Source organism: Nematostella vectensis, chromosome 13, assembly GCF_932526225.1.
Source record: "Nematostella vectensis chromosome 13, jaNemVect1.1, whole genome shotgun sequence".
In the NCBI taxonomy this organism is placed as follows: Eukaryota; Metazoa; Cnidaria; class Anthozoa; order Actiniaria; family Edwardsiidae; genus Nematostella; species Nematostella vectensis.
Window position 1 is genome coordinate 9,170,954 of NC_064046.1, and position 106,750 is coordinate 9,277,703.

Sequence of the window (106,750 nt, forward strand, 5' to 3'; positions counted from 1 at the left end):
CCCATTGTAAGAAACCAAGGCCACTCACCCAGGCGGCAAGTTTCAGCCAGACATCCGGTCTACATCTCTCCGCACAAAAATGGTAAGGATGGCATTCATACTACAAATTGTCCCACCTTTAATTATAATGTAAACTGTATAGTTATATTACTTATAATGTAAACTGTATAGTTATATTAATTATAATGTAAACAGTATAGTTATATTAATTATAATGTAAACAGTATAGTTATATTAATTATAATGTAAACTGTATAGTTATATTAATTATAATGTAAACAGTATAGTTATATTAATTATAATGTAAACAGTATAGTTCTATTAATTATAATGTAAACAGTATAGTTCTATTAATTATAATGTAAACAGTATAGTTCTATTAATTATAATGTAAACAGTATAGTTCTATTAATTATAATGTAAACAGTATAGTTCTATTAATTATAATGTAAACAGTATAGTTCTATTAATTATAATGTAAACAGTATAGTTATATTAATTATAATGTAAACAGTATAGTTATATTAATTATAATGTAAACAGTATAGTTATATTAATTATAATGTAAACGGTATAGTTATATTAATTATAATGTAAACGGTATAGTTATATTAATTATAATGTAAACGGTATAGTTATATTAATTATAATGTAAACGGTATAGTTATATTAATTATAATGTAAACTGTATAGTTATATTAATTATAATGTAAACTCTATGGTTATATTAATTATAATGTAAACTGTATAGTTATATTAATTATAATGTAAACTGTATAGTTATATTAATTATAATGTAAACTGTATAGTTATATTAATTATAATGTAAACTGTATAGTTTTATTAATTATAATGTAAACTGTATAGTTATATTAATTATAATGTAAACTGTATAGTTATATTAATTATAATGTAAACTCTATGGTTATATTAATTATAATGTAAACAGTATGGTTATATTAATTATAATGTAACAGTATAGTTATATTAATTATAATGTAAACAGTATAGTTATATTAATTATAATGTAAACAGTATAGTTATATTAATTATAATGTAAACAGTATAGTTATATTAATTATAATGTAAACAGTATAGTTATATTAATTATAATGTAAACAGTATAGTTATATTAATTATAATGTAAACAGTATAGTTATATTAATTATAATGTAAACTGTATAGTTATATTAATTATAATGTAAACAGTAAGTTATATTAATTATAATGTAAACAGTAAGTTATATTAATTATAATGTAAACAGTATAGTTATATTAATTATAATGTAAACTGTATAGTTATATCAATCTTTTGTGGATTTCTAGGTGTACCAATGACGCCAACCACTCGAATGCTGTACTGCTTCAGCGAAAGTCCTGCTAAGGTAAAGTCAAAATTTCGTAACAGTAAATGCACCGTTGAGGCTCTATTAAGCCTCTGATAACTTCTAGCGAGACCAAAAGCTAGATTATGCATAAAAGATGTAACGTAACACTGTTTCATGTGTGTCAAGTGATTCTTGCTTGGTTTTGTAAAATGAGGTCCAAATGTCTTTGTTAATTGTAGAGACAAGCTAAATATACACTAGTAAATTGCGTCCGAGACTTTGTTATAAGGACCAAAATACGTTATGAACGGATAAAAGAGATTTTGAAATAATCCCTCTATCTCTCTTTTAATTCCCCTTTCCCAATAAGCCCCTCCTCGTCTTCCTGGAAATAAGGCCCTGCGGGACAGCACGATTTAGTCGTATGCTACCTGCCTAAAACAGCTGCCTTAGCCCTGAATTACACACTACGACTTTCGTAGTTGAGCATCGTAGCGGATTCGTAGGCTGCTTTACACTCTACAACTCGAGTTGTAGAGGTGTCGTAGGCTGATTTACACTCTACGACTCGAGTTGTAGAGGAGTCGTATGCTGATTTACGCTCTACGACTCGAGTTGTAGAGGAGTCGTATGCTGATTTACGCTCTACGACTCGAGTCGTAGAGGAGTCGTAGGCAAGTCACATACGATTAGCCTGAAGAGCTTTTACGTTTCTTCAAAGCAATTTTGTATGTAACCACAACCCAATGCAAATCAATCCTTTCGACAGAATCTCCGGGACATTAACCATATGCTGAGACAAGGCGAGAATCGCAAGCGGGCTCTTCTCCAGGATGATATAGGAGCCCCACAGGCCAAGCGATCAACCAGCGAGGAGCACCTCCAGCGAAGGCTGACGAGCATGATCGAGGAGAGGCAAGCCAATGCCTCCAGATAGTCACAAATAATAATAATTAAATTTCCACTATTGTAGATAAGAAAATATGTGCGAAATGCGACCGAGCTCAGGGGAGATTTAGGCACCCAAGTTAATTCTTGGACTTATGTATTTTGGATAGAAAAAAAAGATACAGGATGAGGATGCAATTTCGCGAAAAAAACTGCGACCAAATAGCATTTTTATTATACTGATACATATTCCTATGGCAAGAGGAAAGCTTGATGTTATTGAGATGTTTTTAATGCGTTTTTAGAATATTCCGAGAAGTCATGGGGACTTCCTAGTGTCACATAAGTTATACTTCTAGGCGAGGCAACTATTAAACTGTTGTGATTTTGTGCGTGAGGGGCAAGGCTAAGATGCCACAAGCTTAAAGAACCCTTCTCATAATAACTTTATTGTCTACAATATTGGACAGATAATGTGATGAAATCTCGAACATAAAACTTTATTCACGAAATGGAATCGAAAATGTCGCGATAGCCTCCCCAAATCAGCCAACCGAGATGGATACTTTCTCACACTTTAACAAAGTCATGAGCGTCTCCCACTGTTAGGCCAGCTAAGCCCCTTCAGTATGTTGACCACGGACCGTCTTGATTTTCTCGCCTAGGGTGATTTTTGGGATTTGATATGTAAAGTGATTATAATAGAATACACCTGGTATCGAGTTTTTAATAGATTTTAAGTATTACTATATGAGTAGTTGAACCCTTGGTAAGCAGTGTGAAAAAGAATATGTATTGCTTATCAGGAATAGACAGGAAGATAGGGAGGCCTTTGTTTGGAAATCACTCGCTATTGTTTTTGTTTCCAAGGGAAATTATTTAAGACTGTTTCTTTTCAAAGAAACTTAACTCCATACATTGAAAATATGAGTCAAAATTTTTTTTGTCAACTTAGTAGTAGTACTATTGTCTTTTAGACTCCAACACATTTTTGGATATCTGCTCAATTGGCTCATGATAAAGCGCATTTTAAAATCTGGTGGAGAAACCGCATAACTCGTAAGGAGCTCTTCTTGATTTTCGTATGTGTTTTAAGGACAACGAGAATATTTTATGTAGGTACCGAAAAATCATCGTTTAAAAGCCTTTTTTATAAATCCGACTTCGACACAATAAGCGGGAGAGTTGATTCTATTCTTGTAAATTATTAAGGTGTAAGAACAGCGTTCCCAAGGGTCCTTAAAATAGAGAAAAGTAATGGATTTATTAATGGGAGTATAATGAGTTTTTCCAGGTAGTTCTAAAGGAAACTCGGGAAATAGACTCAGTTGTGACAATTGCGCAGCGTCTAGACAGATCCATACTATTGCTTTAACCACCGCCGTGAATTATGAGTTTTAACACTGGATAACGCTTGTGAATATGAATGTGCGTAGTGTAAGTGTTAATGCTTAAATAAAACTAGTTATAATCATCATCGTCTTAGTTCTTTCACTCAAACTTGGCTGCCGTGTCCTCTACCCGTGATCAGTCGAAATCATTCTCGCCTTGGCTTCCAGGGGTTTTGTTGGTATGATGTTACAAGGTTGCATATAAACAGACCTATTGTAGTTAATACGAAGGGAATTTTGAAAAATATGGGAAAGCCATAAAACACATGATATAAAATTTTACCACTGAGTTATAATGGTTTTGCAGTCATGTTGCGCGTTGTGTCTTGAAATTGCCTAAAACAACGATAGCGACCTCGTCTGCAGTTGGCATTTGCTCTCTCTTTGCATTTATTACTACTAGTATACATTCAAAACCGCACAGTATCGCAGCTTTACAGACCATGATCTAGGGAGGATTTGCCATTTCGGGTTGCTGACAACCACTGCCAAGTGTTTGGAGAGACCAGACCAACTGTCGATTCGAGATGGACTACTACAACTGTTGGTCTCTATATGCTAGCGTTTTGTCTTTTGTCTTAGTTACAGCTTTCAGTTAAAGTTTATAGGTTTATAGTCATTATTTGATGTTATTACATTTTGTGTTATTACATTTCGCGTTAAATATTTTATTACATTTTGCGTTGAAAGTTATTACATTTCGCGTTAAGATTACATTTTGCGTTAGTTATTACATTTTGCGGCGTAACATGGGGGTGTCTATTCCTAGGTAAAGTACTTGGAAGAGAGCATTTTGCAACCGGGAAGGGTCTGAAGGTCTAAATACAGGAACAGCGTTCCCAAGGACCCTTAAAATAGAAAAAAGTAATGGATTCATTAATGGAAATGTCCTTTCTCATGCCTGGCGAGTCATGAAATTTGGGGAAAACCCGCCAAATTCATTAAAACGGCCCCCCCTTGGTTTTCTTTTTCAGCTTTCTGGAAATCTTCCTCTGTTTTTTTTGCTTTGCCAGCTTCCTGGAAATGTCTTTCCCTCTTGTTTTCTTCTACAGCTTCTTGGAAATTCCGTTCTTGTTTTTGTAGCTTCCTGGAACTACCTTTCCCTCTTTTATATTCCTGGAAATACACTTTTCCTCTTTTTTCTTTTTACAATATTTTAGGAATAACCTATCCCTCCTTGGGTTGTTCTATACAGGTTATTTAGAACTCACTTTTCAGGTTTAACGGCTTCCTCGAAAAATAAGGGAATATAGCCAAAGCGTTATGTGGGCCTTGATGACTAACACGGGAGGGAATCATTTTCTATCGGAGCCGTAGCAGGCCACGTAAGATTGGGGGGGAGGGGGAGGGGCGTGGCACAATACAGAAACATTAAGAAAATATTGGGGGGCACAGCACGCCTCCACTGGTCATTTCCTTATAATTTTTGAAAATATTGGGGGAGGAGGTGGGCACGTGCCCCCAGTGCCCCACCCCCCTCCCCTGCTACAGTCCTGTCTATAATAGTATTGTTGAACCTGAACCCCCCAACCAACTTCCCAGTAGCTTCCCCAGAGAGGAAACACATTGTCGCCTTACTGTAAGACAAGACAGAAACCAAAGAGCTGTTATATTACTGTTTATTATTTAGAAATCTATAACTTTTTGGCCTGTCGCCGGAAGGGGAAGGAGGTATTATTTTATACTATTTGCGTTAATTATTGAACGCGATACGGCAGCTGACATTATCCCATCATCTCAAAAATCGGTATTGTAATGATTTTGTTCTCGACGGTGGATCCTGGGAGGATTGCGTGTTCAACAGAACTACCCCTTTAAGTAAAATGATGCTTATCCTTAAAGCAGCATTGTCACCAGTTTACTTCCGGTAGTGATGGTTTTTAACATAACGGAAAACGCGAAAAATATTTCAAAATGGGAAAGCAGTGAGTCTATCGGAAGTTTCTTTGGGGATGAGTTTGATAATTTTGAGCGGATTGTCATTTAATGGTTGAGGTTTCCGTCGGCCCTCCAGGAATAAACTGGTGATAATGCAGCTTAAGGCAGACAATCGAAGGGTTAGAACACAAAACTATAAAAATTGGACCACATTTTTATCCTTTAGAATGAGATACAAGCGGATAAGCCTTACCACTTAGGGTGTATAGTATGTGGAAATGCGTATCTGGATAATACAAAAAAAAATTAAAGCTGTATTTAAAAATATAAACCATATTGTGTAGTTCCAGAAAATATCCATACCCCCCCCCCCCCCCCCCCCACACACACACACACACCCCTTGAAGGGGGTCGGAGGTATGACTCCCCACCCCTTTGGAATTTCCAACCCCAAAAGAAAAAAGGACATTTTACCCTACTCCCCTCGGGAAATTCTTGGGCGTTTGACCCCCTCACCCCTGGAGTTTCCAATCCCCTCCATGGGGGGAGGGGGGGGGGGTGTGGATATTTTCTGGGACTACACATTGGCTTTCTCTTGTTTCTCGTTTGAAATTTGCAATATAAAAATATCATAACATTGTAAAATAAATGAATATTAAAAAAGTGCACAATATAGACAAACATGCAGTTCTGTAGGAATGCAAAGTAATAATAATGATAATGGTAATAATTTTTTACGCTCTAGCACAATACCGAGTGATTCAAAGAATCCATTTCCATCGGCCATGTCAAGAAAGTAGCTGAGAAACTTTTAATAAGATATCATTAATCAAGTATCACACTTCAATCGTGGATGGTTATTAGTATGTTTTCTTGCAATTGCTGCATTTTCAATTGTAAACAATAACAAAGGAGTGTCTGAACGACATTCTTTAAAAGATTTGAAATGAAGGATTTTTGTAAAACAAAGTTGCACGAGTTTGACCTATCAAGGTCTCGTTTTCGCGCTCAAATTCCACAGGACCCCCACTGGAAAACGGCCATTATCTCCTATTATTTCGCTTCTCAGGCTACACCTCGCCACTTGTTATGCAAGAATTCCGCCGCCGCCAAGCTGTCGCCGCTAGGCTGGTCGGGATACTCCTCCTTCCCATGAGTCCATGCGGTTTCTTGTTCTAGCAACTTCTTTTTAAATGCCTCATAGTCAAGTTCTTCTCCCTGAGCGATAGCTGATACCATCTCGTCTATGAACAGCTCCCAACGCGGTTTATAGTAAGCCTTCACCAGTCCACTCCACATCTTGTTTGCATAGTCCTCGATCTCGCCCCGAGGACCCCACAGAGTGATCTGGTTCCGAGCATTGAACTCGTAAAGGGCAACCTGAGATAGAATGATCAGAATTTAACATGGGAATGATTGGATTATATAGTCAGGCGCGTTCTCCATTCCTGTTTTTCTTTTTTTTCGAGCTTTCGGTGAATGCTAGTTTTCCGTAAAAATCTACGAGATCTCGATTTTGTTGTCAGGGAGCTGTTATTCATCCGAGTAATCAAACGTTGAGTTTCATTATTCTGAGATGTTGTCTCACCAATGTATACTTTGATTACTACCCACACAATAAACTGCAAAACAAACGAAAATTCCACCCAGTGAGTGGACTTCACTCACTGGTTTTCCACGCAGTAAAAGTGCGTGGACCCCACTCAAAACCCACGCACAATCCACACAGGAAAATGTTAAAATACTTTCAGTCTGTACTGTACACAGGGGGGTGCGCGCGCACCCTTTTGGTGGCCAAAAGTGGGTTATTTCTTATGCCTAGTGCACATCAGTGCACACTAGCAACATAACAACATAACGACATGGGCGCGCGCACTATGTTTAGCCCGACATAACGACATGGACATAATGACATAAAAGAAAAAACATGTTTTTCGAAGATAAGAGTGCGCGCGCCCATGTCGTTATGTCGATATGTCGCTAGTGTGTACTAGGCATTATTTTTTATTAAGCAATCTTCTAGTTTTTTTCCGTATGATATGTACCTATGACTGCGCATCCCCCTCAGCCAATTCAAGGTGAGCACTTTTACAGTCGTACCTCTCTGAAAGACCTGTCGTCGGAACAATATCTTCCCCACTAACCGAGTTTTTTTCTCAAGGAAAGATTACAATAAGTGCCTATGAAATCTGAAAATACCGCCAAAAACTGCATAAACTCACAACAAAATCCTGATGTCTAAAGCACCGTGCATACAGCGAGACACAATAAAAAAACTATGTCAGAAATGCTGGCTGTTTTCGCTAGTTTGCACTGGGCTTAAGTTTGTTTGGTGGTTTGTTAGCTTGGTTTACAACAAAATTAATCAGAGTTATCTGTCGATATCAACTCGTCGACCATTCCAACTATTGGCATTGTAACCAAAGATAGTTTCGCTGCTGAAAAGACGTGATGAAAACAGTGAAAAGTTAGCAAAAAGATGTGATTCGACACGAGGCCGTAAGTATCCAGGAGTCTGATCAACATCTCAAAGAACTGTTCTAGGTTTTGATTAGATCGTCCAAATACACTACCTCCGCTGGAGTAGTGCCCAGTGCCTTGGCCGAGTTGAGCCAGCGACCCAACAGGAAATTCCGGTTTGTCTGAAGAAGGCTGTCAAGATCATCAAACATCTCCAGGAGCCTGGACCCGAAGTGGATAACGTTTAACGCGGACCTGTTCTTGTAAGCGGAAATGAGGTCATTGTAGATGGGGATGACACGGAGGTGGAGGGCTTGCCTGGTGACGTCCACGAGGTCATACCTGAATAGATTACACTGTGTGAGAAGCCTGGCCAATTAGATGAGAAAATAGAACAGTACCTGAAAAGACTGGCCTGGCCAATCAGAGAATAGAGTAGAACAGTGTATGAATAGCCTGGCCAATCAAAAGAATAGAACTTAGTGTAAAAAAAGGCTGATCAATCAGAAGATAGAATAGAACGTAGTATAAAAACATGCTTGACCAATCAGAGGATAAAATCGAACGTATTGTGAGAAAAGCCTGACCAATGAGAAGATAGAATAAAGCAGTGTGAGAAGAGCTTAACCAATCAGAAGACGATATTACATGGCACTAGATGGTAATACCATTGAAGATGGTTGTTTGTGTGAAAACGATGGCGACGACGACGATGGCGGTAGTAATGGTATACATAACACAACAGATTTTTATGATGCATGGCTGTTTGTGATTATGGGCTGATAACGATTATGATCAAAGTTTACGATGTATAGCTGGTGCTGATAACGACAATAGTGAAGATATTGTTAAAAATGAAGATGATGATGATGATGATGATGATGACAGCTAAAGACTACCTAAAAGTCTCCACATGCATGAACTCGGCAGCAGTAGACCTCAGCTCGTCCCACGCATTGAACACATCTTCAGGATCATACCACAAGTTGGGCTTGTTATCTAGCGAAGGCTTCCACACAAAGATCGAGTGGATATGATCAGCACAGTACCCATTGCATTGGTACACCGATCTTATCAGTAACCTCCAAGCCTGGATGATGGCTGGGTTAGTACCCCCGTATCGACGAAGGGCGTAGTCTTTGATCCAGTTGTCCAGGTCGACAGGGTTGAGGGGTTCTAGTCTGTACCCCATTTCATTCATCAGCTCGAACATCATGTCGTTCTGCTCAATACCTTCCATCGTCAGCCCGGTGCCGATCATAGTACTGTTGAAGCTTTGGAAGGCCTTAGGTGGTCCTGTAACCCAAAAAAACAATACTACGGCATTATGCTCTCTTACATGGAAGAAAAATGTGAAATTTTGGGCGATGTCTTTTCCGTCACATGATTTCGTCACAGATTTTTTGGCCACATCATCAGGCAGAGTTCAGGCCCGTACCCAGGGGGGTGCAGGAGGTGCGGACGCACCCTCCCCCCCCCCACACACACACACAACAGCCGAATATACACTTTCGGTTCTTAATAGACGTGCTGTTCGTAGACAAAACTATAAAGCATAAGCTATATGACTATGGTATGTCATTAATCCAAAAGTCAGACTTTATTTGTAGCCAAATCCGACAATAAACGTCCCGTGGAGATATTCCAAAAGCATAAAAAATCTCTTTTTGTTATTTCGGGGGTGGTCAGATTATCAGAAAACTCAATCCCTCCTCCGCCCTCCCCCAGAAAAATTAGGTCCACTTTTTCGGATTTCGCACCCCCCCTCCCCCAAGAAAAATCCTGGGTACGGGCCTGGAGTTGTTCGCGAATCTGCGAACTCACCCTAATTAGTTCCAAGCGACAAAATGCCCTGTGGCTTTAGTCAGTCAAAAGCCTTGATCGTTTTTTCAATTCGTCCGTACATTTTGGCTTGTAACCAAGCCACAGTGCAATGCGTTGACCAATCAGAGGGTTCAAAAAGTTAACATTCAAAACTTTACTGACGGAAGTGAGAAGCTGTTTTGGCATTTTGGGTATCGTTGGTGAAAGTTCTTATAGTAATTAGAGGCTATCTTATGAGCTTTCTGTGTCCACGGTGAACACAACAGTACCATGGTTTAAAAGAGAAAAGACAGCTAGCTAGGGCATCCCTGCAGAAATCCAAATGGGTCTCGTGTTAACCGTTATGCAAAAAAAAACTAAGACTTGGCTATTGGAGGGAGGGGGGATGATGTAAGGGAGCCACAAAGAAATTGAAAAAAACAACAAAACAAAACAAAAAACTCAAAACTGCATCAGAGTATTGCGAAAAACCTTAAAACCTTATCATTGTAAACCTTGCGCCTTCCCCCCCCCCCTATTGGGGTTGCTGACGCTGTGGTAATATCTTCAGTGGGGTGGTACCGACTTCATCGCAGCAACTCAACAAAATTAGTTAGTTGAAAGGCATTTGATGATGTCTAGTGATGGCATTTAAATGCTTAACACTAGGATACAAGTTAGGTTATCCAGGGCCGTAGCAAGGAATAGGGTACTGGGGGTATGTGCTCTCCCCCCGCCCCCCCCCCCCCAATAGTTTTAATAGTTTTAAAAATATAAGGAAATAACCGGAAAGGGGCGTGGCTGTGCCACCCCCCAATTTTTTTTAAAATTAATTTTCTAGTTTCTGTATTGTAACCCCCCCCCCCCAACCTTACGTGGCCTGCTACGGCTGTTATCTGTTGTATTCTGTTGATCACCTGTTGAGACGCTTTTGATGTTCCCAAAGAGCCCAATGTTCCCGCCAAAATTAAGCAGCATGCACCAGATAAAAGGGGTTCCGTAGAACGACTGAGTGCGCGACCATATGGGACTATTCTCGGCCCACAAATCCAGCACAATCATGAACCCTTGGGGGACACCTAGAAGCAAATGTGAGAGTACTTAAACAAGCCAAGCTCAGGGCAGTGAGAGCCCTTCCAGGCCACTTAATTTCTATCATTTACTAATGTTGGATGTTATCCAGATGCATTCTGTTAATTATCCTTTGGCTATGCGACCAGTCGCATTCACCAATGATGGACTTCTAGAGTTAACCTTCTGTAAATAGCAAACTTATGTGTGCATACTAGTCCAATACTCTGACAAATATATTTGCATGGCATTTTCCCCTTCCATCGTTTAACCTCGTTCTCTAATGCCTTGCATAAAATTGTTGACATATTGGACAACCCTCTATTAGTGTTATTTGAGTTGCTGGACGACCATTTAGTTCAGCAATCATTATTAGGCCATGCAATGTCACTAACACCATAGGGTGATGTCACGGGACAAAATGAAAGAGTTTTTTTGTATCGATTTATATCAATTTTTTCAGCAGGTTTATCAAACAAGAATATTATCATGCCTTAAATTTAAGGATTTCCTTTTAATTGGCGTTGTATGGGCATTTTTTGCATGATGTTCTCATAGTTATCACTCTACATAACATTTGGTCATACCATGCAACAGGGCTTTGATTTGATCAGGTTTCCAAAAGCCTTCATCCACAAAAAGCCAGCCTTGCATTAACCAGACTGCATCTGGGTCACCCCCTGCCATGCCCCTGTATACGGCACTGCTGGCAGCACCTAGGTAGGTGGGGTCACTTGAACGCGGTCTCATCTCGTTGAACGTGTCAGCATTGTAGATATGATTTGTACCATACTCTGCTGTTTGCTCTTTAATGAAAGCTGTCCCAATTTTCTAACCACAAACAACAACAGGTATTCATCTTAACGCTAGATCTTTTTTGAGAATGGAGGAACAGAGAGGGTTGGCAAATGGCAATATTGTAGCATACCCTTTTAAGAACTTTTGTTTTGGCCTAGCCTGGAGGTGTATCTACAAAACTTATTTGGAACTGATTTCTGGAACGATTTAGTCAAACTATCTGATATCTATAATCAAAGAGGTCAGAAATTGTAGAAAATGTGAAGATGCACCCAACAGAATGTAATTGAGGCAGATTTGAATTACATACAACTTTTTTCACCAAAGCTTTTGTTATTACATATTTTTTCATTAATTTTAAGATTGCCTCAGATTCCCATAATTTCGGCAGAGCATATTGCTAAGATATTGTAGCTTTAAAAAGTCTTAAAAATCCTGAAGATCATTCCAAAATTTCGGAATACTGCTAGGTGACAACAGCTTTGAGGTACAAGGTATAAGGTCTCTGTGTGAAGATAAATGAAAGATATGGTGTAAAAATATTATCGCCAACCCCCCAACCAAAGGAACTTTTTGGGCAATGCATATACTTAGACTAACACTTAATGTGAAAATCAACCCAGATCAACCCTGATATCATATATCATCCACACTAACCTGAAATAGAGGATCACTTGGCTCGAGAAGATAAGTGCAGCAGTATGTACTGTTAAAATTACCCCAATCGCCCAGCTTACTGACATTAGCCTTAGGGTATAACCTTAGAAGACCCGCAGGGACATGGCCAGCAAAGCCGGGTAGAACAGGGGTCATGCCAAAGTTTCTCATAGCTGCTAGGATCTTGTGCTGCAGGTTGAGCTTCATGCCGTACCATGTACTAGGGAGGGGGCCGCCCCACCCATGCATGTTTCCCATCCTCTCCCTGCAAAAAAGAGGTAGCTAAGTAAAAAAACAGCCATAAAATCATTTCATAACTCCGGATGGCCTGTTCAAACTATGTAAATGCCTAAAGACTACAATTCAGTTTGCAAAACGTGAAGATATGGTATACATGGGGATTGTAAGAATGTCATCATGACCCTATAAAATAGGTCTCAACAATTATGTTACAAATTTGTCCCCATAAATAAATAAATAAATGACACTAAAGGAGCAAGATAACATATACAGTACCAGGCTAGAAAAGCAGGCCCACTAAAATGCTGGTCCAGTTCCTGTTGGGTCAGCCCCAAGTTGAGATAGACCCTCTGCCAGATGGCTTCCTGTCCAGTAAATGCTAGTGGTAGGTTGATACCATTCAGGGCCATCCAGTCAATCTCACGTTGCCAGCGTGTCCAATTCCACCAGACAAATGAGTAACTAGGTGTGCACACATTTTGGTAATAGCGAAACCTTGAAAGAGATTCATAGTGAGATTGAATTACAGTATAATGTATAGAAACAATGTTTGAGGCAAAAATTATGGGCCACAAAGCTATGGTCTGCTCCATAGCGTTGGATCCCTTAAATGGTGTTAACCATGGCAATAAGGCCAGGGGTCGATCCAGAGGTTCAACAAATGTTGGAGCCAAAGCAAAAGTTTTAAGATAGAGGGGCCCAGAATCATTGTTTTTCTTAAATTTCCTTATATTTCTTAAACCAAATATCTTAAAATAGGGGTGGGGATGGGGACAGTAGAGCAAAGTGTCTGAGAAAACTTGAGGTTAGTGCATAGTAGTCTCAGAGAACAAAGGGAACAAGGGGTAATTGGTCTGTGGTAGGCTGGTTATAGGGGGGATGAATTATTAAAGGCTCTGTGTTATAAGTTCAAACATACTTAAACAGCCTCTGTCAGTCGCCATTTTGTCATCCTAGCAAAGTGTGAAAAGCATCCATTTCCATCGGCTGATTTCGAAAAGCCAATGCGATATTTCCAATTGAATTTGGTAAATAAAGTATAAAACTTTGTATTTATATTGTTATTTCGAGATTTTTGCAAACCTTAACAAAAGTGTGTCAGACAGTGACTCTTTAAGTCAATAAAAGTTGAGATTTACTTTTTTTATCCATTTGATTGCGAATGATACTCTAAAGTCGCAATGAAAACTCTTTCGGAGTTACATATGCCAAATTTGAAACATTTTGACTCTATTAGCAAGGCAAGGGCTATTCAAGACAACACAAATCATGCTATCATTTTTTTAGAGGGGGGTGGAGATGGTGGTGGTGCGGCCTTAGCCTATGCTATTTAGTACCAAAAGCTATGTCAATCATGGAACCAACATTACTTGAGTGAGAAAGATAAGCCCCACCTGTACGGGATACCAACCGACACTTCGTCTAAGACTGTAGGAAACGGAGTTGGAATTTTCAACTGGTCCCCACTCCAAGAGATGTGAGCGAAACAAAACGCTTTTAGAAAATGCTGCAAAGCCATTGCACACGCTACTCCGCTAGTCCCAGTAATAACAAGCTTAGAATCATTCGTCTTGTACTGAAAATGATCCATATGCGGCTCTCCCATCTCTGGTCGGACTATGATTGTAAACTTTTCGGTGTAGTCCGGCAATAAACGAGATATCAAGTCTTTGACAGCCTGCGTTTGGTCTTCGGGGGTAGCCTCACTTTTAATGTGAGAGTACTGCTTTAGCATATTTTGGTTTATTCCATGGCCTTTAGAAAGGTAAGTAAATATAAAGATGCCCAAAAACGCTGATAGAACTCTTGCATTCATGATTTTAGACCTGAATATGACAAATGTCACCTTTTGAGATCTCCCGTTGTGTTCCCCAGTCACGGGATACCCACGGCCACGGATACACACGGGCTCCCTGTCGCCACAGGTACCCCAAGTCAGGCTATCGCAATCAATAAAACTGAAAATATCTAATTGAAAAATATCCACGCATATGATGCCACGATAAAATTTCTGACTTATTGTTTTACATTGTAATTTTCAAAGTAGTTATGTCGTGCATTGATTACCTGGATTGTATTATTTGTTTGTTATTTACGCGTGGGTTGCCTGTGCTGCGCGGTCGCCTAGCGTTATTTCTTATTTTCTCATGATATTTTCTGAAGATGTCCTCTCGAGTTTTGAGAAAACTCCAGGCGGAGAACGACCAAAATCCAGGCGAACTCGGGGACGATGATGAAGAGACTGACCTTAACCTTATCCCCTCAAAACCGAGACGAAAAAAGAAAGCAACTATCAATCCTTTTGATCTCGTAAGTGAGATACAATTGATTCATTTTTGGTTTAAGTTACGTGCAAAAAAAGTATAAAAAATGTAATTATAAATATTTTCAAAATTTACAAGGAAATGACCAGAAGGGGCGGGCTGTGCTCATTGTTTTCTTAATGTTTCTGTATCGTGCCCCCCCCCCAAATATTTTCTTACTGTTTCTGTATTGTGCCCCCCTCCCCCAATAATTCGAGGCCTTCTAATGCGGGAGAGTTGACAGGTATGCTGCTACGGCTAAGAATCGTCTCTTCTTGGATCCCAGATACAGCATGTCCGTCTAGTTTCCAGTGCTCTTAAATGAAGAAATTGAAGACAATGAAACATTCCATTTTTTTTTCAACAGAATTTAAAAAAATTGCTAAGCTTAGGTTTAAGGGGGATTTGATCCTATAGTAGTAGTCGACAGTGGTTAAACTGAAATCGGGACAATGCTGTATTCGTGGGTGGTCAGTAAACGGTGGTATGTCCAGGATTGGCTGTGGAGGAAGGGTAGTTATAGGTATCATTTGGAAAGAGGTTAGTGTTTCACAAGCCTCCCATTGGAAGTGACCACTTTTTGGTGGCCAAAGGGCAATCACTATTGCCATTCATTCAATCTGTGCACACCCTTGTGAATGCACCTGGTACATACCTGTCAACTGTCCCGCATGAGGCGGGAGTCTCAAGATTTTGGACCCCTTCTCCCGCTCTCCCGCGTTGAGCACCAAATCTGCCACTTTTTAGCGAATTTTATCGCTCCCGAAAAATTATTCTATAGAAAATTGTCATTTTGCCCATTTTCTATTATTGAAAATATTTTAAACAATAATTCCTTTGCGTATCACAATTAATCTAACACCCTCGTGAGATCAATAAGTGGATTTGTTTGTGAGAGCTTTATATACTGCAAACGCCTGCAAGGCTACACCACCCCTCCCCCTCAAAAATGAATATACCCCACCACTCCCCCCAAAATATTCTCAAGCCTTGAGATTTTTGGAGGTTGACAGGTATGCTGGTATGTTATTGAGTGTAACAGAGTTGTAAAAAAGTAGCTTTGGGAACTACTCTAAAGATTCAGCCTTAGGCACAGATGCTATCACAACACCAGTTTTTCTATTTTCTTGTTGTTGTGCACAGACACTACAGATTTATGTTCTTCTAACACCAGCCTTTTTTGACTCGGTTTCCTTATTTGTTTGTTTTTCAGCTGAAAGAGAATGGTACTGAGTCGGAAGATGACGAGGAGAGCAGCACAAAGGAACCAGACGCTGTCCATGATGCTGGTGAGAAGAAGCTATATCAAGAACAGACTAGTGAATCAGTCACAACAAATACCAGGCAGGGCAATAAGAAGAAAAAGAAGAAGAAGAAAAAGAAAGGAAAGGATTATCAAGAAGAGCAAAAATCTGGAGCCAAGGTGACCTGGATAAAAATAACTTTGTTTTACTGTATGGAGTATGAATGGTTTTACATACTGTACCATGTATATAAATCCTATTAAGACACGCCAGACTGTAAATGGTGCTCCCGTTTATAAGACCTGCATATACGATGAAAGAAATATGAATCTCTAAGATGGAAATGATATTTTTGCTGCATCAGAGAGTTTGTTTATATGGAACGACATAATATTTTTTGTTTGTGATATATTTTTACCATGCACAAATCACTCAAATCTTTTGCCAAAATTTTGATTTAGGGTTGATAACAAGAGAAAAAAATATACTTTTCATAATTGTTTGCTGCATTGCATACTTTATGGATGAAAACAATTTGGGCTTAGGTATATGTTTTGATCAGCATTACTTTAGTTAAGTTACTCTAATTGTTCAGTGTATATAAAAAATTAAGAACCAAAGGTAATGTACCCCTATTTATAAGAACCTATGAACCAGCCTGATCTTGAAAATTGTAGGTTCTAAAACGACCCGAGTATTTACTGTATTATCCTACTATCCTCCCCCGAGTGACACTTGGGGTACCATTGGGTAAATCCCAGACTTGCCAAGGTGCTGAGACCCGTGTTTCAGAATCCAAGCCCAAGACTTTTGTCAAATTTTGTAATCTGAGCCCTAGCTTTTCCAAGCTTGTTTTCAGATAACTTGCTCGAAATATGTCATAAACATCAGTTGCTTGCTACAGTAGCTAATAATTGTGTTAAGAAAGGGGGAACCTGTAGCATGGTAACAACATAAAACAGTTAGCTTTTAACAGAGACCCAGAGACTCCAAGATCATGTTTAAAAATCAGAGACTCCAAGACTGTGGTAGAAAAAAAAAACAAGGCTCTAAGACCCCTAGAATTAAAAAAAAGAGACTTGGAAACTTGTGTAAAAAACGCCAAGATTCGGAGACTTTGCAAATGTTTTGCATGACTTTCGAAATGTCATGATACCCATCACTACCCCTACCACCTGAGCTATTATCTGCTATGGCTGGACTACTGTATGCTATGCTTACCTCAACAACTTTTTTTATCACTCTCTAAGGCAGAGGACGATATTGACATTGATGCAACGATCCGTGAGGTCAACAATATGCTTGGAATCACAACAACTCCTTCAGCCACTAGTATGTACTTAGTATATTAATGTGTGCTAATCTACTAACATTAATAGAGTGAAGTAGGTCATCCATTTTACAAGTATTTTAGGTAATCTTTGAGAGTAGGCCATGGAGATTGATATGTAGGGGGTGAAAGTTATTTTGTTCAAATAAAACTTAAATCAACTTTAAAAAAAAGTAGCTGGCGCTCAGTGCAAACTAGCTGATGACTCCACCAGCCGCTTGGGCCTAATTAAACCCCTGGATGGTAATGATGATGTTATTAACATATATGCAAAAATTATGTTGGTGATGAGGATGATGATGTTAAAGAAGGCCGACCATACTGCCATTAATGCTCTGTGCATCACTGAGTTGCAAAAGCATCCATTTCCTTCAGCACATTCAAGCAAGTAACCGATTTAATTTAAGAAAAAAACCCCTTCAATCAGGAGCTTTCTTGCAAACAGATTGTTGTATATTCAGATTTAAATAGTGGTTTATCGGAATTCTCTAATGTGATGATTGTGATAAAGGTGATAATACTGCAGATGATGACTATAATGATTGTGGTGTTCATGCTAATGCTAAATGACGAGAATATGATGATGATGACATGAGAACTATCCAGCATGTGTCCAGTTTCAAGATTCTCATTTTTTATTACAGACTGTCTGTGTGCTACCAGGTATTTGTCAGTTCAGTGGCCCGCTGCTAGAAAGGATATATAAAGTGATTTCTGATTGGCTACTATTTCGGTTGTTAGTTTGTGAAAATTGAATTTACTTCACGGTAGATTTCTGTGCTAGCATACAGATATTCAATAAGAATTTTGAAACTGAATGCATATGCAGGCTAATTGGCATTTGGGATTAAGATTGTTTCACTTAAAGATGGTAAATCTGACTTGTATGACAATGTTGTTTTGTTTTTGTTTTGGAAATTCAAAACTCTTTTAAATTTAAAAAGAAAAGAAAATGCTTGCTGCATTTTTTTATACCTTAGACCTGAGCTGCTTGAAGGATACATTGGAATTTACTAAGATTCAAACAGATTTAATCCACTTCTGAAGAGTGTATCTTATTTGCATAGGGTCCCAAAAGCCTGTGAAACCATGTGTCACCTTGTGTCATTTTAGATTAACAGACTTTAAGATTTGTTTGTTTTATCATGATGTTTACTTATTGGCATTTGTTACTTTAGCCGAGTTCTCAACGCCTGAATTTAATGGCAGTGGTTCTTTGGATACTACAGCAGTCCTTGGAGTGGAACACAGGTAAACCAACCTTTTAAAAAGCAATGTAGGGTAATGCACAAAAAAGCAGCTAACTATTTGTCTATATAAGGTGTAGCATTATATCTTATAACCCTAGTTATATAGATAAATGTTGACTATTCTTGTTAAAAGTTTGTTAGAAGTGGCCTCCAATATTAATAGGACTATGCTAAAGAGGACAAATCACGTTACCAGGACATCCATTTGCATTGAATAATGTACAAGCAAGTAACCAATATATTTTCAATCGAATATTGTCAATATGTATATATTTATCAGACTTCACTCATGGAGTGTTATTATGAAGTTTCCTTGCGGTAAACCAGTGTATTTTCAATTATAAACAATTACAAAGTAGTGGTTGATTGACATTCAATAATGGAATTTAACTACTAAAACATATTTTGCAGGATGTCAATTTTGGTATTCATGTTGAAGTTCCTGTTGAACCCCTTTAGCTAAATGCAGCTTACGATCATGTGGTCAATGATAACAGCGCAACCAGTAGAACCGTGAATACCTGAAATATATGTGGAATTTATTTTCTTTGATAAACCAGACACGAGCATTCAGACACTAAGATAGCCTACGTGTAGCTGCTGACTCACCAAAATATCCTATCGTAGCTACGAGAGGATATTTTGGTGAGTCAGCGGCTACACTTAGGCTAACACTGAGACTTGTTAAAACATGTTTCTGACTTCTTGCGTATCTTGCAAGCGATTGGAACAAACATTTGATTTTTCCGGTTTACACAATTTTACTAGTGGCACATAAACCTCATTGAAAAAAACTAATATCATTGACAATTTTCCATCTCTTTTTGTGTATTTTAGAAATTTAAATGCAGAGAATGAAATGAAAAGAAGGTTTGGCACTAGTATAGTGAGAGGAGAGGCCAGGTAATTATAAATTTTGTATTACTTAATAAATTAATTTGTTTGTTTACTTATTCAATAAACATTTCATTTTTTCAGTTTAAAAGTTATGTTGCTTTATTTGTTGTTTAATTTTTAAAGGCAAAGACGGACCCACAGGAGGATGTACCATCGCTCTACTTGGTGAGAGAAGAACTCTGTTTACGGATCCACAATATTGTCATTCTCTGATTGATTATTACCTTTTATTTAGGCTTGTTTCACCAAAAGACACATGGCCAAACATGTCAAAGTCAGGTAAATATCAAACTTCCACCTTGGATACTGTTTTTTAAAGAGTTCATGGTCACACAGGAGCACAGTTTGGCATTTGTTTTTGGTTGAAAGCAGGTATTCGTACCATGGCACCTGGGGAGAAGGGGGACATAAAAGGGGGATAATGGTTGGGATACGGGTAGAGGAAGGTGGCAGGGGTGTGGAGTTGGACTTTAAGGAGTGTCCTGGATAGTGATGCAGTTGTTCTTACCATGGCGTATAGGGTGAATGGAAAGATAAGGAAGGAGGTAGTGGATAGGGAGGTATAGACCAGAAAACAAAAAGGCCGATAAGGGGTAAGGTGTACATGCTGGTGGAGAAGAGAGAAGTGGAGTGTGGTAGCATTTATTTTATGATTTGTATACAGTTGTTTACCCAAGTAAAAGGCTGATAAGGGGTAAGGTGTACATGCTGGTGGTGAAGAGAGAAGTGGAGTGTGGTAGCATTTATTTTATGATTTGTATACAGTTGTTTACCCAAGTGGGTGTGGAAAAAATTCACCAAGCCCATGTGATTGTAGTCTGCTGCACCGCCATACATGGTGTCGCTTCCCACCAAGAATGGCTGTGCAGGAGACAAACCGTATTGGCCCTGCCATGAAATCCATGTTAGTTATTGGGGTGGTTGAATTGATTAGACATCAAATCTGCTGTTGATGCTGTAACACTGTATTTTAAATGCAATTTTGTGCTTTGTACTTAAGGTTTAAGAATGGTCCTCCTTGAAAACAAAAATGGGTAAGTTAGGCTTCAGTAATGTTTAAGCTTAGCAGTAGAAATATTAACTTAACTTTTAATTTTATATGTCTTTTTTACTTTTAGATGTAATTATTTCGCATTTGAGCACTCACAGACATACCAGAACATACAGTTCCAGTTTCTAGATGCTGTGGAATCTCTTGATCCTAACAACATATCTGTAAGTATGACATTAACGTGAGCAAATTATATACTGGGTCACAATGATCATAGACCAGATGGGCAGGCCTAGGAGTTGATATAGAGAACATGATATCACAGTTAATAGCACTAATAGAATTATACACAATATGAAAACCATCCACTAGTTTATATATGAATAGGTATAAACTGTGATTCTGTCTTGCAGGGAATCCTCCAGTCACATCCGTACCATGTCGACTCCCTCCTTCAGCTGAGTGAAGTCTGTAAGATGGGTGAGGATTACCAAATGGCTGCCGAGCTCATTGGTAAGTGTTTACAGTATATGAGCATAAGACTTAGATGTAGAAGCATGTTGCATACACACAGAGTTTAGATTACTGTCTGGATGAGTCACAAAGGAAAGCTTGAAACAGAATTGTAATCTCCTGTAATCCTTCAAAAGATATAATTGGCCCTCTTTAATTGTGGATTGTTGGTATGTTGATAGTTGACTATGGCTGTATTTAAAGTGCTCTATTGTTGTCTGTGCAGAGCGCTCTCTGTATTGTGGATTGTTGGTATGTTGATAGTTGACTATGGCTGTATTTAAAGTGCTCTATTGTTATCTGTGCAGAGGGCTCTCTGTATTGTGGATTGTTGGTATGTTGATAGTTGTCCATGGCTTTATTTAAAGTGCTCTATTGTTGTCTGTGCAGAGCGCTCTCTGTATTGTGGATTGTTGGTATGGTGATAGTTGACTATGGCTGTATTTAAAGTGCTCTATTGTTGTCTGTGCAGAGGGCTCTCTGTATTGTGGATTGTTGGTATGGTGATAGTTGACTATGGCTGTATTTAAAGTGCTCTATTGTTGTCTGTGCAGAGGGCTCTCTGTATTGAGGATTGTTGGTATGTTTATAGTTGACTATGGCTGTATTTAAAGTGCTCTATTGTTGTCTGTGCAGAGCGCTCTCTATACTGCTTTGAGTGTAGTTTTCACACCCTCTTCAGCCTCACGCAGGGAACATCCAGACTTGACTACAGACGATCAGAGAACAGGTATTTGTAAGCAGTTATTGGGGAACAGTGTCCTTATCTAAGGCTCTTGAATAGTATATATCTCTTTAAAATTCAAAATTAAAATTCGTCGAAATTAAGGAACAGTTCATGGGATTTAAAAGGCTGCAGCCACCTAACCCCACCCGAGTTTTTAAAAACTTCTCATTTTTAAATAATTAGACACCCCACATATGACCAAATAGAATCCCCTTTTCTTGAAATCCTTTTAGCACATAATCCAATTCGCTTTTACCTGGTTGTCCCCTCCAGATCAACTTCGTTATTCTAAGTAAGCATTTCTTTTTTCATTTTTGGGTGAACATGAGTAAGTTATACACTGTGCTCCATCACCTTTTTCCGTATTTATGACATTTTTGTCCTTTCTTTTTCCATTGCAGGCCTTTCTTCATTGCACTATTTCGACATTTGCATTATGTTGACCAGAGAGGTAAGATTGTATTCAAAGTTCATGTACGACTCAAAGATTATCCACACCGAGCTGATTATTGCCAATCACCGCAATATATCTTCATTTCATAGCCATAACCCAGAATAATGTGATTCACTCAAACAGACGTTTTGTATTGGCCAAAAATTATTGGGGTAGGGTGGGGAGGGGAATTTGTCAAGAAAAAAAAATTATGTCACTCCATCCTCTGTACACTGAAATAGGTGTTAAATATGGCTGTCATCCTAGTTACTTCTGTGATTGTTAGTGATTTGTTCAAGGGCACCCAACGACCATTTTCTGTCAAATATCTGTTCGGAAGCAAGGTCACCTAGACGGATTTCGGGGTCGGCCTAGAAATGTCTACTTTTTTCGGAATTTGTATTTCTAGATCACCTATGTTTCTGGCGAAGAGAGCTGGGTCACCGATGTTTTTCGGAGTTGCTTTTGTTACCACCATCACCATTTTCGGGAAATTTTTACGTCCGACATGCTTTAAAAAAAGGAACCCTAGTATTTTCGGGAGTGAGTATACAAGGGACATTACCTAGAAATTTCGCTTAAGGATCTTAGAATCGCTAGGAGTTTCGGATGCCTCGGGATGAGTAACTAAATTTTTCGGATGGCTGTAATTTCGCCTAGCAAATCCGAACAGATAAAAAATATCTAGGAAAGCTCTATATTGTATAAAAATGACATCAAACGAAAAAAAACGGTATCATTTTAGGCCGGTTGTGAAATTTTCGTCTCTGGGTGCCCTTGTTTGTTCTTATGTTTTCTTAGTAATTTGACCTGTTCTAGTTATCCTTCTTGTGAATTGTTTTGTCCTAGTTATCTGTCATGTTGTATTTTTAATAATTTGTTCTATTCTATTCAGGTTGTCATCGCACTGCTTTGGAGCTGTGCAAATTTCTCTTGAGGTAAGTTCGTACTGGAAAAAGTGAGATTTCATTCAAAATCAATAGAAACCTGACTTTGTTAAATGAGAATTGACAACATTTGATTCAGGATTATATTGACTCCTGATAACTTGGGCCAACTCACTCATGCTCAGTATGATTGGTATATTTTGTTTTGATTGACAGCTTGGATCCGGACAGTGACCCTCTGTGTGCTTTGCTGATGATTGACTTCTTTGCCCTGACCTCAGACCAATATTCGTTCCTTTTACGGCTTTATGAAGAATGGGAGGTAAGTGAGTGTCAAAAGAATCTGCTTGTTATGACTCAAAAGGTGTAGTGTGTGCGCTCAAATTGCCCTGTCGAGTGAGAAGATTGTGCAGCCACATTGACATTTCTCTAATCCAATAAGCTTATCTATAAGTTTGAGTGTGCCTTGCCTGCAATTTAACATAGCCATCACCACCATCACCGTCATCACTAAATCATCATCATCATCATCATCATCAACAACAGCAACATCATTGTCATACCATTATCATCACCACCACAACCATCATCATCACCATCACCATCATCATCATCATCATCATCACATTACGTTCTCAATAGAACAATCACCTTCACCATCATCGTTATGATCATCATCACCATCATCATGATTGTCACAATTATCATTAGTCAAGTCATCTGTCTTCATTAAAGTGCAATAGCACTACAGCTCAAGTCAGTCCCAGCTGCTCTGTACTCTGTTGAATGGAAAGGTTTTCTCTTAATTCTACACATTATGTGATATCAGTGAAATCATCACTTCAAGCTGGGTAAAACGGGCATAGGCAATCAAACCTTCCATAATCTTATGTTGTCTAATTCATCTCAGCACCACCGTAACCTTTCCCAACTGCCGAATTTCGCATATTCCGTGGCGATGGCAAAGTTCCACCTCAGTCGTACCAACAATGAAGACAAAACAGACGCGGATGACATGGTGAGTCTCTTTGTCGTCGTTTCTCCGGTAGTTTTGTCTACTTCCGCACCCTTCAAGAATGTGTCAATTAGATTTACACTGCAGTGGCGATCTATACCACATCTTTGTAAAATACGATCAATCACGGTGAAAACCGTAGCAGGCCTCAAACCGTAACCGTAGCAGGCCTCAAATTATCGGGGGGGGGGGGGGGGCACGATACAAAAACATTAAAAAAAGATTGTGAGTTGGGGCACAGCTACGCCCCTATTGGTCATTTTCTTATATATTTTTTTCAATTTTCTGGGGGTCGTGCCACAAGTGCCCCACCCCCTGCCACGCCCTTTAAATGCCCGGATACAGGGACGGATCTCGCTTTTTGCTGAAAAGTCGGCGCTTGGTTGTCTCCATGGCAATGGGTGGAGTTGTTTCACTTTTTCTCGTTACATTGGTCTTTTGGCTCACACAGACCAAATTTCCTCCCTGGGCATCAGTTCTCCGCAAATTAGGTGGATAGGGGCATGTAACCAATCAAATATATATATAAAAAAAAACGCCTGATACTTAGACCAGACAATGGGTTCCGAGCAGATCGCATATTTTTTTCACAATTGTATGATTTGATTTCTTGGAAAGACCATTTCTTATTTTGGTTACGCCAACACCTAAACCACGTTTTAAAGGAAAGTACGCCCATATTGATAATCGTTAATTTGATTAACGCAAATCGGGGGTCAAGTTTTGCCCAATTAAAGATGATTAGAGGCTGAAAATATTTGAACGATGGAAATTTTCGTCAATATCGTATGAAAAACAAGATTTGTGTAGACCTAAATCTAGGCTGTATATGGCGGTAAAATCTCTTTCCGAGTACGTATATCAGAGCGTCACGTACCCCGTCACCACAGCTCGCCCTGAGAAAACTGTAGAGATGGTAGAAATACCCCGTATCCTTGATAGAAAGGGGTATTTCCAATAACCTCTTAAATATGGCAATGTTTTTTTTTTTCAGATCCAGAGGGCACTCATCATGTTTCCGTCGGTAAGTCCTGGTACAGCTTTTCAATGTCCTGGTACAGGTTTTTGTGTCGATCCTTCTTTCTCTCCCTGCAACAAATGACGCGGAAGTTCTGCTGGTTGTGTAGGATGATCGAGACCATGGCGCACCACCTCATTTTAAGCACACAAATACTCTGTAGCTTTTGTATTTTTATCAGGGCTTGGCTTATTTTTATATAGCCGAGTAAATGATTTCTTACAGGTTTTGGTTCCTCTCTTGGATAAGTGTAATGTTGTCCTCGATTCCTCCATCGCCAACCATCGATTCTTCTCCGCCCTTTCTCTTAACAGGTAAGATATCCTTCTGTTCGTGTTTTCATCTGTCGTTTATCCGTCCGCTTGTCTGTCCGCCTAACTGCCTGCCTGTCTGTCCGCGTATCGTTTTGTCTGTCTATCTCTGTGTTTGATTGTATGACCAAAGAGGGGGTAAGGGTTACATCACAAACTCTATTTCTCCTGTCCTTGCGAGTCGTGATATTTATTGCTTGTCGTGGTATTTATCGCGTGCCATGCTATTTATTGCATGTCTTGGTATTTATTGCTTATCGTGGTATTCATTGCGTGCCGTGCAATTTATTGCGTGTCGTGCTATTTATTGCGTGTCGTGATATTTATCGCGTACCGTGCTATTTATTGCGTGTCGTGATATTTATCGCGTGCCGTGCTATTTATTGCGTGCCATGCTATTTATTGCGTACCGTGCTATTTATTGCGTGTCGTTATATTTATTGCGTGCCATGCTATTTATTGCGTACCGTGCAATTTATTGCGTGACATGCTATTTATTGCGTGTCGTGGTATTTATTGCGTACCGTGCTATTTATTGCGTACCGTGCTATTTATTGCGTGTCGTGGTATTTATTGCGTGACATGCTATTTATTGCGTGACATGCTATTTATTGCGTGACATGCTATTTATTGCGTGTCGTGGTATTTATTGCGTACCGTGCTATTTATTGCGTGCCATGCTATTTATTGCGTGACATGCTATTTATTGCGTGTCGTGGTATTTATTGCGTACCGTGCTATTTATTGCGTGCCATGCTATTTATTGCGTGACATGCTATTTATTGCGTGACATGCTATTTATTGCGTGACATGCTATTTATTGCGTGCCATGCTATTTATTGCGTACCGTGCAATTTATTGCGTGACATGCTATTTATTGCGTGTCGTGGTATTTATTGCGTACCGTGCTATTTATTGCGTACCGTGCTATTTATTGCGTGACATGCTATTTATTGCGTGCCATGCTATTTATTGCGTACCGTGCCATTTATTGCGTGTCGTTATATTTATTGCGTGCCATGCTATTTATTGCGTACCGTGCAATTTATTGCGTGACATGCTATTTATTGCGTGTCGTGGTATTTATTGCGTACCGTGCTATTTATTGCGTACCGTGCTATTTATTGCGTGCCATGCTATTTATTGCGTGACATGCTATTTATTGCGTGACATGCTATTTATTGCGTGTCGTGGTATTTATTGCGTACCGTGCTATTTATTGCGTGCCATGCTATTTATTGCGTGACATGCTATTTATTGCGTGTCGTGGTATTTATTGCGTACCGTGCTATTTATTGCGTGCCATGCTATTTATTGCGTGACATGCTATTTATTGCGTGACATGCTATTTATTGCGTGCCATGCTATTTATTGCGTACCGTGCAATTTATTGCGTGACATGCTATTTATTGCGTGTCGTGGTATTTATTGCGTACCGTGCTATTTATTGCGTACCGTGCTATTTATTGCGTGACATGCTATTTATTGCGTGCCATGCTATTTATTGCGTGACATGCTATTTATTGCGTGTCATGCTATTTATTGCGTGTCGTGATATTTATTGCGTGTCGTGCTATTTATTGCGTGACATGCTATTTATTGCGTGTCATGCTATTTATTGCGTGTCGTGATATTTATTGCATGTCTTGGTATTTATTGCGTACCGTGCTATTTATTGCGTACCGTGCTATTTATTGCGTGCCATGCTATTTATTGCATGTCTTGGTATTTATTGCTTATCGTGGTATTCATTGCGTACCGTGCAATTTATTGCGTGTCGTGATATTTATTGTTTCTAGTGGTATTTATTGCGTGTCGTACTATTAATTGCGTGCCGTGATATTTGTTGCGTGTATAAGTTAAAATTGCGTGTATTTTGACAGCCAGACTATGGCGCTGAAACAACTGGTTATGCTGTACGTGGGGAGGGCCTATCATGTCTGGAAGGACCCACTGGTAAGCCGATGACAAGCATCTTATCATCATCATCATAGTCATCATTTAAATATCTGCCAATCATTATCATAATAATTGTCTTCATCGTTATAGCCATAACATCATCATTCTCATCTTCATCATCATGCCTTCACCATCATCCTTGTCATAACCTCATCATTTAGCATTGATAATTTTTACCCTTTTGTTTATTATCTTCATCGTATTGATGATCATTCTGTATTCAACACATCATAGTCATCGTCATCATAATATTTTGGCTTCGGGCTTATTTCAGTATCATTCTTACGTCATCTCCATCAAAATATCATCGTCATCTCGTGCCATCGCCATTTCATCATGACAATAGTCTCCATCATTTCCCATATATCTCCATCATCAACATATCATTAAAAAATCGCCATCATCACCATCAACATATCACCATTATCACCGTCAACATATTACCATCACCACCATCAACATATTACCATCACCACCATCATTATATTACCGGCATCGCCATCAACATATTACCATTATTACTATCAACCTATTACCATTGTCACCATCAACAAATCACCATTATCAACCATCAACATATTGCCATTATTACCATCAACATATTACCATCACCACCATCAACATATTACCATCACCACCATCAACATATTACCATCAAACTATTACCATCATCACCATCAACATATCACCATTATCACCATCAACATATTACCATCATTACCATCAACATATTGCCATCATCACCATCAACATATTACCATCACCATCGTTATTATATTACCGGCATCGCCATCAACATATCACCATTATCACCATCAACATCTCACCATCATCAACCATCAACATATTACCATCATCACCATCAACATATCACCATTACCACCATCAACATATTACCATTATTACCATCAAACTATTACCATCATCACCATCAACATATTACCATTATTACCATCAACATATTACCATCATCACCATCAACATATCACCATTATTACCATCAACATATTACCATCATCACCATCAACATATCACCATTATCACCGTCAACATATTACCATCACCACCATCAACATATTACCATTATTACCATCAAACTATTACCATCATCACCATCAACATATTGTCACCATCACCATCAACATATTGCCATCATCAACCATCAACATATTGCCATCATTACCATCAACTCATTACCATTATTACCATCAAACTATTACCATCATCACCATCAACATATCACCATTATCACCGTCAACATATTACCATCACCACCATCAACATATTACCATCACCACCATCATTATATTACCATCACCACCATCATTATATTACCGGCATCGCCATCAACATATTACCATTATTACTATCAACCTATTACCATTGTCACCATCAACAAATCACCATTATCACCGTCAACATATTTCCATCACCACCATCAACATATTACCATCATTACCATCATCACCATCAAAATATTACCGTCATCGACATCAAATTACTTTCATTACCATCAACATATTACCATCATTATCATCAATATATTACCACCATCACCATCAACTCATTACCATCATCACCATCAACATATTACCATCATTACCATCAACATATTACCATCATTACCATCAACATATTACCATCATTACCATCAACATATTACCATCATCGACATCAACATATTACCATCATCACCATCAACATATTACCATCATCACCATCAACATATTACCATCATTACCATCAACATATTACCATCATCATCATCAACATATTACTATCATCACCATCAACATATCACCATTACCATCAACATATTACATTAACACCATCAACATATTGCCATAATCATCATCATTACCATCAACATTATCTCGTACCTTTGCCATTAAAATTATTATTATCATCGTCACATCATCCTAATCATCATATCATCATCATCATTTCCTACTCTTTTCACCTGGCTAATATAACATCAGCATGATTCTCATCACCATTACCCTAATCGAATCGCCCCATTGTCTTAACTTCTTAACCATCTCTAACCTTGCAATATTTCAGGTAATTGACTGGCTTGTCACCAATGCCCGACTAGTTATGGATCGAGTTGACAACAATGATTCGTTCGTGGACGAGTGTGCTAGGAAGTAAGAATGCCCCTTCTGTTCAGTGTACTTGCTCCCTAACCGTTTCTACTCTATCAAGGTGTATGTTCACCTTATCCGACATATCAAATTCTACTCGTTGTTTAAAACATTATGATGTTTCTACTCTGAAACTAGATGTTATAATATGTTCTAAACTCGTTAAAACCTAGAACGCGTCCTTGTTAAAATCTTGAGGTTATTAATTTTTTTTCTTCTCGAGAAAATTTATACAAACTCGTACCTGTTATTGTGTGTACTTGTCTCGTTAGCGCAGTATGCAGCGAGTCATTCTCATAATGTGATCTTAAAATCTTAAGGTAATAAGTTCGATCCGCACCCGGGGCACTGTTTTTCTTTTCTTCTTCTTCTTCTTCTTTTTTTCTTCAGGAGGCGCATCCGTTATCAGGGCACGCCGAGGAATATATACCGGCACATAATTCTCTCAGGTAATGTGCAGAAATTCCTCTCGCCTTTTGGATACCCCGCTGTTACCGACAACAAATCAGTCTTAAAAGCTGAAAGAGCGAAGAACTTAAACGAAGTTCCACTTCTATTGATACGAAATTTCACCAGATGGTCAAAAAAGTGTGTGCTTTAAAGATTTTCATAGAAAGAATAAGTTTATACAATTTCAAGTGAATCAATTAGCTAGATAGATTTGAAAAAAAAAAGAGTTCTAATCTAGTGAAAATAACATTTTTATAGAACCTGTAGGGTTTTGCTGATCAGAATTTGTCGTCTTCCTTCTCTTTTCAGATATCAAAGATGCCAGTGCTTCCCTTCCGATGGTAACCTCAATTTTTATGTACTGTAAAACAGACTTTTCGCGCTGCAGTTTCATGCTTTTCGCATCAAATCAAAACGTGATATGAAATAAGCAAAGGAATCTGGTGGCTATGTGATGAGTACTGCAAAGTACTGCACGTGCATATATTTATGTTTATGTTATTGTTTGGTTATTGTTGTTATTGTTTTTCTCAGGAGCTGTCAGAGACACCGATGATGTCTTATGATCCTCTTCCGCCTGCCGACTCTATTTCTGGCTACACTCGACCAGAAAGGTTACGTTTAACTAGCACTTGGAAACTACTAACAAACGTGCTACCCAAACTTCCACCATACGACTAACACGATACAATGACTAACTTGCTATCCATCCAAGTACCATACAACAATTAACACACAACTTCAAACATTATTTATAACATACATACTTCAAGAATAAACAACGTACAACTACTAGCACCATCAACAATTAAAACCATACAACAACTAGCAGACATAAAAACTACATAAAGGCTACAAAAACTATCGCCAATCAACTTATAACATACACACTTCAAACAATATTTAACATGAATAATTTAAGAATTAATAACGACAACTAGCACCATACAACAATTAATTTCCTAACACAACAAACCAAAACGCTACAAAAACTAACGCCGTGCAACAATTAATTTTCTAACACAACAAACCAAAACGCTACAAAAACTAACACCATAACAAAACTAATATCAATAACAATGAAATAGCTCATTAACTGCTTTAACCATTTAGATATACACTCATCACGTAAATTCCAGACTCCCTATACATACATAATATGATATAAACACATCAAGTATACAACTTAAAAGTTTTCTCATTTCTCTAGGCCTACTATCACAAGTTCTGACAGCAACCCATTGAGCATGTTCTTCCGTTCTTTGCTGCCATCATTCAATCCCCAGGTACCTCATTCAACCTCAAAAGCAGTATATGCACTCTCCCCACAGGGGAGTTATTGATATTTTCAATCACAATATTTTCTCTTCTCTGGACCGGACCACTTGTCTGCCCTTCCCACAGCCTATGCCTATCAACTCTTCCATCTTTCCTCCCTTGAGCCATGTATACCACTATCTACTCTTCCATCTTTCCTCCCTTGAGCCATGTATACCACTATCTACTCTTCCATCTTGCCTTCCTGGAGTCATATAGAACTTTCAACTCTCCCATCTTTCCTTCCTGGAGTCATATAGAACTATCAACTCTTCCATCTTTCCTTTCTTGAGCCATATATAACCATCAGCTCTTCCATCTTTCCTTCAATCTTCTCTCCTGTGCCTTTGCAACCACCCCTGTGCCATGTGTACCCATCCTTCAGGTACCTATTCTCCCTCTTTTTTTCCTTACTCATTCCTTATGTCTAATGGACCAAGGGCGCGTTTTTTCCTTTAATTCTGGAATGGGAATGGTTGGTAAAGAATGTTCAGAATGACATTCGAGTCATTCCGCTACAGGTAGCAGAATGGGTGGAATGGCCTTCATTCCATTCCAGAATTGGAACACGAGATAAACGAACGCGCGCTTTTTCTATTCTAATAATACTCATTCCGGAATCACGAGTACAAAAACGTGCCCTAAGTCTCTGAACTATTGCGTTTGCATTTGGATGAAAGGCAAACATTCCAACACAATTTTTTAATATGCTGAATAGGAGGGGTGATCTCGCGTAGCTCAGATTTCAGTCCTGGTAAATATAGTAAGATGTTGATGGTAATGATAGTAAGATTTTGATGGTAATGATAGTAAGATGTTGATGGTAATGATGGTAATATGTTGATGGTAATGATAGTAAGATGTTGATGGTAATAATAGTAAGATGTTGATGGTAGTGATAGTAAGATGTTGATGGTAATGATGGTAATATGTTGATGGTAATGATGGTAATATGTTGATGTCGATGATGGTAATAATTATGTTGATGGTAATAATGGTAATATGTTGATGGTGATAATTGTAATATGTTGATGGTGATGATCGTAATATGTTGATGATGATAATATGTTGATGGTGATGATGGTAATATGTTGATGGTAATTTTGGTAGTATGTTGATGCTGATGATGGTAATATGTCGAAAAAAATCCCGTTAATATGTATTTTTGAAGCAATTAACCCTTTGGCAGTCATCTCTCTCAGTGGCAGTAAGTCTACCTGGTGCATATAACTGGAAGAAATTATTAGAAAATTCTTCTCTATTGTTTGTTTTGATTTATTTGATTTTCTAATGCTCTCTTGTGTGGTTTCCAGGCCCCCGCAGACCCAGGTGCCGAAGGGCGGGTCGTTGTGTATGAAGAAGCCGAGGGAGCCGAGGGCGGCCCCAGGCCTTTGCGTGGAGCAGACCTAGCACATGGAGTAGAGAATCTCATGTCTGCTATGAGGGAACTACTGAATACAATAACATACCGTGGGGAGCCTGGAGGTGAGGGAGAAGATGAGGAAGAGCAGGACTGGGGAGAGAACCAACAAGGGGAAGGAGCGGGCTAGCTACATATAGTGATAATAAAGATATCATGTATCATTGTCGACTGGAAATAAAGTGATTATTTCTTAACATGGCTTCTTGGTATTGTGCTATTTTGCAGATTTCTCGGGACCATTAATAAAAAACAGTGAATGTTTTTTTTATGACTTGGCTACCACAGGTATCCCGGTAAATATTCATCCGGTGTCTATTTGAGCTGGTCAACCCGATGTACCGCGTTTACTCAAATGATTACTATATATTTTATAGTGGCGTGGAGTTGATTCTAGCGGCTGGGATATCGGCGGATAATGTCCAAGCATAAAAAATGCACCATTGTTTATCCGTGGACATTATCCGCCGATACCTTTTAATTTATTCGTCTAGGATATCAAACTAATTAGTATACACCCATCTCAATAAAAGTTGTCAGCGCGATCGGTGAATGGCAATTGCCAAATTGAAGTTCTACGACCGAAAGGTTTAAAAAATAATGTGATAAATAAACTCAAATAATGCCAGAGCTATATACTGATTATATTAAATGGATATTCGTATGTTTTAAATTTTTCTGAATTTGGAACAAGTATTTTGGGATCCATGTGTCCGTTTGCACTGTCAACGAAGAGCGCATGCTCGGATTGGTTCGCTTTCTTGGAATAATCTTTAAATGATATAATTACTGGGATACCTGTGGTAGCCCAGTCATAAAATGCAACTGGGTTTTTTTCTCTGTTCGCGATATGGCCAAGAAGTCGATCCCTTCTGCATTATTTAAAACTGGGTCATGGTATCCTGGTTCCAGAGCCTCGAACGTCTCTCTATTTAGTGGCCAGCGAGGTACTCTCGTCTCATACCTCGCTGGCCACTAAATAGAGAGACGTTCGAGGCTCTGGAAGGGTCATGGCCGCCATCTTGATTTTGAGATTCCAGCTCTCAGATCCATGTTATTCGCGATTTCATTACTGCATATATTACCATTGTCTCAATATCTACCAAGTAATTGTGAAAAATCATCTCAAGCTCGTGTTTCCATTTGCAACCCGATCAAGACCCGACACGTGGCGAGGCTCGAGATAAGAATTATCTATTGTATGCTTTAGACAAATACAGTTTACTTCAAGACGTAAATAAAATGTTCTCTGGACACTCATCATGAATGGACTTGAGGTATTTATGCACTAGTCATTTGAAACCCCCACCCTTATGGTCCCGGGGAAGGGTGGGGTTAAGGTGGGGGTTTAGAGCACTTTTGAACGAGAATCTGTCCCGAGGGGGTGGGGGAATTGACAGTTTTTGACTCTAAGACTTATCCCCACCGTGCGGGTTTGGGACAAGTGAATAGTGTCACAAGTATCATGTTAGTTTCTGGCTTGAGACTCTTTTTCTTTTGTAGCAAGCAATTCCATGTATCAGTGTGTGGCATGCTGCACGGCGACATGTGCAAAAAGGAATATTAAAAAAAATAATGCCAGATGAAGATGATTTATTTTTCCATCTTTTTTTGTAACTGTTATCTTCATAGTAATTGGTACAAATTTAATAATAATAATATCATATAATAATAATGGTTTATTAGCATTCCAACATGAGAGGCTCTTCTATGCTAATGAAACTAACTACACTAACTAACAATATAATAAATAATATACTATAAACTTGAAATTTTAAAAATATAAGTATACAAGAAAACATACATGTTCCTATTTAGCATTAAGTGTGGTTACTCTGGTCCTGGCTCTATTGCTGAAGTAGAGCTTAGCGCTCCGCTTAAACATTGTGAAATCTTGAGCCTCTCTCGTTGCAGATGGTAACATGTTAAATTTACTTAATTTACTCGCTGAAGTGTACTGGCTTTGAAAGATAAAAAAAGCCATGGGGGTGGGGGTTTCAATTGACTAGTGCATTACATTTATTACTTAATTTATTTTGAAGTGGAAGTATTTTGTAGCTTATTGATAAAAATAGTCTGCTACAAATCGCTATACTTAACTAAATGAATCCCAAAGCAGTGACTACCTTACATCGCGACACTTGACCGGCTACCCATAAAACAAATTTTGTTTTCTTACTATAAAATATCTTGATCTCTCTCATTGAATGTCATAATTTTTTCACCATGTAGATTTCAATAAGTAGAGCATATATTTGTCAATTGAGATAAGTTCCAACAGAATATCGGGCAGTTTTCATCAATATTCGTAAAAAAATATTGTATAAGCTTAAGTAAGTAACTCAACTAGAAAAGCACAAGCCTGCTGCTTTGGTTTGGTAACTTTTTTAGAGGTAAACATGTCAGTAGCCATGTGTAGTGTAAGATATGTAAAACTATGAAAGTTATTTTGGTATTTTAGTGCTTATTTTTATTAATTTCAAATTAATTAGTGATAGCCATTGAGGGCAGTGAACCAAGAAAATTTTACAATTTTCGAACACATTCTCATTTTTCCTGAATCTTATTTCGGTGCTATCTCGCTGCGGGGAAACTATTTGTAAGATTTTTTTACACTGCAAAAGATAAGACAATCAGCCCCATGTACTTAACCCATTGACTCCTGGCTATTTTCTAGCTGAATTTACAAAAAACAGACTGAAAACAGATACCTCCTCCCTACTCTGAGTTTTATACAGCCCGTCAAAGTCAAACACAGCTGCACCTAGTCAGCGGTGTCCTAACTTTCCAACAGTGCTTTGCGGTGCTTTGCTTGTGTTTTTCATAAAAAATACAGCTATGAGCATATTAGGAGAGTGTCTCAGGACATCACGAAGTCTATTGGGGCATAATTGAGTGCTTTGTTTATGGATATTTGCAAGCAAAGGTGGATTCATGGTGATTTTTTCTTGTTTTTTCTTGTGCTTTGCCTGGATGAGAAAATAATATTCTAATGAATCACCACAGCTCTCCTAAATACTGTCTTTTCTGAAACCAAATTGATTCCAAAATTGTTTACACTGCTATTCTGGGTCTTTATGACCTGGAATTGCTTATTTGGTTGAAGAATAGTTGCTCTCACCTTGGTTGGATGCATATCTTAAATTTATCCATTAGCCTGAGTATCTTCATCTTGTTGTGTTTATTTAGCATATATGATTTTTTTTTTTGGGGGGGGGGGGGTACTTTCCAAAGCCGGTACAGGCCGGTTGAGGGGTCAATGTGTTCAGCTTTTTACTTAATAAGTTTTATATTTTTAATAATTTGACTAGAAAGAGCCGGCAAGCGACCAAAAACCCTTCGCCGGCAGCCGGCTGTTATATGCACTGTAATCGAAATGTAGAATCCTGTTGTTATGTTCCTGTGTGTGTTCCTCACAGTATCCTGAGTACCAAAGTCTCAAGCCTCGTTCGTTTACTATGCTCCTCGTTGTCAGTATAGGGCGCATAGTAAAGGAACGCATAATAAACGAACGAAGCTCGAGACTCTGGTACCCAGGGTATCCTAGCTGCAGTTTGGTCTTCGTGAGGGGGGGAGGGATGGAGACATACTCCTAGCCCTGCCCTGCGTCCGTTTTTGCGCTCACCCCCAGAAACCACGCGGCTTAAAATACAAAATGGCGCCCGATCACCGAACGGAGAGGGTTTTCCGCAATAATAACACCGAGTACCGCCTGCAAGCAGGCTAAGATACCCCTAGGCAGTGCCTAAATCTATACATTCATCCTGTATCTATTTGAGCTGGTCAATCTGACGTTCCGCGTTTACTCAAATGATTACTTATCTAAACTATCAAATATTTACTTATCTATACTATCAAATATTTACTTATCTATACTATCAATTATTTACTTATCTATACTATCAAATATTTAGTTATCTATACTATCAGATATTTACTTATCTATACTATCAAATATTTACTTATCTATACTATCAAATATTTACTTACCTATACTATCAATTATTTACTTATCTATACTATCAAATATTTAGTTATCTATACTATCAGATATTTACTTATCTATACTATCAGATATTTACTTCTATATATCTATTCTATAGTTATCTATACTATTAATCGTGTAGTGTCCGTATATTACACAAAACCCACTCAGACCAGGCATATTTTGCTAAATAATTGTAGCACCTCTTCTTATGTTATGTTTCCTAAAACGTATACTAAAACGTTTATCCTTCAGACAACAGCGGGAGACAAGCGATTTTTTTTGGCATTGGAAATTCAACAGTAATTTCAATGCCCCAAGATGGGGAAAAATGTCGTATAAATGCATTAAAGTCGTACACATATCCACATTTTTTTTTTACTTTCAACGATAAACTTGGAGGTGCTTCATTGCGAATATCATGCATGGTAATGCATACTTTCTCAAGGCTCCGAGTGCAGTCTTATTTGAAATTGGTGTTTGAAGTGCCCGTAGCATCAAATTCCTGTGGCTTGTTTTTAATATTTACTTATCCTAACATGAAAAATTTGTAAAGAGTTTTCATATGATATCAGAAAAAAATCTCGAAATTTCAACACGGGCAAAGACAAGAGTGTTTTAAAACTGCTATTTCTTTTCACATGACCCCATAAAACGAGCCCGGTTGAGAGCAGCGGATGCTTGCATAAAGCTAAAATTTTCAAGAAATTTTCTAATCGAGTAGCTTATGAATTACTATTTCATTTTGAAGAGGCCTAACATGTTAAAACGCTATTCCTTTTTATATATTTTTTTGCCGCTGAAACATTACAAGGCAAAACTGCTGTCGTTATGTCGCTTTTTTTTATCAAGAAGTAAAAATAACGTTTTGCTTTTTATAAAAAATAAATAAATGCTTTTTAGGGAATGTTAGCAGCAATTAAAAAATATTCGAACAACCCTTCGTGGTGAAAGAAAAGAATTAGAAAAGGAGAAAAAAAGAAAATAAAGAAAACGAAAAAAAGAAATTTCAAACATTGCGGGCAAGACTCGAACCGCGGATCGAAAGATTCGAATTCAGGCGTGCTAACCGATCGAGGCAAATGGGAAACTTTAGTAAAAAAATAAGGTATTTATTCGATACAGTGTTGTAATCAAAGCATCGGGTCGAAAATTCGTAAAAAGAAGGAACTCAATTAAAAAAATAGAGACCTTAAAATGATTCAATTGAATCTACAATTTTGACATAGTGTAAAGTTCTAAAATAAGCTTTTTCTCAAATACCTATAAAAACATTCTATCGACAATATTTTCCTCTAGCGTTAAAAGTATTTGATTCGACGCGAACAAAATAGAATGCTCTTGAAAGTGGGTCATTTTTATTGCGTTGAGCAAAAGAACTCTAAATTTCAAATTAGATAGATTAATGTTTGCGCTTGATTACAGTTAAGAATTATAAAAATATAAAACTTTAAAGATTTAGAATTTTCGGGCTTTTTTTATACGATTTAATTCTAGGCCTTATAATGATTCAATCCAACTAGAACTGCGTTCCTGCTTTTGTTAACCCAAAAACTCATGTTTAAAACATTCTAATAAGGGGAAATGCCGTAGTTACAAACCATACACAATTTAACTCCCATGTCGGAAATATTTTATTTATAATTATAAAGATGATCATATTGAATAAGAAAAATAATGATATCGCTCTGGTAACAGGGTAAAACAAGGCCCGAAAATAATAGAAAATGTACCCTTCAGGATTCCTGAATCAACGAGGAACGCCTAGCGCTTACGGAAAGGGGGTCACTTTTCGCTCGAGAGTGCGATATTATTTTTTACATTTACAGTCAAATTCGTTGTTGCGCGACCTCGGCAAATCCAAAATTCTTGTCTCGTTTGGGAATAGCGCGTAGCGTAGTCAGACACAAGCTTTGGGGGCGGTTTGTCTGGTTTTGATTGTTTGTTTTGATTGACTACGCGCTGTTCCCAAACGAAGAAATGAATTTTTGATTCTGGAAGGTTGCACAACAACGAATTTGGCTATAAATGACGGAAAAACCCCACGAAAACCCATCGTATGGCAATAAAACTTTGCATGGTTTGTTTTCAAGTCCTAACCTACTGATATATTGGTATAAACCCGGAAATTAAGAGTTTGATGCTAGGGGCACTTTAAGGAAATTCTTAAGAACTGCTCAGTCGTTGAGGACATTTTTTGCATAATCAGCACTAGGGCATGACCTACCAGAAAAAAGATGGACTCTCCTAAAGTCTCCTCTTTGAATCACGTTTGTCTGTTTCTACTAGGGGTATCTGTGTGTTGCCCGATCTTCTTATACATAATAGCAAGCCCTGATATCCTAGCAGGCACTACCATCCGAACTTCTGCTGTCTTACTTGCCGAGGGAATTTCTGGAATTCTAACAAACATCTTTGGGAACTGGTTCATTAGCCGGCTATCCTTACTGACGTCCCTGGTTATCGGGACGGTGAGTTGCGTGGCGTCTCTTCTCCTACTAATACTCGGGGGGAATGCATACGTCAGACTTCTGGCTGTGGCTGGAGTTAACTTTGCTGCGCAGTGGATGGCTGTGTGGTGTATGGGGCTCACTGCACATCTCCGAGATGACGGGAGACTTATTAGCGGCTTCGAAACAGGGAGGAATTTATCGGCAATCGTCGGTGCCTTTTCATACACAGGTAATCCAAATACATACTTGTTTGTCAACATTCATATCCGTGATCATAGTAAAGAAAATGAAAATTTCCCCTCGAATGGGACATTTGTTATTATTAATTTTGGTCTCAATAATCCCATCGAACAATATATGTGCATAATTAAAATACTTTATTTTATTATTTATCGGTCGCTGCTCACCACGGTCTGAGAAGGCCAATCACGCCGCCATTTTATGCTCCCGCTCAATGGCGAGTCACACAAAGCATCCATTTCCAGTGGCTAATTCAAGCGAGTAACCAAGATAAAAAGGTTTCCTGTTACGTCACAACTCTTTCCAACCACAGGATACCCAACAACAGGATATCCAATCATAACACGGATGGAACGCCTGGGACTATACTGTCGCTACGCTATTTCTTATCTGATCAATCTTTTATATTTCCTTAACCCATTGACTCCTGGCTTTTTTGGAGCTGAATTTACAAAAAAACAGACTGAAAACAGATACCTCCCCCCCTATTCTGAGTTTTATACAGCCCGTCAAAGTCAAACACAGCTGCACCTAGTCAGCGGTATCCAAGCTTTCCAACAGTGCTTTGCGGTCCCCACTTTTAATCCCTCGTCGATGTGCTGAAGCCAGCACAAGTTGATGGTTGCTTGTATTTTTCATCAAAAATACAGCTATGAGCATATTAGGAGAGTGTCTCAGGACATCATGAAGTCTTTTGGGGCATAATTGAGTGCTTTGTTTATGGATATTTGCAAGCAAAGGTGGATTCATGGTGATTTTTTCTTGTTTTTTCTTGTGCTTTGCCTGGATGAGAAAATAATATTCTAATGAATCACCACAGCTCTCCTAAATGCTGTCTTTTCTGAAACCAAATTGATTGTAAAATTGTTTACACTGCTATTCTGGGTCTGTATGACCTGGAATTGATTCGTTTGGCTTCGGGGTGAAAAGACTTCTAAAAAACCATCTGACTTTGGGGAGAGGAGTGTTGACTAGCCCTCCCCTCGTGAATTTTCCCCTGGATCTCCCAGAATGCTTTGCAATGCGTTAAGATATTTTCGTGGTTGTTCAATCCTTCAAGGAATGGACATTGTGTTTTGAGGCCAAGGAAATGTACCTGGAGGATCAGAATAAAGGTATCTATTTGTGTCTTGAGCTGTGTTTGCTGATCTCTCTCCCTTGTGTGGTATTTTGAGCGTTTTATTGAGAGGGGTGATTCTGCTTTTCTCTCCTTGTTCGATTTCAGATTTGTCAAAGAACCTGTGCTATTATTTGGCTTAAGAGTAGATGCCAACACCTTGGTTGGATGCATATCTGCAAGACCATTTATCCCTCAGACTGATGCCTGAGTATCTTCATCTTGTTGTGTTTATTTTGAATTTATGAATTTTTTGGGTTGTGGGTACTTCCCAAAGCCGGTACAGGCCGGTTGAGGGGTCAATGTGTTAAAGAAGGCCAATCACGCCGCCATTTTATGCTCCCGCTCAATGGCGAGTCACACAAAGCATCCATTTCCAGTGGCTAATTCTTGACAAGATTTGATTAGCAGAAAAATGGATTTTTAATTTTTTCCAATTTTTCCAAGCTTTTCCAATTTTTAAGTTAGCTTATTCGCCGAAAAGTGAAAAATGAATTGGCCAAATTTCTCATTCCTTATTTCATTTTCTATGAATTAAAGTTGTGTGAGCTAATTAGGAATTGAACAAAAAGATCTGGAAGCAAAAAGCTCATAGTGAATCGTTTTCCTCAGTCCTGAGGAAGGGTTTGTGGTGATGCAAAGAAATTTTTTGTTCAGTACAAAAATACCATCTTTTGCCAGGAGATAGCCCTTGATGACCTAAGTATTCTGTGAAAGTTTGAAACGAATCGGATAAATATTTTTGGCTTGAAAGGGTAAAATGTATTTTTCGAATATAATTAGCAATTTTTCGGTATTTTTCGACTTGAACAGAAAATGTCTAAAAAAAAAAATTAAGCCGGGCAGCAAAAATCAAACTTGATTGATAGAAATTATATAATTGTACATATTTGGATTAGGTCGTTGGTAGTTTTAGTATTTTTCTTAATTTTTGACAGATTTTTCAATTATTTTATGTTTTTCGTACTCCGTAAATAAGCCCGGAAAACGAGGCCTATATTTTCCATGGGACGTGGAATTTCACAATTCTTTTCACTCTAGGTATACAGCACTTATTGTACTTCCAATATATCAAATAAAATTTTGTGGCAATTAAAAACATGAGTTTTGATGAGGCGATAAACAGCCCCCACTGAGCGCTCATATTTCAACAATTGCAAGACAATGGCTGTCGTAAGAGCACATACCTTTGCATCGGGGCACCTTTTTTCGCCAAAACAAGTTCATATAAATGCGAAAAGTGGTCCTGGTAGACTATAAATAACATCTTACAAGGCGTATCTAACCGTAGAATTTCAGAAGAGCACTCGATAACGCTAGGTCAACCATTCGATCGACCTCGAACTAGACGCAATGGTACGCCACGCTTCCCGTCGAATTTAGTCCTTCATAGAAAGCTGTACTAGAAACATTACAGTTTCCCCGCGAAGGGACTAATTTTGGTTCTATTGTTTGTAGCTTGTAAGAGCTAAATATATTCGAAAAATACATTTTCCCCTCTCAAGCCAAAAATATTTATACGATTCGTTTCAAACTTTCACAGAATACTAAGGTCATCAAGGGCTATCTCCTGGCGAAAGATGGTATTTTTGTTCTGAACAAAAAATTTATTGGTCTGAGACGGTCACACTTAAATCTGGCGCGGTTTTTCGGTTTTACATATTTTATTCCGCGGTATTGCGGTTTCTCTAGACTGCGCGGTTTAGGGTTATTGACTTATTTGGACGGTTTTGCGGTTTTTTGGCATTTTTCTGTGCGGTTTCTGTACGCCCCCCTCCCTGAGCGCTAACCTCAATTCCTTAGACTGGCAATAGTCTTTCGAGTCCAGTCCATGTCATGACCAGAATGTATATTTTCAGCTTAGGATTCACATTTCATAACAAGTAAATTTTAAATCATCTTATATGTTACCGCATTTGAATGGCTTGCAAACGCGCCACCGCTTACATCTGCAACCAATCAGCGTACAGGAATTTTGATTAGTCTAGCAGTAAAGCTTAAAGGGGCAGTGTCATGGTAAGAGCTTTGCAATAGCTTTCCGGCCCAGACAGAATGAATTTCAGTCAAATTCTAATACTAACTTATGAGCATTTGTTACATGTGGGAAACTTGAATTCAAAGAAAATGACCACAAACTGTCAAATAAACGTAGTTTTTGAATAAAATATTGCATATTATTTTAACAGGGCATTGAAAGCTTAAAGCTCAACTGTGTGTAGACAATAACAATGACTCCAGACATGCATAGTACCATGACGCTGCCCCTTTAAAACATTTTATAAACATTACAGAGAGTAATCAGTCGTCGACTTTCTGTGGGAAAATTTGAGGACGCTAGTAGAAGCATAGGACAGCAAAAAGAGATGTTCAACAAACCACAATCACACAGACATAATAGACGGATGGAGAAAAAGTATTTTTTCAACATGATGTGAAATTGTATGTTATATTTTTCGCACTTTTATTATTGTTACGAAGTGACAGGTTTTTTTTTATATTATGTTCTAGATAGAGGCATACAAATTTAACGAGAAACCGTATTTTATAGAAACAGACAAATCGTTTGTATCTAAAAAATGGTCATTTTACATCAGGTTCTTTGAGTTTTCTATTGTTCAATTGTTCGTAAAACAATCAGCATCCAGTAATACCGCCGAATAACTATATTGTCCTGCACTGAATTATCTGAAAACTGCACAACTCGCTCATCCAATCAAAATCGATTAACTTTGTCATGTATATTAAAATACTATTCAAAACCTGGCCATATCGTGGATCTTCATATCTCCACAGTAGACTCAATATTACTCGATTTAACGACCGGTCTACCCTGACACTCTTCATACTGGGTTTCATATGCCAACCGGTGATTATAGCAAAATACAGTGTTATTCTCGACCAATCAGCATGCGCGCTGTATATATATTCTTTTCCTTATTTCTTTTCTTTGCAGCGTTAACAACCTGGCTGTGCGTGTCCCCTCAGGTTGCCATGACGACAAGCCTTGTCTTTCCGATCCTCAGTGCTATAATATATGCTGTCCTGGACAAGACAGCAATTAACGAAAACGTGAAACACAGTGATGAGTACACCGAGCTAGCGACATGCGAACAACACGAGGACGCTCCGATGAGTAAGTCTCTAGACTCTGATCAAAGCACCGGGCAAGACAAAACTCCTGGCTTCTCTGACTGCAGGAAAGACGCCAAGTTAGAGAAAGACCCCGAAGAGTCATTGCTCTTGATTTGCTGGAAAGTGTTCCCTCGCTTTACTTATTGCTACATAGCAGCCACTAGTCTGTGGCTATCGAAATTCGCCATACTGACTACAATAGTGAGCCCTAGCTCTTCCATCGCCCCTCGAGACCATTATCAGTACTACTCCCTGGCAATTAACATTCCTCGATGCGTAGTGGGACTAATATACTCCGCATACTCCCACTTCTTCCCTACCAATAGGGTATTAGGGTTTTGCCATATCTGGCTCATCTCTACCGTCTGCCTTGCCCATATGATGTTCTTTGTGTTCGTCTCATGGTACCGCTTCTTACCGGGTCTCGCGGTGACTCTCTTGTTCTGCGCTTCGTTCGGGTCTGCTGAGGGTTGTATGTGGGTGTTCGGGTTTATTGGGATAAAGGATATGTTCTCCAATGTTCGGGACGCTGGATATGGTCTAGGTATTGTACAATCTGCGAGGCAGTTCGCGAATTTGGTGGCGGGTCTGCAGGGGGTGAACCTAGAGGGAATGCTGCTCAATCACTGTAAGGAGGAACTACTCCTAGGTGATAACTGCTTAGCCCGGTCGATTTTTGTAAAAGGTTGGGAGCAACTTCATTGTTCTAAGCACTAGATGAGATTAATCTTCGGGCCTGTAGCCAGAATCAAAATTTTACACCGGATGATAAATCCAACAATAGAAGGTGTTTTATCTCTTACTTTTCAATTGTAAAACACTAAACTTCAAAATTTTACCGACTGGCGAGTGTCTCACTTGCATAATGCTGGCTACTGCCCTTATCTTTCAATGCGATGAATACTACATCAGGCCACAGTGGTCATGATTGGTCGAAACCCATTTCAACTTTGTATTATTCTTTTATAATTTCATGGCCTTATATTCGTACTCATGGCGGCTAGTTAACGGCAACAAACCATCTATATTAAACATATAGTGGGAGAAAAATTAAAAGATAATAACCTGCGTAGATACCTTCTAAATTCACTAAATTGTGCTGTCTCGATCATCCTTTGAGATAATTTCGTTTCGTTTTATTCTTTTTTGTTTTCTGTTTCGCTTTCCTTTGGTTTATTCGCTCTTTTCTTGATGTTTGTATTTTTTTTGTATTATGCGATGCATTATGTAATGTTTGTATTATGCTCTGGTAATGTTATCAATATTAAAAACAAAGTTCCAGAGGTAGACATCGATTTCGCCGAATTTGATGCGCGTCATTTCTGGTGACAGCAGGAGGCAAAAAGTATGATTTTATTTCTCGGGTCCATGCCCCCTCCTCTACTAACGTAGTGCTAATGATTTGTAAGAACATTTGTGCATTTTCGATATCCCCCTATAACAGCGCATTCCCTTGGGAAGAATCTAATAATAATCTAATAATAACAATTATCCCTGGCAATTCCGCCCACAACCCCTCCCCGCTTTCATCCAGTAAAAGGTCCCCCAAAAGAAATCCTAGCTACGGGCCTAATTATTGAATCAACTTCAATAACTACATATAATTTAGCTTCTAAATTTTAAGCTGTTTTAACAGGGTCGCTACTAACATGAACGTTTGTTGATATTTCCTTTGCATTTGAAAGATTTTTCTCATACGCCCTTGCTTTCTGAACGCAAGCCATCAACAGTGAAACGTTGTTTTTTTATTTTTTACCGCTTTCAGAGAAGCTTCCTTCGTCTCCGGGAATGTCGTTATCTAGCACAGTTATCGAGTTTTCAGAATATTTCAATTATTCAGAATGTTTTTCTGAGTTATCGAAAAAGATTCTCGTTCGAAGCTTTTGCAGTGCAAAGGTTTGCCGTGCAGACGTAGCGCTTTTTTAAAAATCTTACAGATAGATTTGCAATAAAATCCGGATAATAGTGTCGTCTTTGTAGTGCTGTTTCAGGTGCTCCTTGTCTATGTAAGGGTACACCCCCAAGGGAAAGCATTTATTAGAATTCAATACCCTAGAAGACAGAAAAATATCGCCAATCTTCTTTCATGAAAAGTCTCCTCCCCTCCAACCTGGATGGTTTGTGCTTCTTATTCTTCTTGCCCCAATCAGTGTTATAATAAGCATTTACAATAAAACTCAATATCATACATACTAATACTAATTTGTTTATTTATTCCTACCACAGCCATAGGACTGAATTACAGGAACATTTACAAAACATTTAAATACTTGACAGAAACAAAGTCACTGAGCCTCTTGGTTCTTGACGGTGCAGCACGTCGGGTTACATTCGATCGCAGCCGTACATTCAATCGTACAGCCGTACGTTTGCGGTATGGTTATAGTCCTTGACAATATAAGTTTATGTACAGGGTTTTCTTCTGATAAATTACACATGTATTTTTTACAGAGATCTTGCCTACGGCTTTCAAGGTCTTGAAGATTAGCCTGTACAAGTGCATTATCATAATTCAGATTCGGGTAGATAACGGAGAGCGTCCGCTTCTGAATCTTTTCTAAGGAATACTTTTATTATATTTAATGGTGTTTTTTTATGAAAAGGAGCACAGACAGTCAGTCCCAGTCAACCCTGCGCGCGTCTAGTTGTTGTCTTAAAATGTTTTGTAGCAAAATATTCTATGTATTTAGATATTATACAGAACGACGATGACATTCTGTTTGCCCGGATCATCACTCCTAACCCTCCTCCCCCCCAACCCAGGTCCGCCCTGGAAATTGAAGTCGGGACCATTGCTCTACCTCAGATACAAAGAAATTCACAATAAAAATGATCCTTAGCAGGCAATTGCCAACACCCCTTTCTCACATCCAGATCAGGTAGCGTTAGGGAAAACGAGTATAAAAAATTCATAAAATTCTTGCTATTCAAGTACTCCATAACTTTGAAAAAGTATGTGATGTGATGACTAATTTACGACAGAACACCGTTAACCTGAACTCTGACGTTAACTTGAACTCAATGAATTTGTGTTCGAGTTAGTGGTGTTCTACTACACGCGTTTTAGCTTCTCTCGTCACGAGCCTTGCAAGCTCTCTATAGCTATGCAGAAAAACACTGCTATTTCTGTAAGATGCTTGCATATCATGGCAAAGTGTCAGTGCGTTGAATACTCGATCTAGAGTTGCCCAGCTCCCCACTTCGCGTGTCCACGCAAGTAAAACCTGAGTACACTGCTCTATAGTATCGCGGTGATCATGAACGCAGCTTTCGATCAATGTCTCTGCAACTGGAAGACGTCGCGCCACGGATTTCCAGGCTTCCGATCTATGCGTGGATGTTAGAATGTTGGCAATGTCTTCTATTCTAGCGAAACTATTGAGTGGCAATCCAAGGATGCGTTTGCCTGTAAAAAAAATGTGATCATTTAGTTTTCAACAGTATTTTGCACTTTCAGTAATGGAAAGACTTAGTTTAGGTCAAGAGGTTTCGGCGATTGTTCAGCGACTGTTCTAGCTTTTATGTGGTGGAAGCAAAGCTAGCCAGTCGTAGGTCAAGGATAGATGGGGAGGTTAAGGCACGGGCAACGAAATTTTGGAATATATTCCAATAATATTTCCAATAATACATTTCATGTAAAATGTTTCTGTCCAAGGGGAGGGGGGGGGGGGGGGGGGAGAAGGAGAGAATAGGAAATCCCCTGCAACTGCTAGCTGGTCCGCAACTAGCTTTCATAATTTTGTAGTATTATAAAACTTTAATAATATAACAAAGCAAGATGGAGAGTCAAAATGATTGCAGGAAATTGGGGCTTATGGGGAATCGAAGAGGAAGTGACTTATGTAACTCTACCTTCCATGAGCAGATCCGCAATATATCTCTTTCTAGTGTTTCTAGCCTCGTGAGAGCCATCCTCTCTTAGCCAATGTATTAAACCCTGGTGGAAGTCATAATATCTTAGCCAATGTTCGTTATATCGGGAGAACAGCAGGAAGAGCTGGAACAGCTTGCGCCCGCCACCGCTTTGCCAGTTTGTTAGACACTCTTCGACTGTACAAATCATGTCATCTCTGGGTGATGCTTGCACACCTCGGGACAAGAGCTTTATGATTTTTCCTTTATGCTTTTCAATCACGTCTTTTAACAGTTCCATGTCGTTCTTATCATCGATCATGATCCCTAAACAATCAGCGCCACAGTCCTGCGAAAGAGAAATTTGATCCTGCAACAGCTAAAGGCATCGAAGGAGATGGGGAAGTGGTAACATATGCCTTAGTGGTGTGCATTGTTCATTATGAACACCTATAAAAAAATGTTTCCTGTGCGAACGGCAAATATCGATTGAAAAATGGCAGTTCTACGAACGAAAGTTACCACGGGCACATATTTCAACCGAATGCAGGAGAATATATCATTTAAGGCCACCCACAAATGGCTCTGGCAGCGCTGGAGTTTATCTTTTATGAATCATTAGTAATCGTCAGCACCTTTCGGTCTTGGAACTGTTATTTGAGTTTCTCCTTTGCACTGAAAAACGTTTGTTTGAAATAAGCGTATGCGCAGATGAGTTGCCATTTTGGAAAGATTGACTGACACTGTCCGTAGACAAGCTAACAAAAATACCAAAAAAAGTAGATGTGGAAAACAGAGAGGTATGAGTAAAGTCTAGGGAATAGGGATATGGTGTACTTACCAACGGTCTGAGTCCGGAGACTTTAATATCTGAAACAATCCTTCTTGTTGATGAGAGGACAGTCAATCGTGGCTCATTATATCCAAGGATTTTTGTATTTTTGCAGTCAGGTGATTGCTGGACTTCTATTCTTTTGACAGAGGCTTTTCCAGGCTCACCAAGAAATCTAAATTCAATTAACAAGCCGTTAGCCTTTCGAGAAAATTTAACCTAAGAGATGTGAGCGTTAAGGTTTCATTTCACAAGAAGCCTGCAGATGTTAACAAGCACTTTTTGTCATCGTTCATTCAGTCCAACTTCCAATTGAGAGCTCTAGCTTTGCATATTGGAAATCGATTTGGACGCATCACCTTTCGCTGAATAATATTTACACGTGGAAGGGGTAGCTAAAACTTTGTCTAGCTCTCGATAGCTTTATTCAACTTATTAAACTTTATTCAACTTAATTCTCGGTGACCGCTCGTTTGAGTTATTCGCGTCTAAGCTATGGAACAGCCTTCCTCTTCAAATTAGCAATGGCACAAATATTTCAAACTTTAAAACACAGCTTTCAACTTTCTTATTTAAGATGGCTTTTAACCCTTTAAGTTCTTGACCGATATTGTCCTCCATAGTTTTATTAAAATTTTATACTTATTAGTTATTGTATTAATTTCAATTAATACCTGCCTGCCTGCCTGCCTGCCTGCCTGCCTGCCTGCCTGCCTGCCTGCCTGCCTGCCTGCCTGCCTGCCTGCCTGCCTGCCTGCCTGCCTGCCTGCCTGCCTGCCTGCCTGCCTGCCTGCCTGCCTGCCTGCCTGCCTGCCTGCCTGCCTGCCTGCCTGCCTGCCTGCCTGCCTGCCTGCCTGCCTGCCTGCCTGCCTGCCTGCCTGCCTGCCTGCCTGCCTGCCTGCCTGCCTGCCTGCCTGCCTGCCTGCCTGCCTGCCTGCCTGCCTGCCTGCCTGCCTGCCTGCCTGCCTGCCTGCCTGCCTGCCTGCCTGCCTGCCTGCCTGCCTGCCTGCCTGCCTGCCTGCCTGCCTATCTATCTATCTATCTATATTGGTTTGTAGAAAAAAAAACACTTATATACTATCTATGTAAAAAATTAACATAAAAATAGGGCGTGAAATTTGAATGGCTGTTATGATGAAATTGAATAGTTCAGCTGTTGCATAACAAGGCTTTGTTCCTGTGGCGGCACGAAGACACTACACTAGCTCGTTACGCTTGTTTAAAGTTGATAGCTTGGGTTGGCGGATAATGATAAGTTTTTCTTTGAGGCAGAGATTACATCTTTTGCTAGAGCTGTTGTAGGTGGAGTGAGATGACAGGATTTTCCATGAAATAAAGTCTTCAATGTCGTTGTCTTTAAGGCTCCATATGTACTTGCTTAGTTCGGTCGAGTTTCTGTGTTTAGCGTGTCGGAATGAGGCGGTGTGGTTTCTATATCTTGTCTTGAATTCGTTCTCGGTTAGTCCTACGTAGGTTTCGGAGGTGTTGTTGTCCTTTCTTGTTACATTGGCTTGGTAGATAACAGATGATTGGAGGCAGTTTCCGTCAAGGGGGCACGTGTTCTTTTGTCTGCAGTTGCATGTTTTGTTATTGGCGGTGGCGAGGGAGGTGGGGGCGTCTTCGGTTGTTATTGATGAGGCGATTATGCGTTTGTTGTGGCTGTCAATTATCTGCTTGGTGTTGCTCATGCAGCTATAACTGATTTTGATTGTGTTCCGGTTGAAGATTTTTCTGAGTTTGTGGTCTTTAAGGAAGTGCTTGTCTATGAGTGAGAGGAATTTGTGGCCGATGTTGGTGCTTGTGTTCTTGCTAAAAGGTGGGTTGTACCAGATGATGTTGTTGCGCTGGCGGTTCTTGCGTTTGTTTGTGGTGTTTGGTTCGTAGTGTAGCGTGTAGTTATATCCACTTTCGTCGAGTGCTTTCTGGTATGGCGGGGCGGCTTGGTTGAAGGTTTCTTTGTCTGATGATAGTGTAGATAAGCGTTTGCTGATACTGGCAGGGATGTTCTTTGTGATAGTAGGTGGGTGGTTGCTCTCGCGGTGGACGTACTGTAGTGGGGCGTTCGGTTTGGTGAAAGGCTGGTAGGTATTGCGGTTCAGGTCGAATGTGACGTCTAGGAAGTTGACTACTCGCTTGTTGGCTTCTATGGTGATTCGCAGTCCGTTGTTGTTGAAGATGCGGCATAGTTCTTTTTTGATATTTTCTGTGTTTTTAGGTGTGGCGCTTGTGATGGCTAGTCCGTCGTCGCGGTAGAGTCCTACGTTGATGTTGAGGTCTTGGAGTTGGGAGAGGAGGAAGTTGCCTACAAGTTCGCATGTTTCAGCGCCGTCGTAGCTTCCCATTGTCACATCGAATGTCGGGTTGCCTTTTTTGTGCCAGGGTGTTTGGTTGTGAACTAGGATAGGGCTCTTGGCGTGGGTTATGATGTTTTTTTCTTCAGCGGTGATGCAGTCGTAGTTAGCGGCGAAGTCGAGGGCTTTGTTTAGGAGTTCTTGGCTGATGGATGGGTAGAATTCCACTATGTCGAAACATATAAAGTTGGATGCTGTCTTGTTCTTTGTTGATGTCGATTGACCAGTCGATTACGGCTTTAGTGCTTTTCCATTGGTGAAAGTTACGTTTTGTTGCGATGGTGGTGTTGATGCGGTCGAGGATACTTTTGCTGATCTTGCCTATTTCGGACTTGGTAGGGTTGATGAGTCTGCAGGTCGGTTTATTAGCGAAGTTCGGTTTGTAGTCTTTGAGTGTTATAAATGCTTGTTTGTTGGCGGTGGTGTCCATTCCATCGTCGATTCCTAGTTTTGTCGCGATGTTTTTGTTTTCTTTGTGGATGGCTTGCGTGGTCTCGGGTGGAGCTTTCTTGTAGGATTTTGTTATGTCTTTTTCTAGGAGATTCTTGTAGGCTGACGGTTCTAGTTTATAGAAGTTGGTAGTTTTGTCGGCGGCGACTAGGAGCTTCGGTTCATTTTTTATGCGGTCGCTGTCTTCTTTTAGTTTGTTGAGGAATGGGCTGCTAGCTTCTTTGAATTTTACGGACTGGATCATTTTCAGCATGTCGTCTTCAAAGTCTTTTAATTCATAAATAGGAGGAGGGTTTTTGGTCGATTTGAAGCCGTGCGTTTCTTTTGAAAACGAAGTGGGATCGGGGTTGAGAAAGAAGTAGGCTTTCCAGCGCATTCTGCGTAAAAAGTGCTCGGTCTTTTCGATGAGGCGTTGAAGGTAGTCATTACGTGATGGTAGTGGGATATTCTTGGACGAGTAGTTGATGCTGAATTTTTCCATTATGGGTAGCCGTAGAGTGCTCGACAAGCCGAAACTTGGAGCTATGATAATGCGTGAGTGCAGGCGTTCATATAACAGTGCTCAATTTTATCTGGCCAGCGGAGAAATGAAGCACTTGTTTTATTAAATTCTATTTTATACAAACCACTAAATTTTTTTTAAGATTAGGCTCGGTTATTATTGAGCTAGTGCATTGCTTGGCATATCTTTTAACTTTCTGGTGCAGTAATAAGAATAATTCATCACAGAACTATGTAAATATCAATTGTTGTTGTTGTTTTTTTCTGGGATAATGCTATCCCAGAATAAAACAACAGCAAATGAACTAGATATGGAATGATGATTTTCAACTGTAAGAAAAAAACTTTGAACACCAATCAATTCATGTAATATTTTCTCTAAAGTTTTAACATTTTCAGCGGGAAATCCTTGGGAGATGTAACAATTTTTTATTGTCTCTGTTTACTATAAGTTTACATTTTGCAGAGTTGAAGTCAAACAGAGTTCAGTAATCCAGTATTTTATGCTTAGGTTCGACAAAAGAATGGCACTGAATTCAAAGTCAGTCAACAATATCAATATAAGCAATCAGGGGTTTTATTAGAAGGCAGATACCGGCGGTGAACCGCCTGCTACTGCCATGCTTGATCTCCTATCAAATAAAGTATGATACACCATTTGTGATTAAATACTAAATTACATCACGTCATTGTCACTATTATCTATTCTCGATTTTCATTGTTTTTCTTTAAGCTGATTGTCTGTTACTTTCAAACATATATACTCTGCATCGCTTGAGAATCGTAGCGTTTTTTGGGGGTCATGGATAATTTTTAGCCCGAACTACACAGCAGTCTTTCTGATCAAAAATAGCGCCTTCACTGATGAAAATAGGTAAAAGGAAAACTTGTTCAGTATTGTTCTATTCTTTTTTTCATGAGAGGTCACATCTGTCATTGTTGTAATTTGTACTATACAAAGCAGCAGTAGCAATCAATCAGATGATAGATTTGGGAGAGTGTGAATCAAGCTGTTGAACCCTTATGACTTGATATATTGTTACCAATTGCATCATCATTTATAATGGAAAGTAAAAGAGATGGAAAACAATATATATTCTGTTTTCACATGAAAAATTGCACTATCTATTCCGTTTTTACATGAAGAATTGCACCATTTCCATTGTTTTTATTTGATCAATTATTCTATGCATCGAAGCTACAGCCCCCTACTTCCCAAGCAGAGCCTTCTACATCAAAAGTTATTGAAACCCTTGAATATGAGCGGCCGTTTACCGAAAGTTGAAAACATCTGCCATGTGAAAAGCATTTCGCAAAAGCAACATTTGCATGATAAAAATTAATCGGAAAAACAATCAGAAATTGGCAGTTTTTTTACCATACTCAACAAATATACAATAGAATTTAACACATTGAAAGAATTGTTATTGACAGGATACGGAACGGAGTTGACAAAAAGTTGAGAAAAGAGCAGGCTGGCTATAGAGGAGGGAGAGGAACTACGGAGCAAGTATTTATACTGAGAAACATCATAGAGCAAGTGAATGAGTGGCAGGCAACTTTGTATGTTAATTTCATAGACTTTGAGGAAGCCTTCGATTCAGTCCATCGTGAGAGTTTGTGGGTAATTATGGAAAAGTATGGAGTTCCAGAGAAGATTATGCGCATTGTGAGGCTGTTTTATGAAGATTTCCAGTGTGCGGTCGAAGATCAGGGTGAAACAGGAGAATGGTTCAACATAAAGACGGGGGTAAAGCAAGGCTGCAATATGTCCGGGCTTTATGTTTCTATTGGTCATGGACTGGATATTGCGAAGGTCAGTTGGAAAAGGAGAAAATGGAATACGATGGGAATTTACATTTAAACTGGACGATCTAGACTTTGCGGACGACATAGCATTGCTTTCCTCAACAAGACACCATATTCAGGAGAAGACAGCAAAGCTGGACGGCGAGGCTAGGCGAGCGGGATTGAAAATAAACTTAGAGAAGACGAAGATGCTAAGCATAAATGCCAAACAGAATGGAAATATTGTGATCAATGGAAAAGAAATCGAAGACGTCAGCGAGTTTACGTACCTAGGAGCAAAAGTTTGCAGAGAGGGTGGTTGAAAGAAAGATCTCAGAAATAGATTATCAAAAGCAAGGAGTGTGTACACAAGGCTGAAACGTATATGGAACTCAAAGAAGATCATGAGACGGACAAAGATAAAGATTTACAAGTCGTTAGTACTTTCTGTTTTATTGTACGGTTGCGAGACGTGGAAGATGAACAAGAAAGATGATAAATTGCTAGATGTATTCCAACAGAAGTGTTTGAGAAGGATATTGAAGATTAGTTGGGAAGACCATGTAACGAATGAAGAGGTACAGAGAAGAGCTGGAGTACATCAATTGAGCAGTGAAGTGAAGAGAAGGCGATGGAAAATGATCGGACACGTGTTGAGACAAGGAAGAGAAAATGACTGCAGCGTAGCATTAACATGGACACAAGAAGGCAGAAGGAAACAGGGAAGACCCAAAACAACATGGCGAAGGACTGTGGAAAGGGAGAGAGGCGAGGCGGGGTGGAGGAACTGGGACGAGGTGCGGTCAAAAGCAGCAGACAGGGAAAAGTGGAAAAGCACTGTGAAGGCCCTATGTGCCACACGGCACGAGGAGGACAGGTAAGGTAACATTTAACACATTGACCCCTCAACCAGCCTGTACCGGCTTTGGCAAGTACCCACAACCCAAAAAAATCACAAATGCAAAATAAACACAACAAGATGAAGATATTCAGGCATCAGTCTAAGGGATAAATGGTCTTGAAGATATGCATCCAACCAAGGTGTTGGCAACTCCTCTTAAGCCAAATAATAGCACAGGTTCTTTGACAAAGGAAAAAAAAGCAGAATCACCCCTCTCAATAGAACGCTCAAAATACCACACAAGGGAGAGAGATCAGCAAACACAGCTCAAGACACAAATAGATACCTTTATTCTGATCATCCAGGTTCATTTCCATGGCCTCAAAACACAATGTCCACTCCTTGAAGGCTTGTAAAACCACGAAGATGCCTTTACGAATTGCAAAGCATTCTGGGAGATCCAGGGAATAATTCACGAGGGGAGGGCCAGTCAACACTCCTCTCCCCAAAGTCAGATGGTTTTTTAGAAGTCTTTTCACCCCAAAGCCAAACAAATTAATTCCAGGTCATACAGATCCAGAATAGCAGTGTAAACAATTTTGGAATCAATTTGGTTTCAGAAAAGACAGCATTTAGGAGATCTGTGGTAATTCATTAGAAAATTATTTTCTCATCCAGGCAAAGCCAAACAAGAAAAAATCATCATGAATCCACCTTTGCTTGCAAATATCCATAAGCAAAGCACTCAATTATGCCCCAAAAGACTTCATGATGTCCTGAGACACTCTCCTAATATGCTCATAGCTGTATTTTTTATGAAAAATACAAGCAACTATCAACTTGTGCTGGCTTCAGCACAACAACAAGGGATTAAAAGTGGGGAACGCAAAGCACTGTTGGAAAGCTTGGATACCGCTGACTAGGTGCAGCTGTGTTTGACTTTGACTGGCTGTATATAACTCAGAATAGGGGGGAAGGTATCTGTTTTCAGTCTGTCTTTTGTAAATTCAGCTCAAAAATAGACAGGAGTCAATGGGTTAATCCACCACCCCTAGATTTTAATCAAAATAACTAGGCCTTTTTAGACTTGTGCTGTGAGATACACTAGTGGATTGGATCACATATATGCCATTTCTAGCAAGTGAATATCTTTAACCTAGAAAATAGAATTTTTTTTTACTTGGACATGACTGGAATCATTGATAGGGATGATATGCATAGCTTTTTTAGAAAAAAATGCCCAAGAAAACATCAGATTCAGGCAATGTTTTGTGATAAGATTACTTTGACGGTGAATATACAGGAAAAGTATCAAAAGTTTGTTGACACTGCTGCTTTGAATTTATAAAGGCAAATATTTTTATAGAGTTTGGGTTCCCTGTGGTTTCCCAATGGTTTTAACATAAAAAATTATCTGTTAGAATATCATCACATAACTAATGGAGGCTTGTTTGTCTATCAAGCAGAATTTGCTTACACTGTTGTATGCGCCTAAGCTTTCGAAAAAGGCATTGTTCTCAGGCAGTGAGGCAAGCATAATTTTTTAGGGTGTGTTGGTAAACACATTGACCCCTCAACCGGCCTGTGCCGGCTTTGGGAAGTACCCACAACCCCAAAAAATCATAAATGCAAAATAAACACAACAAGATGAAGATATTCAGGCATCAGTCTAAGGGATAAATGGTCTTGAAGATATGCATCCAACCAAGGTGTTGGCAACTCCTCTTAAGCCAAATAATAGCACAGGTTCTTTGACAAATTTCAAATCGAACAAGGAAATAAAAGCAGAATCACCCCTCTCAATAAAACGCTCAAAATACCACACAAGGGAGAGAGATCAACAAACACAGCTCTAGACACAAATAGATACCTTTATTCTGATCCTCCAGGTTCATTTCCATGGCCTCAAAACACAATGTCCACTCCTTGAAGGCTTGTAAAACCACGAAGATGCCTTTACGAATTGCAAAGCATTCTGGGAGATCCAGGGTATAATTCACGAGGGGAGGGCCAGTCAACACTCCTCTCCCCAAAGTCAGATGGTTTTTTAGAAGTCTTTTCACCCCAAAGCCAAACAAATCAATTCCAGGTCATACAGACCCAGAATAGCAGTGTAAACAATTTTGGAATCAATTTGGTTTTAGAAAAGACAGCATTTAGGAGAGCTGTGGTAATTCATTAGAAAATTATTTTCTCATCCAGGCAAAGCCAAACAAGAAAAAATCATCATGAATCCACCTTTGCTTGCAAATATCCATAAGCAAAGCACTCAATTATGCCCCAAAAGACTTCATGATGTCCTGAGACACTCTTCTAATATGCTCATAGCTGTATTTTTTATGAAAAATACAAGCAACCACCAACTTGTGCTGGCTTCAGCACAACGACGAGGGATTAAAAGTGGGACCGCAAAGCACTGTTGGAAAGCTTGGATACCGCTGACTAGGTGCAGCTGTGTTTGACTTTGATGGGCTGTATAAAACCCAGTATAGGGGGGGAGGTATCTGTTTTCAGTCTGTTTTTTTTTGTAAATTCAGCTCAAAAATAGCCAGGAGTCAATGGGTTAATTTAAATCAGTTACTTTCCTCTTTTCTTGTTCAAAAGCAGAAATTCAAGAATTTTTTAGTACAATAGATGCCTATTTAAGGCATGTCTCTCTTTACTTTTCAAGTCCATTTTAAAAGTATGCTCAAATAATGAACTCAATAATCAGCTCTATGGGTTATGTTTTGACCTTGTTTAACTGTATATCAGGTACATGGAAAAACTACTAATTTGATTTTTTTCTTTTCTAGGTTGCATTCAGAAAAACGTACAAGGTTTTTATAAAAGAAGATGAAAACTTCTGCGTAAAATCACGATTTCATGCTGTGTATGTTCTATCCTATATATTGTAAAGCGCGCTCGATCATCTTGTCACGTTAGAATGCCTTATAGAAATCAATAAATTATTATTATTATTATTATTATTGTTGTTGTTGTTGTTGTTGTTGTTGTTGTTGTTGTTGTTGTTGTTGTTGTTGTTGTTGTTGTTGTTGTTGTTGTTGTTGTTGTTGTTGTTGTTGTTGTTGTTGTTGTTGTTGTTGTTGTTGTTGTTGTTGTTGTTGTTGTTGTTGTTGTTGTTGTTGTTGTTGTTGTTGTTGTTGTTGTTGTTGTTGTTGTTGTTGTTGTTGTTGTTGTTGTTGTTGTTGTTGTTGTTATTATTATTATTATTAATGGTGGGTCCAACCACGGCAATAGTACCTACCTTATTAAACTTAATTTTCGCGTCACGTTTAGATTCGTAAAAGATTCGCGAAAATAGAGTGACGCGCAAAATTAAGTGTCGCGAAAATTAGGATGCGCGAAAATTAAATGGGTACACAAGAAGCTTTTGGGAGATTATTGGCCCTTCGATAGGCTTAATGGAAACATTTTGCCTATTTAGTCATCTAATGTACATATAGTACGGTAAGGGGGTGAGTTGAACTAAATTTAGCCCACGCATCTTTTTGTTATAAATTGTTTCAGTTTTGATTATTACAGCACATTTTAAGTCCACTTGTTTTGCTTGAATTTATTATCCCAAAATCGCGAAAATAAAGTGATCTGGTTTTTACAAAAAAAAAGGAAAATCGCGAAAATAAAGTATCGCGAAATATCGCCATCTCAAAATCGCGAAATTTTGACGTCGCGAAAATTAAGTGTAATAAGGTAGTCACTTTCGGTTAAATCTCCACATACTGCGGTCTGCGCGTTTCTTTCCCTCGCAACAACGCTTTTATTGCGCATGTGCGGATGGATTAATTTAAACGAAGTTGTCAAAAGGCTATTTACGTCCTTGGGTAAACCAACGAACTGATGAAGGTCGGTAAACGAACGATAAATTCAGAGAAAACATGAGAATTATTCACTGAGGAAATCTCCTTATCCATTGTTATTCGCATATTTAAGAATCGACTAATAATAATTGTTTTATTGATCGTGTTTCGCTGAACACCGATAAATCGCTCTACTTACGCCAATTTAGTCGGGTACATTTCGCTTGAGGGAACCTCTGTGAGCCCTCCCACTAACTCTGGGTAGATCTCGTCTTGTGCTCGCAAATCGGGAGAATCGAATCCCAGGAAATGGTAGCCATCGCCTGAAACAACAACAACAACAAAAGATAGAGATGATACGAGCTGAACGGTACTTAAAGTTGCGAACCCATTTGCTCCACTACACAACCACCATACCGTCCTAGGTTATAGTAAGCTATATTTCCATTTACTCCTACAACTCACTATACCGTCCTAGGTTATAGTAAGCTATTAACACATTTTCTCCTGCACCACCCTACCGCCTAGCCAACCAACAATTTTTGTAACCGCATATCTGGTTTGCATCAGGCAGTGCGAACATAGCGTGTTCTTTAGAAAGCGATGTTAACTGGAAAGTTGAAACGTTCAGATGAACGTTGAATCTGGCAAGGTTGAATCTGGCAAGCCAGTAAAACTAAGCTGGAAGCAACCTCAGATTATATATACAGACTTTTATAAAAACTTTTATAACAAGCTAGACCGACTTTTATAATATAAGCTGTATATACAATAAAATTGGTTTAATTAACGAATACTGTCTTTCTACTTGAAGCGGACCTATTTTCCCTGCGTTTGCCGTTTTAGACTATTAACTCTCAGTTATAAAAGATATCTGTATGGTATACCTTTAGTTAGTTTACCTTTTCCCTTTTTTGTCACATTTATAAAGTAGGATAAAGAGAGCATAAGATAAGAGAGGGACACTTTGGTATTACCTGCGCGCCATGTCGATTCCGAATCTGGCTGTTTTTAGTAACCACCACCCCACCACTGCGCGTGAGGATTTGCTCCTTTTATTTTGTCCTACTCCCCCGCGGGTTGCGTGTTGTTGTTTTGCCAAATCGATAGGAATGAAAAGAGATCATGTAAAATAACTTGGAAGAAAAAAACAAGTCTAACTTAAGCAAGATTGGCAAATATACTCACAGAAAGCTAAATCCCTGAATATTTTTGACTGTTTTGTTTGTCTGAGCGGCGAAGTCAAGTGAAGAAAAAAGAAAAAAACCGACGAGCGATAAAATGGCTGTGATATCGCGTTTGATTCAAATCCCGACCCCAGCTTGTATAATAACAACATAATAATATAACATACAATAATAACAACATCAAAGAAGTACAGCAATATCTCCCTCTTCATTTTCTCACTATTACAAAAGCTCAGATACTTCAGCTTGCTGGCTTTGATCATCACAAAAATGCAATCCCTCGCTACAAGGATAGTTTTATGAAATGTATTTTTCTTCGATTCCTTCTCAATTCAACGGAATATTCACAAAAAACAATATCATATCTAATGTCTAACTTACAGATTTCGTTTGTCCATTAGGAAGACATTCATTAGAATGTTGAGAAACCACGAAGAAGCAGCAAGTTAGAGCGAAAACGGTGTTTGTAGCACGCGGTTTTCCGCTCTTGATTTTGAATGAAGTCTCGTTTTTGAAATCTTGCAATCCTCGAAGTACTAACATCCCCTTAATAAACCGCAACTGCCCGTATCCTAGATCCTAGATGCTAGAATAAAATTTTCGATGGTATTTGTGCAAATAGGGTGTTTTTTTTTTTCGGTTTCAAGTCACAAAACAGCAGCAAAAAACAAGATGTAAATGCCAAAGCGCGGGGTAGGGTGAGTAAAAATGCTCACGCGCAGTGGTGGGGTGGTGGTTCCTAAAAATAGCCAGATTTGGAATCGACATGGCGCGCGGCGTAATACCAAAGTGTCCCTCTCTTATCTTATGCTCTCTTGGTAGAATTTAACCTTGAAGCCATTAGTCCATGACCTTGTAATTCATGCTAGACAGTTGGTTATGTTGTAATTGTTGGTTAAAAGGGGGTATTCGTGTCATTTGCACCTAGGGCGAAGAGAGGGGATAGGAAGGGTTGGGGGGGGGGGGGGTGGGGGGTAGCAGGCACAAAACTAGAAGAGTTTGGCGCGTGGCAAGAGGAGTAGTGTTGCAAACAAAAAAGGGGTGGGAAGTGTCAGACATGTACAAAGGGATATTTCATAGAGCTCTTTGAAATAAAATGAAGCCTTGAGTGTGTTCTATCACTTGGTATATCTTTAGGAGGTAAGACCAGGTACTCCTGTCGTTCAATGCGACAGGAGTCGAGGGGAGCAAGAAATTGCGGTTGCCAACCTAGGAAAAAGTTCACATACAAGACGTGTTGCAAAGTGAATGAGTGGCTAGCCATTTCACCTTACCTTTAACGACTTTGGGTAAAATGGTAGCCACTACTACGCAAAGTCTAAAGCACGTGGCATCTGATGAAGTAATGTAACAATACATGTACACAAATTGAGCATGCTTCAAGAATTTTTTTATTGAAGCAGTGTGACCATTAACCGCACGAAGTGAAGAGCTAATCAGATTCCATTATATAGATGCTGTGGTTTTGCTTTTGTTTGGATCGGGGGCATGTTAAATAGCCGCTACGTACCCTCCAAGCGTACACGGTGCTCCTGATATTCGTGCGCTGAGCAGCTCAGCAGTGCCATGTCAAACTTGTCCATGTCTGGTTCACTCATCTGGAATGCGGCAATGTAAGCTGCCACCGGGACTCGCCTCACATACGAGGCCAATTGAGAGGCATGCGCAACCAATGATCCAACAGATGCTAAAGTCCCCAAAACGACCCATGGCCAGAGACTGGAACAAATAACATCATAGTTAGCCTGGATTTAGATCATAGAAATAAGATATTTACCTTCATATTCTTTACATAATATAATGAAATAGCATTCAAGATTATCTCAGTACTCCTGTACAATATTTTCAATGGGTAGTTACTGGTTCTGGTAGCGCTTGGTAAATACGATTTTAGTCAATATAAATAGGCTGCCTAGACACCGATGAAAAGGTCGAAATCCCGCAATGTTTTCTAATTCTAAATGTATTTAACTTTTATTACCTATTCATATTTATGAAAATTAATGCTCGTATTCTTAGTTTACTTTAGAAACTATTGTTATTATAACTTTTTCTTCTTACATACTTCCCAAAGACGCTTTGCCCATCAAAAATATGCAGTGTTATAGGGTGGTGCAAGAAGACATGTGTAAATGGCTCACAATAACCTTGGTATTTGCTATTATAGGAGCCTAAGCTTGGTATAGGCTATTAGAAGCAAATGGGTTAATGACTTGCATAACCATGGGCGGTAAAGGGTTGTGTAGGAGCAAATGGGTTAATGACTTGCATAACCATGGGCGGTAAAGGGTTGTGTAGGAGCAAATGGGTTAATGACTTGCATAACCATGGGCGGTAAAGGGTTATGTAGGAGCAAATGGGTTAATGACTTGCATAACCATGGGCGGTAAAGGGTTGTGTAGGAGCAAATGGGTTAATGACTTGCATAACCATGGGCGGTAAAGGGTTGTGTAGGAGCAAATGGGTTAATGGCTAAATATAACCTCTATAGAGTAGAGTGGTGGCAAATAATGGGTTAATGGTTTACAATAACCTTTGGCGATAATATATAGATTTAGGCACTGCCTAAAAGCGGAGCCAGCATGACTTTTTTCCGCATAAACTTGTGTAGAACCCCCCTTCCCTGGACTTTAATTATGCATCATGTTCCACCACCCACAAAAAGACACCATATGAAAAACATATAAAGATTGCATGTTCTATAAATACTGCAATTATTATTAAAATATGTCCTCCCAATCCTCCTAGGGAATACCTAGAACAGATATGTTTTTTGTTCTAGGTAAAAAAAAAAGTATTTATTGACATTACTAAAAGGATATCATTGACTAAACTATACTTGATAGACAACTGATAAAGCAAAATTAGCAAAATAAATTTATGCTTTGATTAACAGGGAAGGCTTTCAGGTGTGAAAGCAGGTCATATTTATTGTAAAGTGAGGATCAATTAAAGTTCCTCAAAATTAAAAACAATGAACAAATACATATCAAATTCCTATACAAAATAAGTATATCAGCAAATCACACTATCATAGTGGATTTGAGGTAAAAGCACTCATTCCCTGCCTGTACTGTCCCAATTCCTTTTACTTCTTTAAATTACTTTACTTAACTTGCAAAGATAGGGCTTTATCATTTTCTTTCTTTTGTGTAAGTTTCAAAGTAAGCAATTTAAAACTTTGCTAAGGGTGGACTAAAAGCACTCCAACATATTTGAAAAATATTTTATTATACAGTTAAGAACCACATAATTATAAGAACCTAGAATAAACCTGTTAACCTAAAATTATCAAATTAGAATCCTTTTTATAAGCATCTATTAAGCCTATAATTTGAAATAGGTTGAAATAGGAAATTGATTTCTAAATTGTTTTTATATGATCTTAAGGGATCATATAGGAGACCTGTTTTTTTTTATTAACATACTACCTCAATTACTTTACCATGAGTCATTGTAATAGCAAGAGACTATTTATGAACCTAAATAGCCTAAATGTCACTAACCACACATTATACAAGAAAATGTCAGGCTAACTTGGAAAAAGACTAGGGTTTTTACTTTTATAACTCTGGTTCATTTTTTAGAACCATTTTTCCCATTAAAATATTATCTTACTTTTTGTTACTTTATATGTGTTTATTTTTGGTGACCTACATTAAATACCAATGCCTTATATGTACATCCTGCCCTGGGTCATGCCTCTTAGCCAGCAGCTTGTGTCTCAGCTTGATTTCAGAATCTCTGGCTGAGATTAACCTGAAAAAGTTTGGAGAAAAGCATTTAAGAAAAAACTGGTAATTTCCTTACGATACAAATATTATACCACAATAACATAATTCAAAGAACCTAAAAATAAAAATAGTCCCAACTGAAATTTTCTAAAATGATACCCATTACAGAAAATGAACATATGAACTTTGCTGTCTCATAAAGCTCTATGATCTGATGAGCCAGATGTTGAAAGAGCTTTTATAGAAGCTGCAGAGGCAAAAAACCATTGCTTTTGAGCAAATTGCTCCTCTACAAAAAAGCTGTCTTGGCTTTCTACGAAACCTGAATTTTACTCTTGGACCACATTATATTGTGACATGAGATAAAAAAGTTTTTTAAGATAACATTGAGGTACCCAGGGTTATTGAAAATATTGTAGGTGGTATAAAAACAAGGCATATTATTAGGTAATAAAAGATCCTACAGGTCCTAATATGTATGTGGACCTTTTTTTTTAAATCAGGCTCACGGCGAGTGTAGGTTTATTACAGAGTTTGTATGAGCGAACAAATCTCGTTGAAATAAATAAACTGATTTGGAAATAAAACAGTAGCTTGACGTTTCTGCTACTCAAACCCGCCATTGTTTGCCATTTTAAGCTGTTTTAGCCGCTGCAAATTTTTCCTGTCGCCTTCTGTATATAAAATAGACAAGGTTGCAAATCCTACCAGCCGGGGTAGGGTGCTTCGCATCAAATTCAAAAAACTACTATTCATGAATGAATTGAATATAAGTTACCAGAGCTGTCAACTCTGTCACAAGATTTTGGACCTCATCATAAACCTAATTTTTGTGAGAATGTTCATACATTCTCTGTATTCATCCGCATTGGCTTCTTGTTTTTTTTTTCTCTCACATATTTGCTGTATTTTATCCGATTTCACAAGATTTATGTCCAAGTTGGTTTGACAGCTATGATATACTAGAAATAAAACCAAAGTGATTTTTAATTCATTTCAATGAATGATTGGTCAAATTCTCACAAAGATGAGCAAGGCTTAAATTAATTACTTGGGTAAACTCCAGCTTTCTTTGGAGAAAGAAATACAGAACTGGTTTCCTAAAACATTAAAGAAATTGAGAGTTGGTCTCCTTATATATTCTAGGCTGTATTTATATGATAAATACAGCCTAGAATATTTATTCCCTGAGGTAAGTACTTAAAGTAAATTAAATTCAACAATGAAAAAGGTGTTCAAAGTTTGAAAACAAAACAACTCCAAAAAATCGTTCCGCTAAGTACTTTAATACAATACGCTAACTTACCTACGTCTGCCAGTGCAAAGACAAACACATAGGAGCACTTGTCGGAGAAGGTGTCCATAAAATTAGCTTGTTTTTTTTTTCTTTATCTTGTGGCTTACTTTGACATTTCAGCTGACCTTGACTCGAGCACAAGACTTGACTCTTCAAAACTTTCAAGCATGCTTTTACACAGTCTTTTGCACATAATTAGCCAAGTTCATATCCGTGGTTAGCATTTCCACGAATGATTTTTTTCAAGCACTGCTTTTTCGACAATTCTTGGCTTTTCTGAAGTCAGTTTGTGTGTGTTTTTGGGGGGCAGAAATACTCCAGGAGCGTCCGCCATACTGTTTTGCGTGCTCTGGAGGCCTGTGCCGAGGCAGATCGCGGCTGGCAGGCTGGCTGGCAGCTTGTGACAATGACGTCATTGACCACAAAAACTGAGTCGCCTAGTTATAGACCATTTCTATCCCTATGGGGCCGCACTGGCTCCGCTATAAGGCGGTGTATGAGCAAATGGTTTAATGGCTTCCTATAACTTAGGGCGGTATAGGGTAGTGTAGGAGAAAATGGGTTAAAGAGAATGTGACAGGAAATTCTCTTTTGCTTTTTTTGACAAATTGACTAGTTAGTATAGTAGCGTAATATCCCAACAATAATTCCTCCAATTTTCGATACTTGATTTAAACAGAAACCTGATTTTTTTATCCTTTTAAAATGAGCAATTTTGGCAGATTTTCGCATGAAACCGGCGACATCCGAATATCTAATTTGCATATCACTTGTGATGTCAAGAGTTGTACAAGTGGGTGATAAACATTAGACATTCCCATACAAAATAGGACGCTCCCACCCAAAATACACATATAATTGATTGTGGAGCCCGAATCTTCCCCAGAAAAAAGCTGAGTGTAACCTGAGCAAAGTATCCAAAAGAAATCCTGCAGCAATTGGAGCGGTGATTTTTATTCATATTTTTTATAAGCTTTTGAACACCATTTGCGCGCGAATCGCCCAACTTTTCGGCAAACTCACTCCTTTTTCGATTACAATTTTGATCAAAGCGATAAGAAATACGCTGTTAATAATTGCGAAACGATATTACAAGGCAAAAAGTAACGCATCTACATTTCTGCAAAGCAGAATAAAAATTTTGAAAGTCTATGCTTTCAAATAATACAGAGAAAAAAAAATGTATAGTTTTTTTCGTCCTAGTTATTGCGAATTGTCACAAAAACAAAACACGCTCTTAGAAGAACATTTTTACGCACTAAACAATGCCCCCTATAGATAACAATTGAAGCAAGCTATAAATCATCTACACAAAGAGATAAAAAAACGTCAAGATATTAAACTCGAGAAACGACTGGAAATCTAGAATGTAAAAAGTAGGTTGAGATGCGAGGACTAAAACTCATCAATGAGTGAACGGCAAAAAAACTCGATTGTATTTAATTATCTACAAATGCAGTAGATGTTACTAGCATTATAATCCCTGAATAGTTCTGTTTTTTAAAAGGAAAACTGCCATCAAGACTTGGTATACTTATTTGAAAGGGAATGCACATAACAACCGCACAAATATGTACATTTACTAGCAAAACAAAGAGTACGATGCGATAAGAAAACACTCACAACAAAACTTTTCACCCTTCACCTTGCTTTTCTTGGCTCTAGAACAAATTCGAACTTTATGTTTACCCTTCCTCCCTCCCGATTGTAAAGACTAATTATTGTCGATAATTCGACTGTTCGATTTGTAGAGAAATATCATTCCTTGAATGACTGAATCAAATGATGTTGTCAATCGGAGCGGTAAAACAAACTATTTCGCTTTCCCGTTTGGCAATTTATTGTACTTTGAGGCTCAACAGTGAATGAGATTATTACAATTGCATGTGGTTCTTTCAACATTTTCCACCCGGGTGTTGTTTGAAGGTGAACTGGTATTTTTGTGAGTTTACTAACTTTAGTGAAGTTGTTCGCCCCGTCTTGGTTTTATGGCCGTTCACATTCGCACGTGAAGAAAAATGTAATTATATCTACAACTCAAGTCCAATCCAATAGAACATTCTAATAATCAAACCATTCATCCTTACCGGTAAAAATAAAGCGTAGTGCTCAAAACAAGCCAAAATAATCGGGTTGAAATTCATTTGCTTGAATAAAATGATCGACTAAAACTGGTAAACACTCCAGAGATGTCTTTTTATTCTATTCACTTCAGGTTTCGATTAAATCCCTATCTTAGTGATAGGAAAAAGTTGTTCTTGGATCCATTGTTTGAAAATTGTAATCATCTTTCTTTACCAATACTTAAAAAGCGAGGAAATAGAAAAAATACAAGAGATATGCTCGTCCTCATCCTAACAAATCTACAATGGCAAGCGAAGTTCGACTGGAACCCCATCAAGTGTGTACAACTCTTGACGTCAGCCAATCAAAAAAAAGTCGCCAAGACAAGACATTTTCAAAACACGATTACAAAAATTCCTGTAATCAATAAGCGCAAAGGCAGTTTTAAAACCAAACATCGATAGCTATATTTTCTTTATAAAAGCTTATGTATTTTTCGTGTCACGGTCTCTTTATTCATAAGCTTGACTATATTCATTAACACATTTACGTTACTTACCTACTAAAATGGCGCACTTCAAATTCCAACATGTGGGATTCTGTAATCTTAACTTCATCAGTCACGTCTCTCCACTCACCATTCTCCCCACAGAGCAGACGTATTGATGACGTTTCGGAGGAGGGGTGTTCAAAAGGGAAAGTAACTGTAACAGGTTTTTGGAAATGCAGGCCGCGGAACCCCTCCATGATTAATATGGGATATGGCGACCAGCCCGCCTTCTGTGGAGCGCTAGATGGTATGGGCAGAACCTGTCATTCAAAGAAAATAACGGATCTTGTGAGCTTGTAGGACAATAGAGTGTATAGCAACAAAAGTACAAAATAATCACAGTGAATCACGAGAATAAAGCAATTCATCGCTGTGGATTAATTCATACAATAGTGACGTTTAAGTACTTTTTGCTTACCGCCATTTTCCCTTGACACGGGTGAGTGATGGCACCCTCAGGGAATGTAACATCCGCCCGAGGCCAGGAAGAAAGGATCACTTTTGGTCTTGGGCCAGAGAGGGAAGTTTTATGCACTTTTCCTGAGCTTGATGAAAACGTCCCACCTTCCACGCTGACTTCAAACCTGGTGAACTTTAGCCGCTTTACTATGGCAACCGTCATGGGCTTCACTACTTTAACCTCACGTGAGTAAGATCCTGGACCAATGTTATTAAAGATGATCAGAAAATAAATAAAAAAAACTTTTAAGTTGTTTATTCATTCCAGATTTAATAAAATTTGCAGAGGCTAAGTGCGCTCATAAGTAACAATATAATTTCTGACTGTTCTGCCTCAAGTCTTAATATGTTATTAATGAAATGAAATTGTGTCCTTTGATAACAAAACCACTTAATGTTACAGCTTTGGACATCAACTAGCATCTTGACCTAACTATTTGTATTAATAAATAATAAAATTATCTACCGTGAATACTGATCACTTTATTTGGAGTAATTCCAGGTCCTTATCTACTTCTGCAGTACATTTGTATGGTACAAGCATTGATCTTTCTAATGTATGAGGTTTTTACGACGTACCTTGGTCTTCATCATGCACAATCGATGAATCAATGTCTTCCCATGTCTTTCCATTGATCACTTTGGCAACTGTTTCATATCCAAGGGCATTGCCACCAGAATGACGGATATGTAGAAGGATGGGTCTCATTGGTGTGAAAAATGATGTCAAGGGCTTTGGACCCACTTCCACAATATGACTGACAAAAACTTCCCCATCTACTGACGGAAAGACGGTGGGCGAGTGACGAACACACTGTATCTCTACTGATTGTTTTAGTGCTCCTGGAGGGATGTTCAGAAAAATGCCAAAGCTTTCAAGTTCCCAAGTGGCCCCCTTATCGTCCCTGCAAAAGTAATACCGAAAAAAATATTCTGCAGACTGGCCACTGAACCAGACATTAAAATCCATAGCAATCACCAAGTTTATTTCATTAGGCGAACTGAGGCAAGCGCATGGAGAGGAGACTCGCTGGAAATATTTTTTCGACGATTTTACGCTTCTACCGGGACTTGCGTGCTCAGCTGTTCTCTAATTTGAGAATTGAACGCCTCTTGTACTAAAAAAGCTTTATATACCTATTTCACAAAAGGTTGTCAGTGCAAAAGGCGAATGGCAAATGGTAAATGGCTTATGGGAACCAATTATTCATAAAATTGAAGGTTTTAAATAAAGTCCAGCAATGTCAGAGCCAAGCATTGGTAACCTTTAATGGATAATTGTTTTGAATTATCAATATTCTTTGAGATGCATTGTTACTAGAACTGCCATTTGAAAATCGCCATTTGCCATTTGCACTGACAACCTTTATTGAAATAGGTGTATATATTTTGCTGTTTGTGCAATTCACCCGAGTACCTCGTTCCCATGCACAAAAACAAAATCATCACAAGAGAATGGAAACTCACATAATTTTACACTCAACGCGGTGCAAATCAATTTCCTGCACAAACTGGGTCTTTTGGATCTTGGGACCTGCGATTTCCATCTGAAAATCCGTCTGCAAACTCTGAACAGACCCATGTTTGATGGCCTGTTAGCGGACAAAGATGGCATTTATCAGTAGAACGTAGATTATTTACATTTAAACAAACACAGCAATATCTTTATTCATGTAGGGGGATATTTCTTTATTCCGGCTTTTTACCGGCAAACAAATGTTTTAACATATTTTGAAAACTAAATCATACATAAGGCTTTAACTAACTATAGTCTATCTGATTACCAAAAGGATCTCTCTGTTTTTAGACCGTGCAAACTTTTAGTAAGATTTCTACGGACGATTAAACACAACGAACTATACAGCTGTTTTGGCCACGTTTGGTCCGTTTGCCACCCCCGTAAATCCGGTCAAATGGTGTGGAACGCGAGTCGAATGGATTTTAAAGAGATTTGATTTTTCATTCAACTGCCATTCAACATCTTATTTTTGTTCTGGAAATATCGTACGGAGACCGGGCGGACCCGTTTAGCCGGGTCATCGATTTTGTTTAATGCGAGCATGTGCGAAACTGGTTCGTCGGTTGGTAGTTATCAATCTTTGCTATGGGTAAAATTGATTAGATTCGAGTTAAAATTTTCAAGTATAATTACATTATTTTTTCTACAACCTAAATAGAAAACAGCATCATTGGTAGCTTCTTCCCAACTGAAATCAAATCTAAATATGTTTTCATACCACCAATCTGAAAAGTTAGTATGGATGGAAAATAATAAAACCAAAGCTGCAAAAGATGAAAATAGTAGAGGCCACACTTTAGGGGATAATGAGTTTCAATGCCGGCCAAACGAAAGTCATGAAAGTGCAAGCAAAAGGCGCATCAAATTCATCTATCTATTTTGTAGGGGGTCTGGGGTTCTACCCTAAACCCTGTATCAAAAATTGAGGCCCACCCCCTAGTCAATGCTAAAACAATAGCAACCGCCCCACGAAACCTAACCGCCCTCCCGATGTTAAATAATGACACTTCCCTTATTGACGGGCTATTCTTACCAGTAGAGGTCTCAGAAAATTGGTGATATCGAGTTGTTACTTTTAGTGCCTCTTGTCATAATAAAATGGAAAAAACGCTATTCCATTCCATGTCCTTACTCGTGATTTTCTGCTCTGTGTTTGCTGTGTAGTTGCTGAGCAATAGAAACTAACCTCCTTTGCTGGAAAATTGGCTCCCGATCTCGACGGGGTATATCTCCACGATTTCGGTTCTAGTGCTCTCTGGGATCGAGTATCGTCTATCATAACCTAAAAGAGCAAATAAATTTTATTTCACTCTTTCTTAACCATACACAAGACAACAAATCTGATGGTGCAAATACCGTTTTAGTGCCTACTTAAAAGTACCACGTGGAACCTCGATATATAGAGACTACTCGGCTATGGGAAGTGCATGTGAACAGCTTTTGGACATTCTCAATCAAGCCGAAGACGACGTGTAACGAAAATGGTAAAACTAGGTTTTTATAGCCCAATCTAGGTGAAATAGAGTTTTTACTTTTCCTCTTGCCATAATAAAATGAAAAACTGCTATTCAATTCCATGTCCTTACTCGTGACTCTGTGAAGTTGGTTAACAATAAACACTAATCTCAGGTAGATAGATATCGTAGATATCGTAAGATTCGTCAGGCTGAGGGATGTACAGAAATAACCATTAATACAGTGGAACCGGTTTAACAGGGAACCGTTGAGAAGTTGAGACCAACGGGACTGTCCTTATGGGAAGGTCATTATTTATCTGGGGGGGAAAGGGGGAGGTCTGCATAGTTGAATTTTTTTCTAGTTCAACAATTGCGACCCTCTCCTAATCTAAACCACAAAAATGGTGACTCTCCCCCCAAAAATGCGACCAAATATTAAGGCCCTCCTCAAGAACAAAAAACGCTAAAATTATTGTGTTTGAGGGGATGGAGGGGGGGGGGGGGGGGGGGAGGGCGGCAATGACATAGACATGCCCATAAAGGGGCGGCGCAGCTGGCCTTAAACCACCAAGCCAGGGAGAAAAGTTTATCTCGAGCCTTTTTTTCACGGGTGTAAATAATTTTGTACAGGGGGGTCTGGGTGCATAATCCCCAGTGAAAATTTTGCCATTTTAAAATATATGAAATGCTTCTTATTATTACAACCTAAATAGAAAACAGCATCATTGGTAGCTTCTTCCCAACTGAAATAAAATCTAAATATATTTTCATACCACCAATCTTAAAAGTTAGTATGGATGGAAAATAATAAAACCAAAGCTGCAAAAGATGAAAATAGTAGAGGCCACACTTTAGGGGATAATGAGTTTCAATGCCAGCCAAACGAAAGTCATGAAAGTGCAAGCAAAAGGCGCATCACATTCATCTATCTATTTTGTAGGGGGTCTGGGGTTCTACCCTAAACCCTGTATCAAAAATTGAGGCACATCCCCAAGTCAATGCTCAAAAAATAGCAACCCTCCCACGAAACCTAACCGCCCTCCCACTGTTAAATAATGACCCATCCCTTATTGACGGGCTATTCTTACCAGTAGAGGTCTCAGAAAATTGGTGATATCGAGTTGTTACTTTTAGTGCCTCTTGCCATAATAAAATGGAAAAAAACGCTATTCCATTCCATGTCCTTACTAGTGAATATCTGCTCCGTGTTCGCTGTTGTAGTTTCGGTTCTGGTGCTCTCTCAGACAGGGCGGGACCGGAATGAACCTCGTCTTTCATAAACTAAAAGAGCAAATAAATTTTATTTCACTCTTTCTTAACCATACACAAGACAACAAATATGATGGTGCAAATACCGTTTTAGTGCCTACTTAAAAGTACCACGTGGAACCTCGATATATAGAGACTACTCGGCTATGGGAAGTGCATGTGAACAGCTTTTGGACATTCTCAATCAAGCCGAAGACGACGTGTAACGAAAATGGTAAAACTAGGTTTTTATAGCCCAATCTAGGTGAAATAGAGTTTTTACTTTTCCTCTTGCCATAATAAAATGAAAAACTGCTATTCAATTCCATGTCCTTACTCGTGATTCTGTGAAGTTGGTTAACAATAAACACTAATCTCAGGTAGATAGATATCGTAGATATCGTCAGACTCGTCAGACTGAGGGATGTACAGAAATAACCATTAATACAGTGGAACCGGTTTAACAGGGAACCGTTGAGAAGTTGAGACCAACGGGTGTAAATAATTTTGTACAGGGGGGTCTGGGTGCATAATCCCCAGTGAAAATTTTGCCATTTTAAAATATATGAAATGCTTCTTATTATTACAACCTACTCTGTAGGTTCTGTGAAATTGCTTACAATAAACACTAACCTCAGGTAGATAGTAGATATCGTAAGATTCGTCAGGCTGAGGGATATACAGAAATAACCATTAATACAGTGGAACCGGTTTAACAGGGAACCGTTGAGAAGTTGAGACCAACGGGACTGTCCTTATGGGAAGGTCATTATTTATCTGGGGGGGAAAGGGGGAGGTCTGCATAGTTGAATTTTTTTCTAGTTCAACAATTGCGACCCTCTCCTAATCTAAACCACAAAAATGGTGACTCTCCCCCCAAAAATGCGACCAAATATTAAGGCCCTCCTCAAGAACAAAAAACGCTAAAATTATTGTGTTTGAGGGGATGGAGGGGAGGGGGGGAGGGCGGCAATGACATAGACATGCCCATAAAGGGGCGGCGCAGCTGGCCTTGAAACCACCAAGCCAGGGAGAAAAGTTTATCTCGAGCCCTTTTTTCACGGGTGTAAATAATTTTGTACAGGGGGGTCTGGGAGCATACTCCCCAAAGCTGCAAAAGATGAAAATAAATAAACAAGACAACAAATCTGATGTTTTAGTGCCCCCTTAAAAGTACCGAATTAATCCGTAGTCTTATAAGTTCTGGTGCTCTCTCAGACAGGGCGGGGCCGGAGTGAGGCTCGTCTTCTATTACCTAGAAGAGCAAATATATTTTATTTCACTCATTTTTAACCATAAACAAGACAACAAATCTGATGTTTTAGTGCCCACTTAAAAGTACCGTAGGTCTCGGTAGTATCGGTAGTCTCTCTGCTCTCGGAGGCGGAAGGGGGATTGAGGGACTACTTTTAGAAATCTCGTCTTCTATTACCTAAAAGAGCAAATACATTTTATTACACTCATTTTTAACCATAAACAAGACAACAGATCTGATGTTTTAGTGCCCACTTAAAAGTACCGTAGGTCTCGGTAGTCTCTTAAGAGACGAAAGCATTTCTTCCGGTCTCGGCGCGACATATATCGATCCTATCGGTTCTGGTGCTCTCTCAGACAGGGCGGGGCCGGAGTGAGGCTCGTCTTCTATTACCTAGAAGAGCAAATATATTTTATTTCACTCATTTTTAACCATAAACAAGACAACAAATCTGATGTTTTAGTGCCCACTTAAAAGTACCGTAGGTCTCGGTCTCTCTCTAGTCTCTCTGCTCTCGGAGGCGGAAGGGGGATTGAGGGACTACTTTTAGGAAGTAGCAAATACATTTTATTTCGCCCATTCTTAACTATACACAAGACAACAAAACTGATGGTGCAAATACCGTTTTAGTGCCTACTTAAATATACCACGTGGAACCTCGATTTCTAGAGACTACTCGGCTATGGGAAGTGCATAACAGCTTTTGGACATTCTCAATCAAGCCGAAGACCACGTGTAACGAAAATGTGTGAACTAGGTTTTTATAGCCCAATCGCCCTTGAGGTCTAATTGTTATAATAGTATCTCTTATTACCAAAAGAATCGGTCTTTTTAAGACAATGAAAACTTTTAGCAGTTTTCTACGGACGATTCAAGACTGCGATTTAGCTGGTTTGGCCACGTTTTTTTTCGTGATAGCGAAATGATAACCGCTTTTAGGCAGTGTCTAGATCTGTATCTTATATCTAATACGCTAAGAAAAAAGTGTTTGCTATCTTTCACGGAGAAAAGGAGGAGCTAAGAAAACTCAAGAACCACACGAATGACAATCCCTAACTAAAAGGGGGTACCGGGAATGGTTTCCACTTTTAAATAACCAGGCAAAGAGAAGCTGCAATTCAACGATTTTTGTTAGCGAGAGAAAGCACTCGCGAACGCGCCATTTTAGAGCTCTTCGCAGAGACCCAAAAAGTATTTCTAACTCACAGCAAAAAATACCAGCACGACCGGGCCGATGAAGCACGGATTCGAAGGCAGAAATTCAGAGGGCAATCGGCGGCAAAAGCCAGGAAAATCACCAGGGGCAAACCGCCATTCATCTTGGGTAGCCGATTTTCACCCAGGTGACATCTTCGGGAGTCACCCTTCACCATTGCAGCGAACCAGCTGTCGGCAGGGACACCGGCAGCGAACCTTTGTAGGTCCACATTTCCCTTGACTGGCAGTCCGGACTTTCTCTCCACTTTCCCAGTTAGCGCTTGGCCTAAAACCTTGTTATGGTCCGCCCCTACGCCGACTGCCCATCTTCCCGCCGCCATGAGCACTTCTAACTCACTTTTGGCCCCTATTACCACCCGCAAGCGATTCTACACCAGTCTTTCGTGGTCGGGACCGGTTACTCGCCTGTTCCGGCCAAACTAGAAACACGTATAGTTTAGGGTAACCTCATAGACCTCCAGGATCTTTTGCCAGCGAAACAATCCCCAGCTTCTAAGGCCAGGTCATGCTCGACGGTCGGCAAATTTTCACAAACCTTCAGGAGAGGAAGCCAAACAAATCCATAGATGATATTGTTTCCTGGGTGGAGGCCTTTGCAATCTACACAGCGGTGGTCACACGCTACCACCCCCAGAGGGGGAGGGACCTCATCAGTACTTGCTCTTAATCTTGCGCATGTACCGCCAGTTTCCGGCGACTATGACGTGGCTTTCCACAAGCATGCAGCCGCCGTGCACTTGGAGGACTGGTCCACCATCAACACCCAGTTGTTTAACTTCCACACCGCCGGCTCCGCCCATCACGCATCTTCGCAGACTAGGTCCCCAAATGCCGTGTACTGCATCTCGCGGAACATGGGCAAGTGCGTTGCTCCTGACCCTGACTATTGCCGTTACGTCCATATTTGTTATGGCTGCCGCGGCAACCACCAAGAGCGCAATCGCGGATATGCTCCCCATGCCAGGCATCGCTCTCTTGCACCAGCCGCACCCAAGCACTTAAACGCCACTAGTTATTGCCAGGGCCCAGGGGCCGGGGGTCTTTTATACCTAGGTAGCGGCGTCAGGTTCACTTGATCTACTTTTCACACGCCTTCACTGTTTTTTTTTTGTCTTGTTTCCATTCCCAACCGGTAGCCATACACCGGGGTTTGTTATGGCTATACTCGTTGTATCTTGTAATAAACAGCTCCGGTACCAAGGATGTGATTTTTCCCCTCAGCCTTAATTGTGTTGCTTGAGAGGCCGATGAGGTGTTGCCCTCTGCCCTAATTACGCCGCCTAGAGGCTGATGAGGTGTTGCCCTCAGCCCTAATTGCGCCGCCTAGAGGCTGATGAGGTGTTGCCGTCAGCCCTAATTACGCTGCCTAGAGGCCGATGAGGTGTTGCCCGCAGCCCTAATTACGCCGCCTAGAGGCCGATGAGGTGTTGCCCTCAGCCCTAATTACGCCGCCTAGAGGCTGATGAGATGTTGCCGTCAGCCCTAATTACGCCGCCTAGAGGCCGATGAGGTGTTGCCCGCAGCCCTAATTACGCCGCCTAGAGGCCGATGAGGTGTTGCCCTCAGCCCTAATTACGCCGCCTAGAGGCTGATGAGGTGTTGCCCTCAGCCCTAATTACGCCGCCTAGAGGCTGACGAGGTGTTGCCCTGAGCACTTGCGCTGCCAAAGGCTGATGAGGTTTCGCCCTCAGCCCTATTGCGCAGCGTTTGCCCGCACCCCTTTTAGCGCTGCGTGGCGTTGCCCCGCTCCAGATCTTTTCGTTGCGTTGCCGGAAATGCAGAAAGGTATGCCCTCACCCCTAGCTGCTTTGCTAAGTAGGCCGATGAGGCTCGCCTTCACCCTAATTGCGTTACGTTGCGTTTGCCCCTCAACCCTAACTGCGTTTCTTTGTATTGCGTTGCCTGGAATGCTGACACAGTTCGCCCACTACATCCCCTCGTCGCTCTATTGACTCCCTGCCCAACTTCCGGGGTCTAGACACATGGTAACGCCGCTCGCGCTACACTATAATGGGTGTATCCTTCCCTCTCATGACGGGCTTCTACATCTCTTACAGCTACGCTGCTTCCGGTGTCAGGTGTCTCGCCCCTCCCGAAAAACTGCGGAATCATCCCGACAGAAAAATTGTCTCTCTCGTGATCAACGGTTTGTATCTAGGGTTTCGGGTGGGTTTCAACGGGTCCCTACCCCTACAACAAGAAGTCTGCGTACGAATTGCCCGTCTTAATCGACTAATACTTGGCGAACAAAGTGAATCTGGGTAGGGTTGCCGGTCCCTTCACCACATCGCCTTTTGCAGACCTCCACGTTAACAAATTCGGAGTCATCCCCAAACGGGGTCAGCCTGGCAAATGGCGCCTCAACGTTGATCTCTCATTCCCAGAGGGAGCCAGCGTTAACGATGGAATCGATGGCGACCGCTATTCAATTCACTATATTAGTGTGGATGATGTGCGGACCAGTGGGGCACGGGGGCGCTGCTAGCAAAATTCGTTGTCTTACCGCCTACAGGAACATTTCCGTCCAATAAATCAGCATTTGCTCGAAATGAAGTGGTCTACTACGTAGACCTCGCCCTCCTTTTGGTCTTCGTGCATTTTCTCGACGACCTTATCATAACCAGCCCTCCTCGGTGTCCGACTGCACCCTGGGAAGTGCGAGGGCCCTTCAACCTCTCTCACGGTCCTGGGAATCGAAATCGATACGGTAAGCAAGATCGTCCGGCTTCCGGAGGAAAAGCTCGCCACCGTCCGTGGCCTCCTTGAACAATGGGCGACTCTCAAATGGTGCACCAGACACGAACTGGAGTCCCTCATAGGCCATCTCCACCATGCAGCGAAGGCCCGGCCGCACTTTTTACGGCGCATGATTGTTTAGCTGCACTGCTTTAGTCACCGCCAGCATCCCATACGCATTGGCTCCGAGCTTCGCCATGACCTTTAATGGTGGAGGGATTTTATAGTTTCCTGGAACGGCGTATCATTTTGGTTTTTCCCGGGAATGGCCGCGACTCTGTGGTGGTAACATCCGAGGCGGCAGGCGCTGTAGGCTACGGGGCCCTCTATCGTGACCTTTGGTTTAACGGCATATGGACAAATCAACAACATCCCGAATCGATCGCGTACAAGGAGCTCTTCCCCGTAGTCGTCGCAGCGCATGTGTGGGGCACTACTGGCGGAAACAGCACGTCCTCTTCAGAACAGACAATGAAGCAGTTGTCTATATCTTGACCTCGCGTACCTCGCGCGTCCCAAGCATTATGTATTTGCTACGCAGCCTACTGCTAGTCGCGGCCAGGCATGGGTTTACCTTTTCCTCGGCTCACGTACCCGGCGTGGAGAACTCCGTCGCTGACGCGTTGTCTCGTTTTCATTGCAAGTCTTCTTTAAGCTCGCGCCTTGGGCGGCTCCATCACCGAACCCAATCCCCCAAGCAGTCTTGTTAGAGCTGACTAAGTCCTCTTAGACGCTAGATGCCGGGAGCTGCTGGTACAGGGCCTAGCTTGGTCCACGCGGAAGGCCTACGCCTCGGGCCAAAAACGGTTCATAGAATTTTGCACGCAGTTTGGAAAAATCCTCCCCGGGTCGGGTTCCCCTTGCCCCGTGGACGAATGGACACTATGCCAGGGTCTTACACAATATCAAGCTCGCTCAAGGTAGAGTACGTTCATCGAGCCTTCCCATCACAGATGAGGTCACGATTTCGATTTACAAACATTTGGACCTTTCACGGTTCGACAGCGCGATGTTCTGGGCCGCCTGCTGCCTGGCCTACTTCGGCTTTTTGCGCGCCTCAAAGTCCACGGTCGATAACAGCAGCAGCTTTTCACCTGGTCTCCATTTGAGTGTACCGAAAATTTCCGTTGACTCCATGCCCAACCCCACCTTGCTTAGTATTCACGTAAAAGCGTCCAAAACTGACCCCTTTAGGAAAGGTACCCATGTCTATATCGAAAGAGCAAAGCCCCCACTGTGCGCAGTGGAAGCATGTCTTAGGGTATTAGGCCGTAGCGGCGCTCCGCCTGTCCCGATTTTCGTCTACTCTTATCTCGCCAGAAGCTGACGAGCTGGCTGCGAAAAAGAGGGGGTGCCCGGCAACTATTCTAGCTATAGTTTTCGGATAGGTGACGCCACAGTAGCAACGCGTAACGGCCTGTCAGACCACCTGATCCAGACAAACGGTCGCTGGACCAGTGGCGCGTATCGCACCTACATCCGCACACCAGTCGATGTTCTAGCAGCTGCCGCTAGTAAGCTAGTTCAATAAAATATCTTCTTAATAGGGCCATCTTAACTTGATACGAAAAATAACCATTAATACAGCCTAGTCCCAGGCGTTCTTATCGGGTTTCCTGTGCTCAGAGATAAACCGTGAAGTAACAGGAAACCCAACCACAGGAAACCCGATAAGAAAGCCTGGGACTAGGCTGCCATTAATACAGTGGAACCGGTTTAACAGGGAAACGTTGAGTAGTTGAGACCAACGAATCTGTCCTTATTAAAGAGCTATATCCTTACCAATAGAGGTAATTAGGCGAAAATAGGGGAAATCGAGTTTTTTTAGTGCCTCTTGCCATATTAAAATAGAAAAAATGCTATTCCACTCCATATCCATACAGTGGAACCGGTTTAAAAAGGTCCTTAGAGGAAGGTCATTATTTATCTGGGAGGAGAGGGGGAGGTCTGCTTTTTCTGGTTCAGTAATTGCAACCCTCCCCCAATCTAAAGCACAAAAATGGTGAACCCCCCCCCCTAAAAGGCGACCAAAAATTAAGAACCTCCCCCAGAACGCAAAAGAACTCAAACTTTTGTGTGTGTGTGTGTGGGGGGGGGGGGGGTAGGGGATTTGCGGGGCTGGGCGGGGGTTAGCACCGACTTAGACATACCCATAAAGGGGCGGCGCACCAAGCCAGTAGAAAAGTTTATCATTAGTTTCATCAGCATCATTAGTTTCTTCCCAACTGATATCACATCTAAATATGTTTTCACACCAACAATCTGAAAATCTGACAATTTAGTATGGGGGGATTTGACATGAATCGAAATTCGTAAATTCATCGATGAAAAATAATAAAACCAAAACTGCAAAAAAATAAAATAATAGAGGTCTCACTTTAGGGGATAATAATTTTCAACTTCAGCCAAACGAAAGTCATGAAAGTGCAAGCAGAAGGCGCATCGCATTCATCTATTTATTTTGTAGGTCTGCGGTTCTCTCCAGAAAAAGAAAAATGTTGAAATACCAGACTTTTAGGAGGTTTGGAAATTCATCAGAATACCTGTTTAAAAACCAAGGCCCTCCCCTAAACCCTGTATCAAAGACTGAGGCCCTCCCCCAAGTCAATGCTAAAAAATAGCAACCCTCCCCCGAAACATAGCCGACCTCCACCCCGTTAAATAATGACCCTTCCCTTATTGACGGGCTATTCTTACCAACAAAGGTCTCAGAAAATATGTGATATCGAGATGTTATTTTAAGTGCCTCTTGCCACAATATGGTTTTCATTGAGGGGAGGAAATAAGTGCAGCTTTTCTAGATATGCATAGACGACATACGATATATTCCCGGCCCTAAAGGGCTTCTTCTCTTGGAAAAAAAAAATGTTTGTCATGGATTTTCATGTCATCTTTCATTTGGAAAAATTTCAAACGATATCTAGCATGATTGTGCCGATTTTAAACATAAATATATCCATCCCTGCTCGGTGCTGGGTGAAATACACCAATTACAAATTACTTGTAAATCTCTTGGTTAGAAAATTGATGGTGAGTTTCTGCTCTCGTTGATAAACCACCAAACAAGAAAACCCGGCTAGATGCTGTACAGTAGCGTTTGTATCTCGTATGCTTTTCGGGGCTCGGTATTTCTGGCGCGCTCTCATTGGTTAGCGGTCTAACGGCCGTCTCGACTGCGAAATGGCTTCCGTGACACGACATACCTACTAAGTATGACCGCTCACCAATGAGAAAGCGCCAGGAATACCCGGGCGCCAAAAAAAAAAAAAGACAAGAGATACAAACGCTCGCACGCACTACAGTAAATCAACAACCTGTGTCGGAGCGCGCGTACTATCGTAGCCATATTATAAATATCTTTAACGGCAAACATATGTTTTGACATTGTGAAAACCTTAAGAAAACTAGATCATACATAAGGCTAAACTTACTATGGTCCCTCTTATCACCAAAAGAATCTGTTTTTTTTTTTTAGACAGTTCAAACTTTTAGTAGCTTTCTACGGACGATCCAACACTACGATTCAGCTGATTTTGCCAAGTTTGGTCCGAATAGTCGAATAGATTTCAAAAAGGGTTTGAAATGCGAGCCTGTGCGCAAGTGGTTCGTCGGATACATATCTCCACCAAAACCAAGTTATTTTGTGTAAAATACAAATTACCCAAGTGATATGTCTGTAGTTATCAATTTTTGTCATGGGTAAAATTGATTAGATTTGAGGAGCATGGGGGTGCTCTCCCCCTACAGAGGCTATAAGTTCACTTCCGGTTCGCAAGAGACGTGCTATTTGTATAAACTATGAAGCAAAAGAGAATTAGATAAAAAAAGGCATTCTAGTTCTTCTTGAACCTCTAATTAACTAATTAACTTGGTGCTGTTTTTTTCATAAGGGTAGCCCAATTACTTTTTGGATACTTGTGAATGTTCAGATACGTTGTAATTCATAACGGAATAAAGAGCTACTTACCTCATTATCAATATCTCGTATCTTTTGTTGGTATTTATTCAGTCTGTCAGTGTCTGATATTTTCTCGCATGTTTTAAGGAGTCTTTCCCTGATCATACTTCTCACCACACTGTGGTTGTTGCTAGGTAACGCCTCTTCCACCACGAATGCCTTTTCATACGCTTCTGACGCGGACTTTGGATCTTTTCGCCATTCGTGGATGACTCCAATCATGTACAAAATTCTTGCCGTCTCTGGGTGAGTTCCCAGTCTCTCTTTTCTGAGTCTATACGATTCCTGGGCAACCTCCAAAGCAAGGTCGTACTCTTTTAGAGCAAGCAGAACGTTAGCCAGGTTTCTTTGAAAAGTTGCAGTGTGCTCTGTTTCGCCAACGCCGAGTTCTTTTTGCAATTTTATTGCTTTCTCCATCCACTCTTTTGCGATAGTGAGATGGTGTTCCTTGCCTTCCTGGGTCTTTTCCGATAGCCTTTCATGCACAGCTGCCATTTGGTTGTAAAACGTGGGCATTTCGCAGTGTTCTTCGCTACCTATAAGCCGAGTCTTCATGTTCATGGCCTCTTGGTATCTTTTCAAGGCTTCTTCTGGCTTATTCAAGGCCATCAAAGCGTTCCCCATCAAGTTCAGTGTCCGTGATGTCTGCGTGTGCTCTCCAAGTTGCTTTCGCCTAATTTCAAGAGAGTATTCAAGCTCTAAGAGGCTCTCTCCTGCAATACCTTCTTTCTGTTTCCCTTGCGTCTTTTCGGCGAGTAGCCACTTTGTTCTTCCTATGCAGTGATGATACAACCCTTCTATTGCCATGTAGTTTTTGTAAGGAGTGCTATTGTGTGCCTTTTGCAAGTTTTTCTTTGCTTTGTCCAACACTTTCATGGCTTCTTCAGGCCCGAACAGGTCTGCCTCTTGGAGAGATTCCCAGCATCGCATCTGTGCACCGGACAGCCAATGACCTACAACCATTTACAAAAGGCAATCAAAGACATACAAATGGAATACGCAAAAGACTAACAACCATTTACAAAGGACAGTTAATATAAAACAACCATCCACAAAGGAAAGTCAATAAACTACAACCATTCACAACCTGCAGCCAATTATATACAACCATCCACAAAGGGCAGCAAATGGAAAACAACCATCCTAAAAGGTCAACCAAGGACATAAAACCATTCACAAACGGTAGTCAATGTGATATAAAACCATCCACAAAGGGCAGCCAGTGACAAACAACAATTCATAAAGTGCAGCCAATGACAAACAACCATCCAAAATAGGGCAGCCAATGACAAACAACCATCCACAAAGGGCAGCCAATGACAAAAAACACCCAAAAAAAGCCAATGAAATACAACCATCTACTAAGGGCAGCCAATGACAAACAATCATCCAAAAAAGGCAGCCAATGACGTACAAACATTCACAACGGGCAGCTTATGACAAAAAACATCCTCAAAGGTCTGCTAATGACCTACAACAACAGGGTAGTCAATGACCTGTAACCATTCAAACATTCTATGTCTACCCTAATGGGAAGGCCTTTGATTCTGGACACCTTTAAATTTCAGAGCCCCTTATCCATTCTTAAATAAATCCCAAATTCCATATCTCTAAAAAATCTTAGTAGTTTTGTTTGCAATGTGACCTCAAACTGGGAAAGCATTTCTTTTGTTGAATTCTGTCTAATCCAGTCTCTAAAGTGGATACTATTATCTTATGGGGGAGGAGTGTTAAAATGCTGTACAACCCCACTTCCCTCTTAGTTAAAGGCATGTGTTTGTGTGATTCTATTTGTAAGAGTTTGGATAAACTTTATAGGTTTTGTATATCTTAGCATAAGAGATGGGAGATTCGTTGTTTGAGTGTTCCATGGCTCTACTAGTTTAGTGTCATTTGTTCGACTTTTTTGAACACTCTTATCATTTATTAAAATAGAGCTGAAAAAAAAACTCATAAATATGCCCCCCTTAATGGAAGTTTCACTCCCCCTCCCACCTTAGGGTATCCAATATGCACTCCCTCAGCTAGAGCTTTATAACTAGAAACAGGTGGATTTGAATAAACTGAAGGTAGTTTTAGATAGCCGAGGGCCATAGCTGCAAAAGTTGAGCTCACCTTCTGACTCCGCCGTCTTTGACCATCCTTCGTACAGTTTCTTCCTCTGTTTAACGTCCTTCAAACACTCAAACAAAGTTGAAAGGTACGCCGAAGTGTAGTACTCATCCGAGTACAGAAGGAACCATTTATCATCCTTTTGGCTGGCAATTTCTAAGGAAAACTCAAAATTCGGGCGGTCACCTTCAAGCTGGTTGTATGCCTCAACAAATTCAGTCTCTAATAGTTTGGACAACTTTTCAAGCTTCTGCGTGAATAGTCGGAAAAATGTTTCCTGCCCCGCCTTGTAAATAGAAGCAAATTCAGGTTTATGGCAGAGATAATTGTCTACAAACTCGTGGAAAATACTGTGAATGTCATAGGCCCGCTCCCCGGACTTGTCTTCCGGGTCGACAACGTTGAGTATCTTATGGCGAGCAAGGATCTCGAGGTCAAAGCAGGCATCAATAAGAGTAGGTGAATCGGTTAGTCTCTGGGCCATCGATCCTGTAAAAGATCTTCGGAATAGGGATATTTTGATGGCAAAGTTTTTTACGTTACTATTTGGCAGGGATTCAAACACCTTGTTGATGCAAGCGAATTGTTCAGGAACATCGGCATTTGCAAGTTGCATTTTTATCTGTTGAAGAATCTCTTGTGGTTCTGTACCCTCTCTGATAATTTGTGCAAACCCTTGCAGAAGATACGTATTGTTTTCGCATAATTTTGCTATTTCTCCAAGCACATCATTCTCTTCATTGGCTTTGGCTTCGGACATTTTGCTTTGACCGACGATAAATCTCTTAGAAAAGCCAACATCCCATTTTTCGACCATCTTCTCTGAAAATCCCTTCATCTTGAGAGATAATTCTTTGACCTCTTCGCGCGACGTTATTAGGATTTTAAACTCGCCAGATGACGAAATGCTGGACGCCATTAAAGATGAGAGCATGGCAATAAAATCAGATCTCGCTTTTGTGAGAAGTTGTTCAACATTATCAAGTAAAAGGAATGTTGACTTTCTTGACTCATTATCCTTCGAAGCATTTAGATGAGAATACAGCCTTTGTATATCTTTATCCCAACAAGTCAAACCAAACGCTTGCAACAACTGGAAGTGTACATTCGAGATGTCCGTGATGTCTCTCAAATCCACACAAAGATGTCGAAAGCCGTTAGTTTGGCAGAAACCCTTAGCGACGACTTGAGCTAGTGTTGTCTTTCCAACCCCGGAAGCGCCAAATAAATTCACTGCCTTGATAAATCTATTACCTAGAAGCTTATTGAGGCCATCGAGATCTTTTTCCCGTCCAACAATTTGCTGTGACTTCGGATGATAGGATTTGGCTTTGTACTCGGCAAGTTCGTTTTTCAGTTCTTCGCGGTTCGCAGACTTCTCGGCATAACAATCCAACAACGTGAAGTCGCTTCCATCAATTTGGCCGTGATTCTCGAGTTTCTTCAACACCGGGTACATATCACTTTGCGATGATAATGTATACTTGTCTCCGAATCGCTTCTTCGTCTCTTGCTTAAAGCTTTGCCAGTCCATCTTGCTTGATATCGCCTGCAAGAAGTTGTCAAAGTTGGAGGAAGGAACCGCCATCTTTTCCTCAGCTCCGTTAGACATAGACGTGGATCAGTCAAGGAAACACAACGCCGTGACCCCGAATACACTCAGCTGAATACGTCACGCAATGAAAGATGTTGAACGATGCGATAAATCTCACTTGAAATTCATATACCTCCTATTGAATTTTGCTATACACAAGATACAATACAAGAAATCGAGTCGACACACTTACTGCTTGATCTATTCGGGAAATTATTTCGGTATAGCTCGTTGTCTTTTCTCAGAAATATAAATATTGAGTACCGGTTGTGATCAGATTACGATGTTACAAGATTGTGTTATTATAAAATGTATATGTATGGTGGGGGAGGAGGGGGTGGCGTGACGTAGTGAGAGTTGCGGCGCGTATGAAGTAGGCGAGTTGTGTGTGTATTGGGGGGGGGGGATGGTTGGTAGAGGGCTGTTATGTGTGGTGTAGGGGTATTGTTATTGTATTGTGATTGTGTTGTGTGCTGTTTGTGGTGGTGAGGGGGGGGGAGAGAAGGTGTGTGTGAGTGTTGTAGGGGGTGTTGGTTTGTGTGTAGGTAGGGTGGGTCATAGGGTGTGGTCGTTTGTAGTTGGGTTTTGTGCTGTGGGGTAAATGTTTGTATGGTGGGGGAGGGGGCTGTATGTATGGCTTTGGGTAAAGAAAACGCCTACAAAATAATACAATGCTATACAAATGCTGTTCAATGCTATACAATCTATATAATCTGAAAATTAGCTGACCCAATGCCTAACATGGCGGGAGCCCAAGATGGGTGAAGATTTGTTACAAAGGGCCAGTGAACCTCATTACAAATTGCCAATTATTGACACCAGTGAAATCACAACTTTGAAAGCTGCTGTGACCTCAGACTCATGTGTTTGTCTGCCTAATTGTTATGTTCAAGATGCTCAAATAAATACTTGCATGCAAAGTTACTACAGGAGTTCTGTCAGAAAACTTCTGACAGAACTGAAACTAATGCAGAATGAAACTAATGCAATCTTTAAGAAAAAAAAAGTTGAGAAAAAGACTGAAAGTGCTACTGAAAAGAGCTGCTCTCAATTCATCGAAATTGAATGATCTTGCAAACAACTACAAAAATAATTTTGTTGTGGTAGTTTTTTTGTCTGGCTAAAACAATAAATTCATGTATTCGTACAACAAATTTTTTTATACTCTTACAGAAGTAATGTACCCGTTGTAATGGCGACCGATCCAGCTTTAATGCTAAAAAAACTGGCTCTGAATTTCCAAATTGAAGAAGGCATGGATTGCAAAAGCTGTAGCAAGGAATGTATTTTACCCTTTTCAACGATACGCTATATAATAAAATAATTGGGAAGCGGGGATGGGAAAAAACGTACCGCTGGTGGTCGACTCGTTTGTCGTAACAAACGCATAGGGACAGCTCTCTGGAGGAGCCAAAACAATTCAAACACAATCAGTAGAGGAAAGAAATGCGTAGTTTATTAAACACTAACAAGGCATTAAACAATACTTTGGAGTCAAATTATCCTAGAGCCCGTGATCTCACAATCCAATCTCCGAGCACTTCTTTATCTTGAAGATACTTCTAGTTATTACATTTATAACATTAGATACTATGCTCGCATGTTATACTTTTTAAACAAAAAAATATCATGACAATAAAGTATAAGGGTCAACTTATTCCATGAAAGCAAATTAACTTCCTACGAAGTCTTTAAGGAATCATATTTTGGCTATATTTTGAAGAGAATGAATCACATGAGAAAACTTCTAACTCACTAAATTTTACATTTTTGGTACATCCAGTCATAAGCAAAGTTAAAAGCCGAGACTCACAGCATACCTAAAACTGTTATTTTTCTTAATCTGTGTGAACTCTGAACTCATATTGCCACCTGGTTTTAAAATTATTGAACGATTACGGACTTGCATGGTTTTACCGTCTCCAAGCCGCAAAGCAAGCATGTAATTATATTCTATATATCTCGAAAAGGCGTGAAAATCGCTGGAAAGTTTGTATTGGACGTTTGATAAGAATTCCTTTAGGAATTTGTCTTAGAGGTCTGATTTCCGTAGCACCCTTTATTAAGAGCAATAAGTCCTTCAGGGGGGGACTTTGGCCGTTCATAGAAACGCTTCGCGTAGATAAACAATTGCCAATTGTTTATCTACGTCGGGCGGGGTTCTGGTAGATAAACAATTGCCAATTGTTAATCTACGTCGGGCGGGGTTCTGGTAGAGAAGAAACGAGAGGGACCCGCGCCGCGCCCCGCCGTGCCCCCCACGGGGGGGTGCGCTTCGCACAAAAGGCGCTTCGCGCGGCAATTGCCAGCGCCTAGCGCGAATCGGGCGGGGTCCGGGTCGGCGGAGCCGAGGTCGGGCAGGGGGCTTGCGAGCGCGCATAGAAATATGGGGTAACCCGCGCCCCGCCGCGCCCCCCAGCCCCCAGCGCTTGCCGTTCCGGCGGCGGCATGCAGCAGGCTCACCCTGGCGTCCCTCCTCCTCGCCCCCCGGAGCACCTAGCGGGCGGCGCGATAACAGGGTGGTTGGCCCCACCAGCGCTTGCCGTTCCGGCGGCGGTAACATGTGGGAACATTGCAATTAGACCCCCGTCTGCACTGTAGTATACCGCGCATTGGGTTGGACCGCCAACCTACGGAGCGCGGAATGACCGTTTTTCGGCCGTAAATTCAAAGCCGCTGGCGTGGTGTTTCAACATGAGCTTTACTCGAACACCTCGCTCCCGAACTCCTCGGGAAATTCTCGCAGTCTCTTTTTCATCTTTCCGCGTGTCTCCAGGGAGGGCCCTTTCTTGCTTTTTTTCTCACGCGATGCGAAGCCGTGTCGAGCTCTGATAGCGTTCTTGAGCGCGTAGTATTTCTTCTGTTCCCGAAATATTAACTGGAACTCTTCGTCTGAGATGTGTCCGTTTTGTAGAGCCTTAGAGACTAGCTCGCTGATCGAGGTTTTCTTACTCTCCGCTAAAACCATCGTGTCTTCGTGTTTAGCGACCTTGCTCGTAAGACCCCTAGAGACTATCCCTGCGCCTACGCCCACGACACCGACCAGCCCAGCGACCCCTGCCAGCGGACCGCCGATCAGAACCCCTATCCCACTCAAAGAGACCCCTACCCCGGCGCTGGAAAGCGCCCCTGCAGCGATGCCGGATGCCACAGACACACCATGGGTAACGGCAAAGGCGCGCTTATACTTTTTCCGCACCTGTCGATGATGCGTTATCTCGTTGTCTAGAACCGCCTGAGTGTCACATATTTTCTGGAGTCGGAAGCTTTGCACGTCGCCGCCGACGCCCTGCGTCATGTGCGTTTGCGGGCAAACACTGGGAAGCGAGGGGTATATGGCACCACCGCTAACGTCGCTGTTTGCCATGTTTGTTACGTCGGAGCTAGGTTAGCTCTTATACAAGGCGAACGGGCTTGCCCTTAAAGTCCACCCGTCTACCGTAGTTATCCCTTATCCATATTTGGATACTCGAGACGAACTCAGAGGGAGTTGCTGCGACGCAAACGGGGATGTCGGGTCCATAGACGACTTTCTCGTGCGGTCTCTCGCGGGTTTCTAGGCAAGCGAGAACGCTTGAAGGCCCGCCTAAGGAGAGGCATTGCGTGCGATCTACGATATCGCAGCAGATGTAGAGGGCCTCTATTTTCGGCAAAGCCACCTTAAGTGGGGGTTCCCCCAAGGGCAGTGCGAGGCCCCACTCCCCCAACTGATTGTCTTTAGCCTCTAGGCCAAACAGTGCGCAAAGCTCGGCATTCAGGAACGCAACGCACTGGACATAAGCGCGATCTTCCCGGTGAGGGAATCCAGCTTCGCGGTCAGAATCTTGCTTTTAGCGCGTTTGATCGTTTCCACGATGGACTCGGCCGTGTGGTGCCCGGCTGGCAGAGTAGCGATAGGCGGGAGGGCGGATATAGTCGTTATCTGATGCTCCCGCTCGAGGTTATACCAGCTGTTAAACAGCGAGCAGTGCCGGAGCGCCACGAAGCGTGGGCGCCTTATCGGCCGCTCGAAGTAGAGCGTCTGTTTGCATTTGGTGAGCACAATATGTAGGACCACCGTTGTATTGGACACAGCCCGCCTTCTTCGTGTTTAATAGGACTGAGCATGGATTGGGAGGGCTGGCGGATGCTGAACGAGGAGGCGATTTCCCGAAGGGCGAAAGAGACGAAAAAGGCGGCAACTGCGGCGGGAGCCTCTATAGCTGAACATATCATACACGCTATAGCCGAACAAGTCAAACACGCAAAACCCGGTTTCCCTAGGTCTCTGACCCTCGGGCAAAAGCTGCTCTACGCCGTGCCCGCGACCCCAGTGGAAAGCACGGCCTCAGACATCACCCCACTACTCACGCAGCTAGAGATACACGTGGCTGAGGACAAATAATTCACGACTAGGGTCCGAGACGTATTCAAAGAGACAGTAGTCACGCACAATCCCGCCAAGGAGTCTCGCCGGTGGCTATCGGAGCCTTCCTATGGGTACTGGCCACAGCAACTCAACTTTGCTGTCTGGTGCGAAACCGCCGGATGCGGGGTGTCCTTAACCGACCCCGCTTTCGCCACGCTCCCCTCTATCATCAGGGGATTTCTAAGGTTTCACGTCTACTTTACCACGCGGAGGATACTCTACAAGCTCGGCGCCCCCCTGCCTGGCGACAGCCCGTTCACGCAAAAAGGTAACCCCTACAAGAAAGCCGCTTTCGAGCGTCTATGTATAGAGTTCGGTTTGCCGCGTAAGCCGGACTTCCGATGGAAAGACGGGCGGAACCACGGGCTAGGGGATGTGTTTGTGTTCTACCCGGGGGAGGGGTATCGCAACGTGCACGTGATCCGTGGCTACGACACGGCGGCGGACGAGTACCCGAGCCACCTTAATCTGTTTAGCGACGAAGGTGGGACGTACAACAGTGGGAAGCAGGTGGGTTTCATACGCAACGACGACCACGGGGGTGTGCAATATAGCTGTTTTGCGCCTCCCAAAGGTGAGGGGCTGACAAAAGCAGGGCTAGGGAGACTCGATCGCTCGGTCGAGGCGTTCGTCTACACAGTGCTTGGCGCGCAGGTAAACGTCCGTTCCTCTATCGCGGGGGACGGTGGACCGGCCATGGAGGCGCAGGCGGAGTTCGCGAAGCTGCTTGAAGACGCGATCATAGAAAACGAGTGTGGCTGATGCCGAGCGATCTGGTGATAAACACGCAAAGCGTCGTGGGCTACAACAATAAACTGCAGAAAGCCACAGACTCCATGACGCTCGGCGCAAACGCAATCAACACCGAGACAAAGCCAGTCGGTGCTCATAACATGGCCGGTGGGTATCCTAGGGTGCAACACGTGACTGATCCCTGCGAAAGTGCACGCCCCCTCTTCACGTATGCGCAGCATGACATCGCCCGGACCGGGCGAAAAGAGTGACCACACCGCCCTCAAGGCGGGGTTGCCGGCACTCGCGGTGGCCGCGGCGTATTACTTCTTCCGATGATTGCTTTGCATTCGACGAACCAAGAACGCGGCTACGGCTAGAATGAGCAGCCACACATTCTCGCCAAGGAATTTCACGCTTCTCCTGCAGCCTTAAACACGAAGTTCGCGATGCTGCCTACTAGCCCAGGAAGAAGCTCGCCTAGCTTTTTCCCTATCTGTGGTTACCACCCCTTGCAGCTCTTGGACTCGTTCTGTGTTCTCCTGGATGACCGCGTCTATCTCTGCCACAGACCCCATCGCCAGCTTGAAGCTTTTTAGCTTTGCAACGTCCTGCCGAACGCCCCCGTTCTCATTGAACAGCTGTCTTGGTTTAGTGCAACCTCCTTTGTCGAGGTTACGAAGCTGTATTAGCGTCTTTCCCCTCCGGTCTTACTGGAACCGTATAAGATTCTCGTTAAGGTCTGGGTATTTCTCAATGAGGGACTGGAGACCGAGTCTTGCCGCTGCACCCTCTGTGGTGAACGAGGTTTCAAAGGTCGTTTGCGTCTGGGCCCCCCGCGATGACGTGCTCGTCATTGGGATCGACTCCCTATCGTCGGGGTCAAACGGGATGAGGGGCGTCTCGTCGTCCTTGTCTTCGGCGGACGCACCCGGCAAGGTATCGTCAATGTCAACGTCAACATCATCCATGATGCGTGCGCATAGCTCATGCTACGCTATATTAGACATGTCTAACAGTCCGCACCATAGTCACGTGACTTCGTACTACCAGCAATGTCATTCAGCGATAAACATGACCCCCAACGAACACCCAGAACTTCTCTGGGGTTGAAAGCCGAGAGAACTGTTCACCGGGTCACTCTCAACCCGTCGACGGCTTCCCCCGGCGAGACGCTATATGTGGCGGTCCCAAAGCTATCGGAAGGCGTCATGCTCGTGCCTGGCTCCTTGAGGGTCGGTTTCGATCTCTCCATCGCAGGCCAAGCAAATAATACCGTCGTGAACAACGTCGGCCGAAGTCTCGTGAGCCGCCAGAAAATCACGTTTGCAGGAGAAACGCTCCAGGACACCAACCGCTACGATGTCTTCAAGACGTATGAGGAGCTTTACCTGTCCAAGGTCGAGAGAGAGGACCGCCTGGAGCAGGGCATACAGTCAGAAAACATGCGCAAGCTTCGCTCCAAGGCTGCCGATAAAGCGACTAGTAACGCCAAGGAGAACGCTCTAAACGCCGCCCACGGGGCGAAGTACACCATCCCGCTAGACCATTCTCTGCTGACGGACCACGGCGTACTGCACCCAAGGGTGCTCTCCGAGGCGCTGCTCTTCGCGATCACGCTCGCAACGGTTGACCAGGTAGTAGTCGGAAGCGATGCTACCAAATTATCCTACGGTATCAAAAATCTAGAGCTGGAATACGAAAGCCTGAGGGACGACAACCTCGCCCGGTCTGCAGCCGCCGCCTACCAAAACGGTACAACGTTCTTCTACGAGCAAGTGAACCTCCACAAGACCTTCGTGATTAGCAAAGGGACGGACAGCATAATCAACGAGAGTGTCAACCTGCCACGAAGGTCTATGAGTGGTCCGTTGCTCCTTTTTGGGGAGCCATACACGGCAGGGGCTCGCGACTCTGAGAAGTTCGTGTACCCCGACATCAAGAGCGTTCGCGTTACAATCGACGGCATGCCAAACAAGGTCTTCAGCCAGGGACTGAAGCCCCACGGATTTCTGGAGGGAGGCGAAAAGGCGGTTCGTCAGTGGCAGCGGAGCGCCTAGTGTCAGCCCCGAGTCGTTCTATGGCGACAACAAGTTTGCTCTGTGGATCGACCTTCGAACGACGGACGACAATGCTATTAATGGGGGAGGTCTCCGATTGGTCAACACCCGCGACGGTGTGCATCTCGAGATAAAACGCACGGCAAGCGGCACGGGTACCGTAATCTGTCACGTGTTTGTAGTGGCCGACGCCCAAATGAACCTTATGAACGGACAGCTAGAGTCCATACAATACTGAGCACAGACACGAAGTGTCAGCGGCAGCGCGGTATGGACCCGAAAAACATCCCATTTAACGCTCTCATCGTGGGCCCGACGTCTTGCGGGAAGACCCGATTCATAGTGGACCGGCTGCGCGGCCCTTTCCGGGGCAAATTTGTCTACATCGTACTCGTGTGCGCTACCTTCGTCTACAACAAAACATACAAAGGCTTCGGCGAGGGCGACGATCGTCTGTTTGTCGTCACACCTGAGGCGGGTCAGATCGACATACTGCTGAGGTTTGTCTCCGCTGTCTTCGAAGGCACTAATACGCTAATCATACTCGACGACTGTGCGGCCTCGAAAGACGTAAAGAGGCGCTCTGACCAGCTAGTCAACTTGTCGTTCAGCGCGCGCCACGTGGATATTAGCGTGTGCGTGATCACGCAGCAGCTCACTAGCATCACGAAGCCGTTCCGTGAGAACATCGCGGCATCGTAGTGCATCGTAGTGCAGCGTGTAGTTATATCCACTTTCGTCGAGTGCTTTCTGGTATGGCGGGGCGGCTTGGTCGAAGGATTCTTTGTCTGATGATAGTGTAGATAAGCGTTATCTACACGGTGTAGATAAGCGTTATCTACACTTATCTACACTATCATCAGACAAAGAAACCTTCGACCAAGCCGCCCCGCCATACCAGAAAGCACTCGACGAAAGTGGATATAACTACACGCTGCACTACGAACCAAACACCACAAGCAAACGCAAGAACCGCCAGCGCAACAACATCATCTGGTACAACCCCCCTTTTAGCAAGTACACAAGCACCAACATCGGCCACAGATTCCTCTCACTCATAGACAAGCACTTCCCTAAAGACCACAAACTCAGAAAAATCTTCAACCGGACCACAATCAAAATCAGTTATAGCTGCATGAGCAACACCAAGCAGATAACTGACAACCACAACAAACGCATAATCGCCTCATCAATAACAACCTAAGACACCCCTACCTCCCTCGCCACCGCCAATAACAAAACATGCAACTGCAGACAAAAGAACGCGTGCCCCCTTGACGGAAACTGCCTCCAATAATCTGTTATCTACCAAGCTACTGTAACAAGAAAGGACAACAACACCTCCGAAACCTACGTAGGACTAACCGAGAACGAATTCAAGACAAGATATAGAAACCACACCGCCTCATTCCGACACGCTTAACACAGAAACTCGACCGAACTAAGCAAGTACATATGGAGCCTTAAAGACAACGACATAGAACACTTTATTTTATGGAAAATCCTGTCATCTCACTCCGCCTACAACAGCTCTAGCAAAAGATGTAATCTCTGCCTCAAAGAAAAACTTATCATTATCCGCCAACCCAAGCTATCAACTTTAAACAAGCGTAACGAGCTAGTGTCTTCGTGCCGCCACAGGAACAAAGCCTTGTTATGCAACAGCTGAGCTATTCAATTTCATCATAACAGCCATTCACATTTCGCGCCCTATTTTTATGTTAATTTTATACATAGATAGTATATAAGTGATGGTAGTAATAAATCTCCTGATAAGTGGGCAACCACGAAACAGGCTTGTAGAGATAAAACGGTAGTTCGCGTGTTTTTTCCTACAAACCAAGATATATCCCGCTCTACACCTATGTATTGAGCACTGTTATATGAACGCCGCATTACATATATATATATATATATATATATATACTTTTTTTAGCTTTTTAACTTATTTTATACTGAAAAAGGCCGAAAGGCCGTTTAGTAAATTTTTAATAATGTCTAAAAGTTGGGAATCGTAGCGTCTTTCTTCACACTACTATATTTATATTTTCGCTACTGTGCCCTGGTATCTTGGATCCTTTTAGACAGACTGGTTGTTTATATATATATGTACCCTAGGGTGCATGATGAGCGACGAATACTTTGAAAGTCTTCTTGAGGGGGGCGCCGCCGGCCTCCCGGCCGTCGAGTCGATGGACTGCTCGACCCAGCAAGCTACCGGAGGTTAGCAAACTGAGATAGCAAACGCGAGGGAGAAACTCGCGATTCTCGTAGCCTCGGGGAAGTCGAGAGAAATGGTAGGCAAGGCCCTGACTCACGACGACGTCAAACGCATGAGCTCCGAGGAGGTGAGGAAGTACGAGAAGCGATACGAGACCGCTCTAGCCAGCCGGACTACAGACGCACTGGCAGACAGCTTCCTGAAGCTTACGACCAAGCTAGTAGGCATGACGCTGCCGATAGACAGTGTGGTCGATCTTCACAATGACCTCGTGTCCGACTACATCATCAACAACGAGCTCCGCACATTGTGCAGAAGCCTGTCTCTACGCTGCGGTCGTTAGATGGCTTTACCCGTCGGGGCGTTACACGTAGCACGTCATGTGAACACCAACGGCGCTGACACGCGGTGTCAACACGAGGAAGCAGTCGCGGACACTGGCGAGTCTGCCATCCCAGAGTAGACGTTCATTTGAAAGCTTGCCACTTCTTCAGCAACCAAATAGTTGACACCGCGTGTCAACACAAATGGAGGAACCTCAAGGAAGTACTAGTGCTCAGCGACCCTACGGGTCAGCGGAACCTGACAAACAAGCTGCGGAACAAACTGCCCATGAACCTGCACTTACGCCTTCGGCGTTGGTGGAGAGAATCACGAGCCCCGAACCACCCGCTACCCGACCTAAACACCCTGGGCGAGTCGAAGCTGGAAGGCGCTTGGCAAAGTGGAACCGACTTAACAGAGCGAAGAAGAAAGAGACACTTCGTGTCGTGCAACACGTTGAGTCGCCGGTTGCTAGCAAGTTGCAGGGACGCGAGGGCTATCATGCCGAAGATGCCTTCGGCACTCCTTCGGCACACACACCAGTCCCGGAAAGCAACTCCGCTTGGTCGGCTAGCTCGGTTATCGGGGTCGCTGGTCTTCTAGTGTCATTGATCGGCCTTTACACACGTAGGCGAGAGCTAGCTGCCGCGTTCACTCGTACACCCACAGCTACCGAAGGTACCGACGACGTGACTCCGCCCGCAAATGCACAGCAACCACCGCTTTCAGTTCCGGCGAGCCGACCCGTGAAATGCAAATATCGACTGCTAGCCATGGAGTAAGCAGACATTTAAACACAAGAGCTCCACCCATATCCGCACGTCCGTGCATCGCAATGTCGACGACGCAGCAAAGCAAGATTACAAAGACCATCACCGACGCCGCAGTCATAACCGGCTTTGTCGCCGGTATCGGCTGGGCTGGGTGCAAGGTCTAATGCGTAGACTTCACCAAAGACCCCTCCGCGAACGCCATGAACTACGCAAAAATGACTGCCGCCGTTGCAGGTGCTGTCGCTTTGAAGGGTTATCTTGAGGACCAGAAGATCCTGCCCATATAGTAGTGTACTACACTACATGTGTAGGCCATGTATTAGACTCGTGTTTACGTACACAGTGTGCGAAACACACACACTACTCGATGGCCTCCATTGCAATTTTGGTTGGTGGCGCCGTCCTAAACGCGACTACATTCGTTGGTGGCAACTACCTCGCAAAGTTCCTGTCGAACGATGAGAGCCCTGCCTTAGCTGAGAAGGAGAGGCACGACAAGGCCCTCAAGAAATACCAACGAGACTATGGACGCTACCAACAACGGCGACAAAAAATCCTCGATTGGCAAGCGCAAAGTCGCGAGAGAGGGGCCCTCGCGAAGCAAAACTTCACCGACAGTGACTACGCGCTCAAACTTTACAACCAGACCCGATCCCTGGAGTCAATGCGGGCTCCTGAGCTGTCCGACTACTACATCCCCAGCAAAACGCAGAAAAACGCCGAGTTGGCGTACATTGGCGCCGGCGCTCTCGCCATCGGCTACACAGCCAGCCGCTTGCTGTGATGCAGCAAAGCTGCACCAAGGCGGCCCTTTTCCATACTGCGCGTATACGTATACGTATACAGACCGGTTGTGGAGTGCTATGCACGTATATGTATATATAGCAGCCGCTGCTAAGCGAATGACACCGAAGGTGTCTTAGCTTTGGTCACTAGCAAGCTAGTCACTGCTAACCGAAGCCTCGAGTTGTTTTGTGCGCGCGCGCACACAGACAGGGAGTGCGTTAAAAGATTCGCCAATGTCGTTCTTCGAGGGCCTGCCGACCTCAGAAAGACCGAGCGCTTGCCGTTCCGGCCGAGCAGACAGCAACCGCCTGTTGGAGACTGATACACCTGTCGCGATGTATCGCGATACATTGCAATACATTGCCGACACGTAATGACGACGAAGCGCATGTCCGACGAAGAACTCGGTGCGTTCCTTCGCCCTATATACTACGCCAGAGGTGGCTTCCAGGGAGTGACCGCTCTGCATGCCAAACTTCCCAAGGGCTTAGCCTCCATAGATCGAGTGCGCAAGTGGGTAAGCTTGCAGCCCGTCGGGGGCTACACACAGACACCCCCTCCCCCGACTACATACGCCCATTTCTCGGAGCAGACACCGAACCGCATCCACCAGTCGGACCTACTATTCTTGCCAACCGACCGCGGTTACAAGTATGCCCTGACTGTCGTTGACGTTGCTTCACGATATAAAGCCGCCCGCCCACTGAGGACTAAGAGCGCGGCCGTCGTCTCCCGCGAACTCGCTGACATCTATGCAGAGGGACCTCTAACATGGCCTAAAGTCCTCATTGTTGATGACGGCACGGAGTTCAAGGGTGCTACCACAAAGCTCCTAACAGACCACGGGGTGGAGGTCCGATGGGCTGAGCCAGGTTACCACAGGAGCCAAGCTTTCTCTGAGTCTTTCCATCACTGGCTGGCACAGCGCCTATTTCGTGCGCAGTACTCGAAGGAGCTCGCATCCGGCGGAACAAACCGCGAGTGGGTTACCGCTTTGCCAATTGTCATCTCGGACATAAACGCAACGAAGACTCGCATGACTGGCTTTGCGCCTAAAGACGCCATAAAGCTAAGGCGCGTGCCTCTCAAAGCCGAAAAGCCCCCCCTAGAGGTCGGAACGGAGGTGTACATCGCCGTAAACGAGGAAGACCTCCAGGACAAGGGCCGACGGCGAGCGACGGACCCGTGGTGGACGAGCAAGTCATACCCAATACTAAAGAGGGTTATGGAGCCCGGGCATTCGGTGTTGTATTACACGGCGTACTCTACACAGGCAGCGGTAGTCGGACTCGAACCAGCGGATGTTCCCTTGTGCCCACTCCTCGAGCATATCGTGAGGCCCCTCTTTATCTCTCCAGGGTGGGACCTGCCCATAGTCGCCACAACACACTACCTAGATACTCTAGGATGGCGCGTAGCACTTTAGTCTGTACCTTACAGCACTCGTCAATGATGACTATTTCTGCGAGACGGTCGAGTTTGTGCCCCAGCTCGAAAGGCCTCCCCACTCCTCTATCGACTTCTCCGCTGGTATGCAGAGGTAGTGGTGGTAGGTTTGAGCCTTCACCGCGAGGCGCGGGTTATTGCGATGGTCGCGGGCGAGGTCGTTCTCGGGAGTGAGCACCACAACGTTGCGGCCGCGGAACATGCTCACCGCCCACTCGGTCTTCCCCGATGCTCCTTGGCCGGCTAGATACATCTTTGCAGAGGTTGCGGCCACTAGATCGCACGGCAGACTCGGTGCAGTGCTTGGCTCTTTTTCCAAGCTCCCCGACTTCTTCGGATCCCAAGTCGCTTCGGGTCGCCACTCGTACCCAAGCTTCTTGTGGCGCCACTCTCCATACCTCGGATTTCGCTCCACGAGCTTTACACCACTGGGCACCTCCTTTGCGTATATGGCATCTGTGCACACCCGGAGGACGCGAGGAATCCGCCTCAACATGCGTCTCAACGCTACGTTTGTGTACGCCAAGACAAAGGCCCTGATATGGTACCATTGTGAGCGTCGGACACCGTCTTTGTATTGGATCAGATGAGCCCCGTCGGCATGCTCGAAGTTAAGTAAGTGGTCGGTGCCCGCAAGGAGGTTTGTCAGATACGCGGCTTCTTCACGGTCGCGAACTACGATCGAGGACTCGTCGCCATGGCGAGCGCACTTGCCTACGAAACGGACAGCGAGATCTCGACCCTCAGGATACTGCGAGTCTTCGCTACTAGCGATGGAGTGGGGGAACCTGATGGAGTCCTTTTTTCCGACGCTATACAACACCTCCCTCGCCGTGGCCGTGACGAGGTCACCCGAGTCTAACAGGTCCTTGAGCTCTGGCGTGGTGATCCAGCCCTCGTTTTGTTCCAAGTGCTGCCCTACCCTCCCGGAAGTGTAGGGGTGGCAGGCCTCAGACAACTCCCACTCGGTCAGCTGAATGACCACGGTTAGTAGAAGAACCTCGCTCAGTGGCCGTCCCACAACATCCGCGATACGATACACGTTCCTAGGGAAGCCGTATTTCCGTACCAAATCAATGGCGTCCGAGGCGCCGCCGAAGACACTGTCCTCGCATCCTAGGTACGCCGCACGCATGTCGATGTGCGCATGGGGCTGCGTCCCTAAGTTTTCCTTGCTATTCCACACTTTGGACTCAACCTGCGCCGCTCGCCAGACGTCCCTGTATTTAAGAGGCGTTGGCCTGATGTTCTCTCTTTGGGTCCACTTCTTGAAGCGATACTATATGGCGCCGCCCATCGAGTGCGTAGCTTCGATGTACTCTTGGTAGACTGGGTGATCATCAGGGAGCCATTGAGGATCATGTCCTGTCTCGTCTGTAAACGCCCTGTCGATAGCCGCTCTGTCTTGTCCCGATCGGTACAGTTTGCCTTCGTGCGTGACTATAACGCGCCCGCACAGCCAGATCCTCGTGCTTCTGGGGATTGCCCTGTTTATAAAGCGAATGAGCACCTCTCGCACTTTTGCCTCGCGCGATTTTGTGGCGGAACTGGTTAGAGCCTTCTCCTGACATAACGAACGAAGCTCCCCCTCAGCCTCGAAGTCTAGGCCGTGGACGCTCGTGATCGCAGGTGGTTCGGTCGGGAGCTCCGCCCAGGCGTGGTTATTGTGGCAAGGGATGGCGACCCTCGCCTTAGTCTTGTACTTCCCCGAGTCCCACAGAACGTTACCCAGGGCGTCCACGGCTACTAGCTTTACCTCGAGCTTCTTTTCCATCTCAAAGAGGTCTTCTTTGGTGCATCCCGTAGTGGCCAGCTTCTTGTCAAATCGCTCGAGGATCTTGCCTCGTGTCTTGGTTAGACCGAGGGAGCGCGAGGTGCCGCGATCCCTCAAGAAGTCGGCAACATAACTCACAACACAGTTAGCGAAGGTGTCACCCCCCTCTCGCTCAAACATTGGCCCAGGCTCACCATTTTGCTCAGGTAAAGGGCGAAGCTCGTATCTCACGTAGACGAGATACTATCGTCCTTTCTCCCAAATACCCGCATCGATGCCTTCCAGGGCGCCGACTGCGATTTGGTCCCCTCTTTTGACTAATGACCCACCAATATTGTGCTCCGAACGCTCTTTCTCCTCTGTGATTGGCGCCAATGGCTCTGCGGGGGCCTTACCAACGACCGTAAAGAGTCTGTAACGCCGGTCAGGGTCTACCATCTTAAGCACCGGTGGCAACACTGCGTTTGCCCTCAGAGACTCTCGCTCGTGCGAGACCCACCACACCAAGCCATCGTCATTAATATTAGGCCCCCGCATAACCGGCTTTGGAGCAATGACACCTGCTCCACCAAGATCTCGTATCTCCTGCTAAACACCGGCGCTTATGTCTTGGCCCCGTAGAGTGGCATCAACGCTTGGGAACCGAAGATGGGCGCCGCCGACGAAGAGAGAATAGTACTTTTCCGGGTCTAAGCCCTATGGGCCCTTTTGCTCAAGCAAGGGGTCGAACTCGCGCCAGACTTCCTCTGGCCGCGCTTTCGTCGGTATGAGCGGCTTAAGCAGCTTGTGCTTGGCATCCTCGGGGATGCCCCCGTCCAGGATGTTCTGGACCAGCCCTGCCAGCACGGCGGGCGCCTCTTTGTCAGGCATGCTATTGAGAATCTACTCTATGTAAGAGTCCATGTTTGGGTATGCCTTGTGCCACCCAGTCTCTAACTGCCCGTATCGCAGCCGGCGGGACGAGTGTTTGGGTATGCCCTGTGCCACCCAGTCTCTAATTGCCCGTATCACAGCCGGCGGGACGAGTGTTTGGGTATGCCCTGTGCCACCCAGTCTCTAATTACCCGTATCACAGCCGCGGGGCGAGTGTTTGGGTATGCCTTGTGCCACCCAGTCTCTAATTGCCCGTATCGCAGGCTGCGATATCAGACAGGACGAGTGCGAACCGTTCCCGAGCGCGCCTCTCGGTGCCGCGCATCCTCTGCCCTACACGATTCGCTCGGCAGGGGCGACACAACCGCGTCTCCGACTGCCGAAGATCCTGCACGGCACGGGGAGGGGGCTGCCCTTACGGAGCCTTTGGAGGTGCACCTTACAGTAGGTGTCCATGCACCTCTGGCCGCACGTGTTTGCATGGCCGACCTTTAGCCACCCGCAGTAATCTTTCCCGCACTTCATCCTTCGAATGCTCGGTATACTACAGGACAGACGGGGGTCTAATTGCAAGGTTCCCACATGTTACCGCCGCCGGAACGGCAAGCGCTGGGGGCATACCGCCGCCGGAACGGCAAGCGCTGGGGGCATACCGCCGCCGGAACGGCAAGCGCTGCGGGCTGGGGGGCGCGGCGGGGCGCAGCGCGGGTTACCCCCATTTCTATGCGCGCGCGCAAGCCCCCTGCCCGACCTCGGCTCCGCCGACCCGGACCCCGCCCGACGCGCGCTAGGCGCAGGCAATTGCCGCGCGAAGCGCACCCGGATCCCGCCCGGCCATGGAAAATGAGCTGGGGGGCGCGGCGGGGCGCGGCGCGGGTCCCTCTCGTTTCTACGAAAGGCCCCAGTCCCCCAGCGCTTTGCCAATTCCTTTTCTACCAGAACCCCGCCCGACGTAGTTTAACAATTGGCAATTATTTATCTACCAGAACCCCGCCCGACGTAGATAAACAATTGGCAAGATAAACAATTGGCAATTGTTTGTCTACACGAAGCGTTTCTATGAACGGCCAAAGTCCCCCCCCCCCTTCAATAGCAAAGACATGTAACAACAGCCAATAATTATGTTTGCTTCTAAAAACATTTTTTGTACACCTAGTCATAGACTCGTTTTATGAAAGTCATGTACCATATATGAATATCCAACTAAGAAACTCTCGGTGTGTGAAAGATGGGCTCCAGATCCTAACGCGTTACAAAATAGGAGGATAAATTTAAAAGAGTGTCGTTCACTCGGTCTCGACTAAATCTTTGTTATAGCCGTAAAAGCGTGCGTAAATAGAAAAAGAATGAAATGAACAAGTGACTGTGCATGACAACTGCGTTAAAAATAAACTTCCCTCTTTTTTTCCCAACATTGTGTTTATTTGGACTAAATAAAACTATTATGCGTGAACATTACTCTTTAGGATGAGGCACAATTTAGAAAATGAAAACAAATAAAACGCTCAAAATATAATTTTATTCACGTCCAAGAGATTTTATGCTAATGAGTCGAGCATGATTTTTATTGTAAATTTCCTCTTCACATTAAATCATTGTGGTAAGACACCGAGGGAGAGGGTAGAAAAGCAGCGAGAGATACCTTTTAAAGCCGCATTATCACCAGTTCACTTCCGGAGGTCCGACGGAAACCTCGACCGTTAAAATACAAAAGAATCTATTAGAATCCGAGATATTTACATGCCATCCGCTCTAAATTATCAATCACATCCTCGAAGAAACTTGCAATAGACAAACCGCTTTCAATATTTTGAAATATTTTTCGCGTTTTCAGTTAAAAATCATCGGAGATTGTGTTACTTAATCGACCGGAAGTAAACTGGTGACAATGCGGCTTTAAGCTTCTTTGAAGCAAGAAAAATCACTTTTGGTACTCCGCCTGAAGAAGGAAAATGCCATTTATATGATACAGTCGAACCTCTATTAAGCGGCCCTCTATTGAGCGGTCACCCTCTATTCAACGGTCATTTACCATAGTCCCAAATTTTCCCCCTTATGTTTACTGTAAATTTGACCTCTATTGAGCGGTCACCTCTATTAAGCGGACGCGGTCACCAAAGGAGGGTCCCAATTGGTTGATTTCATTGTTTTTCACCTCTATTAAACGGTCATCATCAATATTTGTCAGCATGACAACAGAGATAGTGCACGTCATATTTCGTCATATTTTTAACTGGCTAATCTAATTACTATGGCTAATCGTCTTGTGAGACTTGTGTGGTCTTGTGCGGATCAGTCGCATCAAATTCCTCGATTACCAAATTCCGCTTTAGCCAGCTAGAAGAAAAACTGTCACCTTCAAATATGTATTCACAAGGAATCTCGAGTCCATAGCCACCACCTCTGTTCACCCACTTCCCTTTGACTACGACTTTCTCACAGTTCGTAGGTCTCTTGAGATATTTGGTAACCCACGTTGACATCAGTTTGGGAATATGCCTGATAACTTCGTAATCGTCAACTAAAGTATTCGGGTGACCGTCTCCATCCATCACCGTTTTGTCGGCTTTTTCTCTTACGATTGCAACAGCATTCCGATCCTTCATGTTAGTTGGTTCCCGCATAAGTTTGTAAACATCTTTTAGTGCTGGTTCCCACTCAGTCATGTACTCATGGTATCCCCGAATGAATGCAACTGGGTCAGATTTGTGAGTTTTTGGGTACGGCAACGCACTGCGAGTTTTTGATTCGGCTTCCAAAATCGCGCAAACGCGATATCGACGGAAACGATGCGTGTAACATCACCTTAACAAGAGCCGTATAGGCAAAAACAAACTGACTAGGCGGTTTCAAAAATTTCTGGATCAAATTGGAATGCACCAGGCCCCGTCTTAGGGCTAACATGATTGTTACTGTTGTTTATTATAATAAAAAGTTCTTACATATAATTACAGCCCGATTTACGCTAATTTAGGGGCGAAAATAGCGAAACCTCTATTAAGCGGTCACTAAGCTTAGTCCCGAGGGTGACCGCTTAATAGAGGTTCGACTGTAGTTGTTTCAGCATAAATCTATTACATAAGTGACAATTGACAGTTTCGTTAATATCGATTTCAACCACGTGATTATAATCCATTGTAAATCAGTCAGATCAACAGTAACCGAGATCGGAACTCTGAAATACAGCTAAACACGATTACAAAACCTACAGCTAACCTAGAGCCCCCGCTTGCACAGACATGGGAAGCGTTCTTCACAGATCTAGACGAGCTTAATAAGATAGAGCTCCCGAGATGTCTCACTCCACCAAACGCAGTTGGCTTGCCAACACTCTGCATATTCTCGGATGCATCGAGAGAAGCCTTTGGAGCAGTTGCATATTTGAGATGGCAGCCAAGCGTTGGGTCGTATGAAGTGAGATCTGTAGCAGCCAAATCAAGAGTCGCCCCACTCAAGGAGTTAACAATTCCAGGGCTAGAGCTCCAAGCAGCAGTACTGGCAGCAAGATTGCACCAGACCCTACAAGAGGAACTTCGCATAGAATGTGAAAAAGCTATTCTGTTTACTGACAGTATGATTGTTTACTCAAAGACAAGACCGACCCAAACCAGTGGCGCCACATCCCCGGAAGTGCAAATGTTGCTGATGACGTCTCTCGAGGCCTATCTGTTCAAGAACTCAAGGGAAGGTGGACCCAAGGCCCAGCCTTTCTACAGACCAATGAAGATGAATGGCCACAGGAAGCCAAGTATCAGGAACCAGATAACGAGTCCGACCAATCGGAGAGACGAAAGGAGAAAGTATGCGCAGTGACAGGAAGAGCAGAAGAGGCGATCGATGTCAGCAAGTTCTCGGAATGGAGAAGACTCGTCCGTGTAACAGCTAGAATTCAAAGGCTGTCAGAGAAAATCAGGTTGCGAAAGTATGAACAAGAAGGAAGGCAAGGCCCCTTGGCGCCAGAAGAACTGAAAAAGGCGGAAGAACACTGGATTAAGAAGATGCAAGATACACTTCACGGTCGTCACGAGAAAGGCGAATTCGCGCCGTTATCCCCGTTTGTCGACGACAAAGGCATCATCCGTGTCGGCGGACGTGTGAATGCAGAGTTAGTATCATATGACACCAGGCACCCTATTCTGTTGCCAAGCGACCACCGAGGAGCCCTCCTGATAACGCGTCACGTCCACAAACATGGACACCTCGGAGTCGCCGCCACCACAGCAAAAATCAGAGCCAAGTACTGGATCGTCAAGGGCAACAAGCTGAGTAAGATTGTGAAGAAGGAATGTGTGTTCTGTAAACGACTAGCCCACCAGACAGAGACACAGATAATGTTAGCCCTACCTCAGCTCCGGCTAGCGCCCTACACCCCACAGTTTTTCCACACATCGTGCGACTATTTTGGTCCTATCAATGTCCGGATCGGCCGAAACAAGTCCGACAAGTATTATGGAGTAATCTTCACGTGTCTGAATACAAGAGCTGTACATTTGGAGATGGCCGTTGACCTCTCCACCATGGATTTCCTACAGGTCCTCCGCCGATTCTTCTCGATCAGAGGATACCCAGCCACAGTGTTAAGTGATAACGGCAGCCAAATGGTCGGCGCAGAAAGAGAGCTGCGAGAACTAATCAAGGGTCTAAGCGACGATCAGGTGCGACAATTCAACGCGGAAAAAGGCATAAGGTGGATCTTCATCACCCCAGCCGCACCTCACCAGAATGGCTGCGCGGAAGCGTTAGTCAAGACATGCAAGACGGCCCTCAAGAAAGCAGTTGGCGAACAGACCCTCACGCCAATGGAGCTATACACATGTCTACTTGAAGCTGGAAACTTAGTGAACCAGAGGCCGATAGGACGCATCCCTAATGACCCAGACGACGGGAAGTACCTCTGTCCAAATGACATACTGTTAGGCCGGGCCTCCTCAGACGTACCCCAAGGTCCATTCAGAGAGACCCCCAACCCGCGGCAGAGAGTGGAATTCGTCCAGAGGATCGTCGAGTCCTTCTGGAAACGATGGCATCGAGATGTGTTCCCGGTACTTGTGCCAACAAAGAAATGGCGCTCAGAAATCCGGAACGTTCAAGTCGGGGACATTGTTGTAATAAGTGACAGCAATGCACTGAGAGGAAAGTGGAGCACCGGAAGAGTAACTGAAGTTTATCCCGGGCCTGACGGCAAGGTGCGCAACGTCAAAGTACAAACAGCGACCGGAACGTACAGTCGTCCAGTCACCAAGATTGCTGTGATCCAGGCTGCAGACGGAAAGCTACTGTAGATTGATAAGGACTACGCCCTTATGGGGCGGAGAGTGTTTCGGCATAAATCTATTACATAAGTGACAAGTGACAGTTTCGTTAATATCGATTTCAACCACGTGATTATAATCCATTGTAAATCAGTCAGATCAACAGTAACCGAGATCGGAACTCTGAAATACAGCTAACCAGTACGATTACAAAACCTACAGCTAACCAGGACTTTGAGAATCAGAAAACACGATCGGATACGCCAGAGAAGTAAGTTAATTTGTGAGTTTGAATAACTGTAAACAAGCTTTTATTCCATGCAATCTTTAAGTCAATGTAAATTAAATAACTTTCATTCATTCTAGATCGAATAAATATATCTTTACACATCGTTGGATTGTTATACGGTTTGTGGCGAAATCCTCACGGGAACCTAACGCTACAATAGTGTAGTCTGTTTCTTTTGTGAAACTTGTTTTTTTACCAGCTTTTAAGCAAAGTGATTCAATCGAATCAAAATGCAAATATATGACCAATGATTAATATTAACCAAAAAAAATACTTTTTAATAGGTTCTCTAAGAGTCATCAAACTGTCATGTGACCCATAGTCCCTAATTTTTCCAGTTTAAAAGCGGTTAAAAATCGAGAGTGCCTTGGTTGAAAACTAATTAATATCACGCAGTGCATTTTACAGTGCTCCAAAATGGTTAGTGAAAAAAAGTTAAAAGACCCATTTTTAACTATGGTTGCAAATCAGACAGCCTTTGTTACATCAACTGTATGCTAGATCAAAGTTAAACAACCATGAGCCAACTGAGAGGTAATCAATAACAATTAATTTTATAATTTTGATTAGAAGCTTTAAACTACCAGAAAGGCGTAATGCGCCGTTAAAATTGTTGTGTTGTTGTGAACAATATGCGATTTATTAAATGAAGGAAAGAACCAAATAAGACCGATCTTCAAGATTTCTAAGAAATTTCTAAGATCATGTGAATGATTTACGAAGTTTGACGATCAGCTAAGAAACTTTGAGTAAAACAGCCTTCTAACTGAAACCCCCAAATTCACTTTTCGATCGCATTTCTCCTCAGAAGCTCTCTTTCCCCATATCAATATTTTTAGTGCGTTTCCTGAAAAAAAATCTAAAGAATTCGGCTAGAAAAGTTGTTCACGCTTAATTTTGAAATGTTATAAAGATGTGCTCAAGTACAGGCTTGGGTTTATTATCATTGAGCTAGGTAGAAGGCTTGATAAGTTATCTCATCCCTGTGAAACGAAGACTTAAAATGGCGTCGCATGGAATCAAGGACGCCGGACAGTGGCTTATGCAAATGAGCATCTGTTCCGTAGACTGTTTGAGAAGAAGGAAGTCAATGGACCGAAAACAAAGAATTATTTGGAAGAAGTATGGCGACCATTTTCCAATGTTTTACGGGTTTTGCTTAGCATGACTTTCGAAGATTGTCAACAAAAGCGACTACTCGAAGCGGGTTATTAAACAAGTCCCTTGCAACGAGAAAAGGGTTCAAACAGCCCAGCTTTTATTAGATCTCTGCGTTATTTAAAGAGTAACCCGGGGGATCAAGTGTAAATGTATGCAAATGAAACAAGTCAATGAGCGGCTTGCATTAGAAAGTCGCGT

The 106,750-nt window shown here is 42.0% G+C and overlaps 6 protein-coding genes across 10 annotated transcripts in view; 4 read left to right on the plus strand and 2 right to left on the minus strand.

The window, feature by feature from the left end:
* The window catches only part of LOC5518535 (retinoblastoma-like protein 1), a 21,635-nt gene extending 17,945 nt beyond the window's left edge, over nucleotides 1-3,690 (plus strand). For both annotated transcript variants that reach the window (XM_032363293.2, XM_001638424.3), the window contains exons 27-29: nucleotides 1-82; nucleotides 1,327-1,385; nucleotides 2,098-3,690. The exon at nucleotides 1-82 is cut by the window's left edge and continues 27 nt beyond it. In XM_032363293.2, coding sequence (XP_032219184.1) covers nucleotides 1-82; nucleotides 1,327-1,385; nucleotides 2,098-2,265 — 309 coding nt within the window. In that variant the 3' untranslated portion in view covers nucleotides 2,266-3,690. The remainder of the gene's footprint in view (nucleotides 83-1,326; nucleotides 1,386-2,097) is intronic.
* Nucleotides 3,691-5,210: 1,520 nt separating this feature from the next.
* Nucleotides 5,211-14,411, minus strand: LOC5518587 (alpha-N-acetylglucosaminidase). Its single transcript, XM_001638489.3, has 8 exons — nucleotides 13,909-14,411; nucleotides 12,791-13,009; nucleotides 12,275-12,539; nucleotides 11,407-11,650; nucleotides 10,666-10,827; nucleotides 8,845-9,241; nucleotides 8,059-8,287; nucleotides 5,211-6,865 (listed from the first exon to the last, which is right to left on the minus strand). Exons 1-8 carry the CDS (start codon nucleotides 14,328-14,330, stop codon nucleotides 6,551-6,553), a joined length of 2,253 nt encoding a protein of 750 aa, XP_001638539.2. The 5' UTR covers nucleotides 14,331-14,411; the 3' UTR covers nucleotides 5,211-6,550.
* Nucleotides 14,412-14,610: 199 nt separating this feature from the next.
* Nucleotides 14,611-32,920, plus strand: LOC5518588 (transcription factor 25). Its single transcript, XM_032363273.2, has 24 exons — nucleotides 14,611-14,824; nucleotides 16,031-16,240; nucleotides 17,312-17,393; nucleotides 18,570-18,642; nucleotides 19,479-19,544; nucleotides 19,662-19,703; nucleotides 19,774-19,817; nucleotides 20,539-20,572; nucleotides 20,657-20,753; nucleotides 20,943-21,042; nucleotides 21,679-21,772; nucleotides 22,171-22,220; nucleotides 23,098-23,140; nucleotides 23,306-23,411; nucleotides 24,000-24,107; nucleotides 25,099-25,128; nucleotides 25,348-25,436; nucleotides 27,317-27,389; nucleotides 29,454-29,539; nucleotides 29,927-29,985; nucleotides 30,296-30,327; nucleotides 30,521-30,600; nucleotides 31,197-31,272; nucleotides 32,617-32,920. The coding sequence occupies exons 1-24, from the start codon at nucleotides 14,678-14,680 to the stop codon at nucleotides 32,851-32,853; spliced, it is 2,058 nt and encodes a 685-aa protein (XP_032219164.2). The 5' UTR covers nucleotides 14,611-14,677; the 3' UTR covers nucleotides 32,854-32,920.
* A 5,989-nt stretch (nucleotides 32,921-38,909) lies between these two features.
* Nucleotides 38,910-44,937, plus strand: LOC5518536. The gene is made up of 2 exons (XM_001638426.3): nucleotides 38,910-39,390; nucleotides 43,472-44,937. Exons 1-2 carry the CDS (start codon nucleotides 38,946-38,948, stop codon nucleotides 44,365-44,367), a joined length of 1,341 nt encoding a protein of 446 aa, XP_001638476.2. The 5' UTR covers nucleotides 38,910-38,945; the 3' UTR covers nucleotides 44,368-44,937.
* Nucleotides 44,938-45,840: 903 nt separating this feature from the next.
* LOC5518589 lies at nucleotides 45,841-84,673 on the minus strand. 4 transcript variants are annotated; one of them, XM_048720637.1, is made up of 18 exons: nucleotides 82,863-84,673; nucleotides 80,757-81,700; nucleotides 73,100-73,228; nucleotides 72,923-73,012; nucleotides 72,758-72,835; nucleotides 72,214-72,249; nucleotides 71,521-71,613; nucleotides 70,062-70,157; nucleotides 68,824-68,948; nucleotides 67,936-68,261; nucleotides 67,316-67,554; nucleotides 66,907-67,157; nucleotides 62,910-63,011; nucleotides 60,763-60,971; nucleotides 58,265-58,388; nucleotides 48,344-48,509; nucleotides 47,503-47,872; nucleotides 45,841-47,056 (listed from the first exon to the last, which is right to left on the minus strand). In XM_048720637.1, exons 1-18 carry the CDS (start codon nucleotides 84,469-84,471, stop codon nucleotides 46,689-46,691), a joined length of 5,355 nt encoding a protein of 1,784 aa, XP_048576594.1. In that variant the 5' UTR covers nucleotides 84,472-84,673; the 3' UTR covers nucleotides 45,841-46,688. The 4 variants fall into 4 exon arrangements, with proteins under 4 accessions (XP_048576594.1, XP_048576595.1, XP_048576596.1 ...); XM_048720638.1 differs by having other exon boundaries at nucleotides 47,503-47,851; nucleotides 82,863-84,672; XM_048720639.1 differs by lacking the exon at nucleotides 62,910-63,011 and having other exon boundaries at nucleotides 82,863-84,672.
* A 17,862-nt stretch (nucleotides 84,674-102,535) lies between these two features.
* On the plus strand, nucleotides 102,536-105,132 carry LOC116602089. The gene is made up of 3 exons (XM_048720459.1): nucleotides 102,536-102,558; nucleotides 102,997-103,394; nucleotides 103,442-105,132. Exons 1-3 carry the CDS (start codon nucleotides 102,536-102,538, stop codon nucleotides 105,130-105,132), a joined length of 2,112 nt encoding a protein of 703 aa, XP_048576416.1.
* Nucleotides 105,133-106,750: the final 1,618 nt, after the last annotated feature.

Bases quoted from the DNA above. Each gene is read 5' to 3' on its own strand.
- LOC5518587 (XM_001638489.3), bottom strand. From the start codon at position 14,330: ATGAATGCAAGAGTTCTATCAGCGTTTTTGGGCATCTTTATATTTACT. The intron at 11,651-12,274 runs GTTAGTGTGGAT...GTTTGTGGTTAG, and splicing joins CAAGTGATCCTCTATTTCAG to AAAATTGGGACAGCTTTCAT. The intron at 6,866-8,058 runs GTAGTGTATTTG...ATTCTATCTCAG, and splicing joins TGGGCACTACTCCAGCGGAG to GTTGCCCTTTACGAGTTCAA.
- LOC5518588 (XM_032363273.2), top strand. From the start codon at position 14,678: ATGTCCTCTCGAGTTTTGAGAAAACTCCAGGCGGAGAACGACCAAAAT. The intron at 19,818-20,538 runs GTAAATATCAAA...TTTGTACTTAAG, and splicing joins GCCAAACATGTCAAAGTCAG to GTTTAAGAATGGTCCTCCTT. The intron at 20,754-20,942 runs GTAAGTATGACA...TCTGTCTTGCAG, and splicing joins TTGATCCTAACAACATATCT to GGAATCCTCCAGTCACATCC.
- LOC5518536 (XM_001638426.3), top strand. From the start codon at position 38,946: ATGGACTCTCCTAAAGTCTCCTCTTTGAATCACGTTTGTCTGTTTCTA. The intron at 39,391-43,471 runs GTAATCCAAATA...TTTTCTTTGCAG, and splicing joins CGGTGCCTTTTCATACACAG to CGTTAACAACCTGGCTGTGC.
- LOC5518589 (XM_048720637.1), bottom strand. From the start codon at position 84,471: ATGTCTAACGGAGCTGAGGAAAAGATGGCGGTTCCTTCCTCCAACTTT. The intron at 67,555-67,935 runs GTACGTCGTAAA...ACATTGGTCCAG, and splicing joins TGTGCATGATGAAGACCAAG to GATCTTACTCACGTGAGGTT. The intron at 47,873-48,343 runs GTAAGTACACCA...TAGCTGTTGCAG, and splicing joins TCTCCGGACTCAGACCGTTG to GATCAAATTTCTCTTTCGCA.
- LOC116602089 (XM_048720459.1), top strand. From the start codon at position 102,536: ATGAATGCAACTGGGTCAGATTT. The intron at 102,559-102,996 runs GTGAGTTTTTGG...ATTGTAAATCAG, and splicing joins AATGCAACTGGGTCAGATTT to TCAGATCAACAGTAACCGAG. The intron at 103,395-103,441 runs GTGAAAAAGCTA...GTTTACTCAAAG, and splicing joins AGAGGAACTTCGCATAGAAT to ACAAGACCGACCCAAACCAG.